At 41.8% G+C, this 111,753-nt stretch overlaps 1 protein-coding gene across 5 annotated transcripts; it reads right to left on the bottom strand.

Moving 5' to 3' along the window:
- Positions 1–12,778: 12,778 nt before the first annotated feature.
- POMGNT1 (protein O-linked mannose N-acetylglucosaminyltransferase 1 (beta 1,2-)) lies at positions 12,779–97,123 on the bottom strand. Of its 5 annotated transcripts, XR_015697272.1 has the most exons (24): positions 96,903–97,121; positions 95,183–95,379; positions 86,002–86,107; positions 84,879–84,994; positions 84,083–84,148; positions 82,647–82,760; positions 81,632–81,749; positions 81,037–81,135; positions 79,354–79,481; positions 78,409–78,479; positions 77,713–77,788; positions 75,995–76,078; positions 75,079–75,120; positions 74,169–74,227; positions 73,545–73,617; positions 73,286–73,414; positions 70,124–70,249; positions 68,781–68,845; positions 67,724–67,768; positions 67,251–67,386; positions 61,076–61,185; positions 59,401–59,933; positions 55,095–55,173; positions 13,721–13,858 (listed from the first exon to the last, which is right to left on the bottom strand). XR_015697272.1 is itself a non-coding variant. In XM_087719728.1 (22 exons), the coding sequence occupies exons 2-22, from the start codon at positions 95,291–95,293 to the stop codon at positions 59,852–59,854; spliced, it is 1,956 nt and encodes a 651-aa protein (XP_087575854.1). In that variant the 5' UTR covers positions 95,294–95,379; positions 96,903–97,121; the 3' UTR covers positions 57,426–59,851. The 5 variants fall into 5 exon arrangements, 3 of the variants coding, with proteins under 3 accessions (XP_087575855.1, XP_087575856.1, XP_087575854.1); XR_015697273.1 differs by lacking the exon at positions 81,037–81,135 and having other exon boundaries at positions 96,903–97,122; XM_087719728.1 differs by lacking the exons at positions 13,721–13,858; positions 55,095–55,173 and having other exon boundaries at positions 57,426–59,933.
- Positions 97,124–111,753: the final 14,630 nt, after the last annotated feature.

Genomic DNA, 111,753 nt, shown 5'->3' with positions numbered 1-111,753 from the left:
GCGAACCGAGGTGCACCCACAATCACTCGCGCGGCCGCATTCTGGACTAGCTGAAGCCGCCGGATGCTCTTCAAGGGCAGCCCCATGTAGAGCACATTGCAGTATTCCAGCCTAGAAGTCACGAGGGCGCGAGTGACTGTTGTGAGAGCCTCCCGGTTCAGGTAGGGTCGCAACTGGCGCACCAGGCGAACCTGGGCAAATGCCCCCCTGGTCACAGCCGACAGGTGGTGATCAAAGGTCAGCTGTGGATCCAGGAGGACTCCCAAGTTGCGGACCCTATCTGAGGGGTGTAAAATTTGACCCCCCAGCCTGAGTGGTGGAACACTAGCCAAATTTTTGGGAGGGAAACACAACAGCCACTCGGTCTTTTCTGGGTTGAGTACAAGCTTGTTAGCCCTCATCCAGTCCCTAACAGCTTCAAGTCCCTGGCTCATCACGTCCACCGCTTCATTGAGTTGGCACGGGGCGGACAGATACAGCTGCGTATCGTCCGCATATTGATGGTATCTTATCCCGTGCCTCCGAATGATCTCGCCCAGCGGTTTCATGTAGATGTTAAATAGTACGGGGGACAGGACCGACCCCTGCGGCACCCCATATGTTAGGGGCCTCGTGGTCGATCTCTGTCCCCCGACCAACACCGACTGCGACCTGTCCGAGAGGTAGGAGGAGAACCACTGCAAAACAGTGCCTCCCACCCCCACCTCCCGCAGTCGTCGCAGAAGGATACCATGGTCGATGGTATCGAAAGCCGCCGAGAGGTCAAGGAGAACCAAGATGGAGGGATGGCCTCCATCCCTGGCTCTCCAGAGATCATCGGTCAATGCGACCAAAGCGGTTTCTGTGCTGTAACCAGGTCTGAAGCCGGACTGGAAGGGGTCCAGGTAGTCGGCTTCCTCCAAGGACCGCTGGAGCTGGTAGGCCACCACCTTCTCAACAACCTTCCCAATAAAGGGGAGGTTGGAGACTGGACGATAGTTGTTAAGTACAGCTGGATCCAAAGATGGTTTCTTCAAATGATGTTCTAAAGTCAGCTGTGGGTCCAAGAGGATTCCCAAATTGTGAACCCTGTCTGAGGGGCGTATAATTTCACCCCCCCAGCCTGAGAGATGGAATACAAGGCCAATCTTTGGGAGGGAAAAACACAAGCCACTCGGTCTTGTCGGGATTGAGTGCAAGCTTGTTCACACCCATCCAGACCCTAACAGCCTCCAGGCACTGACACATCATGTCAACCGCTTCACTGAGTTGGCATGGGGCGGACAGATACAGCAGTGTATCGTCCGCATATTGGTGGTATTTTATCCCGTGCCACCGAATGATCTCACCCAGTGGCTTCAAGGAATGTTAAACAGGAGGGGGGACAGGACCGAACCCTGTGGCACCCCATACTTAAGGGGCCTGGGGGTCGACCTCTGCCCTCCAACCAACACCGACTGCGACATGTCCGAGAGGTAGGAGGAGAACCACCGAAAAATGGTGCCTCCCACTCCCACCTCCCGCAACCGCCGCAGAAGGATACCATGGTTGATGGTATCGAAGGCCGCTGAGAGGTCAAGGAGCACTGGGACGGAGGCATGACCCCCATCCCTGGCTCTCCAGAGATCATCGATCAGTGCGACCAAAGCAGTTTCCATGCTGTAGCCAGGCCTGAAACCAGACTGGAAGGAATCCAGATAATCGGTTTCATCCAAGGACCGCCGGAGCTGAGAGGCCACCACTTTCTCAACAACCTTCCCAACAAAGGGGAGGCTGGAAACTGGACGGTAGTTACTTAAAATGGCTGGATCCAAAGACAGCTTCTTTAGGAGGGGTCTTACCACCGCCGCCTTTAGGAGGGGTGGGAAGGATCCCTCCCAAAGAGAGGTGGTGATTATCGTCTGGATCCAGCCGCGTGTCACCTCCCTGCTGTTTGCAACCAGCCAGGAGGGACATGGGTCCAGCATGCAAGTGGAGGCACTCACCGCTCCCATGGCCTTGTCCACTTCCTCAGGCATGACAACTTGAAAATCAATCCATAAATTCCGCTCAAGACCCTCCCCCGGTACCTCAGCTGGCTCTGAGCAATTGGAGTCCAGGTCTGCCTGAAGCTGAGCAACTTTGTCCGCTAAGAACTGGGCAAATTCCTCAGCTCTACCTTGTAAAGCGTCACCCATGTCCCTCCCTTTCAGGAGGGAACGGGTTATTCTGAACAAGGCCGCTGGGCGCACCAATTGTGACCCTATCTGAACCGGGAGGCCCTTCAGATGGTCACTCACGCCCTCATCACCTCAAGACTGGATTACTGTAACGCGCTCTACATGGGGCTGCCCTTGAAGAGTGTTCGAAGACTCCAGTTAGTCCAGAACGCAGCCGCGCGAGCGATAGTGGGTGTACCTAGGTCACACCTATCCTCCGCGAGCTGCACTGGCTTCCCATTGGTCTCCGGACATGCTTCAAAGTGCTAGTCGTTACTTTTAAAGCCCTACATGGTATCGGACCTGGCTACTTGAGACCCGCCTCCTGCCAATTACCTCCCTGAGGCCTATAAGATCACACAGATTAGGCCTCCTCCAGATTCCATCTGCCGGTCAATGTCGGCTGGCGACTCCCCGGGGGAGGGCCTTCTCTGTTGCTACTCTGGCCCTATGGAACGATCTCCCCGTGGAGATCCGGACCCTTACTACCCTTCCGGCCTTCCGCAAAGCGACCAAGACCTGGCTGTTCTGGCAGGCCTGGGGCTGTTGATTTCGTCCAGCCCCATTCTAAGTTGTGAATGGTGTGGATCTTTTAATGTTGTCTTGTTTTTGTATGTCCTTCCCTTTCCCTTTTTCACTTGTAAGCCGCCCTGAGTCTCTTTGAGAGTGGGCGGCATACAAATTAAATAAATAAATAAATAAATAAATATTTTTTTTTCATGGAATCTCTCTATAAGGCGATCAGGCTGGATATTTCTACTCTTTACCCAAGATGCCTCTGACAAGGGATAACCCTTCCACTTAATTAAGTACTGGAGTTGCCTCCTGTGCTACCTCGAATCAAGGCAAGCATTGCATCTCATAATGGTTTTGGCCCCCTATGACCACAGGGCCTGACGACTCCCAAGGCAGTAGTCTCAGAGTGGATTCGACCACGGATTTTAAGAGGCTACTATGGAATACTGGGTGCACCTTCCCTAGCAGTCAGGGCAGTTTCAGTTGCACTGAGACTGGGTTGATTATCTTTACTATTGTGAATGGTCCCACAAACTTTGGTCCCAGTTTTTTGCTAGGGAGTCTTAACCTCAAATATTTTGTGGAGAGGTAAACCTTCTCTCTCACCAGGAATGGTTGTTGCGGAGTTCGGTGTTTATCTGCTTGTTTCTTATAGGTTCGTGCTGCTTTAGCTAACACTTTTTTGACATTCTCCTAGGCTGCTACCCTAGCTGAGAGTAGTCTGCTGCAGGATATGAAGTGCACCTATTTGGAGAACAGGTCTATTACAGTCCAAATCACCATGTTTCCTCCACTTTTTGGCAACTCTACTATAAAGTCCATTGCAATCTCCTCCCACGGCCAGGATGGCTCTGCTATTGACTGCAGCAATCTGGAGGGGGTTTCCTGGTCGCCTCTTCATTGTGGCACAGATGGTGCAACTTTTCACGTAACTGTCCACATCTTTCTTTACTTTGGGCCACCAGAACTGCCTTCAGGCTAAGTGTAACATCTTTAGGAATCCAAAGTAGCCTGCTGGTTTGGTGTCATGGCTCCTCTGGAGAATTAGGGTGCATAGGGATTCTGGGACATAGAGTTTTGTCCCCTTCCATGCAAGGTCATCTCTTTTTGTCAAGATGTGTTGGTTGTTTTGGAACCAAGGGTCTGCTAGAAGTTCAGTTTTGAGTCTCGTGGTTAGGTCACCTACTGGTTGGTCATGCTGGTCATGGTGTTGTCGTCTGGTGGTCACTTGGGCAGCTATTTGGGTAGAGGGAATGATGGCGTCCAACACCTGCTCCCGTTTGCATTTGTACTGGGGCATGTGGGAGAGGGCATCAGCTAGAAAGTTCCTCTGCCCTGGAATGTGCTTTAGTATGAAGTCGAAGCAGTTGAAATATTGAGCCCATTGGACTTGTTTGGGTGATAGTTTCTGTGGGGTCCTAAGAGCCTTGAGATTCTTATGGTCAGTCCAGACTTCGAACGGTTTCTGGACCGCTTCCAACAGGTGTCTCCAGATTAGCAGTGCCCATCTCACTGTGAAAGCCTCCTTTTCCCATGCGGCCCATTGTCTCTCTGTGCCTGTGAGCTTGTGGGAGGTGTAGGCGCAGGGTTGTAGGTTTCTCTGGTTATTTCTTTGGAGTAGCACCACTCCCCTACCATGTCGCTGGCATCTGCTTGGATCACAAAGGGTTGCTTGGGGTCAGTATGCTTCAGCACCGGTTCCTTTGCAAACATTTCTTTTAGTGTCTCGAATGCATTTTGGCAGGTTAGGTCCCACTGTAGAGGTTGTCCTGGGCGAGGTTTTGTTCCTGGGCTCCCTGTCTTCAGGAGGTCTTTCAGGGGTTTGGCGATCTTTGCAAAGGAGGGAATGAATTGCCTATAGAAGTTTGTGAACCCTAGGAAGCTTTGTAGCTGGCTGTGGTTGCGAGTGGGTTGCCAGCTTAGGACGGCTTGCACTGTGACTGGGTCCATCTCTATTCCCTCATTTGATACTCGGTAGCCTAGGTAGTCTAGTTGCTCATGTGGAATTCACATTTTGATAGCTTGATGCACAGTTTGGCTGCCAGAAGTTTTTCCAGTACTTGGCGGACCAGGGGTATGTGGTCATTCATGGTCTAATTGAGACCATGGATGTATTCAATGTATTCATCTCAACCCAGCTACTCCAATTTGAGATCCGGCTCTGCTGATGCTCTGCATGGAATGTCGATACAGAGAGTTTACATCTAGAACTTCTAGAGAGTCATCATCAGCCAAGTGGTGGTATCTTCTCCAATTAATATCAAAACACTAAGAAATTATAGCCAATCATTGCCACTTTGCTAATTTTACAAGCTGGCCTATAAAGTTTTTAGAGTTTAGAGTTTTATTAGTATTTGTAGGCCGCCCTTTTCCCTGAGGGGACTCAGGGCGGCTCACACAAAACCGGGAAGGGGGAATACAGACATTAAGATAGAAACATATAATAAAATAGTAAGCAACATACATTCATCATTCGGGAGGGGTAACTATCCTTATCCCCAGGCCTGACGGGCGAGCCAGTTCTTCAAGGCTATGCGGAAGGCTTGGACGGTGGAGAGGGTACGAATCTCCACGGGGAGCTCGTTCCAAAGGGTCGGGGCTACTGCTGAGAAGGCCCTCCTCCTTGTAGTTGCCAGCCGACACTGGCTGGCCGATGGGATACGGAGGAGGCCTAATCTATGGGATCTTATTGGTCGCAGGGATGTAATTGGCAGAAGGCGGTCTCTCAAGTATCCAGATCCACTGCCATGTAGGGCTTTATGGGTGACTAATAGCACCTTGAAGCGCATCTGGAGATCGACAGGTAGCCAGCGCAGCTCGCGGAGGATAGGTGTTATGCGGGTGAATCGGGGTGCACCCGCAATCACTCGCGCGGCTGCGTTCTGCACTAGCTGAAGTCGCCGGATGCTCCTCAAGGGCAGCCCCATGTAGAGCACATTGCAGTATTCCAGCCTAGAGGTCACAAGGGCCCGAGTGACTGTTGTGAGAGCCTCCCGATTCAGGTAGGGTCGCAACTGGCGCACCAGGCGAACCTGGGCAAATGCCCCCCTGGTCACAGCCGTTAAGTGGTGGTCAAATGACAGCTGTGGATCCAGGAGGACTCCCAAGTTGCGAACCCTCTCTGAGGGGTATAAAATTTGACCCCCCAGCCTGAGTGGTGGAATATTAGCCAAATCTTTGGGAGGAAAACACAACAGCCACTCGGTCTTTTCTGGGTTGAGCACAAGCTTGTTAACCCTCATCCAGTCCATAACGGCCTCAAGGCCCCGGCTCATCACGTCTACCGCTTCATTGAGTTGGCACGGGGCGGACAGATACAATTGAGTATCGTCCGCATATTGATGGTATCTAATCCCGTGCCTGCGGATGATCTCTCCCAGCGGTTTCATGTAGATGTTGAATAGTAGGGGGGATAAGACCGAGCCCTGAGGCACCCCATAATTTAGGGGCCTAGGGGACGATCTCTGCCCCCCCACTAACACCGACTGCGACCTGTCCGAGAGGTAGGAGGAGAACCACCGTAGCACGGTGCCTCCCACTCCCACCTCCCGCAGTCGTCGCAGAAGGATACCATGGTCGATGGTATCGAAAGCCGCTGAGAGGTCAAGGAGGACCAGGATGGAGGAATGTCCTTCATCTCTGGCTCTCCAGAGATCATCCATCAATGCGACCAAAGCGGTTTCTGTGCTGTAACCGGGCCTGAAGCCTGACTGGAAGGGGTCTAGATAGTTTGCTTCCTCCAAGGACCGTTGGAGCTGGAAGGCCACCACCTTCTCAACAACCTTCCCCAAGAAAGGAAGGTTGGAGACTGGACGATAGCTATTAAGAACAGCTGGATCCAAGGATGGTTTCTTCAGGAGGGGTCTCACCACCGCCGCTTTCAGTGTGGCGGGGAAGTTCCCCTCCCGAAGGGAGGCGGTTACAACCGCCTGGATCCAGCCTCGTGTCACCTCACTGCAGTTAGTAACCAACCATGAGGGACACGGATCCAGAACACAGGTGGAGGTACTTACAGCTCTCATGGCCTTGTCCACATCCCCGGGGGTAACGTCCTGAAACTCAACCCAGAGCTGTTCTACTTGGTCCCCCTGTGCCTCGGCTGGAACTGCGGGGGTGGAGTCCAAGTCCGACCGAAACCGAGCAATTTTGTCCGCTAAGAATTGGGCATACTCTTCAGCTCTGCCCTGCAAGGGTTCCCCCGCCTCCCTTTTGTTCAATAGGGAGCGGGTTATCCTAAACAGGGCGGCTGGACGGGACTCAGCGGATGCTACCAGGGTGGCTATGTGGGATCTTTTTGCTGCCCTAAGTGCCCTGGTGTATTCCCTGGTGCAGGTGGTTACCATTGCTCGGTTCGATTCGGACTTATCGGACCTCCAACGGTGCTCTAGGCATCTCCTCCGGCGCTTCATCTCCCGGAGTTCCTCGGTGAACCAAGGGGGTCTCCGGGATCCGCCGCCTCGGAGGAGCCGCAGTGGCGCAATCCGGTCGAGGGCCTCCGACGCTGCCGAGTGCCACGCAGCAGCCAGAGTCTCCACCGGACTGTGGGCGAAAGTGTCAGGAATAACCCCAAGCTCTGTCTGGAACCTTGACGGTTCCATAAGACGCCTGGGGCGGAACCACCTGGTCGGTTCCTCCTCCCTACAGTGGGGGTTTGGCCTCCGGAAGTCGAGCCTCAGTAGGCAGTGGTCTGACCACGACAGGGGTATGATGTCACTCCCCCTCAGACCAAGATCACAAATCCACTGCTCCGAGAGAAATACAAGGTCAAGCATGTGTCCCGCTGAATGGGTTGGGCCTCGAATTACTTGGGTCAAGCCCATGGCTGTCATGGAAGCCATGAACTCCTGCGCCCCATCAGAGTTTTCACCGAGCGACGGCAAATTAAAGTCCCCCAGGACCATCAACCTAGGGAACTCACTTGCCAGCTCGGCTACCGACTCGAGGAGCAAGGGGAGGGCTGCTGCAACGCTGTTGGGAGGCAGGTACGTTAGCAGCAGACCCACTTGACCCTTGAGGTCCAACTTTAACAGCAAAGACTCACACCCGACAATCTCCGGAGCAGGGACCCTACGAGGAACTAACGACTCCCGGATAACAGCGGCCACACCCCCACCCCTTCCCTGGGCTCTCGGCTGATGCAGCACCTGAAATCCTTCTGGGCACAGCTCTACAAGGGGGACTCCTCCCTCTGGGCCCAGCCAGGTTTCAGTAATACATGCCAGGTCTGCCCTCTCGTCTAAAATTAAGTCCCGGACGAGAGGAGCTTTATGTACAACAGACCTGGCATTTAGCGACAACAGCCTGTGACCAGGGTCCTGACTACTTGCGCCATCTGGTCTTGGAGTGGGACTCCTAGGGCCGGAAGGAGGGATCTCTGTAATGTAGCGAACCCTCCTTCCCCGGTAATGGCCTGCCCTAAAGTCCCCGCCGTATCTGCCCCTCCCTGTTACGACCGCAATACCCCGACCCTCTCCCGTGTCTCTGGTCCCCTCAACCACCCCCGTGGCCCCCGCAACTCCCGGCAGGTCCTCCGAATCACGCATCCTCATACACTCCCCCAAACAGTCCCCACGTAAAAGTTAAAAACACAAAATTTACAACAATATGATCATAAAAGTGGGACATTCATTCATCTCAAGCGTACCTCATGCATAGCCCATGCAAAGAAAGAAGAGAAAGATGAAAGAAAAGAAAGAAATTATAAATTGCGCAAAAATTAATTAGTTTAAGGTGCGAGTTCAGGCAGTAAAAATTGGCTCTCAATGTTGTTAGTCATTAAAAAAAGGTGCAAGTTCTGGGAAGGTCCAAAAAGTCCAGGATGGTTGAGGAAAGGAGAGGGCCTTCTTATGTACTGTAAGTACCCCCACTCGTCCAGTAGTGGCGCTATCTGTGGTAGCAGGTCCAAGGCGGCATCAGGCAACGATGGCCGTGGCAGATGAAAATGCAGATAAAAGGGCAGATGAAAATGCAATCCAACAAGTCCAAAGGCCGCACTCAGGGAGGAGTCAAATCTCAAACAGCAAAAGGCCCTGCAGTGACGACGGCCCAGTGGAGGGGAGAATGCACCGACAGGGGAGGCCAAGCCGAGGGGAGAGGAAGTGGGGTGCAATAGCAGCAGATGAAAACAACCTCCCATTCTCTCCCAGTGCTGTCCCAGGCTGACCGCCTTCTCCCTGGGGCGATGGATAGTCCAGTGCAAATCTAAAGACTCCTCACAGTCCTCACGGTCGGGAAGGCGCAGCTGAAAGTGCCGAAAAAGCTGAAAAACGCCGCCCAAAGGCATCATACGAGGGCCGCCTGAAAGCGGCGACCCAGCTGTTTGCTTCTTCAGCTGTTTGCTTCTTCTTCAGGTCCCCTGGAGCTCGCTCTCCTACAGGAACCTCTTCCCGCACCAGCCTAAGAGAAACTGCAGTGGGAGCGGCAAAAACTAGCCATCCAGCCTAGCCACTTTGATGTTGGAATCCAGCTACCCCTTCCTCAGAGCGAAGCGTAGCGCAGATGTCAGGGGAGGGAGGGGAAAGGCTGCAGTGGCGATGGAAAGCCAGCCGCTCGGTTCGCCTAGCCCTGATGACAGCCCCTAAAAGCCGAGCCGCCGCGTTTTCAGGAACGGCCACAGCAACCAGAGACACAGACGAGGCAGAGAAAGTAGCAGAAGGGGGGGGGGAGATTCTCTCAGCCAGCAGATGGGGGAGAGTCGAGGCTCTCTCAGGCCAGCCGGGTCGCAAACGAACCTCCAAACAGTGTTACCCAATGTCTCCAGCCAAGTTGGGCCGCGACGCCTTATAATTGAATAAGTTATATTGAATTGAATTGAATAATTGAATTAGTTCAATTCAATTAAGTTACCTTATTCTGAAACCCAAATTAAACCTATGCTTTAAAAATATTTCTCCATAAAATAAAATATTATTAAAAAGCTAGCATTTCCTTTTTCATATTGTCCATGTTTTTCTACATATATTTATATACACCTGTCTGTTCTTTATAGATAAAATGCCCCAGGAACACTGTACAAGCCAACTGTTAAAACAATATAGCCAATTGTTAAATGTTATAATCTAATGCTTTCAAGAAATCCTCATGAGGCTTCCATTTACCACAGTGGCAAGGCTTCTTTAATGATGCTAGATCTGCAGTTTTGCGTTGGGGCATCTTCTTCTAACTGGGCCAATGGTATTGTTTGTTAAGCAGAATTTCCAAGAAGAAAATATACTTCCTTGTTTAATGATAGAAGAAAACACTGAAACATGGATCCTGAATGATGACATATGAAGGGTTCATGCCATTTAAAGACTGAGACGACACCCTCACTCGAAACACATCTTATCAAACATATAAAAATCCACAAAAAGGTGACATGGAGCAGGAAGAGAGAGAGAAAATAACTAGTGTTTTAAATAAATCTTCACCGGGTTACCATTTGAGTTAATGCTTGGAAGTAATGTGGTATAGAGTTAATCCAAGCATTTACTAAGAAAGAAAGAGGGAGGGAGGGAGGGGGAAGCAATCAAATATTATTTCCCCGCTTTCATTTGCCATGACTAAGCGCTTTAGAAGCGTTGATTGGCAGTGAGAATAATAATGTTATATATATATTTTAACAGAATTTCCATGGCAAGGAACAACCCCACCCCCCCAGAACTGGTAATGTTTACAAAACTAGGCAAAGGTAATTATAACTGTTGTCCCTAGCATGTAGTATTGTAGCTAAAGCTTGTACAAGAGCGAAACGTCAATAAGGCAGCATCATACTTCTACGAGGAAGACAAAACTGTTCCTGTAATGTAATACGATACAGAAGAGTAGCAACTAGATAAGAATGGGCAGTTCTGCTGACCTAGAGGATGTAATTTAATTTTTTTGTAAAAAATAATAATTCAATAGTTGAATATATAACATACTTTCTTACAGGGTGTTGTAGGTTAAAGGAAAGATGGCAAATGTTTCTTTGCCCTGAAGTTCAATTCCTGCTGATTCCATTAATCCCAGCTAGGGAATTCTGGAAATTGAAGACCATACAACTTCAAGCTGCCAAGGCTAAGAAACATTTCCATAGAAACATCCACATTCTGTAGCTTGCTTGACAACATTATGTTTATCATTGTCTTCCTCCAAGATTGTATTTTAACTTCCCAGTCTTGTCTACCACTCTGGTATTCTCTAAAGTTTCCCCCATCCAAGTAGTAAGCAGGTCTGATATTAATTTTACAAAAAAGATGTTGAGACTCTAGAAAGAGTGCAGAGAAGGGCAACAAAGATGATTAGGGAACTGGAGGCCAAAACATATGAAGAACGGCAGCAGGAACTGGGTATGTCTAGTTTAATGAAAAGAAGGAGTAGGGGAGACATGATAGCAGTGTTCCAATATCTCAGGGACTGTCACAAAGAAGGGGGAGTCAAGCTTTGCTCCAAAGCATCTGAGGGCAGGACAAGAAAAAATGGGTGGAAACTAATCAAGGAGAGAAGCAACCTAGAACTAAGAAGAAATTTCCTGACAGAACAATTTGCCTCCAGAAGTTGTGAATGCTCCAACACTGGAAGTTTTTAAGAAGATGTTGGTTAACCATTTGTCTGAACTGGTGTAGAGTTTCCTGCCTAAGCAGGGGGTTGGACTAGAAGACCTCCAAGGTACCTTCCAACTCTGTTATTCTATTCTATTCTATTCTTAGTTTTCAGAGCCAGTTAGCATCTAGCATCTGCTGAGAATTTAATACTTCAAGTTAGGGTGGCATTTGGTTGTGGATTTTTTTTTAAAGTATTCATTTATTAGAGTTTGTTACTGTTTCAGTCTCTTGATTTAATATGAATACTGAGGAGAAAGCAGCCTCTTTTACAAAGAGAGGATGGTGGTAATGATGTTATCCATTCAGCTGTGCCTGACTCTTGACGATTTTATGGCACTAGGTTCAGTTCAGTTCAGTTGCGTTTATTTATAGGCCGCCCTTTTCCCTGAGGGGACTCAGGGCGGCTAACAACTTATGGGAGGGGAAGACATACAATAACATAAAAACACAGTATATAGTTAAAATCAAACAACATTCATTCAACATTCGGGCGGGGGCAAATTATGGTCTTTACCCCCAGGCCTGGCGGGATAGCCAGATATTGAGAGCTGTGCGGAAGGTCTGAAGGGTGGTGAGGGTACGAATCTCCACGGGGAGATCGTTCCAGAGGGTCGGAGCTGCTACAGAAAAGGCTCTCCTCCGCGTAGTTGCCAGCCGGCACTGGCTGGCAGATGGCACTCGGAGGAGGCCCAATCTGTGGGATCTTATGGGTCGAGAGGAGGTGATTGGCAGGAGGCGGTCTCCCAAGTACGCAGATCCACTACCATGAAGGGCTTTGTAGGTAGTAAGAAGCACCTTGAAGCGCACACGGAGATCAACAGGTAGCCAGTGCAGCTCGCGGAGGATAGGTGTTATGTGGGTGAACCGAGGTGCACCCACAATCACTCGCGCGGCCGCATTCTGGACTAGCTGAAGCCGCCGGATGCTCTTCAAGGGCAGCCCCATGTAGAGCACATTGCAGTATTCCAGCCTAGAGGTCACAAGGGCGCGAGTGACTGTTGTGAGAGCCTCCCGATTCAGGTAGGGTCGCAACTGGCGCACCAGGCGAACCTGGGCAAATGCCCCCCTGGTCACAGCCGACAGGTGGTGATCAAAGGTCAGCTGTGGATCCAGGAGGACTCCCAAGTTGCGAACCCTGTCTGAGGGGTGTAAATTTTGGCCCCCCAGCCTGAGCGTTGGAACACTAACCAAATTTTTGGGAGGGAAACACAACAGCCACTCGGTCTTTTCTGGGTTGAGTACAAGCTTGTTAGCCCTCATCCAGTCCCTGACGGCTTCAAGACCCCGGCTCATCACGTCCACCGCTTCATTGAGTTGGCACGGGGCGGACAGATACAGCTGCGTATCGTCCGCATATTGGTGGTATCTTATCCCGTGCCTCCGAATGATCTCGCCCAGCGGTTTCATGTAGATGTTAAATAGTACGGGGGACAGGACCGACCCCATATGTTAGGGGCCTCTCCACATCTTCCAATCTTGCATTTCTTCTTTGAATTTTTCTATGCTCTGACTGTTGTCAGCTTTCATTTAATATAGTTTTTATTAATTTATAATGTGACATACAAAGAAAATACAAAAGTAGGTATTAGGGAAATTAGGGAAGGAAAAAGGGAAGTGGATAGTGGGGGAAAGTAAGGAGGGGGGGAAGGCATTGACTTCCGACTCATTTGATGCAGTAAAATAACTCATTAACATCTACCCTCAACTTTTTACTTTTTTTTAATAATATAGACTTGCCATTTCTATAACAACAAATCTATCTAATCGATAAAACCCCAAATCAAAGTTTCATTTTTTTCCACCTCAAACACAAAGTCCAGAAATGGTTTCCAAGTAGAAATAAAGGTATTTGGTTTTTTTTTCTTTAATCAAAACAGTCAATTTAGCCATCTCTGCTAACTCCATCAGTTTTTGCAGGCATTCATCCATTGTGGGGATCGAGGTGACCTTCCATTTCTGTGTGTGGAGTAGTCTTGCTGCCATCAACATATATCAGAACATTAGAGTTCTAAATGTTTCCCCCCAAGTCTTGTTCCATTTAACCCAAAACAAAAATCTCTAGTTTTCTTTCTATATTCACTTTAAGAATTTTCTGTATTAAGATATGAATCCTACTCCAATATTTCTTTGTTTTATCACACATCCACCATAAATGATAAGTCCCTTCTTTACATTTACATTTCCAACATTCATTTGAAGTACCTTTATACATTCTTGACAATTTATCTGGAGTTAAATACCAACAGACATCATCTTATAGTAGAAATTTTTACAAACCTGGATTTAAAATGCAGCCTAGAGGCCGCTGCATGACCCCATGGGAATCTGACAACCAATCAGAATACAAGCTCAAGATCAAAGGCCAGAGAGGGCATAAAACCAGGGACTCAGCATCTCAGTCCTCCTTTCTATTTTTCTCCACCAACATTGAAACATGTGATCACCTTTTCTGTCCAGGACTCAAGCCATGTGGTCCTGTACACCATTAAAACCATCTTTCCAAGCAGCCTCCATGTCTCCAGTGTCTTTTTCCCCACTTGGAGTCGAACCCAGAAGGACATTTCTTTCAACAATGTCTTATTCTGGGATTGGTTATTAAAGCTGGAAAAAAAATGGAAACAAGAAGAGAGACTTAGTTAAGTGTGGTAAACTATAAAAATATTTAAAAATTGCTAAATTTGAATATGGAGTATGGGATGTATGAAGAACTACTTGAAATGTTAAAAGATGCCCACACAACATTAAAAGGTATTAAAGAACCAGAAAAACCGTTGAAATACATAGAACAGGAAATAGAAGAGGAACTGACAAAGAGGAACACAAATGAGAGGCAAAAAGCTAATATTGTAGGAAAAAAAGCAAACAATAAAAACCAATTAGACAACTTCATTGAGATTTATACAGACATAGAAAGAGCAGAGAGGAAAAAAGGGAAATGGTATCCAAAAAAGGAACAATTCAAAAACATAGAGAGAAATAATGGGAAGCAAAAAAGAGAATCCTAGGGAGGATTACTCAAATAATTCATAGAAGAATGATAGAAAAAAAATCAGAAGAAAAGATATAATACATATAAAAGGGGGAAAGGGGGGGAAAGGAATTTAAGAGTAAGGGATAGAAGGATAAGAAAACTGATGAAAAATAGAATATCAAAGAGAGTAAGGGATGAGTTAACAGAAAATGGTTAGGTAAGGAGGAAGGGAAAGAAGGGATGTATCAGTAGGAAAATGAAATATGTTAATACTGCTTATGATATATAGTTAAATAAGAAGATATTGTTAATTGTGGATAACAAATTAAGTAAAATGTTTGTTATATTAAAATTGAATTTGAGGATATATGCTACCTATAGAAATTAGAATAACAAATGGAAAATGAAATAACAAATGTGGTATATTTTCTGAAAGGGCGAAAAATGATATTGTTAAGTGTTAAGAAAAAATTAAGTTTAAAATGGAAATACGGGAAGAAAATAATAATGCTGAAATTGGAAATGGTAATGTGATGTAAAACAAATTATGTATATGAGAGAATATAAAAGGGGGAAACCCGAACAACACTTTGTTTGTAAAAGGATTTTAAAATGTGTAACAAAAAATAATTATTTGGAAAAAAAAGAACAGAAAACATGCCCTATTTTGCCATGGTATAAGGAAACAACGCTTAGAGTTATCTTCAGGACTTGGGCTGTTATATAAATTGTTTAAATAATAAATTCAGTTTCACTTAGAATACAAAGACAGAATATTTTCTCAACAAATATGAATCGAGATTGGCATTATAGGTGAACAAACAGCCTTATTTAAGTCATGTCATCCTGAAAATCCTGCTTGGTAAGCTTTTTTATATGTTTTTTAATAAAAATACATCCAACTATCTAACCAATGAGGTGTCTCCAAACTGAATACAACACTTAACAGTGAAATAAGGAAGTTATATAATATAATTTTCTGGAATCAGAATTGTAATATCTATAGAGCGTGTGGTTTAGCTTTTAAAAGTAAAATGTATTGCCTAACATTTGGAAATACTGTGTGGTAAATCCTCATATTGTCAGGCTCTAATTCCTTAGATATGATCCTTCTTCAATCAAGCTTCACAGGTATTATTTCTACCACATTCGCAACTACTGAGTAATCATTAAAAACAGAAGAACACAGAAGTACTATAAAATTTCTGGAGTACATTTCCTAGAATTTCTAAAAGTGAGTGGAGCATAGAAGTCCCCTTATCATAGAAACATAAAAACACAGAAAACTGACAGCAGTAAAAGATCCAGTCTGCCTCTGAGCAAGCATTCATGCTTAGTTTTATGAGCAAACACTCTTTGAGTATCTTGAATGCTGATGGGGAAAGGTTCAGCTAGGGACAGCTTATGAAAAGGAATATACAACTGCCAGTTTTAGTTCTACTTTTACAAATTTAGAGCAGCTCCTCAGATTAGATTAGATTAGATTAGAGATTAACAGAGTTGAAAGGGAACTGGTAGGTCATCTAGTCAAAGCAGATCCTACACCATTTTTGATAGATGGCATCCAGTATCTTCTTGAAAGCATCCAGTGATGAAACTCCCACAATTTCTGAAGGCAACCTCTGTTCCATTAGTTGATTGCTCTCATTGTCAGTTTCAGTTTCCATCCATTATTCCTTGTCTAGCCTTCAGGTGCCTTGGAAAATAGCTTGACCCCTTCCTCTCTGTGGCAGCCCCTCAAATATTGGAAGACTGCTATCATGTCTTCCCTAGTCCTTCTCTTCACTAGACTAGTCATGCCCAGGTCCTGCAACTGTTCATCGTATGTTTGAGCCTCCAGTCCTCTGACCTTCTTAGTTGCTCTTCTCTGCACTCTTTCTAGAGTCTCAACATCGTTCATTCTGATAACTATGGAATTATCATATTAACCGTAGGAAACGTTTGCTGCTATCATTGGGCTTAGCAGCATTATTGAAACGTAAAGTTAACCTATTTGGCTTTTGCCAAGAACATAGTCCCTATAATGGACCAATTACTAAGGCTGACTAAAGCCAGTATAAAATGCTCTAGCATGAAAACAGCAGAAGCATATTCCAGATCACAGGGAGGAAGAATCTTCAGAAGATGGTTGTCTGTAGGGCTTCAATTGGTCTGCTTTAGGATTGCTCTTCCCATTGTCCCTGCATCTCCGGTTCTGCCTCTCCATGGCTGGTCTTGCTATGGGTAAATACAACCTCTTTTTTCCCCCTTTATTATAGTTTGGTAGGGGAATGTAGATTGATCGAAGACCAGCCATTGTTCTATCAGGAGGTTGATGTTTCCATCAATACTGAAATCATTTTTATCCCCCAGGACTCACCTGAATTTGCAAATAATATTCTCTGTAGGCTTCTCAGTTGTTTAGAATTTTGGGAAGTGTAGCTATATGTTATTTTTTCCCAGTGAAATTCCAGATGCTTGCTTGACCCTTTGATTCCCAGAAAAGAAATTCTCCTTACTGGGTAGTAATGTTTTCTTTAAAATAAGGTAGTGGAGTTGGCTGGTATGGAGATCATTTTCCCCTCGAGGAATGCTTTTTGGAGAACTAGTTGTTTTTGGAAAATAACCTCGGTTACTTAACTACTGCTCTTGTAGCTAAGAGCAGTGGTATCTCTTTCAACATGTTTTCCCTCCATCCCTGGAACAGGAAGAAAGCACATTACCACAGACATGAGGTTGAGCTCACTGTAACAGTTTCATTCAGCTCACACAATGTAATGATTCACACATTGTACTAAGATACAATATAATCTAGGTGGTTTAGCAGTTCCCATAAACACAGCCAATAAACTGCTTAAACACACAATGAGCTTGAATGTTCTGTGGATGAGACATTAGCAAGTAAAAGTGGCCAGTCAAATGTGCTGTAATAGATATATTCCTATCAGGATGCATTGGATTGTTTATCTTTCTATAACACCAGCTGGGGGCCAGATAGGGTTCACAAGAGACAGTAGGAGGAATTCCTGTTAAAGGGGGAATTCCACCTAAACAACATTGCCAGCTAGCATGTGATCAGACTCCAAATATGAGATAGTGAAATTGTTATTTTAATTAAAAGAACTTGCCTGCTATAGGCAGACCATAAAAGTTTAGAGGTCATTAAGAGAGCCACTTTTAGGACGTCAGCTTGATTTTGCAACAGGAAGTACATCAACTGTTACTAAAATTAGTCAATTGGACCAAGCACGTCAGGTATTGTGAAATACAATTTATGTGTAGAAGGTAATATAATCCAAAGGCAAGTCAACTTCCTGGTTGGCTATATCTACTTATGCTTGCATTTTTTAAAAAAAGCTTTGTTTCTCCATGAACCTTGGAGACCAGAAATTCTCAAGGCTAGATGAAGCAGAGTACAAGGCTATTGATGATTCACAAGTTGTTCAGGCAACGGATCATGCATGGCCTACTTTATTCAGGTTTGCAAGCAACACTTTCCAAGAGCTGAGATTCCTTTGTGAACAATAGTCCTCATTACCAGAGGTGTATTTTTATTTTCCTAGTGTGCTTCCCTGAAAATAAGATAGGGTTTTATTTTCTTTTGACCCCTGAAATAAGTGCTTGGTCTTATTTTCAGGGAGGTCTTATTATTTTTGAGGTGCAAGAGGAGGCGAGCGTGGTCACCCCATGGCTGCTGCTGTGATGCAATATTTTGGGGAGGGCTTATTTTCGGAAGATGGCTTTTTTTCACACATGCACTCAAAAGCCTGATTGGGCTTATTATCTGGGGAGGTCTTATTTTCGGGGAACTAGGGTACCATGCACACCATATCAAGAATCATTACAAGTATGAAAGCAAGATAGAAAATAATAAAGTTTTGAAGATAACTAATAACTTACTGCATCCAGATGTTACTGGATTTTCAGAATATCTGCTCTTCTAATTAAATTGTGATAAACTCATTGTGAAGTTTCCAAGAGCTGACCTAATTAATTTACGAGCCTCTAGACAAAGTTCAAAAAAACCCCCATTCATTTATTAGGACTAACATCTTGGCACGGACTTCTGTGGAGCTGAAACGAAATCCCACTTAATGGCGTCTGAACTTTACTTTTCACCCAAGATGCCTCTGACTTGATTAAGTATTGGAGTTGTCTCCTGTGCCATCTTGAATCAAGGACATGTTGAACTTCATAATGGGTTTGGCCCCCTATGACCATAGGGCCTGGGGGCTCCCGGGGTAGTGGTCTCAGAGTGATCCAATCACGGGTTTTAAGAGGCTACTATGAAATGTTGGGTGTACCTTCCCCAACAATCGAGGCAGTTTCAATTGCACTGTGACTAGGTTGATGATCTTTACTATGGGGAATGGTCCCATAAACTTTGGCCCCTGTTTCTTGCTAGGCAGTTTTAATTTCAAATATTTTGTGGAGAGGTAAACCTTCTCTCCCACCCAGAATGGCTGTTGTGGAGCCCGGTGTTTATCTGCTTGTTTCTTATAGGTTTTTGCCGCTTTAGCCAGTGCCTTTTTGACATTTTCCCAGGTCGCTTTCAGCATCGACATCCAATCAGCCAAGCTGACTGAGGAGGGGGGATCCCTTGGATACTCAGGCATTGGGACAAAGGCCATACTGCTCACTATTTTGAATGGCATGAGTCCTGTGCTACTGTGAACAGCATTATTGTACGCCAACTCAGAAAAATCTAAAAGGTCTGCCCAATTGGACTGCTGATAGTTCACATAGCACCTCAGCTACTGCTCTACCATGGCGTTCAGTCTCTCTGCTGCCCCATTGGTGCTCGGATGAAAAGCTGAACTAAGACCCTGAGATGATCCAATGGACCACAAGAACTCCCTCCAGAACTTAGCCGTAAACTGGACCCCTCTGTCTGAGATAATTCTTCGAGGTACTCCATGCAGTTGGTAGATATGCTTCACAAACAGTTTAGCCAGCTTGTGAGCCGAGGGTAGTCCACTACAGGGTATGAAGTGTGCCTGTTTTGAGAACAGATCTATTACAGTCCAAATCACTGTGTTTCCCCCACTTTTTGGCAACTCTACTATAAAGTCCATTGCGATCTCCTCCCATGGCCTCGTTGGCTCTGCTACTGTTTGCAGTAGTCCGGGAGGTTTTCCTGGTCATCTCTTCATTGTGGTGCAGATGGTACAACTTTTCACGTAACTATCTACATCTCTACAACTAAATCCCACTTAATGGCGTCTGAACTTTATCTCTGTGTCCCCTCCCCTCTGCCTGAAGTCATCAATCACATTCTCCAACAGAACGTTACGGCAGTGTCCTGGACATGCGCATTCACATCCCAGTTACAGAAATATGAGACTTTTTACTCTGGCCAAAAGTATGCATGGCATTGTCCCCCCTTCTCAAGTTGATAGTAGTCATGGAAACGCTTTAGACATTGACACTCATTTCATCCTGGGTTTAATGATAAAATCTTCAAAAAGTCTCTTTCAGAACAGATTATAACATATACCAAATTGTACTTCCAACATCCAAAGATCCTTCAATTTGTCTACTCTAATAATGTCCTGTATCATAATTATATTTGTTCTGGCCTTAAGAGGCAGGTCAGCAGGTCTGTGTATGTGTGTTTGTGTGAAAAAAGGTTACCAGATTCTGCTCTAAGCCATAGTCACATTATGGCTTAGGTGCAAGAGGATATACATGATCAATTAATTCATAAAACATATTTGGTATATGTTACAATCTGTTCTGAGAGAGACTTTTTGAAGACTTTATCATTTGAACCCAGGATAAAATGAGCTCACCACAATTTAATGGGAACAGTATGTGTTCTCACAAGGAAATACTATTTTAAAAGCCAAAATAAACTTTTAAAAATGTTTAAAGATAATGTTTTTGTTCAATAGTTCCCTGATAAGAAGTTTAAAATAGCCAAGGCATTATGACCATGCATTTATATATCTTTTACTTCAAGTTCCGTAATGATTCAAAGTACCAAATGAGAATACCCGAAAAATTTCCATATTTTAATGACTCACCTCAATTTCGCTGTAAGTGAAGATTATGATTAAGAAATCATATTTACAGTGTTCTCCACTGGCATTCTCTAGTTGAGTTAGACCATCATGCCCATCTCAGATATCTGAAGGCAGTGGGATTTTCAGGAGGGACAAGGATAATCAGGCTGAAGAAAATGGTTTTGGGGTATTGTGATATAAGCCACAGCTTTTTTAAAATCATGATGTTTCCCACATGCACCAAATGGACTCTGCTTTCCTTAGGCTGATGAAAGCAGTGGGAGCCTGTAGATCAGGGGTGGGTTTCAGGTGGTTCGTGGTGGCCCCCGCGAACCGGTTGGTCGGCGAACCTGGAAGTAAGTAACTTCCGGGAACGCTGAAGGGTCCACCCGCCCGCCCGCATTTCTTATCCGGTTTTGACGAGTTCTGCGCTTTCACGCATGCGCAGGATGCATACAGCGCCTGCGCGATCCTCCAGGAGCAGCTGGAGCATCGCACAGATGCTAGTACGCATGCGTGCACTGCGCGCATGCACGAGGACGCCGCCGGCCCCGTTCCAACCGAACCGGTTGGAACGGGGCGAGAAACCCACCCCTGCTGTAGATGCTGCTGTTTGGAGGCTACCAGGTAGGTCTACTTAATGTGATCTGCAAACATCTTGATGACCACAAGATGGCAGCAGGAAATAGGGAGAAATCAATATGCTGTTCCATCTTGTGGTCATACAGATATTTCCTGACCTGATACAATAGGCCTAGAAAATGTAGGCAGAACATCTTAAATCTTTTTATTGCTTTCATTCTTTAAATGCCAGGAGAGACTAGTAACTCTAGCGGATACTAATATCCATTGCACTAATCCAAACCACTCAGAAGTACAGTGTGTTACCTCCTGCTTCACTGCTTTTGAAACAGCGTAGATTAAAAGATCCTTTAAGAAAAAGATTGTCTTGTAAAGAAGGACATGCGTAAATCATGGCACTCCAGCCATGACAGCACAGCCCCATTTCTGTTTATTCTAGCCTCCCCTCCTTGGTTAATGAAGTTTATACAAAAAACATAACACCTTGAGAAAACTAACGTAATTAATACACCCTAACATGCCTGCTAGTTCAATTCTTTCTTTTTTCTCCACCTGAGTCCCTGGTTCAGCAAAGCTGCTAAGCCAGAGCTTGCAACCTGTGAGTCAAGAGTCAAAAGAGGAGGGTTGGGCCAAAAAGGCAAACACAACCTGCACAATCATTTCTCATCTTCTTCAACTACTCCGAAATATTATGCATTCAAGACAAACATTACTTTGGAAGGCCAGATACAGTGGTGGGTTGCTAGCCGGTTTACTACTGGTTTGCTCGTGCTCGTGCTTGCTCATGCTCAATGCTTCTGCAAATTTGCTGAAGCGTCCGGGCAGGTGAGCGCAGCCTCCCACCGCCACAATTACCAGTTCGGCTGAATCAGGTCGAACCAGGAGCAACCCACCTCTGCCCGGATATCTACTATTCCTATACGACCATGGTGAGAAATTGAGAGCTGGTAATCTGTACAAGGGTCTCTAATAAGTGGAGCCTCTGAGGCATGCTGGCAGGCCTATGTGCAACAGTTCATAAAGCTTCTGCATTGACGAGTGCAGGCATGAGCTACAGCAAGTGGAAGTTTGGAAACAAATGATGTATGATCAGATAATATATTTAAGTGCATCAATTGCTTCATTTTAATATTACTTCATTTCAGTGGTGTGTTTCCAATTTTTTATTACCAGTTCGCTCGTGCATGACACTTCTGTGCATGCGCAGAAGTGTCCAGGTGGGTGGGTAGAGCCTCCCACTGCTGCCACTACCAGTTCACCTGATCGAGGCCGAACCAACAGAAACCCACCTCTGCTTCATTTGTAAAAAAAAAAGTTTTAAAAAGATCTATTATAACATTACAAAAGTCAACACTTCTGTATACTTGATACTTGCCCCTATTCTCGGTAAAGTAACTATGTTTATTTCATGTATGAAAGTTAGTTCCAATGTAAAAATGTATACATGTAAGATTAAAAAGTCATCTATTGTGTGAAGCCATAATGAAGGTTTCTCAGGTATCATCCCAACTATAAAGGTTTGTGAATAATAGTTTATGGTTTAGTTAGTACATTATTCATGGCTTATGCAGCAGGCTATGATTTAGCAAATCAGTACGATATACCGTGTTTCTCCAAAAACATGCCACATTTTTCTGGTGGGCAAAAATATAAGTCCTCCCCCGCAACTAAGCCTACTGGACAACCACCCACCTCCGGCCAGGCAGAGCGCCACTCACCAACCTAGCGGTATCCCGAAGGTGCCAAGCCGTGGGAACTGGGGGAGGCAAAGGTGATTGCGTTGCTTGGTGCCTTCGGGATACTGCTAGGTTGGTGAGCAGTGCTGTGCCCAGCTGAAGAGAGGGTTGCCAGGTGGCTGCACTTTTGCGAGCGGGCTCCCAAAGAGCCGGGCACAGCCTCAGGTATGAACTATTGTGTTGCACTGTCGCAGCAGCGCAACAAAACAGCCATGAAGCGACCATGCTCAGGAGCAGCCACCTGGCAACCCCCCTTTCCAGCCAGGCACAGCATCATTTACTGACCTAGGGGTATTGCCAAGCCGTGTGAGCACCTGTTTGCCACCGCCCGGCTACCGTGGCTTGGCACCTTCGAAATGCCAGTGAATGGTGCCCTGCATGGCTGGAGAGGGGGTTGCATGAGCGGCTGTTCCACTCTCACTCACGCGCCTCCCAGCCTCACAATGCCCTGGCCCAGCTCTCCCTGCAGAGCCAGGGCACCTCCGCTGCAGCCGCCACCGCCATCCCAGCATGGCTTTTTTGCTAGCTTCCAAACCAAGTCTTCCCGCAGTGGCCACTCTGGGCGTATGCTCTATGGTTGTGGGCCAACTGCCGGCAGAATGTATAACCATAGAGCGTACGCCCAGAGCGGCCACTGCTGGAAGACACAGTTTGGAAGCCGCCAAAAAAGCTATGCTGGGATGGCAGCGGAGGTGCCATGAACAGCCGCTCATGCAACCCCCCCCTCTCCAGCCGTGCAGAACGCCATTCACTGGCATTTTAAAGGCACCAAGCCACAGGAGCCGGGCGGTGGCGAACAGGTGCTCACGCGGCTTGGCAATACCCCTAGATCAGTGAATGGCGCTGTGCCCGGCTGGAAAGGGGATTTGCTGGGTGGCTGCTCGTGAGTGTGCTTCATGGCTGTTGTGTTGTGCTGCTGCAACAGCACAACACAGCCATTCTCTCATGAGGCTGTGCCCGGCTGCTCGGGAGTCTGCTCACAAGAGATCAGCTGCCCAGCAACCCCAAAACAATAAACCCTCCCCTCATAGTAAGGCCCAAGCCATATTTTGTAGGTAAAAAGAAAATAAGACCCTGTCTTATTTTCAGGAAACACGGTAGCTTTCTTATGCAAGCACACCATTAATAATTTTCCATTAAAGTGATTGCAGTGAAATGGGTTCATTTTGTCTTTGTCACTAAATGATCATTATTCATTTACTAAATAGTTGACAGCCTTGTACTTTTTGGACTTCTTAAATAACTTTTGGCAGATCACTCTGTTCTCTCTCAGTTATAATTCTGTAAAAGAGCAATATTTGACAAGTTTTCACTTTGATTACTGATTTTATAACTTGTACTACGGTTTTATTTCCTATTTTATTCCAGTTTTGAAGTCATTGATAACGCTTTTTTAATGAAAATTTTAAAAAACAACTTTTACAAATATTTACTTCCCTCCGCCCACCCTCCCCCCAAAACCCCCTAACCTCCCCCCCCCCACTTCCCAGAACCAATACAAGGTATAAATCTTTAGCAAAAATATTCTGCAATAAGCTTAAAAAGAAAAATAATAATAACATCTTTCACTTGAGCTTTAACTCCTCCTTGCTAGACTAACTCTAAACAATTTATATCATTCCTGGTTTCTTAGTCATAAACTATCTGAAATTTCTTAGTCCTGTATTTATTTTGAGTATAATCAATCCATCTTTTCCACTCCAGTTTATCTCTCTCGTTTGAATGATGCAGATATTTTAGCCATCTCAGCTAGGTTTGTTACTTTCAATGCCCATTCTTTAATAGTAGGCAAATCTTCCTTCTTCCAGTATTGCGCCACCAACAGTCTAGCTGCGGTTATTAAATGCAAAATCAGGTTAATCTCTACAACTGTACAATCAGTAATTATACCTAACAAAAATAACTTGAGGGGTAAACTTTATCCTTTTTTAAAGAACATTTTGAATAATCCACCATATTTTTATCCAAAATGCTTTAACCTTTTTGCAAGTCCACCAAATATGAAAGTAAGTAGCAGCAGCACAATCACATCTCCAGCATTTAGGTTGTAAATTCAGATACATAGAAGCCAGTTTTTTAGGATCTAAATGCCATCTATAAAACATCTTATAAAAGTTTTCTCTCAAATGTTGGGCTTGTGTAAATTTTACATTTCTTACCCAAATCTTTTCCCATGTATCCAACATTATTGGTTCTTCAAAATTTTGAGCCCATTTTATCATACAGTCTTTTAACTAGTTCTGTTTCTGAATCCATTTCTATTAACACATTATATAATCTCTTTATATGCATTGGACTTTGATCTCTAATTTGTTTGAGTAAATTATCCTAGACTTGCATAAAGCCAATTTTTTTATCTATTTTCCATCTGGCCTGTAACTGCCCATACTGAAACCATGCTTGAATTGCCTTTTCTTCTTTTAATACATTCAAAGGTTTTAACTGTAATACACCTTTTTCTAAGGTAAGAAGCTGTCTGTATGTAATTACATCCTGTTCTTGTACTATGTTTATATTTTCTATTGCGTGTCTAGGAATTGCCCACATGGGTACCTTATCACATAATTTGTATTGATATTTTTTCCAGACCCGCAGTAGAGCATTCCTTAAAATATGACTTTTAAAGTTCTTATATACCTTTTTGTTATATAGCAAATAAGCATGCCATCCATATACCAAATCATACCCTTCGATATTAAGTATTCTGTCATCTGTTAAATTAATCCAATCACTAATTACCAATAAAACTACTGCTTCATAATAAAGTTTCAAATTGGGTAATTTCAAGCCTCCTCTCTCACGCACATCCTGCATTATTTTTAGTTTTATTCTCAGCTTCTTTCCTGCCCATACAAATTTATTAATGCCCTTCTGCCATTCTAGCAAATTCACATCTTTTTTAAGTATTGGTATCATTTGAAAAAGAAATAAAAATTTAGGTAGAATATTCATTTTCACAGCTGCTATTCTTCCCAGCAAAGATAATTGTAATTTCGCCCAATTTTTCATCTCTGTCTGAATGCTATGTCATAGAGGTTCATAATTATATTTATATAGCTTCCCATTTGAGGTTGAGATGTAAACTCCTAGATATTTGACCTTTTTAACTATTTCACATCCTGTCATTCCTTCTAATTCTTCCCTTTGTTTAGTGTTCATATTTGTAACTAGCATCTTTGTTTTCCCTAAATTTATTTTAAATCCTGATACTTGGCCATATTGATTAATCATATTCATTAAAACCTTACTAGATTCCTGTGGTTGGGTTAATGTTATAACCAAGTCGTCCGCAAAAGCATGTACTCTATATTCTTGCTGCCTATTCTTGATTCCCTGTAAATCATCTGAGCCCCGTATTTTATTCAACAATAGTTCCAAAGTTATGATAAACAATAATGGGGATAAGGGACAACCCTGCCTTGTACCTTTCTCAATTTTAAATGAGTTTGTTAAACTTACATTAACTATGATTTGAGCTGTTTGTTCCTGATATATTGCTTTAATTGATTGTAAAAAGTGCTCTCCTATTTGCATTTTTTGCAATATTTTCAGTAAAAATTGCCAATTCACTCGATCAAAGGCTTTCTCAGCATCTAAAAATATAAGCGCAGCAGGGATTTGGTTATTCTTTCCCAAATATTCCAATGTGTTAACAATTAGTCTTACATTACTTCTCATTTGTCTCCCTTGAATAAAACCTGTTTGATCATTATGAATCAATTGCTGAATAACCAACATTAACCTATTCGCTAGTATTTTAGTAAAAATTTTATAATCTATATTGAGTAATGATATAGGTCTATGATTTTTTGGTTGAGTAAGATCTTGATCTTCTTTTGGTATGAAGGATATGAAAGCTGTCTTCCAAGATGGGGGTACCCTCCCTTCCGTTTGGATCTTATTGAATAATTCCTTGAGAGGTTCTACCATTTCTAATTGTAAATTTTTGTAATAAGCTGATGTCAGGCCATCTGTATCTGGTGCTTTCCCTACCTTTAGCTGTTTGATTACCTGGAAAATTTCCCCCAAAGTTATTGGTTGGTTCAATCTCTCCCTCTGCTCGTCTTTGACTATAGGTATTTTTTCTTTATCCACGTATCTATCTATATCTAAACTTTGTATTTTATCATTCATATACAATCCTGTAAAAAATTCATGAAAGGCCTTTTGGATCTCATCCTATTGATGCACTTCCTTCCCTTTATAATGTAATTTTGATATATTATGAGATTTCTGTTTTTTCCTAATCAAATATGCTAACCATCTACCAATTTATTTGCATTACATAAAGTGTTATGTTTTGCATATAGCAAATTAGTAGCTACCTGGTCTGACATCAGCATATTAAATTGCTCTCTTAATAAGGTTATTGCTTCTTTAATCTTTTAATCTCCTGGTTTTAGATTTAACTCCTGCTCTCTCTTCCTAATTTCTTCAAGTTCAATTCTCTTTTCCCCCTGTTTACGTCTATGTAGTCTATTTAAATTTATCAGAACTCCTCTCATATACACTTTACTTGTGTCCCATACCATTTCCATAGATGTACCCTTATTCATATTAAAAACAAAGTATTCTCTTAAAAACTTTTTACATTCATTAATATTTTTCTCATATCTAAATAAATTTTCATTCACTCTCCAAGTCCTTGTTGCTTTTATCCCATTTCCCAACTCCATCCAAACTGGATTATGATCTGATAAGACTCTGGAACATATCTTCGTCTTCTTTACCCTAGAAAGCAAATCATTGGTTGTTAGTATGAAATCAATCCTAGAAAAGGATTGGTGTCTTATCAGAAAAAAATGTGAAGTCATATTCTTCTGCATTTCTTTCTTGCCAGATATCTCTCAATTCAAAATCATCTATCATGTCGAAAAAGGACTTAGGTAGTTTGGCTCGCATTTGGATATTTTGCCGAAAAGCCTGCTTATCTTTCTTGGTATCCATAACGCCATTCCAGTCGCCCAGTAATATGCAGGATCTATAGTCCCAATATACTAACTTAGCATGAAGCATTTTATAAAATTTATCTTGTTGATTGGGAGCATATATTCCCAATAGAAGTACCCTTTTCCCTTCTAGTGCCAGATATATTGAAATATATCTTCCTTGGGAGTCTGCTTCAATTAACTCAGCTTTCATGTCCTTTCTTAAGTAGATAACTATACCATTTTTCTTCTCCAGAGCAGAAGCTATAAAGTGTTGTCCAAGTCTTGCATTAATCAAGTATTTCTGGTCAGTTAATCTAATATGAGTCTATTGCAGGCAAATTATGTCATTCTTGAATTGTTTCAGATAATGATTTATTTTCTTCCTTTTCTGTGGGGAATTTAAACCATTAACATTCCAGGTTAGGAACTTAGTTGTCATCTTTAGCTCCCTGAAGCTTTTTAAGAGCCATCTGGAAATCCTGAAGTTTGATTTTCGGCCTGGCTCCACCCACTGCTTCTAAACTAAGACCTATGGCTTCTTGAATGGTAGCATGTGTTTGTTGTGAGGCTTGTTGCTTTTTTAATTCTTGTTCCATTCACCTGGTGATCACGCGGGTTTGTCTTTGTTCCTTGGTTCCTTGTAACTCTGAGAGAGGAAGTTGATCCAACCTTGTTGATCCTTCAATAGCTTGCTGTCTGTCCTGTCCTTCTTGTTCTCTTTCTCTGGATCCAGGAGGGGGGGATGTCCAGCCTTCAATATATTATTGTAAAAATCTCAACCCTTCCATACTGAGTTAAGACGGTATCTTTGCCCCTGATAGGTGAGTGCAAGTCCAGCTGGCACCTCCCATCTGAACTGTAGCTGACGATTTTTGAGCTCATCAACTAAAAAGGCATAGTCTTTTCTCGATCTCAACATTTTAGGTGGTATTTCCTTCAAAACAGTCACTTGACCCCCAATTTGAAGCTTAGTTTTGTAAGACTCTTGCAATATCGTATTCCTCATGTCTCTCGTAGCAAAGTACACCACAATGTCTCTTGGTAGTTGCTTTTGTCTGGCAAGCCAGGAGTTGACACGATAAATCTTTTCAATTTGCCATTCAAAATTCCCTCCTGGCCTTCCCATCAATTGATCAAAGGCTTCTGAGAAAATCTGCTTCAAATTTTCTTGATTTTTCTCTTGGAGGCCTTTTATCCTTAAGGCAAATTCCATCTGTCTATACTGGAACATTATAATTTCATTTTCTGCATCGCCAACCTTTTGTTGAACCACATCCATTTTCGTTACCAGATTAATATTAGAATCACTAAGATCTTCTAATCTGTCTTCCCGAGATGTAGCCAGATAGGCAGTTAAAAGCCACCAGAATATCGTCTCTAATTTCCTGGTTCTGGGTCATAAGCTCTTCTGACAGCTCTTTATGAGCAGCAGATATCTCTTCCTTAATTTCAATTTCCATTGCAGCTGCATGATTTTTTAAGGCTTCGGCTAATTCTTTCTGCAAAATTTCTCGGGGTCAGGGGCTCTCCTACAGAAGTGTGGGGGGGAGTAGTGACTGTAATTTAGTGCTAGGAGCAGGCAAACTTCCTGCACTTTTCGACGCATTTTGGGGGGGGGGGACTTTTGCTACTTAGAAGCCATTCCAGGTTTAATCTTCTCAACCCAATTAGTAAACCCAGGCAAGCTGATTATCCAGCAATTACTATTTAGATTGGTAATAAATCACTTCTTGATCTTTAAATGTTCTGAGCTCCGTAAAAATGTTGTGCGGCTCCCACTCCCGTCCCAGATTTATGCTCTGGGAGGGTTAGTTGGAGCGCTGCCCAAACATAGTTTTCTCACCTTCTTCTTCTAAGACCGAAGAAGAGGTAATCAAACTGCCAAACAGATGATGGATGCTGTTTAGACAGTTTAACGCAGCCAAGATTCCGGAGCTGTTAAAAACAACAACCCCCTCAGGCCCCGCCCAACCGGATGATGCTTTTGAGAGGTACATAGTTTTGCTGTTATAGAAACAAGTCAATTAAGTTTCAACTATGTTCAGATTGAATACGTAATTGAACTTTAAATTAAGTTCAGATACAATATTAAAAAGATCTCAGAGGTTTTGAATGTGAATTATCTTTTGAATTTGACTTGCAAATTGCAGAAACTTTCACAAAATATTCCCATTAAATCTCTTGAAAGCCCTAATAAACTTTATTTATAAAAACAGAAAAACCATCTCACTTGTATTAAGAATCCACATAAGGCTTATTGGGTGCATTGGGTTTATTATTAAACAAGGAAAAGTTACTAATTAAAAGAGCAGGGCTGAAAACTGCAAGGACAACAGACGCAATAGTACTTTAAAAAAAAACCAACTCTCACTAGATCCAGATGAATTCAGTTGATGCCCAGCAATAAAGTTGTGATTCAGAGAATAGGCATGGAGGATTTATATTAACAAAATCTAAACTTGGTAACTTGAATAAATTCTGCATCCTTTCAATTCTTGATTAGGAAGAACTGGATATTATTCTCCTTTCCTCTTGCATAGGCAAGTCAGCTCTACTTCCTTAAAGGACCAGGAGGAGAGGTCAAAAGAGGCAAGATATGAAGGTGTGGTCAACATCTTTTTGTATCTATGAATAGGGTAGTGTTTAGATCATGATGCTGTGTTACAGATACCATAATAAATGAAAATGCTGATTGTTTATTTTGGAATATTTCTTCCGTTCAAACATATCTGATTCTTGAGACTGCCTGGACATGTTCCTGCAGTTTTCTTTAAAAAAAAATTCTCAGAAGTAGTTTGCCATTGCCACCTTCCAAGGAAGAAGAGTGAATGACTGGCTCTAACTCCATGCCCAAGACCTGTCTGGAACTCATAGACTCCCAGTTTCTAGTCTAATCTTAATTGCTATACCAAACAAGATCTCATAATTTGGATTTAGCATAGTACATTGATGCTGGTCACTGAATCCAGGCAACTATGGCTTATTTAACAAAATATGGTTAAGATGATGCCTTTATCTCTATGGGAACAGTCATTATTTGACCATTGCCATATAATTTTTATTCGTATATTGCCAGTTAAGATTAGGGATGTCAGTTATGAATCAATACTTGTCAGGTTTACTCAGTTCCTCCTTTTATGTATACTTGCAAGTTATTTATTGAACTTAATAACTTAATATTAAAATGTATTTGTTTTGCTTCCACGTTTCTCCACACAGCTATTTTTTTGGGGGGTTGAATGACATGGTTTTAGCCAGTGACGTGCAGTGAGCTTCATGGCCGGTGAGGCAAGCGCGAAAGCCCCGCTGAAATCCCAGTGCCGCATCTGCCATAGAGCGGGACCGGGACCCGCTCTATGGCAGACGTGGCACCGAGACTTTAAAGCCCTGCCGCCGGGGCCCTGCCACCACTTTAAAGGCAAGAAGGCAAGACGAAGAGAAGACGAAGGGTCATGAGAGGTGGGGGCACATCGAGAAAGGGTGATTATCCGAGTATCTCGCGTAGCAGCAGCGAGGGCACGAGGAGTGCATGGCTATTAAGCAAGGCGGGGAGCCAAGAAGCCGTAGGCGCTTCCCCGTGCAAAGTTTGGTTCACCCATTCACCCATTCACTCGGGAGGTATCTTCCTACTGCACTCGGAAGGGGGGGATCCCTAATCCAAGCGCTTAACGTGGGAAGGCAATGCTTTTACACCAGATAGTGATCCGGACCTCACACGGTATAGACACGGGCCATTGCGCTTCTTGAGAGATTCAATGGGGGGCTTCCGGGGAGGGGCCTGCTGATGGAAGCAGCTCATTATAGCTGCTCCCAAATTCCTGGTTGCATTATCTGTCGGATGATCATCTATCAGACGTCTGGCAGTTTGTTTACCTTATTCTTCAGGCAAGGAGATAAGGTGAGCTGTTTCTGTTGAGCAAAGTGCCATCTGATCCTCACAGTTTGTGTCTGCGAGGGGAGGAGGGCCAGCTGAGGGCAGAACTGTCTCCGTGCTGGGAATTCCAGCTGCAATTTGCAGCACACTCTCTCTTCCTCAGAACAAAACTTGATTTATTGATTCCAAGGCGAGCAGGACTGGTATGCGTGAGCTCCTAATTGTTTGTTTAAATCTTAGCTTCATTTTTACAAGACCTTCTTCCGATAACTTAGCTATTAAAGAGACACTTAAAATGGCGACGAGCTCACTGAACTGCTTCGTAACAATGTTTATGCTTTGAACTTCTACCTTCAAAAAACTCTCTACGGAGTTTTAAAACTTCAAGGGAAAGGAGTGATTTATCACCTCGCTCCACAGCTGCATAACTGGCCAGCAGAGTTTTATTAATTGATTGAAGATAAAATTTGGAATGGCCTCTAAGCCAAATCTTAATTTAAAGATGCCCTCCTCGGCTCCTAGAGGCTCTGGCACATCGCCCACACCTGGCACAAAGCTGCAGTCTCTGTCTCCTATGCCTCCTATAGGTGACCCACTAACGAAAGAATTCTTCCTGAAGGAGCTGACTGATAAACTGACTGAAGCTTTTAATACTCAGACAATTAAGGTGGAAGCAAAATTCAAAGAACTCAGAGAAGGGCTCAAAGAAGAGATATCCGTGGCGCACAAGGAGCTGTCTGATAAACTTGAGATCCGGGTTTCCAAAATCAGAGATGATATGTTGGGGATTGTAAATTTATTGACAGAACATGTTTCCGGAATTGAAGATAGACTAGATGATCTTAACGATGCTAATATTAATTTGGTATCGAAAACAGAGGTGGTGCAACAAAAAGTTGAAAATGCTGAAAAAGAAATTATTATGATACAGTATAGAAATATGGAACTGGCATTAAGAGTAAGGGGCTTGTGTGAAGACAAGCAGGAAAACTTGAAACAGATTCTTTCAGAAGTGTTTAATAGCCTGTTGGGAAGACCAGGGGGTAACTTTGATTGGCAAATTGATAAAGCTTATCGTGTTAATTCTTGGCTGGCAAAGCAGAAGCAGCTTCCACGGGACATTGTGATATATTTTACTACAAGAGAGATTAGAAATATGATATTACAAGAGTCCTATAAAACTAAGCTTCAAATTGGAGGCCAGGAATTGACTGTTTTGAAAGAGATACCACCTCAAATGCTAAGATCCAGGAAAGACTATGCTTTTTTAGTTGAAGAGCTTAGAAATCGCCAGATACAGTTTAGATGGGACGCACCATTTGGCCTAGCACTCACATTTGAGAGGCAAAGATACCGTCTTAACTCAGTATGGAAAGCTCGAGATTTTTACCATAATATTTTGAAGGCTGGACATCCCGCACCATCTGGACCTAGAGAAAGAGCACAAGAAGGACAAGATAGACAGCAAACTACACAATTACCAGATAAGATGGATCATCTCTCTCTCTCTTATAAGCACAAGGAGCTATGGAACAAAGACCAAACCGTATGATTACCAGATGAATGGAGCAACAATCCAAAAAGCAACAACTCCAACAATCACCTGCCATCGGTCAAGAAGCTACAGTAACCAGTCTAGAAGCAGTGGGAGGAGCCAGGCCAAAGGTTAAACAGGTTATCCAGGAGGCTCTAAAAAAGCTTCAGGAAACCAAAGATGACAACTAAGCTTCTAACATGGAACGTCAATGGATTGAACTCTCCACAGAAGAAAAAGAAAATATTCCACTATCTTAAACAGTTCAAGAATGATATAATTTGCTTGCAAGAAACTCATATTAGATCAACTGATCAAAAATATTTGATTAATACAAGACTTGGTCAACATTTTATAGCTTCTGCGACGGAAAAGAAAAATGGTATAGTTATATACTTAAGAAAAGACATGAAAGCTGAACTAATCGAAGCAGATCCCCATGGAAGATACATCGCGTTAGATCTGGTTTTAGAAGGGAAAAAGACATTGATACTGGGAATATATGCTCCTAATCAACAAGATGGATTTTATAGAAAACTTCATGCTAAATTAATACAGTGGGATTATAGGTCTTGCATACTACTGGGTGATTGGAATGGTGTTATGGATACTAAGAAAGATAAGAAGGTTTCCCGTCCAAATACTCAAATGCGAGCAAAACTACCTAAATCCTTTTTCGATATGATGGATGACTTTGAATTGAGAGATATTTGGCGAGAAAGAAATGCAGAAGAATATGACTTTATCTTCTTTTCTGATAGGCATCAATCTTTTTCTAGGATTGATTTTATATTAATTACTAATGATTTGCTTTCCAGGGTGAAGAAGACAAAGATTTCGGCTAGAGTTTTTTCAGATCATAACCCAGTTTGGATGGAGTTGGGAGGGGTGGCACAAGCAAGAAGGTCTTGGAGATTGAATGAAAACTTATTCAGATATGAAAAGTATATTAATGATTGTAAAAAATTGTTAACAGAATATTTTGTTTTTAATATGAATAAGGGTACACCTATGGAAATTGTATGGGATGCAAGTAAAGCGTATATGAGAGGAGTTTTGATAAATATAAATAGATCACATAGACATAAACAAGAGTTAAAACGAACAGAATTGGAAGATGAAATCAGGAAGAAAGGGCAGGAGTTAACTTTAAATCCAGGAGACACAAAGATTAAAGAAGCAATTATGCGGCGGAAATCCGGCGAAAGAAGCAATTATTATTATTATTATTATTATTATTATTATTATTATTATTATTATTATTATTATTTGTGCATAATATTTTTTTATTTCCATTTCATTCTATACAATCACATGTTTACTGTGCATAACCGGGGCATATAACATTGGGTAATAAACACAGCCCTCACTTATATAGAAAATGCCCCCTACATTACAAACCGAATATACCCCCTTGACCCACCATACACCCTCTTTCAACCCCCTCCAACTTTCATTCTTCCTTCTCACATATCCCTCTACACCTACTTCCCCTCCCCCTCTATCTAACCCTAACCCTATCACTCCCTTTCTTAATCCATTCCCTCCCTTCCTTCTCCTCCTCCTCTCTCTCACCCTCTCCACCCTCCTTCTTCTTTCACTCAGCTGCTCCCTTCGGTATACTTCTATTACCTTCCAATATATTTGGTTTGTTCTGTTTTAACACTAACATTAAAAAGCCACAGTATACAAGTGCAATCATGTACTTTAGAATTTAACACATACTATATGTTTCCCCCTCCCCCCTCCCCCTAGATCCCCACCTCCCTTCCCTCCCCCCACTTCCCAGAGCCCATACATGGTATAACTTTTTGACAATCACAGTCTAAAATATCTCTACATTGAACTCAGCTTCTTACTGTTACCCAAATTTTAAACAATTTAAGTTATTACTGATACTAAGCATAAGCTATCTGGAGTTTCTTAATCCCATATTTATTTTGTGTATAATCAATCCATTTTTTCCAGTCTCGTTTATATCTCTCGTTTGAATGTTCTTTGAGATATGCTGAAATTTTTGCCATTTCAGCTAAGTTTATAACTTTCAAAGTCCATTCTTGAATTGTAGGCAAGTCTTTCTTCTTCCAATATTGTGCCACCAAGAGTCTTGCTGCCGTTATTAAGTACAGAACCAAATTAATCTCTGCTGCCGTAAAGTCAATACATATACCTAGTAAAAACAGCTGGGGGGTGAATTTTATCCTTCTTTTGAAGATATTTTGCAGGATCCACCATATTTTTATCCAAAATGCCTTAACATTACGACATGTCCACCATATATGAAAATATGTAGCATCAAGAGAACCACATCTCCAACATTTAGGCTGAACATTCGGATACATAGAAGCAAGCTTTTTGGGATCTAAGTGCCATCTATAAAACATCTTATAAAAATTTTCTCTCAGATTTTGTGCTTGTGTAAATTTCACATTTCTTACCCAAATTCTTTCCCATGTGTCCAGCATTATTGGTTCCTCAATATTCTGAGCCCATTTTATCATACAGTCCTTAATCAGTTCCGTTTCAGAATCCATCTGTATTAATACATTGTATATCCTCTTTATATGCATTGAGCTTTGATCTCTTATTTGTTTAAACAAATTATCCTCAACTTTAAAAAGCCAATTTTTTAATCTATTTTCCACCTGGCCTGTAGTTGACCATACTGAAACCACGTTTGAACTACCTTCTCTTCTTTAAGTACCTCTAAAGATTTTAATTGCAACACCCCTCTTTCTAAAATAAGTTGTGTATAGGTGGTTCTATCGTGTTTTTGTTCTGTATTCATATTTTCAATTGCATGTCTAGGAATTGCCCACATGGGCAATTTATCATTTAGTTTATGTTGGTATTTTTTCCAGACCCGCAATAAAGCATTTCTTAAAATATGATTTTTAAAATTCTTATCCAGTTTTTTGTTAAATAACAAATAAGCATGCCAACCATATACCAAGTCGTGTCCCTCGATATTCAATATTCTATCATTGGTTAAATGAGTCCAATCACTAATTGCAGATAATGCCACTGCATCATAGTATAATTTTAAATTAGGTAATTTCAATCCTCCTCTTTCACGTGCATCTTGCATTATTTTCATCTTTACCCTCGGCTTCTTTCCTGCCCATACAAATTTGTTGATACCCTTCTGCCATTCTAAAAGATTCACATCTCTTTTAAGTATTGGTAACATTTGAAAAAGAAATAAAAATTTTGGTAAAATGTTCATTTTCACTGCCACTATCCTACCCAGCAAAGACAAATGCAGTTTCTCCCACCTTTTCAACTCCAACTGTATACTATGCCAAAGTGGTTCGTAATTATGCTTATATAATTTCCCATTTGAGGTTAAAATATTAACTCCAAGATATTTCACATCTTAGCATCACTCCCAGTTCTTCCTTCTGCTTGATATTCATATTTATAGCTAATATTTTGGTTTTTCCTAAATTTATTTTAAATCCCGAGACTTGACCATATTGATTGATCGTATTCATTAAGACCCTACTGGATTCCTGCGGTTGTTCCAATATTATAACCAGGTCATCCGCAAATGCACGGGCTCTGTATTCTTGCTGTCTAATCTTAATCCCTTTTAGACCGCCCAAGCCCCGTATCTTATTCAACAATACTTCCAAGGTTATAATAAACAATAACGGGGACAGAGGACAGCCCTGTCTTGTACCTTTTTCAATTTGAAAGGAGTCTGTTAGACTTCCATTGACTATGATCTGGGCTGTTTGCCAGCCTTTCACCCACCACCGACTGGACAAAGTCTCGCAACCAGGGCCGGCCGTCAGCGAACGGAGAACCCTCCCAAATCGTGAGTATGGGCTCGGGCTTCTCGAAGGCTCAGACTGCACACCTGCAGGAGCTTCGGGATATAGTCAAATTGTCTGTTGCAATCTCTCAAGCGGCAGGTCACCCGCTTCCCTTTCCCCCGAAAAAACATTTCCTCTCTCTATTGGCTTACATCTATAAGAATTGTCCCATTTACCCAGAGAAGGGCTCTCTTAAAGTCTCCTTATGGCTCCAATTGGGTATTTATTTCCATGAGGAACCTCGAGCCCCGCCAGAAGTTCTCACTACTTGGAGACTTCTTGTCAGATGCCTTCAAATTCATGAGGAAGATATGCAGGGGGCTGCTTTTAAGCCTTCGGCAACATCTCCCCCGCGCTACGAGGAGATCGCCCCTCCTGCTAGCCAGGCGATGGCCCTCTCCGAAACTCCTCCACCTCCCCCAGCCCCTCTGGAAGAGAAGGTTTCCCCTCTCCCTTCCACCCCTTCCCCCACCCCGCAAGTGTGGCGTAGCGATGCTTACAATCAAGGGGACATGGAATTGGTACAGGATTGTTTCCCCGTAACCTTTCAAACCAACGCGGCTGGGGTGGTTGTGCCTAATTATATCTCAATCCCCTATAGAGCTCTTAAGGATCTTAAGCAAGCAGTTTCCACCTATGGGGTGCAATCCCCGTACTGCAAAGGACTGTTCTGAAACCTTTTGTCAGGGGATCCCTACGTGCTGGAGGATTGGAAACTTCTCCTCGGCATGCTTCTTACCCCCTCTCAGTATGCCATTTGGGCCTCAGAATACCTTGCATACCTTAACCACACCGTTCGCTCAAAAGCAGAACAATGGACTATTGACATTGATGTCTGTCTGGCCATGGACAAAATAGCCTTCCGCTCTTGTGGCTCCCACGCCTGGCGAGAAACCTACAAACACGACCATAAATATCTTTGCACCCGTAACATGCCAAACCCCCCTGAATGCTTTCTTCACCCCTGCGCATCATGGGGAGACCCGGAGAAGACCATTTGGCACGGAGTTTGTGATTACACTGGTGGCGGCTACCGAGGGTGCTACAACCCTTTGAACACAGCAAAACAGACTATTGAATCCTTCCGTCGGATACCTAACAGCAACAGGGTCTCTTTCACCCTCTCAAAAGACCATCCTAAAATTGAAGCCTACGGCCTGGGGATTGATGGAACAGACAGTGGTCCCGCTTACACAGGTGCAGCCTTTGCTGCCTTTTGTAACCATTGGGGCATTGTGCATAAATTTGGCATTCCTTATAACAGCCAGGATCAGGCGTTGGCTGAGCGCGCCAACCAGACATTAAAACATGCCCTGGACAGATATATTGGCAATGGGGGAAAAATGCCCCCTGGCCTCCCAGCAGTGCAACACACCGGCAGCCCACCATCCTCGGCAGCGACTCGTCATTTTGCAGCTCCACCTACTGCAGACACCTCCCGTCCACCTGTCTACTATCGCTGCTTGCCTGACTTGACGTGGCGAGGACCTGCTGACCTGATTACCTGGGAAAGGAACTATGCTGCAATCCAACTAAAAGACAAAGTTCTCTGGATTCCAGGACGGCACGTAAGACCATATTTGCCAAAACCACCTATACAACCACCTACACAAACGCAGAAGCAGCCTGACCATGACCAACCAACAGGAACCACAGCTTGAGGCTGTCTCTGTCTCTGACCTGGAAAACAGAGCAGAGCACCCTCCACCCTCTACTCCCCTGACCGGCTGCCCCGTCTTTCGCCGCAGATCCCCCTACTATGTGTTTGGTTGAATGCTACCTGTTGTCATTATTTGAACCAGTCCGGAGAAATTGAAACCAGTGTGGAAAAATCACATGATACCGTTCAAGCAGTTGGACAAACATACAAGGCCTCGGACTCCTGGTGGGACTGGATGACCTCTTGGTTACCAAATTTTAACTGGTTGGGAAATGTTTCCAAGACCGTTATAACCCTTGTTGCTTTGTTGATACTGTTGTGTTGCTGTATTCAATGTGTACCCTCTTTAGTAACTATGTGTAAGAATATACTCTCTAGCTTGGCTCCACAGAAGAATATTCATATTGTCAACCACATGGAGTTACATGAACAGTCAACCCCTTGCATGGGGAAAGATCCCTTCCGCATGCCCAGCGACGAAGAGGGAGACGCTGCCTTTTAAAACAAAAACAGTGTTGGAATCCATTCCGGGTGTGTGTGTGTGCAGGGCAGTTTCTGCTGTCTGAAACACACATACACAGGGATGCAAAAACATCGCACCAGAAACATCCTTCCGGCCTAAACGGCCAGGACTCACTATGCAACCTCATGTAACATGAACTATGTGAGCCAGCTACTCCCACACATGCCCTTTCCCCTCCCAATGCCATACAGCTTGTAACCTTCTGTTCCCCCTTTGCCCACCCTTTGCCATGATGTGATTTTCTATTGGTTTATGTGTAGAATGCTGTGATTAGTCCTGTCAGATGAAGAGGAAGAGTCTTTTGACAAAAAGAAAATAAAAAAGTAGGAGATGTTGTAATATAGTTCCTTGTGCAGGTGTGTGTCCTCCATGGCCTAGTTCATACTAGGGCTTGCAAAGTCACGCTGAATCACACAGGAGAAAACAAACTCCTAGAAAGCCATAACATCCTGATAGTGAATAACATAACATTCTGAGATGTGCCCTACCATTGACGTCCAGGATTTGACCATATATAGAAAGAACTTTCCTGAAGCAGTAGATTAGAAATTGTACTTTTACAGGCTGTTTTTAAGCACATGCTATTGCTACTCCTGCCTTTGTCCTATTTCAATAAAAGGGGCTCTCAGACTCTCATCTGGGTCGCTCCATCTCGAGAAAGTTCGTGTCCTGTCTTTTCTCAACATTGGCCTCATGGTCGACCCACGGGAACTTCACATTTGGTAGCAGAGGATGGTTACTTTACAGCTGTCTTCCACGAAGGGGGCACTTTCCCTCCCGATTGAATTTTATTGAATAATTCTCTGAGAGGTTCTACCATTTCTAACTGTAGGTTTTTATAGTAAACAGCTGTTAAACCATCTGTACCTGGTGCTTTCCCTAACTTTAATTGTTTGATTGCCTGCAGGATTTCCCCAGAGGTTATTGGTTGATTCAGCTTGTGCCTATGTTCTTCTCTAACTAGGGGGATTTTCTCTTTATCTAAGTATTTATCTATGTCTACGTCCCTAATTTTATCCCCTTTGTACAACTCTGTAAAAAATTCTTGAAATGCCTTTTGGATCTCTTCCTGTTGAAAGACTTCCTTCCCTCTGTAACACAATTTGGATACATTTCGAGCTTTCCTTTTTTTCCTAATCTGATAAGCCAACCACCTACCGGGTTTATTTGCGTTGCAAAAAGTATTATGTTTAGCATATAATAAACTGGTGGCTACCTGGTCAGAGATCAGCATATCAAACTGGGATTTTAATATAGAAATTGCTTCCTTAATCTTTATATCACCTGGGTTCAATGTTAATTCCGACTCTTTCCCTTTAATTTCCTCTTCCAATTCTTTTCGTTTTTGCCCTTGTTTGTGTCTATGTATTTTGTTTATGTTCATTAGTACTCCTCTCATATACGCTTTGCTTGCATCCCATACATATTCCATAGATGTACCCTTATTCATATTAAGAACAAAATATTCAGATAACAATTTTTTACAATCCTTAATATACTTTTCATATCTAAATAAATTTTCATTCAACCTCCAAGACCTTGCCTGGACTACCCTTCCCAATTCCATCCAAACTGGATTATGATCCGAGAGAACTCTCGCCATAATCTTTGTCTTCTTCACCCTAGAAAGTAAATCATTAGTAATTAGTATAAAATCAATCCTTGAAAGAGATTGATGTCTATCGGAAAAGAAGGTAAAGTCATATTCTTCTGCATGCCTTTCACGCCAAACATCTCGCAATTCGAAATCATCCAACATGTCAAAAAAGGATTTGGGTAACTTAGCTCGAAGTTTGGTGTTCGGGCGAGATGTCTTCTTATCTCTTTTGGTATCAATCACGCCATTCCAGTCACCCAATAGTATACAAGACTTGAAGTCCCACTGTACTAATTTAGCATGGAGATTTCTATAAAATCCATCTTGTTGTTGATTAGGAGCATAAATTCCCAAAAGTAATGTCTTTTTCCCTTCTAAGATTAAATCTAATGCAATATATCTTCCAAAGGGATCTGCTTCAATTAGCTCGGCTTTAATGTCTTTTCTTAAGTATATTACTATGCCGTTTTTCTTTTCCGTGGCTGAGGTCGCAAAATGTTGACCAAGTTTGGGGTTAAACAAAAATTTTTGATCAGTTGATTTGATATGAGTTTCTTGCAAACAAATTATATCATTCTTAAACTGTTTGAGATAATGAAATATTTTCTTTCTTTTCTGTGGAGAGTTCAGTCCGTTAACATTCCATGTCAAAATCTTAGTTGTCATTTTGGGTTGCCTGAAGCTTTTTTAGAGCCTCCCGCAAGGCCTGTCTCACCTTTGGTCTGGCTCCTCCCACAGCTTCTGAGCTTGTTGCTGTAGCTCCTTGATCAATAGCCAACGCTTGTTGAGGTTGTTGCATTGTAGCTTGTTTATCCGTTTGTCTGGTGGTCATACGGTTAGGTCTTTTTTCCTTGACCCCTTGCCCTTCCGGGATGGGGAGATGGTGCATTTTATCTGAAGGTTGTGTGGTTTGCTGTTTATCTTGTTCGTCACATGGTTTTTCTCCATATCCGGAAGGTTCAGGGTGTCCCATCTTCAGAATCTTATGATAGAAATCTCGAGCTTTCCATACAGAGCTGAGACGATATCTTTGCTTATCCATTGTAACTATGATACCGAATGGGGCATCCCATCTGTACTGTATCTGATGCTTTCTGAGCTCTTCCACCAGAAAAGCATAATCTCTTCTGGCTCTTAGCATTTGAGGTGGTATTTCTTTCAAAACAATCAGATCCTGTCCGCCAATTTGAAGCTTGGTATTATAGGACTCTTGTAGTATCATATTTCTAGATTCTCTTGTAACAAAGTATATTACCACATCTCAGGGGAGTTGCCTTTGTTTTGCCGCCCAAGAATTAACGCGAAAATTTTTGTCAATCTGCCAATCAGAATTGGATCCCCGTCTTCCCACCAGACAGTCAAAAGCCTCAGAAAACATTTGCTTTAAGTTCTCCTGTTTCTCTTCACGCAGCCCCCTGACTCTTAATGCAAGCTCCATCTGCTTATACTGTATCATAATAATTTGTTTTTCAGCATTTTCAATTTTTTGTTCCACCACTTCAGTTTTAGATGTCAAATTAGTTTTAGCTTCATTGAGAATCTCTAAGTTGTCTTCCATTCCAGAAATATATTCTGTCATTACATTTACAATTCCCATCATATCATCATTCATTTTGGTGACCTTGGTATCAAATTTATCATATAAGACTTCCATCTCATTCCTTATTTCATCTTTGAACTCTCTAAGCATTTCTAAATTCTGTTCTCTGGATTCTCTAAACATTTCTAAATTCTGTTCTCTGGATTCTCTGAACATTTCCAAAAAAAATTCTTTCGTTAGTACATCTCCACTAGGGGGCATAGAGGGTGGGGGCTGCAACTTTGTGCCAGGTATGGGAGACATGGATCTAGGAGGTAATTTCGCAGAAGTCGATTTCGATGGAAGCAATTATTATATTAAAGGCCCAATTTAACATGTTGATCTCAGATCAGGTAGCTACTAGTTTGTCATACGCAAAACACAATACCTTTTGCAATGCAAATAAACCTGGCAGATGGTTAGCATATCAGATTAGGAAAAAAACAAAACTCTCAAAACATAACTAAACTGCTCTACAGAGGGAAGGAAGTGTTCCAACAGGATGAGATTCAAAAGGCCTTCCGGGAATTTTTTACAGAGCTGTATAAGAGTGATAAAATTAACGGCCTAGATATAGAGAGATACCTAGATAAAGATAAAATACCCATAGTTAAAGAAGAGCACAGGCAAAAATTGAATCAACCAATAACTTCTACAGGTAATTAAGCAGTTAAAGGCAGGGAAGGCACCAGGCACAGATGGCTTGACAGCGGCTTACTATAAAAATCTACAGTTAGAAATGGTAGAACGTCTTAAGGAACTATTTAATAAGATTCAAATGGAAGGTAAGGTGCCCCCATCTTGGAAGACAGCTTTTATATCCCTGATACCCAAAGAAGACCAAGATATTACTCAACCAAAAAACTATAGACCTATCTCAGTACTTAATGTAGATTATAAAATCTTTACCAAAATACTAGCAAATAGGTTAATGTTGGTTATTCAACAACTGATACACAGTGATCAAACAGGCTTTATTCGAGGGAGACAAATGAAAAGTAACGTAAGACTAATTATTAATGCACTAGAATACTTGGGAAAGAACAATCAAATTCCTGCTGCGTTCATATTTTTGGATGCTGAGAAAGCCTTTGATCGAGTTAACTGGCAATTCCTGTTGAAAACATTGCAAAAAATGCAAATAGGAAAAAGTTTTTTACAATCAATCAAAGCAATATATCAACACCAAACAGCTCAAATTATAGTCAATGGAAGTTTAACAGACTCTTTTCAAATTGGAAAAGGTACAAGACAGGGTTGTCCCTTGCCTCCACTATTGTTTATTATAACTTTGGAAGTATTGCTGAACAAAATACGGGGCTTGGACTGTCTAAAGGGAATTAAGATTAGGCAGCAAGAAAACAGAGTGCGTGCTTTTGCGGATGACTTGGTTATAATATTGGATCAACCGCAGGAATCTAGTATGATCTTAATGAATACGATTAACCAATATGGTCAAGTGTCTGGCTTTAAAATAAATTTAGGGAAAACAAAAATACTAGCTATAAATATGAATACTAAATAAAAGGAAGAACTAGGAGGAATGATAGGATGTGAAATAGTTAAAAAGGTCAAATATCTGGGAGTTAATATTTTAACCTCAAATAGGAAATTATATAAGTATAATTATGAACCACTTTGGCATAGTATACAGACAGAGATGAAAAAATGGGACAAGTTGCAGTTATCTTTGTTGGGAAGAATAGCAGCAGTGAAAATGAATATCCTACCCACATTTTTATTTCTTTTCCAAATGTTACCTATACTTAAAAAAGATGCAAATTTGCTAGAATGGCAGAAGGGTATTAATAAATTTGTATGGGCAGGAAAGAAGCTGAGAGTAAAGTTAAAAATAATGCAGGATGTGCGTGAGAGGGGAGGTTTGAAATTACCCAACCTAAAATTATATTATGATGCAGTAGTATTATCTGTAATCAGTGATTGGATTGATTTAACTAATGATAGGATACTAATATCGAGGGCCATGATTTGGTATATGGCTGGTATGCTTACCTGTTATACAACAAAAAAGTGGACATAAATTTTAAAAGTCATATTTTAAGGAATGCTTTATTGCGGGTTTGGAAAAAATATCAATACAAATTAAATGGCAAGATACCCATGTGGGCAATTCCTAGACACGCAATAGAAAATATGAACATAGCACAAAAACAGGATAGAATTACTTACAGACAGCTTCTTACCCTAGAAAGGGGGGTATTACAACTAAAACCCTTAGATGTATTAAAAGAGGAAAAGGTAATTCAAACATTGTTCCAGTATGGGCAGTTACAGGCCAGGTGGAAAACAGATAAAAAAATTGGTTTCATGCAAGTTGAGGATAATCTATTTAAACAAATAAGAGATCAAAGTTTAATGCATATAAAGAGGATATATAATGTATTAGTACAGATGGATTCCGAAACAGAATTAGTTAAAGATTGTATGATAAAGTGGGCTCAAAATATTGAAGAACCAATAATGTTGGACACATGGGAAAGAATCTGGGTAAGAAATGAGAAATTTACACAAGCCCAAAATCTGAGAGAAAATTTTTACAAGATGTTCTATAGATGGCATTTAGATCCTAAAAAGTTGGCTTCTATGTATTCGAATTTACAACCCAAATGTTGGAGATGTGGTTCTCTCGATGCTACATATTTCCATATATGGTGGACTTGTCAAAAGGTTAAGGCATTTTGGATAAAAATATGGTGGATTATACAAAATATTCTTAAAAAGGATAAAGTTTACTCCTCAGTTATTTTTGTTAGGTATAATTAATGACTTTACAGCGGTAGAGATTAACTTGATTTTGCACTTAATAACGGCAGCAAGATTGTTCGTGGCGCAATACTGGAAGAAGGAAGACTTGCCTACAATCCAAGAATGGACATTGAAAGTCACAAATTTAGCTGAGATGGCTAAAATATCTGCATATCTTAAAGACCACTCAAATGAGAGATATAAATGAGACTGGAAAAAATGGATTGATTATATACAAAATAAATACGGGACTAAGAAATTCCAGATAGCCTATGCTTAAGATCAGGAATGATTTAAATTGTTTAAAGTTAGTTTAGCAAGGAGGAGCTAAGTTCAATGTAAAGATGTTATTAATTTCTCATTCCTTTCCCCCCCCCCCCCCAATATATCTTAGACTGGGTTTGTTAAAAATCTATACTGTGTACGGGTTCTGGGAAGCCGGGGGGGGGTAGGTTGTGGGGGGTCAGGGGGAGGGGGGGGGAGGGATATATATCAGGTTAGATGAGACGTGTTAGATTTCAATGTAATTTGATACCACATGTATACTGTTTCTTTTTTTCTTTTCTCTTTCTTTATTTTATATTCTTACTACTATTACTATTATTACTTTTTCTCTAAAAATAGGATAGGCTAAGCATATTGACATGTAGCGGAAATACACCAAGGAGAGGAGGAGTTGGAAAGAAGAAAGATGGGCAGAGAGGGATGGGAGAGAGGGTGGGGGGGAAGATGAGAAGGATGGGGGGGAGTGGATTGTGGAGAGAGGAGTGGTAGAGGGGGAGGGGAAGTAGAGTAGAGGGGCAAGATGATGGAAGGAAGATAGAGGGTGGTAGAAGAAAGAGGTGTATGGAGAGCAGAAGAGCTATAATGGGTTCCTATTTTGGGGGGCATTGTTGACAAGAGGAACTGATGTAATTATTACTTAATACTATATGATATGGGCTATGTATAGTATACATGTGAGTGTGTGTTATGAAAATAAAATAAAATATTTCAAAATAAAAAAATAAAAAAGAGAGATTCACTGGGAAGTTGGGCAGGGGCGGCTTGCTTTCCTTCCTGTCTGCTTGGCATCCCGTACCCCTTCCTCTGCATGCCAGCGGGCTTGGACGCGGTGGCACACGTGGGTGCCCTTTGGGGTGGGGGTACCCCGTGAAAGGCTGTGTAACTTCTACTAGCTCCTCTCTTAACCTAGGCTCATTTTCCTGCGGGAAGTTCCACCGAGGCCGCTGAAGTGGTTTTACAATGCTTTAAGTAGCCGGCAGGGCTTCACCGCCGGGAGCAGAAAGGCGGAAAAACTCTCTTTAGTATTACAAAAAATCCCCAACTTCAGGGTTTCTTGACTAGTCAGGCAGGAGCCGAGTAGCTGCTTCCAGGCAAAAGCCTCCCTGCCGTGGCCGTTACCTTCTCTTCTTCAAATGAGGGAGGTTTAGCTTAGCTGCCTTAGTCTTTTAGTAAATCCCGCTGAGATGAATTGAGCTATGGGAATTATCCATCTAGATGAACCAGACTGAATCCTCTTTTCAAAAGCATTAAAACTATTTCTCCACCAGTCCTACCCTATCCAGAAGAGAAAGATCATCCACAGTGATCATGCTCCGGTTTCTAGATGATTTTAGAAGGAATTTGCAAACGATATATTACTAATTCTTTTTAATGTGAACTCGAGTCTCCCCCAAACTGATTGCCTCTGGCATAGAAGCAGCCATCCTTCCGAGTATGCCTCGCTATTCCAAGCCAAGCCAAAAAAAAAACCCACCATGTGTTTTTGAGCAAGCCGAACGGGAAAAGCAACTGCCAGCCTAACAGTTCATCCATTTGCAGTTGATCACCATTTACAATGCACCCTGTCAGCTGACACCGACAAAACACTGTTTAATGATTTGCCCAGGCAGGGAGGGAAATACGATGCGCCCCACAGGATTACAGCAACGCATTTCAAAAACAGCAAAAACCCACCTTGGAACTTAAAGTGGACTAACTTCTCGCTTTGCCATGACTATTCCTTTAAAATATGTGACATATCACGTTTTGGAATGGGCGGCTGTAACAAAACATTAAAAGCGTCCTGGCAGTTATCAGACAATGGAAATACCAATACACTGAACAAAGGACGTAACAAAATATAAAGCATGCAAGAAAGAAACATGCATCCTTTTAAAGTCCCCAAACGCCAGGCACATTAACCGAGGAAGAAGTGGTCCCAAAGGTGCTTTTTTTTCCAAAAGGCGAGTTGACTTTCTTGGGGTATTTTTCCCCTTTGAAAGCTTTCGGTTCTTCTATCCTCCTGCATGAGAAGAGAAACGTCTGAAAAGGGGGGGGGGGACTCCATAAAGTCCACCCGCCTTTGGAAAAAGTGCAGATCTGAATGATTGAGAACCTCTCCGTAGACATAATGGTAAAAGATTGGAAAAACCAAAGAAACTTTACTTGTGCGCTGGAGAGTTGAACTTGCTCGGAGCATGAACTTTTCCAACACAAGCGCATTTTACAAGCAAGGCTCCTGCTGCTAGATTGCGCAGTCGCTCAACTGCAAGGCATGATTTGCTGCTCCCAGATCAGGAGGCAGGAGAATCACGTGCCTCCTTTGCATATGGAATTTTTTGCTTTTTAACCCTTGCTTAACTCTTAAAAGACGAAAAATTCCTTATGCAAAGGAGGCCCATAATTCTCTAGCCTCCCCGTACAGTTAACACTAAGCAGACTCAAAGTCACTGTGACTTGGAGTCTGGCAGCAACTAGCTTGGCCTTTTAAATTATTTTAAAAATTCTTTCCTTTTCCTCCTGAGACTGGTGAGGCCCCGCCTCCCCTGCCTCCAGTGACTGCATGTCCCTGGTTTTAGCTAAATGTGAATGTTCAGCTGCATTCTCACAATCAAAATCATGCTCTTTTATACACATGTTTGAAAGGTCTGGAACTGCTTTGACTTTTTCTAGTCCTGTCCTTGATTGTGTCATTTTTGCCGCAATGAAAGGAGGCCTGTCCTCCTACTGCATTGTTCAGTTTAATCATTTCTGCCATCTCATTCTTCATTTTAAAAAATTACTTCTATATTTCTTCATAACAATGTTGTCGGAATGATTCGGTGATATGAACATGATTATCCCAAACTGAGTGTCTTATTGATCTATTGACCCAATCCTGAATCATTCTTCCAGCCCAGTATTTCTTAATTTCAGAGCCTTTAAGATATGTGGCCTTTGGCTCCCAGAATTCCCTAGTCAGCCATGCTGGCTAGGGAATTTTGGGAGTTGAAGTCCACACATCATAAAGGGTCTGAGACTGAGAAATACTGTTTTAAGCACTTCAACATGAATTATAATGAAGCATTTCTACAAACGCAATAGTCAGGTTAACGCAATAGTCAGATTAAAATTTCCCAGAAACAATTGGAAAAATGAAAAACTAGGAATTTGCTATAAGGATAGCAACAAAGGTTCTTACTTTGTGCAGTGTAAAATGTGTTCCCATTAAATAAGGATGGGAGTGAAGGCCAAGTATGTTAAGCATACTGTATTACAACTTGTTTTATATTAAGTAGGTTCCTTTAAAAACACTAATGGACTTCCTCACAAAATAAGGGTTATAAATCTTAGTATTAATCAGACAATCTTTTCAACATGCACTGATATACAGTACACATGGCAACTATGGAGAAAAACAATATGGATATTTGCAATTTCACAATACTGAGGATCCATTTTCACCAATGACTTGACCATATCTCACTTATGAAAGGTGAACATGACCTCATAGTCTTCTTCTGTAACCTATAATGTGATTCTAGCCATGGATAATGTATTTACACTGGCCAAAGCATTGAAGCAATTCAACAATCTTGTATTTTGTGTACATTCAAGGCGTGGTTGCTTAGCTAGTTGCTATTAATTTCTCCAGCTTACTATTATATTTTGAAGCTAGAAGTGGTAGAAATAAGAGTCTCAACCAGCTTTGAATGATAACCTATTGTGCAATGTTTCTTTAAGCTATTCAGAAAAAAATGACACACACACACACACCGCTGAAGACATTTCCAGACCTTTGGATTATTCCAGCAGCACTTCATTTAAAATATGATTCTTTGAATATGTATAAAAAAGTAATGCTATTACTCCTCCCATCAGAGTGTGGGAGGTAAGAGGTTGAACTTTGGTATGGAAAGGCAAATATAATATAAGAGGTTTAATCGAAACCTGGTGGAATGATTTATATGTCTGGAGTATATCACCTGAAAGCTATGATTTGTTGAAAAGAAACAGAAGTAAAAGAAAGGGAGGAGCAGTTGCACTATTTATGAAAAATGTCCACTCAACCAGCTTAACAGAGCATTTGAATTAAAATAAGAGGAGATAAAAATAAACAAATTGTTAGTGGTTGTCTATTATTGCCTGCCCCTACAAGAAAAGATGTGGATGAATGCTTTCTGAAGCACAGAAGCATGAAATGTTAATGTCCGAAGACTTTTAATTACTCTTATATCTTTGGGGAGATAAGGTTAACCAAGTATAGGACGGACGTCAGAGTCAGATGATAGAAAAAGGTACAAGTAGATTGGTTAGCCTTGACTCAATACTTATCAACAGGAAGTCATTATGAACTGTAGGAGGAAGTGAACCTGAGAAAAAATAGTCACCTAACCCCAAAGCCCCAGATTTTACTATACTTATAGCACGGATAACTGACCACATGGCAGAGAAAACTAATGGAAACTGAGCTGTGGATAAATGGAAACTCCTATATTTTAAAAGGACACTTGCAAATCATCCCAATAAGGCAGGGATGGGAAGCCATGGTCCCTTTACAACCTACAGATTTCAAATCTAGGGCTGGCTCAGGAATTCTGGGAGTTTAAGTCCACAGGTCATAAAGGGGCCATAGTTGCCCAGCCCTGCAATAAGGGAAGGGAATAAACGGCAGCAGAAATCAAAAGGGTGGACACAAAAAACTTAGTGCTAAGAAAATATAAAAGAATGTGCACAATGCAGGAAATGGAAAGAGGCTGCAGTTCAAAGGTTGTCAAAGGGCGTGCTCAAAAATGTCAAGATGATGGCTGTAATGGTACAACTGAACTATTTTTTTTATGTGCAACACACAACAGGCAGAGCTTCCATCACGCTGTTACACAACTACCATCTTGGTTCTTTTGATTACCCCTGCCACATTACAAAGGAAGAGTAGCACCAGTCTAGAACTGCAGAGCTACTATCAAAGGAGGGAAACCTAATTCTAACAACTGGGGCTGCTTTAGTTTTGTTTAAAAGAAGGAGAATCAATACACCAATTGCTCAATTAACACTGTAAAATGATAACAAATACAGAAAGCAGAGTTATGCGAGATGAAAGGCAGGAACGAAGACACTCAGGAAAACTTCTTTGGTTTAAATGAATTGAACTCTTCAGAATTGGATGAATCGTATTTCAAGGTACTGGAGGAACTAACTGATGGCCTAGAAAACTGAGTTATGGCCTAGCAGTATGAAATTGTTGCAAAAAAGAGGGGCATGTGCACCAACAGAAATCTAGAAAGTCAGTGAAAAGCCAGATTTGGAAAATAGCAAATTTTGTTCCTATCTTCAACAAGGAGAAAAAGGAAGATCCAGCAAACTACAAGCCAATCAGTCTAACTTCGCATTTACTATCTAGAGCAGGGTGAGGCACTGTGGCCCTTTATAGCAATAGCAATAGCAGTTAGACTTATATACCGCTTCATAGGGCTTTCAGCCCTCTCTAAGCGGTTTACAGAGTCAGCATATTGCTCCCACAGTCTGGGTCCTCATTTCACCCACCTCGGAAGGATGGAAAGCTGAGTCAACCTTGAGCCGGTGAGATTAGAACCGCCGAACTGCAGATAGCAGTCAGCTGAAGTGGCCTGCAGTACTGCACTCTAACCACTGCGCCACCTCGGCTCTTTATGACCTATGGACTTCAGCTCTCAGAATTCCTGAGCCAGCCAAGCTGAATTCTGGAAGTTGAAGTCCAAGGTCATAAAGGGGCCATATTTCCTCACTTCTGATCTACAGAAAGTGGTATCCCATTCATTGGGAATGTTCACAAGGAGGCAATGGCCCTTCAGTCTGAGTTGCTTTAATTTAGATTCCTAAACTCAGCAGGAACTGGACTCGAGAGCCTTAAAAGAGTCCTGCCAAGTTTCTCATTATATCATTCATGGTTGTACAACAGTGTTATCTTTTATAAAGAAATGTACTTTACTGCCTATCAAAGTCCAGAAAAGGTAGAGCAATTAATCTCTATTTGCACTGGAGAAAGAAAAGTACCTTTTTAAAAAATAATCAGGCCTGGTAAAATGATTCGCATTGAATCTATTTATTATTCCATCATGACCTTGTGGATAAAGCTTCTGAAACACACTGAACTCAGCAATATTTCAGTTCAAATCATTTAAATAATATATTTCAATTGCAAATAGAACCTACCAGTGGTGGGATTTAATTTTTTTACTGCTAGTTCTGTGGGCATGGCTTTGTGGGCATGGCAGGGGGAAGGTTATTGCAAAATCCCCATTCCCTCCCGATCAGCTGGGACTCAGGACACAGAGAATAGATGGGGGCAGGGCCAGTCAGAGGTGGCATTTACCGGTTCTCCAAACTACTCAAACTTTCTGCTACCGGTCCCCCCGAACTGGTCAGAACCTGCTGAATCCCACCTCTGGAACCTACGTTTTATAACACTAGAGTCACTTAGGGCTGGAAACTAAACATATGGCAAGCAGATCCTTTAGAAACATTGCATTATGGTAAGTGTGTTGTTGAAGAAACATGTTCAAAAACACATTTTTCAAATAAAATCTTAATACTATCACGTGGTCACTAAAGTTTCCCAATGTAAGAGCCACTGTCTATTTTCTAGCACCAGATACTATTGGCTGAAAAATCAATGACTTGTATGTAAAAAAAAACATTAATTTTTTAGCAACTAGATCTCATCTGTTACCAATATAATATCACTGGAGCTTTCCAAGAATTAAACATGATAGTAGTATAGTAGTGATAAACCTCACAGTAAATTCTGGATACTCTTGTAACAATACTTATTTGCAATTGATAATTATAGAAGTTAAATATATTGTTATGAGTTTCCCTTTAGCCTCAGAAATAGGGTCCATGGCAGAGGTGGTATTCAGCAGGTTCTGACCAGTTCTGGAGAACTGGTAGTGGAAATTTTGAGTAGTTCAGAGAACCAGTAAATACCACCTCTAACTGGTCACGCCCCCATGTATTCTCTGTCTCTCGAGTCCTAGCTGATCGAGAGGAAATGGAGATTTTGCAGTATCCTTCCCCTGGAGTGGGGTGGGAATGGAGATTTTGCAGTAACTTCCCCTGCCATGCCCACCAAGCTATGCCACGTCCATCAAACCACACTCACAGAACCGGTACTAAAAATTTTTGAATCCCACCACTGGTCTGTGGCCCTTTCAAAACCTTAGGCTTGCTTAGATCTGTAGATTCCCTACAGGCTTGTTGTCCAACTGTCATGGATAATCTTTCTGAGGATGAAGGTTACCTAAAATGTGGTAAGTATCCCATTACCCTATATTAAGTTAAATCAAATTTATACTTTGTTAAACATTCTTCACCATCACTATCTTTTCTGAGAATCCTCTTCCCATATCCCATCTTTTTCCTACAAAGTTTCATCTATCGGTAAAAATATATTAAGAGTTACAAAGATAATGTGTTTTAACTTTGCTCTTGTAGTTCATTAGTCTGTAGTTTCTGACTGTTGTGTTTAAGTAAACTCCGCATTTATGTTAACACCAAATACAAACCATCTGAATCATTTCCATCAAATATTCCAGATGGCAACTAATAGATAGATTACACTGCTGTATTCCACAGAGGGGGAATTAAGGATTACAGAATACTCATTCACTCTGCAAAAAAGGTCAACTAATAGGAATTACAAGCATTGTACCTTTATCATATTTAACATGGTAACAATCATCTTATCCAGAAATCAACTGTGCCCTTACTTGTTCTGTCCTAATACCATTAATTTACAAGCTGTTGTATTCCTGCTTCTCTCTTTCACCTGCTAGTGCTATTGACTTTTCATATCGATTTGCATAGGTTACAGTTTAATGCTACAGTGCTGGGAATGAATATGTAATAGGAAAATATTAGTTAAAGGATATCCTTTCCCTATTGGTACTACCATATGAAACTGATGGATGTACAATGTGAGTTGCCTAATCTAACCAAATTGCCTTAGATTAGGCAACTCATACACATAATAAAACTTATTGAATTCCAGAGAAACCAGAGTGGGAAAATAAGGACAGATCAAAGAAAGACTTTTTTACACAGAGGACATTCAACGTGCAAAATATATTGTCATGCCTCTATAGATAGCCACCAGTTTCAGCTTTCAAAGGAAAGTAACAGATTCATGGAGGTTATGAGGCATGAATGTTCATGGACATGACTGTAAGGCGTGATGATTTCATATTACCTCCTTTATTATAGACTGCTTCTCTTGACTCAGTTGTTTATGGACAGAAGTGGGAAGTATGCTTATGCCCAATGAACTATTTTAATATGCTGTACATTCATTTCACTACGCAGGTCTATGACTCTTTGAGGATCATGGTTACCTTTGGTCTGTGCTAGCTTACAACTGATCAAGAGTCAAAGGAACATTTAAATGTTTCTTTGAAAGACACATAAAAGCACCTGGCTTTGCATTATGTCTCAACTAAGATTTTGTTTTTCTGCCAGATCAGATAATCTGCTAGATTGTTGGGCCCTTTATGGTGGAAAAATCCAGAATATTGCTTGAAACCACAAAGACGGAAGTTATTTAAAATATTCACAACCCTATTAAGATCTAATATTTAGTCCCTTCATTTTAATACAATTTTATTTTTTAATATTTTCTGCAATTGTTTTTATGTAGACTGAGAGGCAGCTTTTGAGTTGCATTACAAGAGAGAATGTATATATTTTAATAAATATGAAATATCATAGGTCAGTCAATGCTGTAAGAAAGCATCTACTTTGGCAGACATGCCAAATCAACCATGCACAGATGGACATATGCTGTTCATTACTTTAATACAATAAAACATGTAATGCATTTTCTCTTCAGATATTTATTTAATGGAAATTGATTTTTCAACAATACGTGACATGCAAAGCCGCTAACGGCACTTTTTGTTCAATGTGGTTGGCAATTCTATGCTGTCAATTCAAACTAGGCTTCTATCTTTCAAGTTTTAAAGGATATCTGCGCTTTAAACACTTGTTTTAATGTATGTGATTGGACAACAGGGTTTTGAATGTAACAATATGCTTTTGCCAAATTACTATAGTAGATGCATGTATGGAGTTTAGTGGAATAAATGTATACAACACTAAAAGGAACACACTTTTTCAGTTATTAATGTTTATCATGCCCCTTTCTAGGAGCTGCCCTTCATTTGAGCAAGCACACAGCATTTTATTTGTTTGTCTCTTACCTAGAAGATGAGTTCACAGACTGATATATTTTTGATTCAGCTCGCCTTATTTATATTTCCAAGGGGCTAAAATGCATCAATGCTTAAAAGCAGCTTGCTCCTTTGAAGCTTACAGTATGGAGAGCTGGGGGCCTCTAGTGGTTCTATATAATAGTTCTTTTATTTGCCACTATAGAGCAAGGTGAAATGTCTGGCAGGGGAAAGATGAAAAAACATAGGGGCAGGCTTGAATAAAGTTATTGATGTTAGGTATCTGATTGGACTACGTAGAGGCAGTTCTTGGCTTATGACCTCAACTGAGCCCAAAATTTCTGTGGCTAAGTGAGTCAGTTTCAGTGAATTTGCTGCATTTTACGATCGTTCTTGCCACAGCTGTTAAATGAATTCCTGCAGTTTTTAAGTTACTAACACGGTTGTTAAGTGAATCTGGCTTTCCCATATGACTTTGCTTGTCAGGTCTCAAAAGGTGATCCCACGACCCCGCAACCATCATTTGCCAAGCATCTGAATTTTGATCACATGCAACTGTTGTTAAGTGTGAAAAACTATTTAAAAAAATAAGTCACCTTTTTCAGTGCTGTTGTAACTTTGAATGGTCACTAAATGAACTGCTGTAAGTCGAGGACTACCTGTACAAGTTTTGACTGATCACAGAAAGAAAGGTGCTATATAAAGTGAATAAATGCACAACAGGAATCTGACAAAATAACACTACAGCAGTATTCTGAAGAGTTGGTTTCCTGCAAAAGCAGTAATATCCTTTTTTTTACTCCCAGTAAAATAATATGTTGAGATGCTTATTCTACCTGTACTGTTTGCAGATGATCAATTTTGAAAACTTCTGTAAATCCAGGGCAGAATTTGTTATTTGTGCCTTTTAAGGACCTGAGAAGATAAGTGGAGAAATACAACACTTTTGTCAAAGTTGCTCAGGATGAAATGACAATCTATGCCACAGCTACTAAAAAAGGACAGCCTTTATTTTCAAGGAAAAGACATCACCATGCATAGAGATGTAAAAGACAGGAGATGCAACAATTCTGCCATCTTTATTTTTTAGAAAACACAGGCACGAGATACCAAAAAGCAGCCAGCCTAGTTTCACTCAACCTCTCTTCCCTCCCTGACTGCATGCAAGACGAGATGCCTCCTTTCTCACAAACCAGGAGCACTCAGGCCACAAAGGTATGCTTTGCTTAAGGTGAACAACAGAAATGGGGAAATAAAGGAGAGAGGGAGAGAGAAACGGAAAGGGAGAAGGGGAAAGAGGGAGAGAGATTGAGAGATATCAACAATAGAAAAAAGGGTAGCAAGAGTCAATCTAGCCAAGATGGAATCTATTCAGAGGACCATAACATCAGTTTTGATGTTGCAAGTATGGAGTCAAGCATAATTGTATGCCGAATGGGGAAGATTGGACCTGTATTCTGATAAGTAGCTTAGGCCAGAGGTGGTATTCTACAGTTTCGGACTTGTTCGCCTGAACTGGTAGTGGAAATCGCGGATGGCCCTGCCCACCTGCCCCGGCTCTATGGCATCCCATTTAGGCCATTTTTTGCCAAAAGCGCATGCACAGAAGGTGCACTGACATTTGAGAACTGGTAGGGAAAGTAAGTGAATACCACAGCTGGCTTAGGCCAGAAGTTCTTATTCAAAATAACAATCAATCCAGCACTATCTGAATGTATCCCATTGTTTTAGGCATGCCTGAAAACTGCTGGTTGTTTTGCAATAGTTCAAATTTAAACAAAATCTCAAAAAGGACAATCATTTGGTATTTCAATCTCTCCATACACACCTCAATTGTTTTAAGGAGCTAATAATTATTGTCATGTAGACACACATGAAATTGATTTCATTACTTTTATATTATTCCGTCTTTAAGAATAGCTAGCCCAGAACGAGTGTATAAGCATAAGGAAATAGTTGGAGAGAGAATTCAATGGCCATTTTCTGCATAGCGTAGTCTGTAAAGAATGGCACTAGAAATGTCAAATCCCCTAGATTTATTTGTTGCTTGATGAGGACAAAAATCTCATTTTAACCAAGGAGATGAATACTGCTCTTTTTTCTACAAAACCTACATTGATATAACAGAAGCATCAGATGTAAACATCTTCAGGGAATTTTACAAAGATGCATTTTTGGTAAGAAAAATAATAATTCTAAGACCTTTTTAAAAAACAATTAGACAAAAGGAAAATAAAATCAGCATAAACATATTCCTGCCATTTTCTGCCCTTGCTCAACAGGGGCAAATAATTTTCTTTAGTACAAGTATCTTCTAGGTCTTGTCACTCCAACTGCCTTTTGATGAATGAAGAGCCAGGCATTTATGGATCTCTAGACTTTTGCTTTCAAGGCTGAACAGGCCTTGATGAGAATAATGATCATCTCTAGCATGTTATTGCCCCCCCCCCTTCAAACATACCAAAAACTGTTTAATAAAGTTCTCATAAATGTTGCATCAAAGTAACCTTCCATTCCATATTTCATTTCATCACTGTCAGGTGTTCTACAATTGGCTAGACAAGACAAAAGCTGGCCCCATAAAACAATATGTTTCTGTCTTAACAAAGTAACTTTGCATCACTGTATAGAAAATGCAGTTCTGAAAAAGATGGACCTTGGAAGTTGTAAGGGCCTCCACCACTCTAATTGAGGCATTATACAAAGTGAGCAGGGTTTCCAGGTTTGCAATAATGGCCTTTCTGCTATGAAATTGCAATAGAGGGAAGTGGCATGTGCTCTTCTCTACCAAGGATTTAAGGAATTTAAGGAACTTTTAAGGTAGGGAGAACACACTACAATAATTATTAACACTAGCCAGAAGTCTGTCCCTGAATCCCCCCTTCCACAAATGTAGCCTAGTCTATCTTTCAAAATAAAGGATTTTGAAGACCCTAATATTAAATCTGAATTTATATCTACAAATAGAAATGGGCCATGCCACCTTCCCTACCGGTTTGCAAATGTGAGTGCGTGATTAGCCTTCCGTGCATGCACTTTTGGTAAAAAAAAGGGCCTAAATGCGATGCCATGGGGGGAGGGGGGGTACCCATGATTTCCACTACTGGTTTGGGTGAATCGGTCCGAACCAGTAGAATACCACCTCTGGGCCACACATTGATTGATATTCACTTGGTAACAAATCTATTAAATCTCTTGCTTCTCCTGCCCCCCGAAAATAGCCTTTAGGAGTCTCTATCTCTTTAGCCTGATATGGAGTCTCTATACCCAGTATTAAAGGTTGAACCACCATATAAATCAAGGAACTGGATTGTTTTCATCAGTCCCAGTGGTCAAATAAATAAGGGTGGGGGGGAACACAGCATGCTTCCAAAAGGTGTAAATTCAAGTTGTTGACTCCTCAGCCCCGAATTTAGAAGTTACTCCCTATTAAAAGAACCAGCTACTTAATATTCTCAGCTTTGGGAGACTACATGAATCCAAAATGGAAGTTCTATACCAAGTTCCACAAAATGGCCAATGTGCTAGTGACTCCAGAATGAGAACTATTTCATACACCTGCATTTGCACGGAACTTTTTTTTCCTGATGCCCATTTGCATACTTAAAATGACATCTGAATGACATCCCTATCAGGAATCTTAGTAAGTTATGTCTCTTCTGTGTTTAGAAAAAGCCATTTCTCCTTCTTCACATGGCAGGAAATGAAGTCAAGGCAGAGCAAAAACAGCACTGTTGTACTCTCTACACTGGAGTTCACATACATCCTGCAAATGGAAGACCACCATCTGTACTCAAGACTGATAGCGCCCTGAGGACCACAATTTTTGTCGGCAGAGATCCTTGCATGAATTATCCATTACTTTGCCAATGAAAACTGTAGGGACACAGCAGACAGATGACCTTTGCAAATATCATGCTTAGGACAGTGTTGGGTCATACATTCTACTTGAGGTCTAATTCAAGCACAGAAACTCTTGGGCTCTAGAATAAGTAGGAGCCTGAGTGTCAAGGAGAACCATGCGTTAGCTAACCAATCAAAACAAGAAGTTTTCAAGCTGCCTTATGGACAGGAAAAGGTATTTGCTCTTTAACTCATACTGGTATTAGACAAGTTTGGAGGACAGTGAGGAAAAAGAGGAAAACACAAAGAGATAACTCAACAAAATGAAGGAAAGGTGGCCTCAAACTAGAATCTAGTTGTTCCCTTGAGGGGAATGTTCATTTCCTTTTCCCTTAATCTATTCATGGTGTGAATATATTGAAAGTCACATTTGAGACCTAAAACGTTCCCTCTTCTCCATAAGGCACAGGATATCCAAGAGGAAACCATGATTTCCTCTTTATCCCTGAATTGCTTCCTCCTCTGTCTCCCCACACCCTTCCACCTCTGATTATCTATCTAGGAGAGCCCCCAGTTGCCCTTTCTTAGGACTTAGTACCAAAATCTTCCTCGGTGCATACAAGTCCCTTTGGGTTTTCCTTTGGGGGCAAAATACTTTAGTACCTGCACTTCACATTTAGCAGGAGTGGGACTCAGGTTACATCACAGGAGGGAGAGCAAGTGGAGTCTCAATTAGTTGTAGAAAGACCCTATCATGGCTGGCTACTTCTGGGTTTGGTTTCCAGAAACCTACAGACCAGCCTCACTCAGAAGTAAGATTTAATCCGACTCATTTACTATTTCTGCACCCTGATATACTAAAGCTTCCCAGGCCAGCACATGCTTGCTCAAGGCACTTTTCTTCTTTACTGCTGCTTAGCTCTTTCTGCAGGCATTTTATGGAAATGATGAAACCATGTAGCCTGTATCTTTTCAGATATTTCAACCAAGACCAACTGCCTTAGCTAAATCCAGGCAGATCCACAGGGAACCTAGAACCCATAACTTTGAAAGGGACAACCTTTCACTGCCATCTCTGTCCAATGGGAGGAGAGGATGAGAGGGGGAAAAAGGAAATTCCGAGCCTGAGTGATCAGGACATTCAGTACACATGCAGTTCTTTTGCAGCTTGCATCCTTTGATCACGAAGCCAAGGCCACAAAACTCTTCTTTGTACGCATGTGAACCACTGACCATAAAGTCACTAGCCAGGCAGTGGTATGTGGGTTTCTAGGAACATTTCCCATCATTATTACTCACCTCAAAAACCATCAGAAATATAAAGCAAGAAAACAAGCCTTTAGAAAGTGGCTGACCACTGCAGCAAACTAATAAATAAAAAAAATATATATCCTCAGGTAACAACGTGGAAAGAGCTTCTAAAGGGACTCAATCCCTTTCAAACAGCTCCCTCAGGCCCAACCCCAATTTGGGGAAATAGTGGCCCACAATTAGTAAAGCATCAATATTAAAAATGAGACAACTGCATTGTTTCGCTGGCTTAGAAAAATATTAAAGATGCCTGTTCTTCCAAGGCAATTTATCCACTCTCAGCAGCAGCCTGAGGATGAGGGATGGGGAAAGCTCCCTTTGGCTTGTCCTACTTCTCCAGACTTCCAGAGAAAAGCAGTCCCAGAGAGCTCTAAGTGTTCCTCTGCCCTCCTATTCTGCAGGCTATGAAGGCAATATGGTCAACACTCCATGATCTGCTTCATGTTTGCTCTGCTCCTGCTGCCTCATCCTTGGCTGGGGGTTCTATGTAGATTGGGGTCACTGAAGGAGGTTTTTTGAATCTAGGGAAAAAGGAAATTGGAAACTCAAATTACCAGTATAGAAAGGGAGGTGGAAAGCTTAGATTCAACAGGATGAACAACAAAATATATAAAACTGCCTTGAGGGGCAAAGTATTACAGAGTTTTCTAACCCAGTGCTTTCTAGAAGCAACAAGTCTCAACTTTAGAATTTGAAGATAGCAATCAATGACTGAGGTTAGGGGAAATGCAACTGGATAAAGTGAACTGCAATATATCCATCTAACCTAGTGCTGTCTGATTTGTACCAGTCTTCCATAATATCCAACTAAAGTATCCAATGCTTTTACATGAATACTGAATATGGAATATTTTGCATGTCCAAAATGCAGGGCATCTTTCAGCTTTGGTCCCTTCCCGCTTATCTTTTCATAGTTGCTCTATTCTCTATTACGGTTCACTGAAAAGCAAGGGTGCAATATTTATGCTGGCCCAAGGTTCATACCTGGCTTTTAAACAATATAGCACTTAGACTTATATACCACTTCACAGTGCTTTACAGCCCTCTCTAAGTGGTTTACAGAGTCAGCATATGGCCCCCAACAATCTGGGACCTCATTTTATTGACCTTAGAAGGATGGAAAACCAGGTCAACCTTGAGCCGTTGAAGACTGGGCACTGCTTTCCAAAATGTAAAAGGTGGGACATGGACAACAGTTGATTTTTTTTTAAATGTACATGTAAATGTAAATAAAAATTATTTTAATATGATCGCTGTCCAGTTGTGAATTTAACAATTTCTTCCTTCCACGTGTTAAAAACTGCAATTTAAGAATAACTTCTGAAAGCCTCTGGAACTACACCCATGGATTACAAGGGCTGATGTAGTCCCATTAGTGCTTCTTGCTCTAAAGTTCTACACAATGTCCATTTCATTCAAGAATTAAATAAGGACCTACTTGCAGCAGAGCTAAGCAATGGATAGAAGCTAATTACACATAATAGGAGATGTCTCCATGACTCCCTTTGGAAAAAAAAAATCACTTGATCTGCCATTTTGTTTAAGAACAACATGTGTAAAAAACAAGGTGCCTAGCCAAATAATCTGGCTATAAGAGTCGGATGGGAAAAAGAAAAGTTTTATACAACAATTAAGTCTAACTTGACCCACAAAGATGACTTACGAATATGGAGAGGCAGGGACTCCTACAACCAAGAAGTGATTTTTTTTCCTAAAGAGCCGCCATAGTCCTTTATGATTCCCCCGGACATCCAGATCCCAAATGTGGAGGCACTAAAAGAACAAGTTTATAAGTGTCTGACAGGAAGACTGAATGAATCATGTCACTAAAGATACAAAATCTAAACCAGCTGAGTGTTTCTAAGCAGTTTTCAGTGCTGGTTTGTAGTAAGTAAGTAAGATCTTTATTACGGTCAAAGACCAGCAATATACATTTGTCTTTACACTATATTAAAAATACTAACATTAAAATATAATTAAAAGTATTTACATTAAAAGTGGATAATAACATTATGGTCCAAAGATTGTTAAAGGTATGTCCAGATAATTGGTACAAGATGGTACTATACTGTAGCCAATTTTTTTCTTATGGACATTGCAGCAGCACAGAACTTTGCCACTGCATACGTGGTATCCGGGTTAGTGTCCTGGAGGAGGAAGCCTAGATAAAAATTGTCTGCCCTCCCTGGCAATCTCTCTAATAAGGGAAGACTATATGCAGACCTACAAGCTCTGTATAGCTCGCAATATAATAGTACATGTGAATTATCTTCCACTTCTCCTTTACCACATATACAAACACGTTCAGCTATAGGTGTTCTCTTATACCTGCCCTGGAGGAGTGCTGAAGGAAGAATGTTAAATCTGGCTCTGAAGAAAGCTATTCTTTGTTTTGGAGAGATCAGGTCATTTAGATATCTTGCCGATTCCCACACACCCTGTTTGATTCTGTCCCTACTGTGGAGAAGCAACCTATTTAGTTCTTCTTGGAACTCCATGTCCCTCATTCTATTGATTACTACTTGCTTTGCTTGCTCAAAGCCTAGGGACATTAAGAATAATGGTGAAAGCCCATAAGAGCCTAGCTTGTGATCAATTGCTTGTTTCCAGGGGGAAGGGAAATTGTCAGTCAACACCCTCTGGAAAGAAATGCATTTTAAGCCAATAAATGACCATCATCTTCCAGGCTTTTATTTGAATTTGAGGCATGCCTGTCTCAATTCTTAACTGGGCATTTGGAGTTCCATTGGGAGCAGCTAAGATAGCTCGCAGGAATTTTGTTTGAATGGTTTCTAACAAGTCTCTCTTTGCAAGGATTCCTGTTTGTGCCCCGTAAAGAATTTGTGCCAATGTTTTGGCCTCAAAAAGTTTTAAGGCAGCAGGTACTAACTGACCTCCACCTGTATAAAAGAAATGTTTGATTGCATTTGAGGACCTAATGGCTACTTGCAATGTGTGATCCAGGTGTGCCTTCCATGTCCCTAGCGAGTGGAAAACCACACCAAGGTATCTAAATGTTCTAACCTGTTCCAAACTATATCCTTCTATTTGCCAGGAATATTGGCGTGGTCTTTTAGCAAAAACTAAAATTTTTGATTTATCAAAGTTAAGGACCAGCTTGCTTTGCCTGCAATAGCCGAGTGTTGCCTTAATTGCTCTCTTCAGTCCTATGGGGCTTTGTGAAATGATAGCGGTGTCATCAGCATATAAGAGAATTGGCACTTTGCGTTGTGCTAGGTTAGGAGGATGGAAATCCGGGTTCTGTAAAAGCTCAATCAGGGGATTAATATAGAAGTTGAAGAGGGAGGGGGACAGGATGCAACCCTGCCGTACCCCTTTTTGTACTCTTACTGAGCTGGTTAAACTCCCTTGGGGATTGCACCTCACTTTCAGGATGGAATTGGCATACAATTTTTGTATGAGGAAGAGGAGGCATTTATCGATAGTGGTGCATTTTAACTTCTCACAGAGGGTGATCCTGGATATTGAATTGAAGGCCTGTTTAAAATCCAGGAAGGCCACAAAAAGAGAGGATTTTTTTAAATGTGTGTATTTTTGTACTAAATGGTGGAGTACCAAGATATGATCCACCGTCGATCTTCCTTCTCTAAAACCGGCTTGTTCGTTTTTGATTATCCCCCCTGAAATTAGCCAATCTTGAAGTTTATAATTTAGGTGTTTGGCATACAGTTTACTAATAACGCTTAGAAGATTAATGGGTCTGTAGTTGCTTGGGTCATTTCTATTCCCTTTTTTATAAATTGGTATGATAATTGCTACTCCCCAATCTCTAGGCATATGGCCTGTATTGTCTATAAATGTAAACAGTGATGCTAAAAGTGGAGCCCACCAACTGGCGCTCTTTTTAATTATTTCTGGCAGGACGTTATCAGCTCCGGGTGCCTTATTAGCCTTTAGGGCTCCGATCAACCGGGATATCTCTTCTGGTGTAACAGGGGGCCAGTGAGGAGTGTGGTCCAAACTAGCTTGGCTCTCCTTGGTTACATAGTCAGGATCCGTATAAAGCTCCCTAAAGTACTCTTCCCAGGCATGAATTGGAACCTGATTTGTAGGGGGTAGGGGAGGTTTTCCCAGTCCCCTGGTGATGTACCAAAAAAGGGATGTATTTTTTGTCCTGACTGCCATAATTAGTCTATGCCAAGACTCCTTCAGGGCCGCACTTTTCTTTTCTTTTAGAAGGTTCTTATATTGTGTTTTCAGCTGCTTTAAGTAGTAAGTGTGCTCCTCGGAGGGGGCACTTTTACTTTTCTTGTATTCCTCATTATATATCTTTTTTAGTTGAACGCAATCTCTATTAAACCATTTTTTGTTTTTTGAAACTAGCATTTTGGGGTGAGCTAGTGATCTGTTACTGAGAACTGAGTTCAAGTTTAAAATTAAGGATTCAAACCCCTCTAGGTAAGATCCCCCACAGTTATTTCTTAGTAGAGATGTATGTAACTCTATGGTTTCAGGGGCTAACATCTATTTGGTAACTTCCTTAGCGTTTTTCTCATTCCATTTAATTTTTACCTGGGTATTTTGAGTCTCTAACCTGGGTAGGTAGGCTGTGCCTGCCCTTAGAGAATTCTGGTGCAATGTGAGAGTAAGGAGTATTGTATTATGATCACTTTCCAATCGCGAGTCTACCTCTATCTTCTGTAAGAACTTCAGGAGGTCATATGATATTATCCAGTAGTCAACTGTGGATTTTCTTCCTGCTCCCTGGTAAGTATATTCTGCTAGGAAATCGCCCCATGGGGACCCGTTATGGATACACAGATCCAAACGTTCAGTCATTTGTCTTACACATAAGCCTGCCCGATTAGCTTTAGGGTCTTTAAATTGTTTGGCATGCAAAGATTCATCTGTTACATTTTCATCATAGTGAATCTTAAACTGCTTATATAATGCTTGGTCATTTGGACCCATCCTAGCATTTAAGTCCCCCCCTATAATTATTGCAGCTTTGGGGAATTTGGCTGAACAGCCAAGAATAAAATCTTCTATGCTGTCCCAAATCTTGTTAATCTCATTATTCTTATTAAGTGGAGGAATATAGATATTGAATAGCAAAATCTCCACCTGTTTAAATAAGAGTAATGTAGTTACAACCCATGACTGGAAAGGTGGCAGTGGTACACATTTAAAATGCAAGGATGTATTAACTAATGTCACAATACCCCGTTTAGCTCTCCCCCCCCCCCACCTTGCTTGGGACAGCTGGAATTGAGTTGACCCAATAGCCATCTAACTGAATCTCTGTGGAGACCCAGGTTTCCTGCAAGAAGAGGATGTCAAATTGTGATATATAGTCAAAAAAGAGTTGGTCTTTTGATGGGACAGACCAACCTGCTATATTCCAGGTTATAAGGGAGAGTGGGTCAACTTCTGGAGCTCATCAGGAAACTTGATTTATACAAAGGGAAGTTGTCTGGTTGTTACCATGGATTGAGGTGTCATCGCACACTGAATTGGTCTTCTTTAAAAATAGGGAGGACCCATCTAGGTCATGTGTAGACTCTTGAGAAACTTGTTCAGGGTAAGAGGTTTTAGCACCAGCTAGCAGAGCTTGCCATTCCGAAGCCTCTTCTCTGGTTGTAGGGCAAGGCGTTATTAGGTTATCTTTCATTCGACTCTCAGTATCTTGGTTTGGAGCTGGCGGTGATGAAGGTGTCATGGAATTTTCACACAGGGATGAAAACATCTCCATCTCTTCTGGGGTCTCTAATACCCCCTTTGGGTCATGGCTTCTATTTTCTATGATCTTGAATTCATGAAATCTCTTGTCCTCTGGGGGGGGGGGAAGTGAGAGGCTCAATTATTGGGAAAACCAGGTCTATAAGTGACTCTGCTGTGTCCATTGTGACCAATAAGGATTTCTTTAAATTTTCTAGCTTGAATAATATATTGTCTTGTTCTTTCCTTGGGAGAGCACCAAAAGCGTTAATGAGGCCAGCTTCTGTGCTGTTAAGTATCTCTTCTCTGTGCAAGATTGGTTGACTCCCACTATCATTCTCTTTCTTTTCCAAGGTTGAAAATGAGGGTGTGTCATTCGCCTTGGAGGCTCGCATGTTAGTTATTAACAGGATAACCCTTTCCTCACCAAAGACTCTGATGGGAAAGATTTGGAAGGAGGCTAAAAATGCATTCATCTTGAATAACATCTGTGGTATGGTGGGCTGTTTGAAAGACAGAAGGATCCGCTTCCAATTTGGGGCCTCAGGTAACCACTCCACAGCACGGAGATCAATCATGCCCCTGTGACAGTGAAGAAGCTGGCTTGGGGAATTTAATATTGCACTTCTGGAATTCCAACGTCCATAATTAAGTCTGTTCAAATGGATTCTAAAAGCTATCCTTTGTGTTTGTAGCGAGCGATGTGATTGTTGTAATTGAGGGAGGGATTCTTTCCTGATTTCTTCTTTTTTGATACCTTTTCCTCTCGATGCCTTGTCTGGGGGGGGGGACTATTTTTTTTGAGAGGACTGTCTCCTTTTATCTGTCTCTTTAACTGTTTCTCTGGCTCTTTGTTCTATTTCCTTTTCCTTATCCTGCGAATGGGAGTTAATCAAATCTTCTGCCAGAACTTTAGTGGGAGTTCTTGGGGCCCGATATTGCATTTGAAGAAAAACAGCTAAATCTTTTTTCAATGACTCTACATCATGTTGGATGGCAATTAATTGTTCAAATATTGAAACCACCGTTTGCGCTGTGAGAAGGCATTGGTTTGCCATAAACTCGGTTGAATTTTCCCAGGGTAAACTCTCCATACTCTGAATTATCTGGTTGTTCTTTGCCTTTTTAGTCTTTAACTTAGACTCCATAAAGGAAGTTGTTGGACTAGTTGTTTGTGATAAGAGCTGGCAATCATTTTGTTCCCCCTCCACCAGATTGGAGAAGTCTAGTAAATGCTGATTTGCCATATCTTTTTGCCGGTCCTGTTCTAATCTCTCCAGATTGTTGGAGATGGGGGGGATTAGTTTTACTTATAGATCTCTTGCCAACAAAGAGCTCCTCAATTCGTCGTTGTTTTGCTGTCTTCACTGGAGGGAGAGATCCTGGGCTGGTGCTATGGCATTTCTTTCTTTTTCCCATGCTTATTTAATTCTTCGGCAGCAACAAAAGTTTTTGTTTGTATTATGTTCTACGCTGTTATCTCCACCAAAAAATGTTAATTAAATAAAAAAGAATCGAGTAGGAGTACTAAAAATTGATAAAATAAAACAAAACCGGGAGGCACTACTGCAAACACGCTCCAGCTGCACCGGCTGCAGCTCCCCCCCCCCCGGTTTGTAGTATGGTATGGCGTAAATTTGAGCAGGAATTCCTTTTCAATCTTATCACAGGCAAGGCAAGAAGTAAAGATAGAAATTAGACAAGCTTTAAAATACACTAAAAAATAGTGTAATTTTTTATCCTGTTATATTTTTGCCAGTTATTAAATTAAGAATTCCTACAAAATGTATTAATTTGTACTTAGCAACAGCTACTAGAATACTCTATACATTTAATGGAAAGTACAAATAATTTGTCCTGTAAAAGAATGGTGAATTAAGTTATGGGTATATGAATCAATGTTAAGTTCATTTGCTCCTAACATAAACTTTTAAAATTTTCCTTTTTTATGGTTTTCTAAAATCATTAAAATTTCCAAGTCAGACAGAAGTTATTGCTTTTTAATTAGCTTATAGTGCATAAGTTAAATCATACTGTCTAAAGCAGATAATGACTATATAACAATGACACTTATATTGATTTATTTTAATACTTTTTTCAACTTGCATATCAATATAAAATATTTTAATACATAGGTTGTCTGTCTGTCTGAAAATTACCTTGGCAAGCTGAGTCCAAGTATTGAAATCTGCCTCCTGTTCCATCTTTATGTACATTACGTAGGTTTTTCCTTCCGTGTCTGGCACAAAAGAATCCTCACAAGGATTTTTACTATGATCTAGAACTTCAGCCTCACTGAAGAAATGTGTGAAAATAAGAAGATCACAGAGGGCAAGCAGACAGTAAAGTCCATAATATTAAGCAAATGTCACATTAAAGATAAAAAACAAGAACATGCAATCCCAAAAAATATTAACTGGCTTTGAAAATTCCTTTCTTATTTCAAAATCAAAATATTTTTAAAAGGTATGCTAGTTGCCAAATTGACCACAATGCTCTTCTGAATTCACCTTTCAGGCATTTGCCAGCATTGCATAATTCCAGTCCCAACATTTTGCACACTAGATCAGGCCATATAAGGCATCCACCTCTCTATCAGTTTCAGTGATCCATTGTTTAACACATAAAGTACCTGAGCAGACGATGAAGTTCAATTTCATATGCATCTTTCTTTAAACTGTACAGTAGAAAGAGAAATAAAAAGTTAGAACTGAAATTGAATTGCTTTACACTCTATAGAGGGATGAAATATTTTGCATACTGTAAGACTGTGTTAACTAAAAAATGGCAGAAAAAATGGCCAATTTGCAGCATTGCATTTTCTTCTCCCATCTCAACATCCCTGCCTCCAAAAATAAGCAGCAACATCTTAAGTGGGCAGGAGGAGTGGGGGAAGAGGACTGCTCTTATTTCCATCCTTAACTTCCTGCAGATCCTCAAAACATGGTCTAAAAATATGTAGTCAAACTTCAGCCATTTTGCTGTTGAAGTTCTACCAAATCATTTGTTGTCCAGAGGCCTCAATTTTTATTCCCATTTAAAAAAGGAACCCTCAGAAACAAACAATCTACTGGTGTGTGTGTGTGTGTGTGTGTGTGTGTGTGTTTACACAGAGCTCAAATAATAACACTCCAGGGAATGGCAAGTAAAGACTGTAGAGATAAACAAACCCTGTAAATGTATACTTAGTTTTCCATAACAAAATGTTTTCTCCTGCAAATGATGTACACGGAAGCCCCCATTAAACCATTAACCAGCTGCATGAAACTAATGGCTCTTATATTTCTGCTCTTCTATTTTTATTCCATACTTTCTTCTTGTTCCTTGTGCTCATGAACTGATATGGAACATTTATAAATGCATATTTGTTTGAACCAAACCAGAAGCTGCCAAGAATCAACCACTGAATTATAATTTACAAGCCTACCTTGGTTGGGCATTAGTAAATAGTCCCTCCATTAGTCCAAATCCTTGCTGTCTGAAAATGGTAAGGGAATCTAATTTCTGCCCTGAGTAGGGTTTCCTGTCAAGAATATTATATTAGGGTTGATCTTGACTTGCTCATGTTCCTCAAGTAGTCTAGTATGGCTACTTTCATATTAAAGAGTTGCCTACACAAGAAAGCTTATGGGTTGGTCAGAAGGTATCCATGTTGCTTGTTCTCCATATTCTCTACGTACTGAACTTACCTCTCCACATTCTTAAGCTGTACATTAGGGACTGTGTTGAACTTGTGCTTTTTGAAATAGGCTTCCTAGAAAAATATGAATGGGAAAAAGGCAGTTTCAAGTATCATTTACCCTAGCCCTCCACTCCCCCCCACCCCGCCAAAGTACAGCAGGGAGAGCACCATGGATACTGCTGCTGCATAGAAAGATTTGCAAGCAAAATATTTTCCATCATTGTCCAAAGAAGAACAACTGCAGCTAAACCATCTCATTTGTTTCATTGATAAGGCCAAAAGCAATCATTGGGGAGAGCTGTATATAGTGAACAAATTGCTGAGTTTTACTTATCGATGTTTGACTAAAAGGACAAATTGCAAATATTGGGATTAGGGAATAAATCAACTGAAGACAATATTGATTGCTTTCTTGGGTCAGTTTATAGTAAGTCTAGTCCCGTGATGGCAAACCTATGGTGGAACGCGGAGCCATATTTGCTGGCATGCAAGCTGGCAGCTGATTTTCGGCCTTCCAGAGGGCTGGAGGGCGCCATTTTCACCCTCCCCAGGCTTCAGGAAAGCCTCAGGAGCCTGGGGAGGGTGAAAAACAGGCCCAATGGGCCAACCAGAAGTTTGTTCCCGAACTTCTGGTTGGCCTGTTGGCTCCATTTTTCGCCCTCCCCAGGCTTCAGGAAAGCTTCCAGAGCCTGGGGAGGGTGAAAAATGGGCCCAATGGAAGTTTGGAAACAACCTATTTCCGGGGGGCCTGGGAGAGGCCATTTTTGCTCTCGCCAGACTTCAGGAAAGCCTCTGGAGCTTGGGGAGGGTAAAAACTCCCCTCCCACTGTGTGTGTGTGTCATGCATGCATGCGTGGGGGGGTCGCACGTGCATGCGCAGGTGGGTGGGACGCATTGAATTGTGGGTGTGGGCACAAACACATACATGCAATTTTGGCATGCCTTTACAAAAAGGTTTGCCATCACTGGTCTAGTCCTCTATTCTATTGCCTAAAACAGTTAATCAATTTTTCTGAGTGCTCACAAGCAAGAGGGCTTCTTCCATCCAGGTGAAGGTTTAAAATCTACTTTGCCCATCCAGAGGAATTCCATTTACTTATAATGGCCTTTGAATACTAATATGGGAGACTAGCATAGACTATTAAAAAACCCACCTTCTCCTCCTTCCAAAATTATGCTGCCATTGGCAGACATTGCCTGAAAGGCGATGAAGCACATGAAACTGAACAATCTAACTGTGCTTCTTCTCCAATTGAAACCTCTCAACACTTAAACAGGCTATTTTGTGAATAAATAACGATATGAGCAGGAGCTGCTATTCCTGCATTTGAGTTTAGCAGGGTAACTCACATGGAAGTAGCCATTCATGTTGAGGCCAACAATGCCAAAGTGATACGAACGGGACACATCTGGGATGAGGCATTCACGGCCTTTCCGCTGTTCTGGCATGCGCATCCACATGTCCCAGTCCCAAAGCTGAGAGAAGAAAGCAGGCATAATGCAACAAGCAGAAGAAGCTTTTTCTCTGAGAGCAACTTATTTTGCTGCAAACACCATAAGCATTTGCATTGCTAAAAAACCCCTTGAAGTTTGAAGCAGAAGATAACTCAACCCAAGTTTCAGATGTAGGCTCTTATTATTTCTCAATTTTAAAAATGGAATGTATCCTGGCACTAATGCTCAAGAGATTTCCGTTCCAATGCATGTAAGCATAAAATCTGGACCAAATGGGAATACTTTTTGTTGTGTTTGATTTCAGTTATTTTCTCTGGCATTAGAAGTTGGGTCATTTTAGAATCCCTGACTAACGTAATTATATAGCACTAGCTGATAACCCGTTGTTATCCGGGTATTTATTTATAGGGGGAAAATGTCCAGACTAAACATAATTTCTAATGTTGGATTTTCCCCCTTACCAGAGGAGTTCTGTGGAGTTCTGTGAAACTGTCACCACGGCAACTCCACTGCGCTTTACAGTAGAAGCCACTTTATGGCAGTACAGTAGAAGCCATTTGAAGACACAACAGGCTGTATTGTAACAGAACACCCCCCTGAGGGGTGTTAGGGGTGTCTTACCCCCACAGTATTTGTTTCCAGAGAGTACGTCATCTGTGTACCAACTTTGGTTGAAATTGCTTGAGGTGTTCCACAGTTATGCTGGAATACACACACACACACACACACATTTATATATAGGCATTTAGTTTAGGCATTTGCTAGTCATATAATGATCCTTGATTTGTTTAAAATAGTTTGGATGTTATAGAGTTAGAAAATGGCAAGTCAATGCTTTTTCTTTCTTTTTTCCCTTTTCTTTCCCTCACTTTTCTCTTCCCCTTTCCCTTCCTATTTTTTCCCATTATTTACTTTTGTATTTTCTTTGTATGCTACATTATAAACTAATAAAAACTGATAAATGGGAGAAAATGGCCAGTCACTGAGCTTATTGTATAAAACCTAAATGCTTCAAAAATGCATTTCCCCTTTCTTCTAATGCTCTCGCTGTTCTTGTATATCCCACATTTAAAAAAATAAAACTTGCATGCTCTCACTGTGATATTTAGATTGCATGAACAGTTGGGAATGACGTGAAGCTGTTAGAAAATACATAAGCATGCATGACCAAATGTTAAGTATGTTAATTGTTAGATCTGTATAAAGCATTCTCAATTGCTTTGCCAAGGCCAATCAGTAAAATGACTTCTAAGCAGATGGTAGATGGAGGCACAGCAACAGCTTGCTAATGCTTGCCTTTATGAAGAGTTTCCTTAGAAGAAGAAACTAAATCTGCCTTTCTCAGCCTAGGTCCTCGAAATCTGTTCCCTCTGAGTATAGTGGTTGGAAATGATTAAAAGTGGAATTCAATGTATTTGGAAGACATCAGATTAGAAGAGGCCGGTACATCAGCTCATTGTTATTATTAAAGCAGCAGCGCTTTTAAATAGCTATCATGAAGTCAGTTATTTTAATAGCAATAGCAATTGCACTTAGACTTATAGACTGCTTCACAGTTCTTTGCAGTCCTCTCTAAGCAGTTTACAGAGTCAGCATATTGCCCCCAACAATCTGGGTTCTCATTTTACCGACCTCGGAAGAATGGAAGGTTTCCTTTTATTCTGTTCTACTGAAACCTTGATATACCAACTTCTGAATTTTTTCTTCCTGGCTCTTTTTGTTCAACTCTAGATGATTTGAGGGACTGCTTAAATCTTAAAACTACATACATACATACATACATACATACATACATACATACATATACACACACACACACACACACACACACACACACACACACACATATATACATACACACACATATACACACACACACACACACACACATATATATATACACACACACACACACACACACACATATATATGTGCATAAAAAAGCCTTTCCAATAATTGAATTGAATTTGAATTGAATTTACTTTATTTGTATGCCGCCCTTTTCCCTGAAGGGACTCAGGGCAGCTCACAATTCAAGGGAGGGGGAAACAAACAAAGTTACAAAATATAAAGACCATACACAGTTAAAAAACACAACAATCATACCATTCGAAGTGGGGCTGCAAGTCTTTAGCCCCAGGCCTGTCGGAACAGCCAGGTTTTAAGGGCTATGCGGAAGGCCTGGAGGGTGGTGAGGGTACGAATCTCCACGGGGAGTTCGTTCCACAGGGTCGGAGCAGCCACAGAGAAGGCCCTCCTCTGGGTAGTCGCCAGTCGACACTGGGTGGCTGATGGAATTCGGAGGAGGCCTAGTCTGTGGGATCTTATTGGTCTAGTGGAGGTAATTGGCAGTAGGCAGTCTCTCAAGTACCCAGATCCAATACCATGAAGGGCTTTGTAGGTGACAACTAGCACCTTGAAGCGAATCCGGAGACCAACAGGCAGCCAGTGCAGCTCACGGAGGATAGGTGTTACGTGGGTGAATCGAGGCCGCACCCACGATCGCTTGCGCGGCCGCATTCTGGACAAGCTGAAGTCGCCGAATACTCTTCAAGGGCAGCCCCATGTAGAGCACGTTGCAGTACTCCAGCCTAGAGGTCACAAGGGCACGAGTGACTGTTGTGAGAGCCTCCCGGTTCAGGTAGGGGCGCAACTGGTGCACTAGGCGAACCTGGGCAAATGCCCCCCTGGTCATAACAACTTTTCCCAATTAAGGAAGCTTTTTGAATGCAGCGTTGGAGCAGGTTTCCTGAACCTGGGTTGCATTTTAGATACAGTATATAGGTTCCATCTTGTAGAATTTCTCAGCCAACATGGTCTTTAGTAATAATGCTGAGTTTACTTATTTGGAAATTGCAAAGGTTAGAAAGTGTACACTATAATCCCAACAATGCAAGAAAAGCTATCATTAACTCATTATGAATACCAGAGGGTAGTAATACAAAAGTGGCCATCAACCTAACACACACACACACACACTCTCACACACTCACACACACACACTCACACACAGGGTCTTATTCAGTAAGGAAAAACAAACTGTGAAAACAGACTGACCTTCTCTGGTGTTGGCCACTTGGGCTCCAATTCATCCTTATACATAGTCTTTCTTAGCACCCAGCCCAGGCCTGGCATGGTCTCTACACGATACAGAAGTGAAGGATCCTCAGCGGTATGTTCGTATCCCTAATTAACAAAAGAGAAAGATTTAGGAAATCTTCCCCAGCAGGAAACCTATCATACAGTCCTTCACCCATGTTTGGGGAAATGAGGTGAAATGTGATAAGAAGGAAGATCAGGGTAACAGATAACTAACCTGGTCATTCCAAGCAGAGATGCAATACAAGCTGTCATCTTCTTCCAGCAAATAGATAGACTGGCTTAGAAAGCTAAGAAAATGGAGAAGAATTTCAAAGAACAAGCCAACACTGATTTGATTTATGAAAGCAATGCTGTGAATTGCTTAAGATTGGAGCATTCTTTTAAAAAGGAGATTGCAGTGAAGCACTAGCAAAACTAAGGACACGAATGAGTTACATGAGTTAAATATGTTCTCACTTTGGGTATAAGAATCAGAAAATGGGATACTGAACAAGCTTCAAACATATGCAGACATTTTGTCTAATATCCAAAGACTCATCTTGTGTTAAAATGCTAATCCATACTTCTCAGATAAAAGACGTTTTCTGAGTCAGCTTGCATACTGTGATCTAAGTTATCTTTCCTGACCATCAGAATTTCTTCTGATGGGCTTGATGGAGGAGCTCTCGTCCTACAGTATCTCCCTTGCAATGGAGTTATATTTTCATTGTCAACTAATAGCAATGTATTCATCTAAAACTGGCCAGTCACACTGACAGAAGAGGTATCGGGACACAGCCGCAATTCTTTGCTGGCAAAACAAAATAGGACCAGGGTAGAAAATGAATTCAATGAATACCTGAAGAAATCAATGGAAAGGTCCAAGTCTTCTTCCAATACCACAGCAAACTTTGCATCCTACAAAACAATCAGGATAGAAGGGAACCTACAGTGCTTCAAATTTATATACACATTTTCACTCAGTGTAAGAATTTCTTAAAAGCTGACAATCCAGCAATGTATTATCTTCATCAGAATATAAGAACATTCCTTTTCAGTAACAACTAAATCATCAAAACCCGTATTTCTAAAAAGCATGGTATTATATTTGCCGTCATGTTATGTTTAAATAAAACAGCCTCTGCAACTTCCAGGTTTGCATTAGGTACTTATTTGCTATAACTCCTTTAATTAATTAAAACTAGCTCTCAGTACCGTATTTTCACCCATATAACCCGCCCACGCAAATAACCCGCACACGCGAATAACCCGCGGGTTTTCCGGATCGTGTAAAATATTTCCCGTATACCCCGCCCACGCATATAACCCGCGACGAGTAAAAGAGAAGGGAAACAGCTGAGATGGGGGGGGGAAGAAACGGAGAAAGAAGCCTGCGCAAGCTGGGGAAGAGGAAAGGAACGGAGGAGAAGGAAACAGCTGAGATCGGGGTGGGGGAAGAAACGGAGAAAGAAGCCTGCGCAAGCTGGGGAAGAGGAAAGGAACGGAGGAGAAGGAAACAGCTGAGATCGGGGTGGGGGAAGAAACGGAGAAAGAAGCCTGTGCAAGCCTCCGATCGTGTAAAATATTTTCCGTATACCCCGCCCACGCATATAACCCGCAGGGGGGCGCTGTGCATGCAAAAAACGCATATAACCCGCGGGTTATATGGGTGAAAATACGGTAGTTACATAGAAGAGCATATTCTAAAGCGGAATTTTTCTAAATGAATAGTCCTCTCTAGACTGGCAAAAATAGAACAGCTGACGTACCGGGTGCAAGTTGAATGTTGCAGTCAAACTGGCCTTGTAGTGCTATATGGGGACAAAAGAAGGAGTAAGAATGGGGGCATTTCCCTAAATCTGTTTATTCTTATAAATATGATAATACTGAGAGAGTCATTACTGAAAAACTACTTGTTCTGACCTAGGCTTCCCCAGAAGCACGAAGCCAAGTCCTCGCCCTGATAAACCCCTTTAATTTACAGTGAATTCCTCTCCAGCAAACTCTTTCCTCTCCCACAGTCTTTCAAGATAGTTCACAATTACCAACCTTTATCAGGCTTGGAGAGTGGTCAGGCCGGTATCTTTCAGACACCGCAATACTTGGCAAGAATGCAGGAATGAACTAATTGTCTCCTGCAAACCCCCCCCTCTTTCGCTCCTCTTTTATTCCCTATGGGAGGGGCCATTCGCCGTCCACCTGTGGCCTTACTCCCAAGTTGACCCTTGTTCTTTAACTGTTCCCTTTGTCTGACAACTCTGCGCATGTGCACACTGGGAACAGGCTCCAGCTGTTTGTCTACCTCACTGATGTCTGCCTCCGAAGGCAGCTGATAACTGTCAGACGGCCCTGACCCCATGTCTTCCTCAGACGCCGAACACTTGTCAGAGTCTTCCCCAGACTCCCAACCTCCTCAATGTCCAAATCTGCTACCAACTCTGCTGGCAGGCCACAACACTACTTTTTAGAACATTCAGACCAACCATCTTTCTCTCTTGGTTTCATTTGTGCCACAAGGCAAGAATGATACATACCCTGCATTTCTAATCAATGGAGAGCCAAGGCTTGTGCTTGAGCTCATCCACCACAAATCAGTCTGGAGGATAACAAGTACAGAATGGGATTTCTAATGGAGTTTGTGGTTTCATGGAAGCAGCAGTCAAGGCAATGAAATGGGCCACTCACCTGAGAGACTCTTGCATTTTTAATGCTGATGGGTGTGTGCTGGATTCCCTTCAGGCCAAATAATTCAACCACATCCATTGGCTCCTGGAAAAGAAGGAAATGTGTGTGGTAAATAAGGTTTTCTGAACTGTGCTCATTCATTTTCATCTTCCAGGTTGGATACAAACCTTCTATTTTAGAGATTTCCGGGATTGAACGGGATTTTTTTCTAGAATAGGGATAAACAACCTGTGGCCTCTAGCTTTTTCATTATAGTCCTCAATGTGTTGTGAAACTATTAAGGATTATTAATAATTTATCATTATTTTGAGGCAGGCAATTCATGAAGTGAAAACTGTACACAGTTCTTAATTTTGTATTAGTGTTCTTCCCACTGTGATCCTCAGGCTTTCAAACTGTGTTGTGTTCTGTTCCTGACCTACAGTTGCCACATATCTTAGAACTTTACACCCTTCAGATCCTCAACCCAAGATGTATAACTTCATGTACCTAATGAAAATTACTGTCTACTTTTACAAAAATAAGAATTACCATCCAAATGCCTATACATAAAGTTCCTTATCTTAAATTGGCACATTTGTTACTTAACATGTTATTATAGTTATAATATGTTTTTATGATATGCTTCTTCAATGCCAAACACTGAAGGCTCTTTATTTGCACATGGAATACAAGTTGTACATATTGTTCAGAGAAAAACAGAAGTAGATCAGAATATAAATTCCATTTGCATTTTATTAAGTGGTTACATCACAGTTTCAAAGAGAGTAGTCTATGTTATAGGGATAGCCAATGGCAGATATTGAGCTGAACAAAGCCCCTGAAGTAGTCTTTGAAAAAAGGGTATCTCATAGCGTTTTTCTTTTGCTATAAATACAATTTTTAACCAACTATCTCAGTAGTTAGATGGTGTCAACTTTATTATACATCTGATCAATTGCTGAGGGATCTAGTTAAGATTGATTTCTGAAGTCTAAAAGGATCCCAAGGCTTCGTATCTAGAAGTTTTTCATCTATAAAAAAAATTATCCATGTATTTTCTCATACGTGCATAAGCATAAAACCGAATCATTCAGTGCTTTAAAAGACTTGCTTTCATGCTGTCCTTCTGTAGCCAGTTGACACAGTTGCTATGGCAACAAAACAACTCTATAAAGGTGTATCTACCATGTGAATAGATATATTCCTTTTCAGGAAGGAAAACAGCTCTGCTGTAGAGACCAAAAAACCTAAGTCTGAATTGAACCATTCTAGTTAGTAAATTCCACTACTGCCCCCAGAACAAATTTCGTGACAGAACACAAAGAAGTACTATTAGTAATATAAGGCACAGAAAAAACAAAATCTCCTCAGTGTTTTTAGCCAAAATATATTTGCAATGCTCAGAAAAAGATAGCTCTCCTAAAATTCCCATCTTGCACAGCGCTAACAATATGAAAGGTGATTAGAATGTATATCCCGGTCACCTACAGGCTCTGCATTTATCTTTCAGCCTTTTCAAAAGTTCTCCATGATGTGTATTCTTTCATAAAGGGAATATAGTAGGGGAGCAATTTTAATTTCAATTAAATTTTAAAATTAAGATTTGTCCTGGCCTCACTAACTCTTCGGTGTAAGAACATCACCCAAATGCCACCCCAAGTGCTGCAACTGGACCCCTTCCCCCAAAGTTACACACCTGCAAAGTAGAAGTCGATCCATTCTTCCTGATGACTTACCTCATAATATCCATCAATAAAAACTGTTATCATTTGAGGATTGACCCCTTGTGCTGACAGAAGGGACCGCAGCATCCTAAAGAGAAAAGGGTTCATGTATTTGCAGTGATTCCCAGAAAGCTTTTTAATGTATTCTTAGAATGCATAGTATATCTAATACTAGATTAATACTTTAATATTACTGATATAAACTTGACTAACCTTTGTTCATGTTAATCTCAAATTATGTATTGTATGCCACTCAGAGCTGACTATTTAGAATATAAATTATTTGCAAATAAACAAACAAGATGAGACTGGAGGATCTGATTTAGACTTTTGTTCTATTATAGGTGAAATATTCCAGCTGACTCTGGATGTGTCAACGGTGTGCTTTCCTTTTCCCTTCCTTGCAGGATAAAAGACTTTGTTTAGAGCATGGGTTTCAAACATGCAGCATCATGTTGCTGTCACATGATGTATTGTGATATTTTCCCCTTTACGGAGCTGAGGTGGGCGTGGCCTGTGCGTGACGCATCCAGCCTGCAGCCCGCCAGTTTGACACCCCTGGTTTAGAGGGACAAAATCAAGAAAACTTGACCACATCATTTGGGAACTGGTGATTATGTTCCAATAGAAACTAGGCAGGCAAGAAATACAAATTCTCCACTTGATGTTACATACTCCCTACTATTGTCCCTACTAACTGTCTCTCACCTGTACAGGTAGTTAGGTCTGTTCCCTGCAATGACAGCAACAGGTACATCAAAAACTTTGTTGTCTTTCAGCTAAAAAAAGGAACATCAGAAACAGAAATTTAAGATTGACTGTCAACACCTCTTTCCCCCCATTGCAGCTTTGTTTGTTCTTACACTTGAACATTTAAGGCAGTGTTTCTCAACATTGGCAACCTGAGGATATGTGGTCTTCCAACTTCCAGAATGGATGGCTGGGGAAATCAGGGAATTGAAATCCATGTATCTTCAAGCTACCAAGATTGAGAAACACTGATTGAAGTGGAAAACTGGGAACAGTTAAGTTCTGTATAAGCAATTTTTCCTTGCCTGTAGTCTCAAAACTTAGATTATGAACTCAAACCAATATCGTCTGACCACTACCAGAATTAGAATTATGTAAGTAGATTTTAAAGTGAACTATTTATTTGTTTCAGAATTCAGAAAAGATTCCCAGTAGTATTTATATTTCTCTCGTGTATCTCAAATTCAGAGAAGTAGGCAGTTGGCAAAGAAAGGAGGAGATTGGAAATAAAGTAAAAGTCAGAAAAGTTTTAAAAAACAAGGTAAGGCATGAAGGACAAATACAACAATCAGATGAACATAAAAGATCATTTTTTAAAAATCTGACTCCCAACTACAGTCTGGTAAACTTTATTGCCAGATAGAACATTCTATCATCTATCTATCTATCTATCTATCTATCTATCTATCTATCTATCTATCTATCTATCTATCTATCTATCTATCTATCTATCTATCTATCTATCCATCCATCCATCCATCCATCCATCCATCCATCCATCCATCCATCCATCCATCCATCCATCTCAGATTAATCATTTGATAGGCCAGTTAAATCTATGTAATTAGATGGAAGTTTAGTTTCTAGAAAGAGTTGTTGAAGAAGGGCCATTATTGTACTTACTGGATCAGGATTGAACTCTATAGGTGTAGGATCTTTACAGCTGCAGACACTTCCATAACCTTCCACTTTGCTGCAAAAACGCTTTCGCCGCCGATTCAACTCAGTATCTGGCCAATGGCATTCTGCCTCTGTGGAATACATCATATGTACGTATATGATTAGCTTGAGATATAGGAGGGTTTTGAAATACACAGCCTTTTATCAGTTTATGTTCTGTTATAGGCAGTTCAGAACTTTCTTAGGATGTATCAATCTATGATACCCATAAGCAACAAACCATCACTAATGATCAAAAATCCGAGACTGAAAATTCAAAACATCTGTATGACAAATAATGGCTGGCTGCCAAACAGAAAATGATTTTTTTTAAAAAAAAAACCCTCTTTTGAATATAGAATAAAAAAATAAGATCTTGTCTTCACGGCAGCTTTTAATTTCATTGGATTTGCTTCAGGAGAAACCAAAGAGAACAGCACTTTAAATCAGTGTATTAGAGCTGCCAATTTCTCAACCTATCCCTAGTCTAGCCAATCATTTTGGGTTTGGGTAGAAAATCAGGATGAGAAAAGCTAAAACAACATACAGACAGTCCTTGACTTACAACCATATTTGGGGTCAGAACAACTGTCACTGAGTCAGATGATTGTTAAATGAATCATGCCTGAATTTTATTTTATTTTTGCTGCAGTTGTTAAGCAAATCCATCCCCCCCGCCTCCCCATGGACTTTGCTTGCCATAAGCTGGCTGAGAAGGTTGCATTTAGTGATCACATGACGCTGGAAAGCTGCAACCATCAAAAATAGGTATCTGAGGCCAAGCACCCAACTTTTGATCATGTGACTGTGGCAGTGATGGGTTTCAAAAATTGTTCGAACCTACTCTGTGGGGGTGGCCTCCTTTGTGGGAGTGGCTTGCCGCCCACATGACCGGATGGGAGTGGCTTGCCACCCATGTGACCGGATATGAAGATGCCGACGACACTTGCAGAACCACCTTAAATTACCTTGCACACAGCACTGGCATGCATAAGAATATGATGTAGACTTGTTTTTTAAAAGGCATCTTTGGTTTGCATTAAAACAACTTGAACACACGCAATGTTCTGATTGCACCACAAATGCAGTAGTCATCCTTATCTTTCACAGAGGGACTGAGTTTTATGAATATGAGCATGATAGTGTAGAATAATCATATCCAAGGACCAGTAGTGGGTTTCAAAAAAGTTTGGAACCTCTTCTGTAGGTGTGGCCTGCTTTCCAAGTCCACTGGTGGAACCTCTTCTAACCGGTTCGGTAGATTTGATGAACCGGTTCTACCGAATAGGTGCGAACTGGTAGGAACCCACCTCTGGACTGTTGGGATGCTGCAAGGGTTGTAAGGATCAGGACTGATCCTAAGTCACTTTTTTGGTGCCATTGTAATTTTGAAATGGTTGCTAAGCAAATGTTTGTAAGTTGAGGATCACCTGTACTATACTAAGTAGGAAGTCAATCTACCCTGGGTTAGATGTCCGATATTTGTGTCACATCATACAAAGTACTTTTTATCCCTCTTCAGTAGAAACTTTACTAGTTTTAGTCTTCTTCCTCAATTCTTTACCTCAGCCAGGTTCCTGATTTCCTAGCTTTAAAGCTGTTCAAGGATAGTCTCTACTACTCCTTTCTTGGGAATGAATATCATACCTTCCACAGAGGTTAACTGGACTTCTGTTTTCAACAAGACTGGCTCTCCCCATGAGGAGAGCAATGCAGACTTGGCATGCTTCTCGCCATAGACCTCACCTACAGAGAACACAACACATTATGGTCAATAGGCAGCCAATAACCATTCACTACTTTGGCTGGTCCACTATTCGATCCCTGATGTAGCAGTTAGTCAGTAATCTTACTTTTTCGCTAGGCTCCTTGGGATATTTCTTATAGTGCAAAAGAAAGATTAACAAAATATCCCTCTATGGTACTCAAGAGTAGGAGGAGATAAAGACACCCTCAACTGTTGTAGAAGAGGGAAAAATGATTTAGATATGAAACATTGCAGCTGCCTATGCTCACTCCCCCATATTATTAACAGAAAAGGTTCCCAGCTTCTCATGCTCCAATTTAATGGGGCTGAGAATTTCCAATATTATGAATATACAAAAAACAAGAAGCTAGAGCAGAGCCAAATATTTGGCTTGATTAATATTATACTTCTCCTTGAAAAAGTTACAACCCACCAGGAGCCCTTCTCCTGCGTCCCTTCCTCCCCTGGAGATTTCTGCCCCTTCTCGATTCTGACCTCCTTTTTTCCCCACAAATGTCCACATGTCTCGCCAGCTGAGGGAAGCTGCAATCTGGCTCCCTAAACTCTTCAGAAGACTCTTGGCTGTGTCTTTAAGGTGGAAGGAACCCTCATCCTGAAAATGAAGAAATTCCACAATATTAATACAGATACATGGCTTATATATCCTTTAAGCATAAAGAATCGTTCGATGCTGCCTCAGTTCTTTTAAGCTAAAGCTCCATTTTTAAAAAAAACTTGTAATAAGATGTCAAACTAAGACTTGTTTTTTTAGTGTGTCATATCAGGGGATGCAGTGGCTCAGTGGCTAAGACGCTGAACTTGTCGACCAGAAAGTCCAGCAGTTTGAATCCCTAGTACCGCGTAACGGAGTGAGCTCCCATTACTTATCCCAGCTTCTGCTAACCTAGCAGATCGAAAGCATGTAAAAATGTAAGGAGAAAAATAGGAACCACTTTGGTGGGAAGCCACCCAGGCCTGCCATGCCCCCAAACTGGTACTCTGGGCAGCACCATAGGCACTGCCATTTTATTTTTCAGTTATACGCAGGTGCAGAACAATTTTAATTGCACAGCACATGCACGCACACGAATGAACCAGGGGAACCCACCCCTGGTGGGAAGGTAACACGGTTCCGTGCGCCTTCAGCATTTAGTCATGCCAGCCACATGACCACGAAGACATCTTTGGAAAGTGTTGGCTCTTCAGCTTTGAAACAGAGATGACCACTGCCCACTAGAGTCAGGAACAACTAGCACATATGTGTGAGGGGAACCTTTACCTAGTGTGTCATATAATTTAACATTAAATGCATACAAAATTAACAAAATTACATTTTCAGATACAATCCATAAAATTAATGTTTAATAGTAGCACAATCCCCTTGACTTCTCTATCGAAGTATTTCTAGCTTCATTAGACTATGTTCAAGTGAAACTAGAAATTTAATTTCTGTTAAATGTCAGTTATCTGAAAGAAAAAAAGAAAATTTACAACACCAATTTCAATTTACCTTAATTGTGAAGATAAGGATGCGACCCTTGGCCACCATGTTGAGGAACAGAACCATGGCTTCATCTTCATGGGGAGAATAGGTGTCAAAAACCCTCTTGGCCATCACATGGCCCTACAAAACAATCCAAAATTGTGTTAGATCACTTCTTCTCAAATCATGTTGGGACAAATATGTTGGGGCCACAACTCTAGTTTGGAACTGCAGTTGAGACATTGTAGAGTAGATTTTGTTTAAATATAAGGACAAACTTCCTGATTTGTACGACAATGTAGTCTACCTACAGAGGTTGTGGATTTTCTATTTTTAAGAAGAGACTGAGCAGCCACTGTCATGGATGGTTTAATTGGCTTTCCTGCTAATTGCAAAGGTTAGGACTAGATGATCCTTAAGGCCCCTTCCAACTCTTTAAAATTCTATGTCTGCAACAGAAGAAATATTTTAAAAACATCTGGCAGTTTTTTCCAGATTAATCCAATTGAGGAATATCTCTGCCCTCTCCTCCGCATTACAACATTGTATACTAGCATGTATTACCCCAGTAATTTTCTTAAAGAAAAGTGATAGGAACATCTATCACGTTTAGGCAGCTGTGGAGAGCTTAATGCCAGGAAAGATCACTGGCTATAAAAGCAAGCCTTCCCAGCCATGCATGTTACAGACTTCTGGAGAAAGAAGAGAGGAAGTTGGCATTTAGAAATTCCTCCCCCAGTAAAGGAGCTTACTGGAAATACAGAATGGTAAGCATCTATTAACTTTTTTGCCAGTTGGGGAGCTCACTGAATCCTGTGTAATTCAGGGAGGATAGCAAATAGGTAGTCCTTGACTTGTGACCATAATTGAGCTTGCCTCTTCTAGTCTTACATCATGCCAGTTGTTAAGTGGGCCACCATTTGACATCTGATTTTTTGCAGTGGTCGTTAAATGAACCGTCATTCTAAATCACGATCATATGAACGCAGGACACTGTAAAAAGCCATAAATGCAGGGCAATTGTTGAGTGTCAAAAATGTGGTGAAACCTCCCCCCACCCCGGCCATTGGAATCCAAGTCATGGTACCATTTTTTTTTGGGGGGGGGGGATCGTTGTAACTTCAAATGGTTTCTAAGCAACTGTTTCTAAAGCCAGAGATTACCTTTATTACCTAGACTTCCTTTTACACTGAGCTTTAGTACTGGACAATACAGGCCTGGCATAGTGCTAGAGGTCTAGAACCTTGCTAAAACCTTCAGTGGAGTTTAAAATGCTTTTCTAAAACTCTGACCAGAACTTTGACCAAAAATTCTACTCCAAGGTACAGCTGTTTTGGATTTCAGTGATGGTTGAAGAATAGTTTGGTGGAAATGTAAGAAATTCCACATAGCCTTCACTTTTTTCTCAGAAAAAGGAGCATATTGACCTCATTTAGGTCAGATTTATGTTCTTCATCACTTACTGTGGCCTGATTTAACACAATGACATGGATGCCTCTGCCTTGTTCCCGGGCTTCATCTTCTAAAACCTGTACAGTAACAAAAGCAATCGTTATCAAACTATCCTTTTCACACCTGTTACCCCTTATCATCCTCGGCTGTTTCTTATACATCATTTTCTTCCAAAAATTACAAAACTTTGTTTTGTAACCCCAAATCCCGCTGAATTAGCTTTTGCAAAGTAAGCATGTTGGAAAGAATTATACTCAGCTTTTATATTAAGAACTTGGAAGATGAGATATAAAAGCAATATCAGATGAAAGCAACTCATCAAATTGTTCTATGATATGTATTTGTATATATGTGTATGCAGACACATAGGGAAAACACACCACAACCTTCCTGCATTCCTTACAAAAACACTACTCTTGTACATTGCTTTAAGAACAGAAACTGTGCTCTTTCTATTAATAAACAGACTGTTTTTTTTTAAAAAAAAATTGCTGTGTTCCTCTATCGTGAATACATTCATTTAGAAATGCTATTAAAAATTAAAGGTCACCCAAAGGCACAAAATGGATATTATATATTTAAATTTACTAAATATACTTGCTGGCCTAATAGGTACACAATTAAACTGATAGCTGGAATACACACACACACACACACACACACAGACAGACAGACAGACAGACAGACAGAGTCAAATAATGCAGGAAGAGACTGTCCAATTCAAGAAGCACTCCTTCATAGTAAACCATGTGAGAATTTATTATTGCCCTGATTCTTGCATCTTACAGCTGCAGTGCGGATTCTCACCGTGGTCCCATCAACTGCAACATAAACCTTGGAGCGACTGGAATAGGCCTCAATGTCCAGAACTTTTCTGCTATTGATAGGCTGCCGAGGGATCTCTAGCTTCTGCAAACTTTCATCTAGAAATGAGAGAGCACCATATTTTAGATTCTTTTGGACATACTTTTAATGCTTTTATCCTATAGTAATCTCTCCATAAATTATGAACATTCTGAAAGGCCTCTGAAAGGCCTTCTGTATACAGATTGTCCTCATTTAGCAACTACTTCCAACAGCGACCATTCACTGTTATGACAGTAATGAAAAAATAACTTTGTGATCACTTCTCACATTTACAACCTTCTCAGATTTATAAAACAAAGGAAAGCTGAAATAAATTTGTAAGCATGGTTAGGATATCACTTAGTGACTGTTTTGCTTAACAACCAAATTGCCAGTCCCCAAATGTGATTGCCAAATGAGGACTAGCTGTATAGGTAAGGTGAGGTTGATTCGTGAAAGCACAGATAGAACATTTGACGTGGAAGCATGTAGAATTATTTCCTAAAGAACATCATGTTATCTATATAAAAAGCAAACTAACATTTTCCTTCCATTTAGTTTTTAACAGCCTGCAGCATAAGATTAAAGACTTCAACTGAGTGTTACTTGATTTTAAAATTCTAGTTGTAATGGTTGCTTAGTTAAACTACTTTTAGTTTTAGATTAGTCAGTTTGTAAATACAAGAAATCCAATCTTCTGGTTCTGCTCCCCATGGACACTTAAATCAATTTTTCCACGGGCATATTTTTTGACAGAAGTCAGAATATAACCATGGCCTACTTGCTTAATTTTACCTGAAAATGTTTAAGTTCTGTAAGAAAGCACAATATATTTCCTTAAGAAATAGTGTCTTTCTCTCTCTAAACTATCAAAAACTATTTTGTGAGCAAACTATCAAAACTTTAGACTATATTTAATGCTCCTATAATTAGGAACATGGGATGGGATTCACCAGTAAGCAATGTTGCATGGTAAATTCTATTCTCCAATCATAGAACAGCCCACATTCCCTTTCTCCCAGAACATGCCTACTAATCACACAGTACATTCTAATACCACCATTTAATCACATTTACTGCTCACCATAATCATGAGCTGAATCGTTTTCTTCATTGGCTGCCCTTCTAGTGTCCAAGATCAACTTTATGTTCACAATAACAGTTACCAGCAAGAAAAGGACCGCTCCCATCTGTAAGACAAAAGTCTCCTTTATTAGATTAGGAAAAAAATAGATTTGGAAAACCTGATGCTTAAAATACCTACGTGATGAAAACACAGATTTTTATGCTATACAGGAAGGACATAGCACTGGAAAAGTGAATGAGTTTTGGGGACTTCTTTGTTGAACTTTCCCATTGTTCTTTAGGGATTAAATTTAGTTCCTGCTTCCATTTACCTCTATTTTCTTCTTTTAAAAAATGTCTCATTTTGTGTATTGGCAGCTTTTCTATCATTGTGTACCATGTACTTCCTTTATCATGTATAAGGATGAAATAGAGGAAAATATTGAGCTTCCTGCCGGTTATATCACATTTCTACAGTAAGTAGCCATCTGTTTATTCCTTAAAACCGAATGCTGACTTTTGGTGAAGGAAATAAATTTTTGCATTAAGTGTCATAGGATATAAATATGGAATGTTTTCTGTCATTTATTAATGGAAATAAATAATTGGCACACAGCTCTTTAAGTGGACGGCATTCACGAACCTTAATAATAGTTGTGACAATAGCAGGTCATGTCATATATTAATGTGTGTTTAATATCACCCTTAAAATACAATACTTAAAATATAATTCTGACCTCTCCCCACCATGCTTTTAAATGCCTCTGAGACTTTGGCATCTGAATGCTTAAAGAACAACTCCCAGAATTGCCATCCCACATGGCCTTTGCTGTCTGAAGAACTCTGTAGTTTATACCACAACAGGTTCAAAAAGGCTGCCTTCCCTGACAAATTATGAAGAGATTTCAGGGTAGTGAAAATGAGCTACTTGATAGGAATATGGAATCACAGCATAGGTGCAAAGTGCAGTAAGATTTCTGTTGTGACTCAGCAGCAGTCTTCTGTGAGTCTTTTCTGAATGCAAGATTAATGATGCAGCTGGGGCTCATTAGTGGGGTTTTGGGGATAAAAGGACGGATGGTGCCACGCCCTAGTTGCAGGAGTCAACGTTCATTGGTTCGTTCAACATTGATTGATTATCAGTCGTGGTTTATGTAAGATACACTTGGAGAAGTGCTTTGTTTTCTGTAACCCTGATTCAAGGATACTCTTGGAGAAGTGCATTGTGTTGTAAGAGTTTTTGTTTAGTATTCTATTATCTCGTTAGAGACTGTATTTATGTTATTTTTGGGCTCGCAGCCAGTTTGAGCTGAGAACTGATAAAGAGAGTTCCTTTTAAGTTTGTCTGCCTGCCCCTGTTTAACGAGCGGAGAAGGGGGGACAGAACAGATTGACTCCTGCCTGACAAGCCTTCATTTCCGTAATTATGGAGCAGTTGATGGCTGAAAATGGCACAACAAATCACAATGTTGTCGGATCAAATTATGCAGTTGCAGAGAACTGCAAGACCCCCCCAGCCAAGGAGGAAGTGCTCAGTAGCCATGCCAGATAAATATGATGGGAGTCTGGCTATGTTTGCCGCGTTTCTGGGACAATGCCAGCTGTTCCTGAGTTTGAGAGCGGAGGACTTTCCCACTGACCGGACAAAGGTGGGATTCATTATCAGTTTGCTCTCAGGCACAGCTGCCCGGTGGGCCACACCCTTGCTCAGTCAGTCTAGCCCCTTCTTGGATGACTTCCAAGGTTTCTGTCAACATTTTCAGATGATGTTTGAGGATCCCATCAAGGGGGAAACAGCAACTAGGCGACTGAAGGCATTAAGGCAGGGTCGTGAATCTTTGCAGGAGTACGTAAGCGAATTCCGGCTGCTGAGTCAGGACTCAGCATGGAATGAACCAGCGCTTATGGGCACCTTCCAGGATGGCCTGTCCGATGAGTTGCAGGATGAACTGGCGAGGGTGGACAGGCCACCGACGTTCGACGCGTTGGTCCACCTGGGCCTCTGGATAGACGCCCGGCTGCAGAGGCGAAGGCCTCGCCGTGTATTCCAGGAGACCACCAGCATGCTGGTTCAGCAAGGGACTGCAGTGGACTTGGAGGAGCCCATGGAGTTGGGTGCTGTCAGACCTTGAGTGTCACGGATAGAGATGGACAGACAATGTGCTGAGGGATTGTGCTTCTACTGTGGGGATCTTGGACACCTGGCAGGGAGATGCCCCAAGAAAAACAGAAGGGTTGTGCGGACTGCAGCCGTCCCTCAGCAATGCACTATCATGTTGGACAACCAGCACATTGGTGTGGCCGTGATACCCTGTTCGCACAAGATAGCATGCGTTCGGGGGGGTGGAGTCCCAGGGCGGATGCCCTGCCAAGTAAAGTAGAGAAAGATCCGAGGTGGCGCAGTGGTTAAATGCAGCACTGCAGGCTACTTCAGATTACTGCAGTTCTGCAGTTCGGCTGTTCAAATCTCACCGGCTCAGGGTTGACTCAGCCTTCCATCCTTCTGAGGTGGGTAAAATGAGGACCCAGATTGTTGTTGGGGGCAATATGCTGACTCTGTAAACCACTTAGAGAGGGCTGAAAGCCCTATGAAGCGGTATATAAGTCTAACTGCTATTGCTATTGCTAACTCTGGCCCTGCGAACTCACTTCCACCTCGGACTGTCCTGCATTGCCGTTTGTCATCCCGTGAGCATGCAGTCTCTGATACGGGATGTGCAGCGGGGGGACGACTGGGTGGAGCGATGAAAGGCGGAAGGGGGGCCGGCATCCCCATGGACTTTGAAAGGGGATCTTTTGAAATGTCGGGGCCGGCTCTATGTTCCCGCAGGGCACATCCGTCGACGGGTGCTCGCGCAGATTCATTGCGCGTCTGCGTCAAGACATTGGGGGTTTGTTTGGACGTTGCGCCTGACCTCCCGTCAATTTTGGTGGCCCCATCTGAAAAATGACGTGTGGAGGTGCGTGAAGTCATGTGCCCAGTGTCATTGGGCCAGGTCTACAAGGATAACTCTGCCAAGATTCCAGCCTTTGTCGACTCCGGTCCCTGCAACACTGGACTTTGTCTCTAGGTTCCCAGTGGGGTACCAGTGTCTTGGACCATGTTCTGGGGAGGCCGTCACCAACCCTTCTGGGCCGCACCCCGATCATCGAAACCGGGGGAAGGGCTCTGAAAGAGGGGATTGCCTGGTGGCTCGGCAGGAGTCGGTAGAGCTGCCGTCAACCTCCGATGGAAGGGGGGTTGGTGGGTCAGCCTTGCAGAGGGTGGAGGACCCTGGACAGGGTGTTAAGGCTCGGCCAAAGCTGGTAGAGGTGCCATCAACCTCCGACGGTAGGGGGGCTGGTGGGTTGGCCTTGCAGAGTGTGGAGGACCCTGGACAGGGTGTTAAAGCTCAGCCGAAGCTGGTAGAGCTGCCGTCAACCTCCGACGGAAGGGGGGGTTGGTGGGTCAGCCTTGCAGAGGGTGGAGGACCCTGGACAGGGTGTTAAGGCTCAGCCAAAGCTGGTAGAGGTACCATCAACCTCCGACAGTAGGGGGGCTGGTGGGTCGGCCTTGCAGAGGGTGGAGGACCCTGGACAGGGTGTTAAGGCTCGGCCGAAGCTGGTAGAGCTGCCATCAACCTCTGACAGTAGGGGGGCTGGTGGGTCGGCCTTGCAGAGGGTGCATGACTCTGGACAGGGTGTCAATGCCGTGAAGGGCGGAAGGAAACATGGTGGCCACCGGATACCTAGGGAGTTCCGATTCAAGGGGGCTATGCCTCCAGAGGTTTGGGATTCATGAAAAAGGCACCAAGGGAAATGGGTGTGGGTCATCTTGTGGACATGTCATTCCGACCGCATCCCGACCATCAGAACCCAGGGAAAGGGCCCTGTGGTGGGGGATAGTGTTGTGACTCAGCAGCAGTCTTCTGTGAGTCTTTTCTGAATGCAAGATTAATGATGCAGCTGGGGCTCATTAGTGGGGTTTGGGGGATAAAAGGACGGATGGTGCCACGCCCTAGTTGCAGGAGTCAACGTTCCTTGGTTTGTTCAACATTGATTATCAGTCGTGGTTTATGTAAGATACACTTGGAGAAGTGCTTTGTTTTCTGTAACCCTGATTCAAGGATACTCTTGGAGAAGTGCATTGCGTTGTAAGAGTTTTTGTTTAGTATTCTGTTATCTCGTTAGAGACTGTATTTATGTTATTTTTGGGCTCGCAGCCAGTTTGAGCTGAGAACTGATAAAGAGAGTTCCTTTTAAGTTTGTCTGCCTGCCGTCTGTTTAACGAGCGGAAAAGGGGGGACAGAACAGATTTCCATCCACAATATACTATCCATGAAACAAAAGGCTGTGTAATGTGAAGGCACAGTCTCAGAGAAAATGAATATCATTTATACTACTTTCTATCTCAGAAAAAAACCCAAATTAAAGCTCACTGAATTTTACCTATAAAATCAGAATCCTCTTATTGTTCAGTCTATCTTCATACTTGTTCTCTTTCACGACAACAGCCCTAAAATTAGAGCAACAGTTCTTAGCTTTTGTGGATTGTGGACCGACTTTAAATCTCAAGTATGTAATGTGTGGTTGCCAGGATGACAAACTGACAAGTCTGGAAGAAAAGTATCTTGCTGAAGAGCATAAATACAAATAAAGGCAGAGACTGAGCATCAAACATAAAAGAATTTTTATTTTATGTTATAGCACCGATGGCTCTCATACCATAATTGTGCACTACTTGCCAAATGACCAGCATTAGAAAGTCTCTATAATTGCAGAAAAATTCTGTCCCATCACTATGACAATTAGAAGCTTTTGCTTTCCCCAGGTGGTTGTAGTGCAGGTATGAATAGATTTTCATTGGATGCTATGTCATGTATTTTTTAACTTCCCTGTGTTTCTGTTTTTACCCTTGGATTTCACATCAATAATCTTAGGACATAATCAGGTAAAGGTTCCCCTCGCACATATGTGCTAGTCATTCCTGATTAGGGGGTGGTGCTCATCTCTGTTTCAAAGCTGAAGATCCAGCGCTGTCCAAAGAAATCTCCGTGGTCATGTGGCCGGCATGACTAAATGCTGGAGGCCCATGGAACGCTGTTACCTTCCCACCAAGGTGATCTCTATTTTTCTACTTGCATTTTTATGTGCTTTTGAACTGCTAGGTTGACAGAAGTGGACAAGTAATGAGAGCTCACTCTGTTATACAGTGCTAGTGATTCAAACCTCCGAATTGCCGACCTTTCTGTTCGACAAGTTGAGCATCTTAGCCACTGAACCACTGTGTCCCTACTTAATCACTAATCTTTATCTGTGGGTCAGATCTAAAATATATTATAGCTGGAAATAAAAAAGAGTTAGAGACATTCGGTATATTTCAAAGAGTATTATCTGATGTCAGCTTGGACATCTCTGAAGGAGCCGGGGCAAAACTGAAGCTAAGAATCCGACCAGAGGGCAGACACCTGCTAGTGAAATCTCTTCAGATAAACAAGCGATTGTGAGATAAGCCTATCTGTACTCCAGACAGCTGCTCCTCAGGAGTGAACTGCATGAATAAAAGTTTTTGCAATCAGCTCCTAAGTTGAGCAGCTAGGAGTTGCGGTATTCCATCTTCACTCACAACTGCACTGCAGCCTATATGGACATTAAATCCAGCCATGTTCATTTCTTAGCCACTTTTGAATGTAATTAATCTATAGGTAGATTTTTCCTTTGCAGCAACACCCCCACGTTAGTGTAACTTTTTTTCTGTATTACAAAAATAAAAGAGACTAAGGTTCAGAGATTCAGGAAATGTTGGCACAAAATTTAACCAACAAATGATTTAAAAATTTTAAAAAAAAACAGAACAAAGGGGACAGCAACTTTTATTTTTATTATGATTAATTTTGGTGAAATTAACTTGAATTAAGGTAGCCAAATGGATCAGAACTTCATGGGAATGCTTTCCATTTTTAAAAGTTAAAAATAAGAAGATATTAATAAAAATATGAAAATACGAGATCAAATAAAATGTATAAATAAAATGGGCTTCAAAACTGAGAAATAAAGCATTTGGGCATTAAATTGAAAAAATATGAATTGTTTATTCATTCTATTACAATATTTTCCCCAACAAGATATTGTAAAATAATTTAACTACATAGCCTACAATTCATATGTTTACATATGTTCAAATTATCTTAATTTCCTACTTGACACAAAATCTCCCCACAAAAAACCAGTTTCTCATGTACTTAATTTATCTCAACAGGAAAAGAATGTCACTCTTGCTCCCATTATATGGTAACAAAGTGCTTTGTGCAGAATATATCACATTTGTATAACATATTGTATGGTACTATAATGATTAAGCCTCTGGTGATGAAGGCACAACAAGTATATAGGTTTCTATGGGAAATCTGAACTAGTCCTGTCTAGACGTCAGGATCTCCTGCAGCACTGACAGTTCTATATTAAATTGGCTATTTTAAGACACTGGGATCCAGACAAGACATTGCAATACATTTGTCATACCTTCCTGACTGCTGCACTGTCAGTCTTTAGAATGTAGTAGGATAAATTTATCCCCTTTTTGTGCGAAGATAAAATGTCTAAGAAATCCATTATTAGTCACAAATCATCAGCGGTAAATCGAAAACAGAACTGGGAAATGGGTTTCAGAAAGCTCTATCCCATGTTCTCCTACAAATGTTTAATGACTTGGACTTGGGAGGCCCAGAGCGGTCCACATAAGGAAAAAGTGATTTGGTTATATAATAGGTGACAGGTGTAAGAGAAACCCAGATTTCCTCAGTTCACTTCAGATCATTTTTGGGGTCCGCAGGTGAGTACATTTGTTTCATATAGAACTACTGGCATGACTGCAACCTACCTAGCATCCCAGAAAAAATGGCTATTAGTCCAGTGGCTTTTGATCATGGCAATCACAACTACCATGGAGCTGGAAGTTTACCAACTTTATGTAAGCATTATCTCAAAGTATCAACATATTAAAATGTACTTTTGGAAGGAAGGAAGGGAGGGAGGGATTTTTTTTTTTACTTTATAAAACCTTAACCTTTGAAAAAGCATAGCCCTTCCTCATAAATTTGCTCACTAAGGTCCCCAATGGTTTATGCAAATTACTTGAAAAAAACCAAAACCAAGCCAGACAGTAGCCATAACAGGGTTTTGTATCAGAAATAGCTCCAGTCATGTATCTCAATGCAGGTCTACCACCAAAATTTCAATGGATAAATCAATTAATGAAGGTTTTAATTGTTTTTAGTGGTTCATTTATGAACTGCTGCTATTTCCTCAGCCAGTACTTTGATGTACAACTTTGATGTACTTGTATATAATCTGAACAATGGCCCACAACCTTTGGGGCACCAGGGACTGGTTCCATGGAGAAATGTTTTCCACAGACCAGAAGGAGGCGTGGTTTTGCATACTGCCTGCATCCCGTGGATGAGGTTTGCTTGTTTGCGTGGACCTGTTGCTGACATGCCAAGGACCAGTACCACACCGCAGACTGGGGTTTGGGGACTCCTGGACTAGAAAACTTCCAAGATCCCTTCCAACTCTGTTATTCTGTTATATGATTCTGCTTAAATGAACTAATTATCATCCATATCCAATGGCACAGAACTTTCTGCAAGTGTTAATAGGGTCCTCAGCAGGTACTTTTGTCCATCCTATTCCTTGCCAGCAAAAGTACCTGGGTACCAAGTTGCTTTGCAAAAAGGAAAAGAACAAAGAACACCCTAGGTTATGCCTGGCTTCCAGGCATATGCAGCACAACCTTAACCATCACTTCTGAATAAGGCATAATTGGTTTGATTACCCATGCTACAATACAATGTTTGCATTACAATCTGTAACTGACCCATTCAACTGTTTGGTTAAAACCAGAAAAGCAATGCACAGGACTTTTGGATGTATCAAAATGCTCAGATAAATCACATGTCCTACAGGATTGGGCGGCATATAAATTTATTAAAAGTTAAAGTTAAAAGTTAAAGTTAATGTGAAAGTGAAGGCAAAGAAAATTCTATGTTCAGACAGACAATAAAAACTGGATACATTGTAGTATCAGAGAGTTTCAATGAATCTACAAAAAAGTTCAGCCTAGCTGCAACAAGGAAGCTTCTGTGAAGCACAGATATCCTTTTAGGGCAACCTTACTTGTTCTGGATTTAAAATACTAGCACATCGTCCCCAATTGGGGTGGGGGACAACTATTCTGAAAAATGCTGGTGGAGAATTTAAAGTCCAGAGCATTTAGAAACCATCATTACTAAAACAGCAACTGGGATACAAATTACTATGTTACAAAAGGACCTTCATTTTCCCCTGAAGTGTGGTTGGCCCTAATCCTTTTGGTCTTCTGCAAAAACATGTCCCGTCCCCCCCGCCAATCAGGCTGGGAATCTCCTGGTACCAGGGAGCCCCAGGTGTAAACTGAACCATGCAGAACATTCTGATTCCAACCATCTTGTGATCTTCTTGTGTTTAATTATGTAAGCATTTTAAGTGGTTTTATTATATGTTCTAATACTTGATTTTTATTGTACTCCGCCCAGTCATCTTGCATAAGATGGATAATTTAACTCACAATAAGACTTCTGTTCTTGTGTAAGGTCTGAACCACTTATTTCTTTTCAAAACATGCAGTCGTACTATCAAAAAAGGATACAATTTATGAATTATAACTATCAGATGTATCAATCTGAAATGGTTTAAAAACCCTTTATTATAGATTTTTAAAATATTTAATGCAAAGGGCATGCAATGGCCTTTAGGCAGAAAAATAAACTAAACAGAAAAAGTAGGTGGATGTCCAAAAGAAACAAGTTCAGATTATATGACCTTGTCTGATACATTTAAAAGATACAAATAATGTCTTAATGTTCCAAGCTGAGTAATTCTTACTGAAACATGAGCTTTCATAGCCTGTACTCTTGCCTGAAGAACAGCTTGAATTATAATAGATCTGCTAGCTTGCAAAATCCTACATCATCCTGTCTTTCCAAAGTAGTGCATCCATTTATGTAAATATGCTCTTGAGGCTATATAAAGAATATCACCTCTACGTGATTCCATTTCAAGGATTACTGTTCCTTAAACACCATAATCCAGAAGTATATAAAGCCAAAGATCTTTGCTAATCACCTTATCAGATATAATGTTCCCCATTACCAAAGTATCTAAATGGAAGGGCTTCTTCTCACCTGACACAGTCTTCGGAGTGCCCTCTGATTTGTCAACTTGTACTTCCAGGCCAGGTACCAGCTGCGTTTCTTCCACGGCTTGGGTTGTGGGTTAGGCTTCCATTCATCCATCACAGCAGGGCAAAAGGGACAGCAGTAGATAACATGAGGCAACTGTCACCATCTGCTCTTCTCTCATTGAATTATTCAAGTTAAACCTGGCAGGACAAAGTAAACAAATAAAATGAAAGGAAGAGCTGGTCATATTTAGGTTCAAATGTCTGAGAGAATGTCACTAGGTTTTGCTGTTTTTTAAAAACTCCCAAATTTGCACAAATATTTCATTCACATAATTTATTCTGGGCAGCACATTTGGAAGTTTGCAGAATGTAACGGTGTGACAAGGACAGACTGGAAGGAATGACAATGAATTCTTTGTCAGGGAAAACTAAAAGGAGAATGAAGACTGTTGAACATGGAGCCAAGCAAAGGACCTTGAGTTTTATGCAACATTTCCCCCCCCAAAAAAAATCATATTATATTCATATTGTGTATGTATATGTGCAATCCCCGCCCCAGAAAATGTATTTTCAGATTAAGAGAACCTTCTATAGATGTTGGCGACAGCCAGAAAATGGAAGGGGGAGGCAAGATCTTAGCAGCATCCAGAAAATGTTGTCCCATTTCCACTCTCAGAAAGATAAAATTAAAAGAAAAAGCTGAACATGCTAGAAATGGCATGGGGATTGATCTAGGTTTGCAATGCTTATTGAAGAACCAGATGGAGCTGGTTCTGAATTTTCCATACAGAACCATCCTGCCAACACTGCTATGAAAAGAGTTCTTCTATGAATTGCCTTCTGATCCAGATCTCAATAGAGCTCTACAGATCACACATTAAAGTGATAAATATTATTTAAAAAATTCATCCTTCAGAGCTGGCTGGAGAATTCTGGGAGTTGAAGTCCACAAGTCTTAAAGTTGCCAAGTTTGGGGACCTCTGCTTTAGAATCAGCATCTCTGCTAAGGCTTCATGCCGTAAATATATTTTCTGGAGGATATTTTTTTTTAAAAAAAATAGCTTCCTCAATCTGCTATTGTCTACCACATTCTGGACTTCAAATCCCACGAAGCTCTTTCATGGGAACGTCCCATTCACCGACATGCCAGCCGGGCATTTTTCTAAGAATGATAGGGGCAACAACATCTGTACAAACCATCCGGTTTTAGACTATCCATAACATTTGCCAACCCTTCTCACAAATTACCTCAACCCAAAGCAAAGCTTATATCCAGAGTGATATTCAGCAAGGAAACGGGAACGCCGCCTGGAGCTGTGGAATAAAAGGCGGAGGTGCGTCCCATAAACAAAAACAAGCAGAAATCCCCACGCAGAAGAGGCGGGGAAGAGAAGAAAGGCAGTATCGGCCACCAAACAAAGGAGCCGGGCGTCCTACAATTGACTCAAAACAAACCCCACGCGTGGGCCGGGCGATGTCTTTTCTCCTCTCACCAGCCTGTTTTAATAAACGAGACGGATTTGGAAGCGCATTCAAAAGGAAACGAATTAGTAAGAAGGAGGAACCGGTTGCCTCAGAAAACAAACGGAAGGAGGTGGATGGTGGTGATGATGATGCAAAATGAATCGTCAGAGGCTGGGAAAGGACACCCACCTACCCCTCCCGCTTTCCCCAAGCGAACCCCTTTCCATTCTCACACCCCCTTGCCGTTCTCCACTCACCGGCGCTGATGAGCCCCGGCAGGCCCAGCCGCGGATCTTTCTCCATAGCCCGGCGCCGCGCTCCCAGGACTCCAGCCGCCCCTGCACGAGCGCGGGTGGAAGCACAGCTGCTGTCGACACCCTTTCACCGAAAAGCTGAAATGAAGGCGCCGCTCCGCTTCCGGCGCGGGATATAAGCTAAGAAGCCTGGGTCTTAAAGGAGACGGCTCAAAAGCAAGAAGGCAGGTGGCCACGTTGGAGTAGACGGGGCGGGAGGCGGGGCGGGAGGCGGAGCGGCCGGAAAGGAGGCAAGGCTTCTCTGCTGGAAAGCATCGGCGGCGGCGGCGGCGGCGGCAAAAGCCAGCTGCAAGAAAGGAGCCCGCATGGCGCAACCTGTGATTGGTTGTCTCGGTTGTCTATTCAAGTTGGGGGCCATCCTTTGAAAGACGGCGAGGAGGAGGGAATACTCCAGCTGTCAGTCTCTCTCTCTCTCAATGTCTGTGAGGTGAGAGCTCGTGCCTGGCTCCCCCTCTCTGGCGGTGTGGAGACCAGACCCGCATTGTGCTGACGGAGGCGAGAGGGACGAGAAGAACTGCCTCCCCCGGTCTTGGCCTGCATCGAAGTCGAGGTTTTCCCAATATAGATATCATTGGAGGGAAATGTTGGCACGGTGCAGACACACGCGTGGTCTCTCGCTGGCTTACGCATGGGTTTTCTCCTCGAGGCTGCCGTCTGGAATCCCCTGGGTTTAAAGAACACCCCCACACCCCCCAAGCAGGCAGATTTCGGGGACTTCCTTCCAGGCGGCTTATACTTTGTGAAGCTTTCGTGGAGTCTGGCACTGAATGCCACGTGTGAGATTTATAGATCATCTTTTATGCCTTGGTGTTATAAAGGTAAAAGTAAAGGTTCCCCTAGTGCATAGGTTCCCGACTCTAGGGGGCAGTGCTCATCTCCATTTCAGAGCCAATGAGCCAGCACTGTCCAAAGACATATCCGTGGTCATGTGGCCAGCATGAAGGTAGTCCCTATTTTTCTACTTGCATTTTTAAATGCTTTCGAACTGCTAGGTTGGCAGAAGCTGGGACAAGTAATGGGAGCTCACTCCGTTACGCAGCACGACTTTCTGACTGACAAACTGAGCATCTTAGCCACTGAGCCACCACATATCTTGAACCACCACACTGGTTTTATAAAGGATACCAAATCAGCGTTGCTTGTTCAACTAACATGATTCTGCCAAGACACCTAGTACTGTATAGTCCTCAACTTACGACCACAAATGACTGTACAATTTCTGTGATTAAATGAGACATTGGTTAAGTGAGTTTTTTGCCCATTTTATGACCTTTCTTGCCACAGTTGTTAAATGAATCACTGCAGTTGTTAAGTTAGTAACCCGGCTGTTAAGGGAATCTGATCCCTCCATTGACTTTGCTTTGCCAGAAGGTCACAAAAGGGGATCATGTAACCTTGGGACACTGCAACTGTCATAAATGTGAACCAGTTGCCAAATGTCTGAATTTTGATCACAAGATCATGGGGAGGCTGCAAAGGTCGTAACTGCGAAAAACAGTCAAGTCACATTTTTCGAAGTCCACTATAAAAGGGTGTCTTTCTTTGCCTCCGTCTGAGACCTGACTCAAATCCTCCCTCTGATGGTGTGAGTCCTTGAAGAGATGCGAGAACTGAGCCAATGGAGGAGAATATTTGTAGCTCAGGGTTCAACTATGAGGTCGTTGGTGCTTTCTAAGCTTGATTCTTGATTCTTGCAGACGTTTAATTACCAAACTAGGTAATATTGGTGCACTAATCCAGGAATCACCAAGCTTTCAGATCTCAGAGACCACTAAATTCATAATTTTAATTCCCCCGGACCACTAATATGGTCTGCCTAATGACAAGCTGGGTGGGTGTGGCCAGGTCATGTGACTGGGTGGGGGTGGCCAACTCAAAGACACATCGAGGGGCGCCTTGCCAGCCTCTCCTTGCCTCTCCTCACCAGCCTGCCCGGGCTCCTTAGGGCCCCAACAGGAAGCAATTGCTGGAGCTAAGCAGCCACCATGAGAAAGAGTTGGCAAAACAGCTGGCTCAGTTCAAATTGGATCTGACCAAGAAGGAGGCTCAGCAGAAGCACCTAGGACTACGAGCCTAGGCTTTCCAAGCAGAGGGAAGACCTGCAGGAGTGCAAGGCCAGGTGCCAGCGCCTGGAGACTCAGCAGGCTGAGATGGTCAGCCAGTCCCAGTCCCACTGGAACGAGGCCCTCCAGCTCTTCGCCACCAGCAGCGCTTCCCTTCAGCCTCTGCCCAAAGTCCCGCACCAGGAGGCTGAAGCAGACCCCAAGTTGGAATTTCTGCTGCCTTCTGACCCACACAAAAAGACCCAGAAGGGAGAGACTCTGCAGCAACACAAATATTCATTGCATGTATCTAGCCCAGGGGCCATAGTTTGAGGACCCCTGATTTAGTACAATATAAAAATGCAAATATTATTCTGTGTACCACCAAAATGTTCTCATAGACCACCAGTTGGTGACCGCTGCACTAATCAGTGCACCTAGTTTGGTAATGGAACATCCGCAAGAAAACATCCAAGCTCAGAGAACATGAAGGACCCCACATTGAGCTAAATGGATAAGCCAACAGGCACACAAAGGAAGATGTCTTATATTACATCATCACTAGTTCTAGGGTATATCATCTGCTATCACTGACAGCAGATTTCTGCACCAGTTTATTGCTTATTCTTTTAAGTGAGGACCCAAATCTTCAACTAGCCTAACCAATAGCTACAGGTTGGGAAAGGGTTTGATAAATAAATAAATGCTGGCTGCTACATGTCACATAATGTTAAATAATTGACTGTTGCTGTTTGTTACCAATCAGAGAGTGTCAAATTCTGACAGCTATATGTCAGATAGGATCAAGATTCTATAGCTTCCCTGTTGTCAGGGAACACAAAATTTTAGCTGGAATGCTCAGAAATATTGTTGCATTCAGCAATTATTAGGACAATATTTAGGATCATTGATGTTGATTTACTTTGCTCTTTAATTCTGTAGAATAAAGGAGATAAATTCTGAATAGTTAACATGAAGCCTTCTGGCAATTTCTTGTTCTTTAAATACAGATTAACAGAGTTGGAAGGGACCTGGTAGGTCATCTAGTCCACCCCCCCCCACTCAAGCAGGAGACCCCACACCATTTCTTACAAATGGCAGTCCAATCTCTTCTTGAGAGTCTCAAGTGATTAAGCTCCTACAATTTCCAAAGGCAAGCTGTTCCATTGGTTGATTGCTCTCATTGTCAGAAAATGTTTCCTTACTTCTAGGTTGAGTCAGCTCCTTGATCAGCTTCCATCCATTATTCCTTGTCTGGCCTTGTTAAATAGCTTGGCCCCTTCCTCTCTGTGGCAGCCCCTTAAATACTGGAAGGCTGCTATCATGTCTCCCCTGGTCCTTCTCTTCACTAGACTAGCCATAACAATTCATGCAACAATTCATCGTATGTTTTAGCCTCAGTCCCCTAATCATCTTGGTTGTTCTTTGTTTCTTGTTATTTGTTGAGGCTTCTCAAATATATTGCATGGACATATACTACTCACCTTTAGCTAGCTGATCATTACTGGTAGGTGTGTCATTAATGAATCGGTGCAATTATCTAAACAAATGCTTTATTTCTCCTGAACGTGGGCTAGTACAGCGGCCACCAATTGGTGGTCCATGAGAAAATTTTGGTGGTCCACAGAAAAATTATTTTAATTTTTTATATTGCACTAAATTGGGGGCCCTCAAACTATGGCCCTTGGGCTGGATATGTGCAATGAAGGCTTGTGTTGTTGCAGAGAGTTTCCCCCTTCGGGGCCTTTTTCTACAGGTCGGAGGGGGCAGAAATTCTGACTTGGGGTCTACTAGCCTCCTGGTGTGGGGCTTTGGGTGAAGGCTGGAGGGAGGTGCCACTGATGGCAGGGCCTCGTTCCAGTGGACTGCATCATAGCCTGGAACTGGCTGACTATCTCAGCCCGCTGAGCCTCCAGGTGCCGGTACCTGGTCTTGCACTCCAACAGGTCTTCCCTCTGCTTGAAAAGCCTATGCTTGTAGTCCTCAGTGAGGTGCTTCTGCTAAGCCACCTCCTCAGTCAGATCCAATTTGAACTGAGCTGGCTATACTCTTTCTCATGGTGGCTGCTTAGCTCCAGCAACTGCTTCCTATTGGGGTTAACCCTGAAGTCCAAAAGGTTGGGACCCCTGGGTTAGTAGATCTTCCTATTCCTAGGCTGAAGATGTTAGATACAGCTAACCTAGGGTGCAAATATCTAGATGACCAGGAGATGACAGCAAAGACATGCGGGAAAACACTGTTTCCTGCCAAAACTGGATGCTGGCAATCCAGTTTTGATAATATTGCCTGAACTCAGAATATGTTTAATTGGGCAGATCATTGTAGTTGCTTACTTTAATATTACGGGAAATGGGGAAAATATTTAGTTCATAAATTTTTATAGGGCCTCTGTGGTGTTGCAGGCAGGTAAACCAAAAGTTTATTTAAGCATTTTCCCAATAGCCCCAGGAGACAAGTAATTGCATGCAGGGGACAGTTTAACAGACTGCTGCAAGAGAGATAAATTATTCCATTTGCCCTTTCACTTGGTTCAAGTCAAGAAAACCGCTAGTGGAAATTCCTGTCCTTTGTTTCCAGCATAGAAATGTACCCCAAGTGCTGCTGGAAGAGTTCACTCACTGTAGCAACTAATGTCCTTTTGAAGGCTGGTGGCATATACACAATCAATTCATTTGCAAGACTGTAGCACTTGTAGAGGGTCTTTGCACCTAAAAGCACAGAGAGGCAAAAGTGGTGCTTTGGAGCAGCAAGCCCCAACCCTGCCCCTGTCCCATGGGTTGAATCATTTTGTAATACAAGTAGATTGTCTATCTGGTGCAGAAGAAGTTTTGCACCACTAAGTGGCAGCATAATGGCATGAGTAAACAGAAGCAGGGTGATTTAGTTCATGGGAAAATATTTTACTAAACACAGTCTCACCCACACAATTCTGTGTTTCCTTAGGATTTCTCATAGATGTGCAGATTTGAAATTTTTTAACCCTTTAAGTTTGTCTATGGACACACTCTCTTTTTACTTCCAGTCAACAGAAGTAATATTTCAAATGGAATAAGTTGGTATGAAGTTTAAGTTATGATGGAAGGCTGAGCATGCTAAAGATTATTTACTTAATTTAAATGCCATATTTAGAAACAGTCAGGGCATTTTTCCAGATAAGGTTGATTGCTAATCAGAGATGGTGATGGATGAAATTTTCCCAGAGCACCCTGTTTTGATATCACTTCATTATCAGGCAGAAACCTTTTCATGAGCTCTCAAATTCTGTTTATGTTTTGCTGTTGTTATTAAAACTGTTGGATGATTTGTACTTCTCTTAATATTGATGTTTTGCTTTAATCTGCTTTATTGCAATTGCCGTATTTTGCAAGCCATTCCGGGAAGTTTAAAGGGCAGGAAGTATATTCAAATAAATCAGTAAAATAAATCCATTTCTTTGAGTATTTAAATAATTAATTTTAATTAATTAATTTTGACTTCACAATGTTGACATCAGTGGTCAAATTAATCATTCCATTCCAAGATGTTGTGATTAGCTCCTGGATAATTTTACTGCTAGCTCTTTTATTGCTCTTGGTGGATTTTTTGTAAGATTCTTAAAAATGCAGGTTTCTAGCTAGTAGACTAGTCAAAATGAATTTCGATCTAATTAATGATCTATTACATTAAAATCAGCTGGTTCTTTCTTTTCTCTCTGACATATTGTTGCAATGGAGTTATATGCAGTAAATGTCTATTTAGTGGTGAGCTTTATTTGGTTTTGTGCAGCATGACCATAAGTCAGTGAATGCAGGACTATAACTATAGACCAAATGCTAAATATCTGGTTCCATTTTCACATTGTTTCACAAAAGGGCCATTTTGCTGTTTGCTGGCAATGACTACAATATACTTAATCTCTTAAGAGCAGCAAAACTATTGTCCAGAGTAGGTGTTTGGTATTCTTACAGGCAAAGTTATATGAGGACTACAAGAAGAAACTCATACCAACTTGGTCAGTCTAGCTCAGTATCGCTATCAGAAGCTTTCTCAGATAATAAACTGCCTTCTTGTGAGTTGGCCAAAATAACGTTAAAAAGTTCCTTTTTTCCTAGACACTCAGCAGCATTGAAGAAATAATGAGGTCTGCATTTTTCTACGTATCTCTGATTTGGTCCATTATAGTCTACGCAGATTACATATTTACATGTTTCTTACAGGAGATCCTATAAGAAAATCCTGCTGTCAGCCTCTGCTTTGCTGCTGCTTTGGCTGCCATTGCAACGGGGAGGGGGGGCATGGTATTTGGGAGGGGAATCATGATGTGCTGGAGGAAGATTCTAGACGCTGACCTGACCATCTTACTGCGCATGTGGAGGAAGGGAGTTTCCCGCCAAGGTTAACTGTCCGGTATTCCATCCTGGTGATGTCTTTTGAAGATATCTCCCACCTGACAGTTGGGTGCATTACAATTGGACTATGGACTGGGGTGCCAAGGGGAGGGGATTGAATTATACATGAAATTATAGGAGCTTAATCACTTGAGACTTTCAAGAAGAGAGCCGAGGTGGCGCAGTGGTTAGGGTGCAGTACTGCAGGCCACTTCAGATGACTGTTATCTGCAGTTCAGCGATTCTAATCTCACCGGCTCAAGGTTGACTCAGCCTTCCATCCTTCCGAGGTGGGTGAAATGAGGACCCAGACTGTGGGGGCGATATGCTGACTCTGTAAACTGCTTAGAGAGGGCTGAAAGCCCTATGAAGCGGTATATAAGTCTAACTGCTATTGCTATTGCTATGATATTCTTTGCTTTCGCGCCTAATTAACCAGATTCAGCTTAGCTTTGCAACTGTTCATTTATAATTAGTAAAAGTACACTTGATTTCAAACAAATGGAGTTGAGTGGTTTCTTTCCTGATTATTAAATGAAGTCGCACCTGACAATAAGCTGAATCTGACCTCGCACCCAACCCGGAGCGAACAACTACCGAGGGGGGTGCCCTCACAAGAAGAAAAGAAAATGTCTTTACATGAAAGCGACCAGGAGGAAGAAGTGGGGGCAGCAGCGGGACCATCTCTAACAGAAAGACTAGCCAAACTGAGAGTGGAAGAACCTGCCATCCGTCCCAGATGGACTTGGGGTGTGGAACAGAAAGAGGAACCTGAGTAATTACAAGTTGGAGTCACGAGATGGAGGCCAAAGAAAAAACCAGCAGCTGACTGGAGTGTCACTGGAGAAGAAGACTACAAAATCTCCCACGCCATGAGGCTCCTCGAAGAGGCATGGAAGTGAACGTCAAATTCGAGAGAGAGCTGTGGAAAAGGAGCCAACAGAGGAGCTGGAGAAAAGGTATTCAATGCATAGCTTAAGGGAAACTGGAGGGGCCGAAGGTGATTATGCTCAAGAAAACCCAAAACCAGCCTCCCCCCCTGCGGCTAGAGACATTCCAAGAGCAGGGGGGGCCAGGCGATGCCTGATGGCTAAGGTCCCACCCTTAAGTGTAAAATATGATGGAGAACCCAGAGGTCTCGGGTTGCTTATTATTCAGGTCTGGAATTATATGGAAATATATGGGCCTGATTTAGAGAAAGATGAAACTAAAGTGAGAATGGTGTTAATGGCCTTGGAGAAGAAAGCAGCCGACTGGATGGTCAGGCTACATAAATGCAATTCCCCTCTCCTGAGGAATTTTGATGAATTTATGGCAGCCATGAGAAGAAGGTTCGACGACCCTTTGACCGAGCGTTGCGCTAGGCTGAAATTTACGGCCCTTAATCAGGGAAAGAAAACTGTGCCTGACTATGTGCAGGAATTTCAGGAATTGTCAGCCTATATGAGGGGGTGGTTGGAAGAGGCCTTGCTGGATCAATTCGCTGATGGCTTGGATAAAGATGTTTACCAGCAATGCATAAACAGATGCCTTCCCCGTCATTTAGAAGTTTGGTATGAAAACGCGGCAGACGTGGAATTGGATTTAGTCAGACTTCGTTGCATGAGAGAGGGAGAAGTTGAGAAATCCCCCACAGCACCTCCTAAACCCCCCCCCCCGCCCAAGGAGTGAAGGCAGGGGAAGTTTTGCAGGCAAAGCCAAGCCTTTCACTTGTTTCCGCTGTGGAAAGGAGGGGCATCAGGCTATGAATTGCTGCATCAAACTGACTCAACCCGCTCCACCCCCCCTGGAGGGAGGGGAAACCCGAGAAGACTTCAAGCAAGAGGAAGGAGGCTCCCTTCGCTGCTGAGAATATTTCTCGACACTTCAAGCCAGAGGAGGAGGGAGACGGAAGCCCCAGCTCGTCTGATGAATCTGATGATGAGAATTCTCATCGCTGGGTAAGTTCCCGATCTGGCCCTATGCTTATCCAAATTGAGCTTAGAGTGCCCTCTTCTGGCGCAACAGAGAAACCTCTAGCACTATTAGATTCTGGGTTTTCCCGCTGTATGATAAGCCCTGAGATGGTGGAGAAGCTGGGCTTGAAATTAAAGACTTTAAAAATCCCTATTGCTTTTTGCCAAATTGATGGTTCTATTGCGGGAGGCGGCCCTGCTCATTTCTCCACTGAACCCACTAAGAATTAATAACTTTTATTGTGGAGCCAGGGATGGACTGGCCCCTTATTTTGGGACTCCCCTGGCTCCGTAGATGGAACCCACACATTAACTGGAGAGACGGTTGGTTACGCATTTGAACAACCACACCCCCTGAGGGGAAAGTTTAAGCTCCAGACTCTGATACTACTACCCCCACACTGGCAGCCAGGGGGCAGGAGAAAATTGAGGGGGAGGAGAGAATTCCAAAGGAATATTGGGACCTCAAGGATGTTTTTAGTGAGAAATCTTCTGATAAATTGTCCCCTCACAGGCCCACAGATTGCACCATTGATATTTTACCTGGAGTAAAGCTTCCAAAGCCCCAAATATATTCAATGTCCCCTAGAGACATGGAGGAAATGAGGAAATTCATTGATAAGAACTTGGAAAGGCGTTTCATTGAGCCAGCAAGACCCAAGGTATCAGCGCCAGTATTGTTCAGAGAAAAGAAAGATGGCTCCCTCAGATTATGTGTAAATTTCAAAAACTTGAACTGCATCTCAGCTCAGAACCTGTACCCATTACCACTGATGAAGGACATGCTGGCCCAACTGGGGAAGGGCTGTATTTTCACTAAATTGGACCTAAGAGAAGTGTACTATAGAGTCAGAATTAAAGAGGGGGACGACTGGAAAACTGCTTTCAACTGCCCCCTTGGTTGTTTCCAATTTCGAGTAATGCCATTTGGCCTCCAGGGGGCGCCAGTGGTTTTCATGCAGCTAATTAATGCGGTTTTACATGACCATCTTTACAAAGGAGTTATCATCTATTTAGATGATATCCTTATTTACACGGAGACACGTGAAGAACACGTGAGGCTTGTTCACACAGTACTGAAAAAACTCTGGGCAGCTGAACTCTACGCCAAATTATCCAAGTGCGAATTCCATCAGGAGAAGGTTGATTACCTGGGCTATCGTATCTCCCACAATGGCATTGAAATGGACCCTGCTAAAGTCAAAGCAGTCACCGAGTGGGAGGCCCCTTGTACACATAAGCAATTGCAGAAGGTTTTGGGGTTTGCTAATTTCTATCGTCAATTTATTCCCTCCTTTGCTAGGATAGCTCTCCCAATAACTAATCTCCTTAAGTCTAAAGGAGGGGCCAAATCCAAACCTAGCAAGCCGCTGGATTGGACTATGGACTGTCAAGCTTCTTTCGAGAAGTTGAAGCCCCTTTTTTTGCGGAGGAACCAGTCCTCAAACATCCGGACATGGATGCATCTTTTGTGGTCCAAGCTGACGCCAGTGACGTGGCAGTGGGAGCTGTACTGCTTCAAGCTAATAGCCAAGGTAAATTACAACCCTGCGCTTACACCTCTCACAAACTAACCAACACGGAGAGATGTTGGGCCATTTGGGAGAAAGAAGCTTTTGCTGTTCGCTGGGCTTTGTCCACGTGGTGACATTTTCTGGAGGGCGCCAAACACCCTTTCAAGGTGTGGACTGACCATAAAAACTTGGAAGCTTTGAGAACCCCCAGAAAACTTTCTCCTAAGCAGATGCGCTGGGCTCAGCATTTCAATAGATTTAATTTTACCTTGAAATACATTCCAGGAGGGAAAAACTTAATGGCTGATGCTTTATCCAGGCTCCCTCAGTACAATGGTTCTAAGCTCAGTGTGGTCCAGCCTGTCATTCCCACGAAGAGCCTCACTGCTCCTGTTGTTACTAGAAGTCAAGCAACTTCTAAGGTGGAGGTCACTCAGGACTTTCTTTCTAACCTAAAAAAGGCCCTTACTGGAGATGACTGGTTCCAGAATGAATGCACTATAAAGGATGAATTGCCTTGGATTGCGGCAAAATTATACGTTCCTGTGTCCATTAGACCCATTGTTCTTCAACGGGCTCATGACTCCCGGATGGCTGGGCACTTTGGATTTGTCAAGACTCTACACCTCGTCAAGCGACAATTTTGGTGGCCCTCTTTAAAAAAGGACATTGAGACATATGTTGCCAGTTGTCCCATTTGTGCTGCTGCTAAACGCCCTCCGGATAAGCCCCAAGGGTTACTCCAGGCGGTGGCTCGCCCAGTGGCCCCGTGGAAGGAGATCTCCATGGATTTCATTGTCAAACTTCTTGAGAGTCAGGACCACACTGTTATATGGGTTGTTACGGACTTATTCTCCAAGCAAGTCCATTTTATCCCTTGCTCCAAGATCCCCTCTGCTAAATCCCTCGCTAAGATGTTCATCTCTCATATTTATCGCTTGCATGGGGTGTCCGACTGCATCATTTCGGAGAGGTGTGTTCAGTTCACCTCCCTCTTCTGGAAAGAGTTTCTGAAGCAGATTGGCTCCACCCAGGGACTAAGCTCCTCCCACCACCCTCAGACTAATGGGGCTTGTGAAAGGACTAATTCTGTACTCGAACAATATTTACGTTGTTTCATCAATTACCAGCAGGATGATTGGGTGGATTGTTGCCTCATGCTGAGGTGGCTTACAATAATTCCGTGCACAGCAGCACTGGCTTTACCCCTTTTCGTGTGTTGTTCGGCCAGGATTTTGTACCCATTCCTGAAATTCCTCGCGAGCAACCTCAAGTGTCGCTGTCCGAGTGGAGTGATCGCCTTCGGGACATTTGGCTTTTGGCTCTCCAGACTCTAGATGTGGCGCACCGCGCTCATAAAAAACAGGCTCCAGTTGCCTAAGCATCTCAACCGAGTTTACCCTGTTTTTCATGTTAATCTCCTGAAGCCTCTCTGCACTTCTTCTTTGAGAACACCTCTCCCTCCTCCACTCGCTCTGCTTTTGGTCGAGGGTGAGCAACATGTCAAGATCCGTGAGATTCTGGACTCTCGTAAACAGCGAAACCATGTTCAGTACCTGGTGGCTTGGAAGCATTTCCCCCCGTCTCACACTGAATGGGTGGACGTGTCCCATGTTGGACCTCATCTGCTCCGCAAGTTCTACTCTGCCTATCCTGACAAGCCCTGATTGTCGGACAATCTCCTAATTTTTCCTTTCTTTTGTTTTTTTTCCCTCTCCCTTACCCTTTCTCTCTTTTGTGTCTTGTTGTGTGTCTGTTTGTTTCTGTTCTTTTTGTTTCTGCAGGTCTGACCGCCCTTTTCTGGAGGAGGCCCGGATGTCAGCCTCTGCTTTGCTGCTGCTTTGGCTGCCATTGCAACGGGGAGGGGGGGCATGGTATTTGGGAGGGAAATCATGATGTGCTGGAGGAAGATTCTAGACGCTGACCTGACCATCTTACTGCACATGCGGAGGAAGGGAGTTTCCCACCAAGGTTAACTGTCCGGTATTCCATCCTGGTGATGTCTTTTGAAGATATCTCCCACCTGACAGTTGGGTGAATTATAATTGGACTATGGACTGGGGTGCCAAGGGGAGGGGATTGAATTCTACATGATATTCTTTGCTTTTGCACCTAATTAACCAGATTCAGCTTAGCTTTGCTACTGTTCGTTTATAATTAGTAAAAGTACACTTGATTTCAAACAAATGGAGTTGAGTGGTTTCTTTCCTGATTATTAAATGAAGTCGCACCTGACACCTGCCTTTTTTGTCTACAAATAAAATCTACCTTATTGAGCTTTGCTGATTAGCAGTATCAAGATTTTTTCTATGTTAGGCTTATTGTATTTAGGCTGCAAAACCTAATCTAATGTTGGTCAGGATTTTCATAGCATCTTACATTTGATAAATTAAGATTATTCTAAGGGCAAAGCATGGGCACATTTTCAGTTGCTTATGTGTGTCTCACATAGTTTGAGTTGCAGAGGATAATAGTCATTACTCATTACCTTCCTTAGAGAATCTTCCAGATTTCCTCCTCTAAATTACTTTTTGGGCCTGGAGACAGCTTGTCATCTTTCATCTGATGCACCTTCCATTCTAAGATGAGTAAATGCCAAGGGGGGTCAAAACGCAGCTGCAGCTGTCTAGGCTGAAAGTCTTTCTTCTAGGCAAGTAGGAAACTCAACAGGGAAGTCTGGATCTCCTCCTTTTCTGTGTTGCTTTGTGTTGTTGTTGCTGCTGTTGTTGCTGCTGCTGCTGTTGTTCTGAAGGGATGGATTGGAACCTCATTGGGAGTAGGCTGACAATTAAATGGCTGATTGGGTGCATTTCCTTGTAAGTTCTGGCTGAATTCATTGTCAATGCAGGCAGGTAGCTCTGTGGTTCCTGAACTACTATGCTAATTCCTAGCCATTGCATGACTGTCAACTACAAAGTGGGAGAAACAAAGAAAAGACCTCACCTTTTTAAAAGTATAAACCAGAATGGCAGATCTGGTAAAGTAATAATCTCATTTTATTTTTATTGGTTGGATATGTTACATCAACCTTCTTCAATTGGAACTTTCTAGATATATGTTTTTAAACCCTTTGAGTGTTTATTTCTTATTCTTTTCTGTTCTTTGCACAACATCACTTATTCTGAGAGGAAATCTCATGCTGGGTGTACATGTATAAAAGTATGCATGATAAGACATTATTGCACAGGCAGTTTCTGTGCATTTATGTTCTACTCCAATTAAGCATTTGGAGATTGCTTATCCCATGTTTCCTGCCCTTGTTCCTTTAAGAATTCCAAAGTGTAGGAGTATTTCAGGCTATGCAGAATTATAAGGTCACCTTGTAGTAGCTCATGTGCTGTCAACAGTTTTTTTCTTCTTTGACAGATCTCCAAATGAGAGCCAGTTTGGTATTGTATTTAAGGGAGCACACTAGAAACAGGAGATCATGAATTCCAGTTTCATCTTAGGCACAAAGCCTAAGGGTAACTTTGAGCCAGTCGCTCTCTGTCAGCCCTAGTAAACAGGCAATGCAAGCCACTTCTGAAAATTCTTGCCAAAAAAATCCTGCAGAGTTCAGTCCAGGCAGCTGCCACTGACACACACACACACACACACACTGTTTCCAAAGATATATTACATAAACACCATGAAAGAAAGTAATTTACTGCCACACCACAAAACTTGCAACCCAAGAGGAACTTTGGTATGATAAGAGCCAGTGTGGTGTTGTGGATAAGTTGTTGAACTTCTAATCTGCCATCAGACATGGAAGTTCATTGGGCATTCTGGGCTAGTCATTCTCTGGTCAACCCAATGTTCTACACACATTGGCTCTTGTGGGGAAGAATAAGAGGAGGAAACACTAGCCTATTGCCTTGAGCTCCTGTACAAATAAAATAACAGTTGACATTATTTTCCCTTTCCACCATTGCTTCTTGACCCTCACTGTGTAATTGTTGCTATCAGATGAAAGTGGATATAGCCACTGGCAAAACCTTTTCTTCTCAGATCTTCAGAATAGTATCTCTGTCATGACTGGATCCTAATACTAACAATCCTGGTTGCATTCCAGATGAGCACACGTGCCGTAAAGTTCACCATCACTGGTCTATCTGGTCAGTTTAAGCGAGGCATCCAGGTAAACACCCACTTTTTATATTTCTAGAGTTACATATTTGAACAGTGATTTTATTATACCACAAGCCTATACACATCTTCCTCAGAATAAACTGCAATGGGACTTTCTAAACGTTGATTGATTTAATTGATTTATATGGTTTCACATCTAGTAAATGTGACTTTAGGCAGCTAACAATACATTGGAAACAATTTTAAAATATTAACAAAAGTAAGCACCTACAGTGGTCCCTGAGGGTAAAAGCTAAACAAAACTATGTACAAAATCCTTTCAGTGAATCATCTAATCTCCCAATCCCTGGGCCCTGGAGCACATCCATGTTTTAAATGCTTTACAAAAAAGCTGGCAGAGTGGGGGGCAATCTAATTTCATTGGTGTATGTGTGTTCCAGGTATGTTACAAATATGCAACTTAATACAATTTACCTATTCCTTAAATTATTCAGTAAATAGGGATGGCTGTCCACCTATCATTGGAACTGTGGTGAAAAATACAAAAAACAAAAAAGCACCAGGTTAAGGCACTATTAGAAACACCTTACCCAAACTCTGTAAATTCAATACAAGGCAAAATACACACATCCTCTAAGAAATCTAGAGTGACCTATTGCAGAGTGTTTTCTTGATACATTTTGCTGAAAGTTCTTTAATTTCCAAATGTGAAATGGATCTTCCAACTCCTTATATGATGAAATTGTATTTTATTTGATTCTAAATTGGTTTGTTCACCAATTTTCTCAGTAGTAGCTTTAGCAATAGCAATAGCAGTTAGACTTTCAGCCCTTTCAGCCCTCTCT

Source organism: Thamnophis sirtalis, unplaced genomic scaffold, assembly GCF_051295495.1.
Source record: "Thamnophis sirtalis isolate CommonGarterSnake01/CBP01778 unplaced genomic scaffold, rThaSir2_p1.2 scaffold_7, whole genome shotgun sequence".
In the NCBI taxonomy this organism is placed as follows: domain Eukaryota; kingdom Metazoa; phylum Chordata; class Lepidosauria; order Squamata; family Natricidae; genus Thamnophis; species Thamnophis sirtalis.
The sequence above is the reverse complement of the archived record's forward strand: the minus strand, read 5'-3'. Positions and strand labels throughout refer to the sequence as shown.

Coding starts and splice junctions, on each gene's coding strand:
- POMGNT1 (XM_087719728.1), bottom strand. CDS start 95,293: ATGGATGAATGGAAGCCTAACCCACAACCCAAGCCGTGGAAGAAACGC. Junction 70,250..73,285: donor AGTGGCCAACACCAGAGAAG/GTCAGTCTGTTT, acceptor TTCTTCTCTCAG/CTTTGGGACTGGGACATGTG. Junction 59,934..61,075: donor GTCCCTGCCTCTCCATATTC/GTAAGTCATCTT, acceptor CTTTTTCCCTAG/ATTCAAAAAACCTCCTTCAG.